At 39.7% G+C, this 144179-nt stretch overlaps 1 protein-coding gene, 1 long non-coding RNA gene and 1 pseudogene across 2 annotated transcripts; 2 read left to right on the top strand and 1 right to left on the bottom strand.

Moving 5' to 3' along the window:
* Positions 1–6412: 6412 nt before the first annotated feature.
* Positions 6413–18919, bottom strand: LOC104605710 (uncharacterized). Its single transcript, XR_736682.3, has 4 exons — positions 18367–18919; positions 6955–7038; positions 6783–6860; positions 6413–6694 (listed from the first exon to the last, which is right to left on the bottom strand). It is a non-coding gene; the product is annotated as an uncharacterized LOC104605710 (long non-coding RNA).
* Positions 18920–38003: 19084 nt separating this feature from the next.
* Positions 38004–56095, top strand: LOC104605711 (pre-mRNA-splicing factor SLU7). Its single transcript, XM_010270578.3, has 10 exons — positions 38004–38399; positions 41023–41186; positions 41278–41390; positions 42657–43070; positions 43241–43376; positions 43488–43787; positions 52828–53044; positions 53421–53524; positions 54119–54187; positions 55530–56095. Exons 1-10 carry the CDS (start codon positions 38384–38386, stop codon positions 55605–55607), a joined length of 1611 nt encoding a protein of 536 aa, XP_010268880.1. The 5' UTR covers positions 38004–38383; the 3' UTR covers positions 55608–56095.
* Positions 56096–77388: 21293 nt separating this feature from the next.
* Positions 77389–103156, top strand: LOC104605760 (pre-mRNA-splicing factor SLU7-like; annotated as a pseudogene).
* The last annotated feature ends 41023 nt before the right edge of the window (positions 103157–144179 follow it).

Genomic DNA, 144179 nt, shown 5'->3' with positions numbered 1-144179 from the left:
AATTACTGCTCCATGTGTTGTTTTGTACTTTTTTGGCAATTATTGTGTATTAAATTCTAACAACTTGACTAAAAAACTAGAATTAGGCATCTGGATGGTTAAGTTACTTGTGACACCACAAAAAAAAACTGTCTTTATGGTAAACTAAACCCCTATAGCTAACCACCACATGAATTTGGTTAGTTACTTGTGACTAGGGTGGGTTGTAACTCGGGTTGACCCACAACCCCAGCCCGTCCAGGTTGCACATGTATGTGTTTTGATAGGCAATTCTTAATTACGTATTGGGGATTCTCAATTAATGGTGTATTTGATCCACTAATCCTTATAAGCCCTAAACTCCAACTTGTGTTGGCATTTCTCAACTTGAATATGAAATTTTCCAAATAGAAAGGCTGATCATCAACATGTGGAAAATGATTTTGGGCTAAAATTTGCTTCAGTTGGCAAGAGAAATGTATGTATTATTGTATCTTTTTTGGGGTTCTAAGAACACTGCCATTTGCAAAATTTAGCAGGTTCATTTCTCTTTTATATAGATCGAACCTTTTGCAAAATTATTCTCATTTTCATTTTCTTTTGCAAAGTGTTTCCTGAAATATTATGGATCCGTTTTTTTTTTTTTTTTGGGAAAAGTTGGTTAATGGAAACTCAAGACTAGAGAAATATATTTACTCTACTGTTTAAAGAAATTGAAATTCATTTTAACTAAGAAGAACATTACAGACAAGAAGATTAACAATAAGAGGTCTTGATCAAACAATAGTAACAAACAAGAAGGATAATAATAAAAAACGATTAACCAAGAAGAAGAGTAACAAACAAGAAGAATAACTTTCATCGTGCACATACTCGATTGTTGAAGACAAAGTGGAAGATGTGTAAACCTGTCTAGATCTGAGAAAGAAGCAACAATAAAGGAAAAAAAATTATTAGTTGAAGCAACAAATCAGATCTGTGTGTGTATGGGCGAAGATGGGTTTATACATCAGATCTGTGAAGCTCAAGTCAGATCTACTATTACCTTGTTTAAATCTTGAAGGGAAGACTTCAACTCAAATGAAGATTGGACATGAAAATCAGCAGGAACCCCGACCACCGACGACCCAAATGAAGATCTTCAATCCAAATGAAGATTGGCCGGAACCCCACAACCCAAACGAGATCTAAACATGAAAATAGCAAAACAAAATCAGTTTAAACACAAGAGGAGATTAGCATCTACTGATCACCGACCACTGACGACCATGCCATGGTCAGAGATGGGGGTGAGAAAGTTACCATTGGAAGGGAAGGGGGCGCAGCAGATCTCCTCTCACTCATCAACCGAACGGCTATATTTTCTTCAGTTGAACAACACAAATACATACCTTAATTACATCATTAATCGGAGAGAGCAAGATTGCATCAAAAAAATTGATGCAGTAATGCACTCTTCAAACGATACAAACTTGTCAGGAAAAACATTTTTACGCTCATAAATGATGCATCTACGTATCGCAAACAAACACTTGCAAACGCGAACCGGAGTACATAAATACCCCAATTCGGTGTTTGTATCACAAACAAACTTAGCCTAAATTTCTATTAGCTTCTTGAATTACAATCAGGAGCAAAGGAGCCAAAAGAAATGAATGTAGAATTGAATTGAACTGATGTTGTGATGGATATAGTCTTTTTTCCCTAATTCCAAATTAAATAATGTTGTGATGGATATAGTCTTTTTTCCCTAATTCCAAATTAAATAAGAAATGTTGGCGTGTATATGATGTTGAAAGCGGTGAATACTTTGTCTCCCGTGATGTAGTCTTCCATGAGAATGTATTTCCATATGCCGCTAATCTAAAAGGAACTCTGGAAGACAACCCTGGCCCAGCCATTGCACCAGCTGATACTGTGGTTGATGATGATGTTTTTCACGGCCACAGAGGAAATAAAGACAGGGGGAGTGATACAACCGATATTTGTGGTAGGGGGAGCCTTGAAAATAATGATGATGGTAGAAAGGAGGAGCAAGGAGATGGAGAGAGTGTGCAGGAAGTAGAAATCAATGGCGGTGGGGACGGAATTAGTGTGGATCCAACACTATGAACAACACCAGAAGAGCAACTTGGTAGGGGACATCGACATCGCACGCCGTCTATTCTGTTAAAGCCCTACGTAACCTACATTGCTCGGTGTTTGAAAGACCCCATTCACACTCAAGCCCACTCTGAATCAAAGTCCTCAGGTACGATTCCCTTTCCCATAGCAAATTATGTGACATGTACTAATTTCTCTACTAGACATCAAGCTTTCTTGGCTGCAGTCACTGCAGAAGCCGAGCCCACCAACTTTTCTGAGGCAATGAAAAGTGAGAAATGGAGAGAAGCTATGAGAAAGGAAATCCAGGCTCTGGAGGATAATGGTATTTGGACATTGGAAACTCTACCTCCCGGGAAAAAGGCAATAGGGAGTAAATGGGTTTATAAGATCAAATATAATTCAGATGGAACGGTTGAAAGGCATAAGGCACGCCTAGTTATTCTCGGGAATAGATAGGTTGAGGGATTAGATTACAATGAGACTTTCGCTCCTGTGGCCAAAATGACAACAGTCCGAACCTTCTTAGTTGTGGCAGCCACTAGGAACTGGGAGTTGCATCAGATGGATGTACATAATGCATTCTTACATGGGAATTTGAATGAGGAGGTATACATGCAGTTGCCGCCAAGTTTCACATCTAAGGATCGAACAAAAGTGTGCAAACTGAAGAAATCTCTCTATGGATTACATCAAGCTCTCAGATGTTGGTTCTCAAAATAGACAGCAGCCTTGATACAGTTCGGGTTTGTTCAATCGTATCCTGACTACTCTTTGTTCACTTATTTCAAACGCAATGTTCGTATGCACGTGCTGATATATGTTGATGACTTGATTGTTGGGGGAAATGATACAGTAGCCATTGTGAAATTTAAAGAGTATCTCAATTGATTCTTCCATATGAAAGATCTGGGTCCACTCAAGTACTTCCTAGGTATTGAAGTAGCTTGTGGCCCTGAGGGAATATTTTTGTCTCAACGGAAGTATGCCCTAGACATCATATCGAAATGTGGATTATTGGGAGCCAAACCAACATCCGTGCCCATTGAACAAAATCATCATCTTGCACTGGCAAAGGGCGCTCTAATGGAGAATCCCAATCAATATCGATGACTAGTAGGGCGGTTGATATACTTAACCATCACACGACCTGAACTGTATTATTGTGTTCATATCCTAACTCAGTTCATGTAGAGTCCACGGCAAGAACATTGGGAGGCAGCTCTGCGAGTAGTGCGATATATGAAAGGATATCTTGGACAAGGTATATTGTTACATTCTGATAGCAATCTGCGTCTGTATGCTTATTGCGACTCTGATTGAGCAAGCTGCCCGTTGACACGACGCTCGTTGACCGGCTATTTTGTTATGTTGGGGTAGTCACCGGTTTCTTGGAAAACGAAAAAACAACATACTGTGTCACGCTCCTCGACAGGAGCAGAATATCGTTCAATGGCTGCGATAAGCTGTGAGTTGAAGTGGATGAAAAACTCATTTTGTCCTTGGGAGTGGTGCATGATGAACCTGCACGATTGTATTGCGATAATCAAGCAGCTTTGCATATAGCCGCAAATCCAGTGTTTCACGAGAGAACAAAGCATATCAAAGTCGACTGTCATTTTGTTCGCGATGAGTTGCGGCATGGGAACATTGTTACTTGTCATGTTCGAACCACAGAGCAGTTGGCTGACATCTTGACGAAGGCTCTTGGAAAAGAAAAATTTGCATGTTTCCTCGACAAATTGGGCATTCGAAATCTTCATGCACCAATTTGAGGGGGAGTATTGGGAAATCCTCATGCATATCTTATCTTCATCCATGTATCTTTAGCTAGTTGTAGTTCCCTAGGGTCTTTGGCTAGTGGTAGTTTCCTACTGCAACTAAATCTCCTAAATTGTATATATACGAGTGTATCTTGTATAATGGACACATAGAATTCTCCACAAAGATTTTTTCACATACACTTCAGTTGAACTGATTCTAATTAATAAAACACTATGACTTATCAGAAAAAGAAGGAAAGGCTCTAAAACTACGTGTCGATTGAGTAATTACTAGTGAATCAAATGTCACCGATGTGTGATTGTGAGCGAGTGAGCGAGAGAGAGAGAGAGAGATTTACTTGTCAAATGCCATGTGTGACTATGTGTGAGAGAGAAATAGATAGAGAGCGAGTGAGAGCGATTGAGAGATTTACCGATGTGCGACTAAGAGAGAGTGAGAGAGAGAGAGATGGGAAGAAGATGAAACCTAAAGAGGCGTGGGGGAGGAAATGTGGAAAACAATACCTAGCCCGTGCATTTTGCAGCTTTCATTTGGTTTCTAGCTGTAGTTTTAATTGACTGCCGCTATAGATCAATATTTCTAGCAGTAGTTGCCAAATGTCTAGTTCGAAAATTACCGCTAGAGATGTATTTTATTGTAGTGATGGATAAGTAATAGCTTAAGTGGTAAGATGTAGGACCCATATAGAGTGACAATATGAAATAAAAAAAAAAAAAGAAAATAAGTATGCAAATGTAAAAAAAATAATAAAAAAATTAAAAGCCCAAAACAAAAAAAAAATTGAATGAAAATAAAATAAAAATGAAAACATATTAAAAGTAAAAGAAAAAAAGAAAAAAAAAACAAAACACAATAATATGTTATATAATAAGATGTTCACAAAAATTAGTCAAAAAAAAAGAGTAAGATGTATGCAAAAAAAGGAAAGTAAAGCCAAGAAAATATAAAAAGGGAAAAATAGAAAAGTAAAAAAAGAGATAGAAGAAAAAAAAATAGAAAAAGAAGATGCCCAAGGTAGGTCATAGAAGAATGTCAAAATAAGCAAAATATGAGAAAATGGTGCACAATGATCTAATTGATGTCCTTTTATAGAAGTATTATTGTCGAAGATCCAAAATTCAAAAAGCATTGCAGTTCAACCCAGATTTTTTACCATGTCTGATGCTCCTCCCAAGACCGTTTGCATCTCTCAAATGGTTGTCCTAGCAAACAAAGAGGCAATAGTGCCAACTCATGTCCCTCTTATAGTGACTACCTCTATCTCCAAGAAAGTTTGAATGGGATATCTGTTAAGTTGGCCAATTTGCAAGCTGAGAAATCCTAAACAGCTCAATCTGCTCTCGTCATGGAAACCCAACCATTATTTCCTCCTGCATTATTTGCCCTTTGACTCTTTTCATCCCAGAACCCTACACTTATGCCAGGAACAACATACTGGTCGCCTCCCTTTGTCTTTACTATTGGAGCCAAACATGCTCATCAGTCAAGGACATTTTCCACCTATAACTTTGAAAATCTAGTTATACATCAACCCATGGTTACATCCTCTGGAGAAAAGGGGTTCAAAACCTAGGAGTTACATGCAAATTTTAGAGAGTTGTACTTATACCCTGACATGGAATTGCCTACTGAGTTTAAAATCCCAAACCTTGAAAATTTTGACGGGGAAAGATGCCCACAAACCCATTTGAAAATCTTTTGTGGTGACATGTTTCAGTATGGCTTAAATGAGAAATTACTCAATCAGATGTTCCAAAAGAACCTTACAATGAGTGTTGGAACCTGGTTTGCAAATTTGGTAGATGAAAAGAAAAGGATTTGGAAAGGTGTTTCAGAAGCATTCTTAGATAAGTTTTCACTACAAAAAAAAAAATACATATTTGTTAGACAAACGTTACCAAATATGGCACAAATGTCATGAAAACATTTTCGTGATGTTTGCTCACTTGTCACCAAATGTAATGTCGGCAAAGGTTTTCATGACGTTTGTGATGTTTAGCAAACATCACTAAACGTTTTCAAGAGTCACCTATGCCTAGTTTTGGTAACATTTATTTGTTTATTTTTGTAACTTTTCCAATAACATCATCAAGACCATTTTTTGCAATGTTTGCTAAAGGTCACTAAAAGTTTTCAAGAATAACCTACACTCAATTTTGGTGACATTTATTTGTTTATTTTTGTGACGTTTTCGCAAACGTCACAAAAAACAGTCTTTTTATGACGTTTAACAACATCACCAAAAGTTTTCAAGAGTCACCTATGCCCAATTTTGGTGAAATTTATTTGTTTATTTTTGTGACGTTTTAAGAAACGACATGAAAAAAGGCATCTTTTAATGACATGTGTTTAAATGTCACAAATAGTGCCAAAAAGTAAATTTCCTTTTGTGACATTTAATAATAAGCATCATCAAAAACCTTGGTGGCATGAAACACCACCTGTATGTTTGCCATAGCCCAATATAGAGCTCATATTAACCTGTTTCTAGATCAATTATATATGACAAAAATCTTAAATCCATTCATTAAATCACACGAAACCATTCAAATTAAAAGATAATATCATTAAAAACTGAAATCTAGTATTTAATAAAAGGTAATATATATTTACAAATGTTCACATTTTAGTTCATATGAAATTAAAAGATTACAAAAAAGGAAAATAAAACACTCATCAAAAGAGTGTATTTTCCTTGCCAAAAAGATTACAAATAAAGGAAAATAAAACACTAATCAGAGTGCCTTTCCCTTTCCCTTTCATTTCTCCTTCCCCTTCTCCCCCCTCTTGTAGGCACTTGAGATGACATTGCTCTAGGCTCTTGCATCTGTTACAAAGCACAAAGAAATACAATATTATTTTCACACTAAAAGATGTGAGCAAATGAAATATAAACCAAACTTATAATAGATTACCAGATTTGGTGATGGTACTTCTGGAGTGGGATGAGAATTATCTCCACTATGAATTGGAGGTGTTGCTAATTCACATCTCTACACATAAAGGACAGTTATGAAAATGCATTATTATTTTCATGGTAAAAGATGTAAGTAAATGAGAAATAAAACCGAACTTATAATAACTTACTAGGTTTGGTGGTGTTACTTCAGGAATGGGATGGAAATTATTCCCACCCTGAACTGGAGTATTTGCTGACCCGTGGCTCTGCACCTAGAAGCAGTAGAAAAATATGAGTAAAATATTTTTCAGTCTAAACAAAGAATAAAAAAGTTAAAACTATCATGAAATTGTTTATTCTTAGGGAACCTATAAGAGCAAAACGAAGACTACCTATCATAATTCAAATGAATTCCACCAACTCTACAATCAAACTCTTACCCATTCATATAAAACCTATCTCATCGCTCTCTTATTCCCTTCGTTTTTCTCCTCTCATTCTATTGTCTCTGGTCTTTATCTCTTCTTTCTGTTCATTTTCCCCTTCTTCGGTTTCTTGCTCTCTCGGTGTAGAAAGAAGTTCTATCTCCCCCATTTTTCTTCTTCTTTTTTCTAAGAGAAGGTTGCTGCCATTTGTGCCATGTTTTTCTATGTTTCTTTACCTGTATTGAAAAGATACATTTCTGTTGGTTTCTTCTATTGTGAGTGTCAAATATGGAACAAGAGCGATTGTTGTTGCTTTCTAAGTTATAGGGGATGTGGTAGGAGTTTTTGAATCAGGTCAAGGTTAGCTTTTAGGGATATTTCTAAAGAAAACCACTATAGTGTTACATCGTTGCATGCATTCTATATTGAAATGCTAGAGTGGAAGTCCAACGCCACCACGGTTTTGGTCTCTAATAGAAGTGTAGAAGTTGAGAAGAATCATGTCAATTGTTTGATAATGCACATACCAGCACTTCATGAAATATCTATTTTGTTTTCAAAATCTTATTTTCTCTTACTATTATGTTCTTTTTCTTACCTCTAGCAGAAACAAACATTCTTTTTTTCTTTCTTAAACTAAGGAATAATTGCTAGTCTCTTCTTAACAGTAATTACAATATCTATCATGTATCTCATGTTTTTTTAGGTACAAGATCAAGATTGCTAAATACAAGCTACTTTTAGCTTGCAGACTGGCCACTACCCTTAACATACCAAATTTGGAGCCAACCACCCACTATAGTCTACAGCTTGAATGCTGCCTTTTTCTTCCTATATTCTTTTTTCTTACCCTAAAGTTTGAAGTAGGAAGCTTCCAGGAAAATAGTATAAACCCATCAAGGGGCATTGGTCATGTCAATCAATCTAATGGATAAGCATTTAATGGACAATAAGCTAGAAAACCTTTTTTACGAGTTTAAGACTCAAGAGAAGAGAAAACCTTTCAGGTTTTAAGTTTTCCAAACCCACCAAGGGTTTGATTGGTTGTGGGTCCCAAACTTCTCTAGCCATCAGGGGCTATAGATAGAATAAGGGCATGTCTGAAACAAACAGAAGATACACAGAAGATTCCCTTCAATTGTTATGCTAGGTCAGTGTTGACATGTTTTTGAGTCTTTGACATGGGTCCAACAACATTTTGAAGTGTCCATCTAACATAAATAAAATGTTTCATGCAGCATTGGTTGCTATTGTTCAATGCTTTGGTTGTGATATGTCTCCTCTTCCCATAACTGCCTGGGTTTGGCCTTGGGTGGAAATCCAGAAATGGTTGGATTTTAGAATCTAGTAATTAATAGGTTCATGAAGAAACTTCTAGCTTGTATAAAAAATTACGTCTCTTTTGGGAGGGAAAATAACTTTGATAAAATCTCTTCTTTAAATGTGCTTGTGTGCTATTTATTTAAAGCCCATATGTTGGTAGTTGAAAAGATTGATAAAACAATTGGGGAATTGATGAAATAACTTGTGTGATATTACTTTTGGAGTCTCTTTCGGTAATGTTTTAAGCGTACAGTAGGGATTACTTCTTTATGAAAGATCAGATGAAACTTAAATGAATTAACTTTGAAATTACATCACTTTTCTTTTACCTATTTTTTAGGTGTTAAAACTTAAAATCTGTTTCTTTCTTTCTTTTTGACTTGATTTGGCGACATTAGAAAAAGTTAATGAGTTATCTATCCAACAAGACCATGATTTTGCAAACCTACACGTTTTGAGAAAGTTATGGCCATTTTACTGATATGTATATTAGTCCTTATGGGTTTTGAGCCTTTCCATTTTCTTGTCCTATGCTGAAGTTGTTTTTCATTTGTCTAGTTTTAGTAGAACTAATAATGAGTATTTGGAATTACTTTAGGAGGTTAAATTCTTATTTGAGTGGTCCTATGGATTATCTATGTTTTGTATTAGTTGTGAAGTAATTAAAGTTGTTTCTAGTCAATTTTTGAGTATGAAAAGGGAGATTAAGTCTTCTATAAATTGAGACAATATAATTTTATTTTTTATCAGTAATAAATTAGTAAGAATTTTATTTCAAATAATAGAGGAAAAAAATCTTGCATAGATTAGACCCTAAGGTACAATCATAAAAAGCTAAGAGAATCCCTAATCACACCTGTCTGCTTCTCACATTAGGGCCTAGTACAAATCAGTCCCATTAGCTTTCTCCCTAGCAAGGTAATCAGCAAAGGAGTTCACAACCATAGGGATCCAATTAAATGGAGTAGCTATACTGGATGTCAAAAATCTAGCTTCCCTCATATGGTGGAGGTAAATACGAGGGATTGATCTATCACCCCATAACCCTCTTAGTGCAACTTTTGAAATAACTACATGATACAACCAACCTTAGTGCATGTATTGATCTATCACTCTCTAAATGTCAACTGATCGATCTGATTAGGCAACCTTTCTACAAATAAAAGCAGAACAATTATTTGCAGGTCTAAGTGTTGCATCTAACCACACTTAAGAGAGAGAATAAGTACTATCAAATCCAGAGTTCTCCTATCTAATGGACAGTTCAGATTAACCACATATTTCCTCCAATGTTGAAGAAATAGGAGGGATCTTGGGTGGGGGGGACTGATTGGCCTAATTAAACAGATGAGCATTTCTAAATACTGATACTCAAGTGTAAAGCAATTACTACTCAAATTTGGAAGCATAGCAATATGGAAGTGCCTTTTATGAAAAATAAAAAATAAAAAACAAAACTCCATACTCGTGAAGAACCAACTTACCAAATCAAACTAATTAACAAAAGGCACATACCTTGCCTGCAATATAATCCAAAAACCAGGTTGTTTTAATAATTAACTAGAAGATAAAAAAAAATTAACAAAATATTTAAAATTTGGAGATTTCATTCTGGTTTCAAGAGTGACTAAAACCAAATATAGGGAGAATAAAAACCCCATACAATTTCAGTTTAAATGGAAGAGCTTTGTTTAGGGAAGTGGTTGTGGAGATGGCCTTTGGAGCGGGATAGACTCTGGCACGAAGTAGTGAAGAGTATTCATAGATGTCCAGAGAGTGGTTGGGATGCTGGTGCATCAAGGAGGGCTAACCTAGCCACACCTTGGAAAGCAATTCACAAAGTTCTTCCGCAGTTCCTTAGCTGTGTCAGGTATGATGCTTGTTCAGGTAATTCTATTCAGTTTTGGGAGGACATTTGGGTTGGAGATCTCTCTTTGAAAGACCTTTTTCCTTCATTGTACTCTGTTTCCTTGTATAAAAATGAGGTGATTTCAAAATTCCTTCCGTCGAATTTATCCTTACCAACTTTGTCTTGGGATCTTGGTTTCCATAGAGGATTAAGGGATGAGGAAATTGAGTGTTTGTCTACTCTTCTATGTCTCCTTGATAAGGTTTGGTTGGATCCCTCAAAACCTGATAAAAGGATTTGGACCATTCACCCCAAAGGGTCTTTTTCTTGTGGTTCCTTTTCAAGTTCCTCTGTCAATCTCCCTCTCATCAGAGTTTCCCTTTCAAGGAAGTGTGGTGCATTCTTTGTAGATAGCTTTGTGTTGGGAAGTGTGGCATGGTAAAGTAAACACAATGGACAACCTACAAAAGAGAAGACCCATCCTTTATATTTCACCAAACTAGTGCATTCTTTGAAGATCTCATGGTGAGGATTGTAATCATCTATTTTTATCTTGTAGTGTCACTGCAGAGCTCTGGGCTTGGCTTCTATCTTTGTTTGGGTCTAGTTGGGATATGCCAACAGAAGTAAGCACAATCTTTAACCCTTCTTTCTTCTCTTGGCCCCATAAAAGAGGAAGGAAAATGTGGAAATGCTCACGAGCAGCATTGTTATGGACAGTATGGGAAGAAAGGAATGCCAGAATCTTCCAAGAGAAAAGAAGAAGCAGTCAAACCTTAAAGGACTGCATTTTGTCCAGGTCTTTACATTGGATAAAGACTCCAGAATTATTTAACCATTTTACTTTTGCTGATTGTTGGAAGGATTGGAAGTTGGTAGCAAGCTGTTCCTCCTACAAGGGAAGGGCATTGACTAGCTGGGTCCCCCCTCCTCTTGGTTCTTTGAAGCTGAATTTTGATGGGAGTAGCCAGGGTAACCCGGGTCCCTCTGGGATGGGAGGTGTACTGAGGAATGAGGTTGGAGAGGTTGTCTTAATCTACTCTGGCCCTTTAGGAGTTGGGAACTCTATCCGGGCAGAACTGCTAGCTGCAATACAAGGAATACTTCTTGCAAAAGAAGTGGGCGTGGAGCAGCTTCTGATTGAAGGAGACTTTAAGACAGTGGTGGACTGGTTAAATAATCCAGAGGATGTCACTTGGGGCTACAAAAATGAGTTAAAGAAATTCAAATGGCTGACAAGAAACATGTCTATAACAGTACAATGGGTTGGGAGATCAGCTAATGCTTTTGCTGATGTCTTGGCAAAACAAGGGATAAATAGGGAAACATTGTTCTGGGCACAATTGTAACTATTGTTTTAATTTCAACATTCATGTTTTCCCTGTTGTAGTTTGTGTATTTGCTGTTTGGAGAGGCTGTTCCTCGCGCCTCTAAGGGGATCTTCTTGTATCTATTCATTATTTTAATAGAATTGATGTTATTTATCAAAAAAAAAAAAAAAAGAGCTCTCCTCACTACCAATTACTTCCTAAACCCCATCAGTTAGGATAAGACCTACTTTGAGACCTCCACCTCCCCCTATTACTGCCTTCAAGATGATCCCATGTTGCCACTCCCATTTGTTCCACAAGACATGGATATGCTCCCTTCTTAGAAACCTGAAATCTTGGATCATTAAGCATGTCCTCTTCTGTCAGGTGCTCCAGGTCAAGCATTGCAGTGCATGGTTCTAGATACTAGGCATTGATCATTCCTGACCTGGGCCAGAAGGAAATATTGGAGAAGAAAATAGGAATTCTTTATTATTATTTGTAGATTACATATTTTTACTTCTAGCATTTCTTTCATGGTTTTACTTCCAGTTTCTTCTGGGAATTTATAAGAATGCATCTGATAGCTCTAAATGCATCTTTGCAGAATTTATATGATATCATATTGCCATGAGATGTGCTAACCAGCATGATTAGTAATGGGGGGAGAAAAGAAACAAAAAAACTTGACAGGTCTAGAGGAGTGGTGGGCTGCCAGAGGATAGATCTTTGAAAGAGGAAGTAGATGTCCTAATGGAAAATTGGAAATTGATTATTGAATGGTACTGAAAAGCTTGGCTAATGTACTTTTAGAGTTTCAGCCAAGGGAGAGAACTCAGTCCCCAAACAAAACTAAACTCAATTCATACTGATGAAAGTCAATAAATAGAATACCCCTGCATTGATCCAACAACGGGGTACGTACAAAACATAGTATACATGGCATCCATACTTTCCAAAAAAATTAGCATCATACGCATGCAGATCAACTATTCTGTATTTTCTGTCCCCTTTTCTTCTTTTGTTCTGTTCCCTTTTCAATTTTAAACTGTATTCAAATACTAATAGGATCGACTTTGTATCTGGGTATATCTAATCTCAATTCGGCTGATCGAATTTCTAATTACCCAGAAAAAAAAAAACAAGAATTTATCTTACCCATTTACAGCCCAAATAGTGGTAGGATGCTCATGATCTGCTCATTTGATCATCAAGTAAAAGAAGTTAGGAGGCTTAAAAAAAGGGAAGAGTCCTTTCCCTACCTTTTCTTTCAAACCAAACACAGCCTAAAAGAGGGTCTTATCTCTTATAGTATGGCTCAAAGAGACTTGCTTTTATTTTATTTTTTGGTTACAGGTTTAACTTTGGCACCCCTGGTTATGAAAGTAGATCCAAATCTAAATGTCATTTTAACAGCATGTTAGTCATTTATGTTGGTTGCTATTGGTCAGTCAAGCCGACACCACCATTAGTAAGTATGGCCATCACTTCTTTCCTAGACCATTAATAATATTGAAGTATCTTTTGAGAAAATAGTGATATGCATCAATAAAAAAAAAAGGAAAATAATAATATACCAATACAACTAGATTGGCATGTTATTAAATAATAGGAAAATAGTCATATACAACTTATACAGCTTTTATTAAATAAGTTTGTAATTTTACATCAGAAAAAAAAAGGACAGAAAACTATAGTTGGGAGTCCTTGTCAATGCTGGTTAACAGCTCTAAACGGGGTATATATAAGTAATTAATTAACCCTAAAGAAAATTAAAATTCATAATATTAAGTGGCTATGTTATAGAAACAAATAGTATTAGGAGTGATTGAAATGATAGCTTTAGCCTTGTCTTCACCAGAATCCTTAAGCCATTAAAAGGTCAATCAAATAATACAAAGTCTATGTCCATGTCTATCCTCTACAATGAGAAAGGATGAATTCCAGACGAGACAAAAGCAGTGGGTAATGTCCATGTCTATCCTCTCATTTATTGATTAATTTCATTTTCTTAAATGAGATTTGGGCCCATTTTAACGCCATGTTCCAAAAGCAGTGGATTACCCCCAAGGACTTCAGCCCTGTGTCATCTCATTCATTGAGGGATCACAACCCTAGAGAATGTATCTTGAGGAACAGATTTCCCTTATCAGTTGGCTGAAGCATGTGAAAAGAGAGGGACATTGGAACAGGTTGGAATAAAATTTTACCTCCAGTCGCCATAACCTCTGTGCAAGAAACTCTCATACCAATAAGTGTATTGATCGAAACCGCTTTTTGCTTCCTTGGATCGAACCCCACTGGACTTTGATTCCTTGATTCGGATTAATGTAGTCGAGCTACTCAACAACTACACACTGATTGTAGTCGGTGACTTGCAAGAACTGTAATATCCCCTTAGACCTTTAGTAGATCTCTCTTGTGTGTTAACTCTTTAGTTTAGTGCTGATAGGGAGCACTCTCTTGGGAGAACAGGATGAGGGTGAAGCTTGAAGGAGAAAACCAAGAGGGATCACACACCTAGGGGAGAGGGGTCCTCTCTCTCTTGTCATTCTATTAGACAATCTTCCTATCAAAGGTCTTGCCTAATTAGAGGGAATTTAATTCCCATAAATTTTGTCAATCAATCAGCCCCATGGTTTCCAAAATAAATGGGATATTTAAATTCAAATTTGAATCTCACAAATCCCTTAATTAATGGGGCTGTTTTATTAGGAAATTGTTTAAGTCCAACACCCTCATAATGAGCTCCAATTAGGGTGATTGGATTTGGACCAATTCAGTCTGGATCGTGGCCACCATGATGGGCCACAATTTGGGTCCTGCCCAACGGGTAATATTTTTTCTAACAATCTCCCACTTGGCCCGAAAGGTGGCCATAGAGAAAGATACATGTATGTATGTATGTATGTATATATATACACACACGAACAGTTGGCTTGATTAAGAACAATGAATGTGTAAGTATACACATTCAACCAAACCACTTAGGTAGTTGCTAGCATAATGTAAATCATGGCGGTACCCTCGGATTATACAAGTTTTCTTTCATGTACTATACAATTACGCATCACAACCCTTAGTGTATGGACCTTGTTGTGTTTCCAATCCATAGTCTGTCATCTCATATATATGCACAATATGAAGGACCACGGGACATCTGCAAATACAGGAGGCGCCGACACGTGTCACTAAATTAAACTGCATTCATCCAACGAACTGACAACACCCATGTTTTTCACATGGTTTTGATAAATCACTGGGGACAACCCCTTGGTCATGGGGTCTGCTAACATTTTGTCAGTTTTGATATGTTGGATGTCTACGTTTCCTTCTTGTATTATGTCCCTTACTACCAAGTACTTCAAATCTATGTACTTGCTTTGGCTATTGCTCTTGTTATTTTTGGAGAAAAACACAGTTGTCGCATTATCACAGTGAAGTTGTATTGGTTTATCTACATAATCCAATACTAGGGTGCCCAGGCCGATAATAAAGTTTTTCAGCCATATTGCATGTGTCGTAGCATCATGGCACCCAATGAATTTTGCTTCCATCATGGAGGAAGCTCTCAACTTCTTCTTGCTGCTCCTCCAAGAAATTGCTCCTCCAGCAAGTAGAAATATATACCCCCATGTGGACTTTCTAGTTTCTGGGCAACCACCATAATCCGAATCAGTGTATCCACACAGTTTCGGTTTGCCCCCTTTCTTGTATGTGAGAATATATTGTTTGGTTCCCTACAGATACCTAAGCACTTTCTTTGCAGCTTCCCAATGTTCCCTACCTGGGTTACTTTGAAATCTACCCAGTACTCCCACTGCAAACGCAATGTCAAGTCTTGTGCAAACCTGTGCATACATCAGGCTGCCAACGGCTGATGCATAAGGAACTTTTTTCATATTCAATTTGAGGACAGCTTTCACTGCTAAGCTTATCTCCTTTGTGAATGGGAACTACAATTGGTGCACAGTTTTCCATTCCAAAGCGTTCTAAGACCCTTTGAATGTAGGTCCTTTGGGATAACCCCAAAACTTTACGGGCTCTATCTCTCAGAACCTCAACCCCTAGGACATAAGAAGCTTCTCCCTTGTCCTTCATGTCGAATTTTGGTTTTAGAAATTCTTTTGTTTGGCGTAACAGGCTTATGTCCCTACTAGCTAACAAGATGTCATCAACATATAACACTAGTAGGATGAAACTACTCCCACTAACCTTATGTACATTGATCCATTGCATTTTCTTTGTATCCGAAAGATGTAATTACATTGTGGAACTTGTAGTACCATTGGTGGGAGGCCTGTTTCAACCCATAGATTGCCTTCTTTAGTCTGCAAGCCATATCTTCCCTGCCCTCCGCTTTAAACCCTTCAGGTTGTTCCATGTACATTTCATCTTCCAAATCACCATTCAGAAAGGTTGTTTTCACATCCATTTGATGTAGCTCCATGTCATAATGAGCTACTAACGCCATGATTATTCTAAATGAATCTCTCTTAGAGACAAGGGAAAAAATCTCATTGTAGTCAACTCCTTTTTCTGTATTATACCATTTGGCCACTAGTCCTGCTTTGTAATCAGCCCCATGGTTTCCAAAATAAATAGGATATTTAAATTCAAATTTGAATCTCACAAATCCCTTTTAATGGGGTTGTTTTATTAGGAAATTATTTAAGTCCAACACCCTCATAATGAGCTCCAATTAGGGTGATTGGATTTGGACCAATTCAGTCTGGATCGTGGCCACAATCCGGGTCCTACCAAACGGGTAATTTTTTCTAGCAAAGCTTTCCTATAAATGTGGTGAAAGACAACTGGCTTGTTGAGTTACGAATATTGAAGAGTTTTCATGAGTTCAAGTTCAACCACTTCTGTAGACATTGTGATAATATACTTTTTTTATTAGCAAAGAAATTAATTAAGCATTAAAATAATTTAACGCTTGTTACAACATGTTGGAACACTCCAAAAATACCCAAATACAAAAATCTATACTTTTATCCAAAAAAAAAAAAAACAGATGTCTATTGACCCCCTGCTTTTCCAGTACATCAATCATTCCATTTGCACATCTTCTAATCCAATTAAAAGTGGTGCTGAGTTACCTTGAAAGGTAAGCTATGTCCCTAATGTGTGTATGTAAATCCAAGGAGCTAAATTGTTTTTTATTGTTTAATATATGACCAGTTTTCAATCCCCTTCCACTTCCAAATCTTGGAGACCAAGCTGTTTTGCTAATCTTAGTTCTTGCCACAGTGCCATAACAGTTCAGCTCTAACTGAGTCACCAGCTCCAATTGGCCCAAAATACATACCTTACCAACCAGCTTGTTGGCACCTTGTTACATAGTGAGAGTCATAAAGCTATTCTTATGAAGAATTGATAAGATTGCCTTCATGGGTGGTTATAAGGCCAAACATATTGATAAAGTGAGAGTCATAAAGCTGTTCTTATGTGGTTTATCATTTGGTTTTGTGTTTTTAGTCCTTTCAACTATCCTACAATTAATGATGCAATTCATAATTTGGATAAGGTAACTTAGGGGTCACTTGATAATAGCTGAATATGCTGAATTATTAAAGCATATTGCTTTGTCTTTTAGTGAATAAGTTCTTAAGGAAGTTGTGGACTCCTTAATGGCATAAACTAAAGTTTGGTAGATTACTATGGCTACATTTGGTATTCCATATTTTAAGGACTTATCTCCTTTTTGCACTTATATATAATTTAATAGTGACTCCCATTAACAATATTTCCAAAAAAATGTCCTTATTTAAGCTTTGGGCCTTGCACATCACAAGGCTAAAGGCTTAAAGGCGTAGGCCTCTAACAACTCAAGGCCTAAGCCTTGGCAATGGAGACAAAGGGTATTGAGGCCAGACTTTTTTGGTCAGCCTTGCCTCAATAGCCTTTTAAAACCATGTGAGAAATAGTGAGAGCCTCAAGGTCATGTTTAGTTTGATAGATGGTAAGAGAGACATGAAAATCAAGGGAAAGTTCTTATTTTCTCGACCTTCTATTTCTCTTTTATTTTCTATCAAACCATATACAACCTAAAGACCAAAACAAGGTGAAAAATTAAAACTTTGTTATGTTTGTGCCTTGAGTTATTTGTGGCGACCCGCTTCATGAATCTGCCCCGAAATAATTTGAGAAAAAACCCAAAGGCAAAATTTCATAGTGGTTTGTACACTGGTCTTTTGTCTTGTGAGAGAAGAGACAGACATTGCATGTATTTTGGGATTTTACAGTTTTTTGTGAGTGAGGTTGTCAGTGCACAACTCTGAGTTCAGTTCGTTTTTTTTTTTTTGAATAATAATAATTGTTTACAATTTTATAGATAAATATATTGAAAACATTGATTATTATACAAATGCTTATAAAAATGAATATTATACAAATGAAAGAAGTAGCATTGATGTTTACTAACAAGAAGTAAAAGAATAAGAAACAACCAAGAAATGATCTAATACTAAGGTTTAATGCTAACATATCCAAAATAAATGCATGGGAGGTTTAAGGAATAGCATAGAAACGCCATTAAAGGGATTAATAATCCAATGAATACAACAAAAGAACAACTTCGATCTTAGGAGAAATAAGCAATCACAACATTACAATCAGGTTAAAGACAGAAAGCTTCATCTCATGGGAAAAAATAATAAAGAGGAGAAAAAAAGAAAGAACACATACCTACACATTGATTCAGCCAATATGATTTTAGGTTTTAATTTTTTTTTTTTTACTTGAATATGCAACGACACCTCTTCTCTTACTATTTGCCTTTCTCTTTGTTCTCTCTGTATTTCTATCTCTGATTTCTCCTTTTCTTATAGGGTTTTGTTTTTGGACTTAGAACATAGCCGTAGCACCTCCTCTATCTCAACAGTGATAGCTCGTCTCTCTTTATACTCGGTGGCACCTCCTCTCTCTCAGCAGCGACACCTCCTCTATCTCGACAACGGCACCTCCTCTCTCTCAGCAATGGCACCTCCTCTCTCTCAGTAGTGGCACCTCCTCTGTCTCGGCAGCGGTACCTCCTCTCTCTCAATAGCGGCACCTCCTCTCTCTCTCTATACTCAGTAGCTGACACCTTCTCTCCATACTCAACAGCCGGCACCTCCTCTCTATACTCTCCTCTCTTCTCTTGCTTTTCTTTTCTTATTTTCCTCTCCTTCGTTCTCTCGGCAACCGCACATCCTCTGTAAACCTCACTCTCTAATGCTCCCTTTCTTTTCCTTCTTTGTGCGTGCGGGTGAATGTTATTTTAATTATTTTTTTATTTATTTTTTTTACTTGAAATAAATTAGGATGCTGTCTTATGTGTGGGTCGGGGCAAGGCTGGGCATTAGACCTGGGCCGGGTCGGGCTTTCATTTGTCACTAATGAAAATATATCAGGCGAGCCCGAGTCTGACCCTGGTAAAAAGCCCGAAACCCGAGCCCGAGCCCGAAGCCCGACCTAATTGAAAAAAAAAAAACAATTTTTTCTACTCAAATTAGAATTAAATTAAAAATTCAGATTTTTCTATTTAAATGAACAATGAGCCTCCAAATGGTATTTTTCCCTTTCTTTTATATTTTAAAACATAATTTTATATTCTTAAATTAAAAAATTTATTCAAATGGACATAATCACATAACTAATTTTAAGTTTAATATTAGGTCGGGCCGGGCCGTGCTCGGGCCAAGCTATTTTGATAAAACCCGAGCTCGGCTCAAATTTATTGTGGGTCGAGCTTTTTGGCCCGATTTTAAGCCTACAGGCCTATAAGCATGTTCAAGCCCGTCCGGGGGTCGGACCGGGCCGAGTAGGCCCGTCAGGCCACCCGGCCCATGAACAGGTCTACTGGGCATAGAGTGAGGTTTTGGGTGTGGGTCAAATAGGGTTAGGCATCCAAACTTATCCCATACTTGAAAGTAATAAATTAATTATTTTTTGTCTAGAACTAATGGGATTGCAGGATTTGTTTTCAAGTTTCGGTTCAGGTAGGCCTGATGCCCGAAAATCCGAAGCCTGATTTAACATCCGATACAATTATTTTGGATTCAAATGATGTGTTTATGCAATTAGATTGGATCGGATTCAAATTTCACCCCATTTGGTCCGATTAAAATCTAAATTCAATTATATTATAATATTTATTAATTTTAATATATAAATTGTATATAAATATATTTAGAAGTGTAAAAATATATTTCATATATTGTATAATATATGAATTTATATATAATAAATTTATTATGTTGTATTTATAATAATTTATTATATATAAATGTTGAAAATAAATAAATTTATTTTTTTGATATTTTAGAAATTTTATAACATAGTCAAATTAAATTCGTATTAGATCCAAGTCAATTAGGATTTGAATTTGAATCCGAGTCTTTAAATCCAATCAGATTTCAAATCGAATTCGAATGTAATCTCTTAATAATCGGATTGGATGTAAATTTTATTGCATCCGATCTAAGTCCGTTTCCTTTACAACTCTAGACTTAGGTAAGGTAGGACATCGAGACTTACCCTTATTAATTAATTATTTTTTTGACTTGAAATAATGGCAGCGTTTGACATCCGGATTTGCCCATGTTGGAAGTTATTTATTTATTGGACTTGAACTTATGGGACCTTTTGTGTGTGGACCTAGGCAGGATTAGGCATTCAAACTTATCCATAGGGATGACAGTTCGTAGGAAATTTAGGGCATTTGACCTGTCCTAACCCTAATATATAGGTAGGAATGGCAATGGAGAGGGGTAGGGTGGGGCAGGGCTGGGTTTTGCTTATTATATCCCCGACCCCAAACTCAAATGCCCACCCCGTCCCTGTCCAAAACCCTAGCGAGGCTAGAAATCCTAACCCCATCCTTGTTCTCGTAGGGAATGAGCCAAAAACTAAAGTGGATTTGGGGGGTTAGCACCTGATTGATCAGATCTCGAGTCTATGACTCAAAAGTTGAGAGAGAGTCTTTTAGATTACATATACTGGTGGCATGAAAAGGCGGCTAAATTATGGCACCCGATGCCAAAAGAAAAGATGGCGAGGTTATTCATTAAGACATTAAAAGATCCATATCATACTTATTGATTGCATAACTTTTGAAGGATTGTAGTGATGTTGTGAAGGGAGCTATTAGAATTGAAGAAACACTTAGGCATGGTCAAATCAACCTAGTGATGATCCCTAAATATTCACCATCAGTTGAGAAATCCTCTCCAAAGTATAAAGAAGAGAATGAAGTACAAGCTATATTTGCTTTTGAGTCTTAGTTACCTCGAGCCCATTAACTGAAAAGTTTTAAAGCAGCACCTTATCCAGGATCTCAGACCAGTTTGACCGCCCCCCAAGCAAACATATTATCCTTCACCGGCACAAGCACAAACATGTTACCTCCATTCCATAACTCCGATCACTTATCATCCTCCCCAAAAGGAAAGGAGAAATATTTCCCCTTTGCCATGTCCTCATTCTTAGCTATTCCCTGCTTTAGTTTAAGGAGAATTTTTGTAGTTGCTTACATAGATACCTCCTTGAGAGCCCAAGCCTAGAGATTATGATGAAAATGCTCATTGTGATTATCATCAAGAGATCAGTCACACCACCAACCATTGTTAGTAGTTGAAGCTTATGATTCAACATTTGTTTGATGGGAGCGTTCTTACTTACCAGGACCTTGTGCAAATGCAACATTTTATAGAAGTCAACCAGAACCTGCTGCTTGATTCAGGGGAAAAATTTGATACTTCCGTCAACTTCCTAGGTGAAGGAAATACTCTTTATGATCCTAACATTCCTATAACTCTAGTTGGAATTCTGCTTGTAGTCCATTCTCCTAGAATCACTACAAGAAAAATGGTTTTTAGCCACGATTTTTCTAGAAATGGACAAGAAACAGTGGCTAAAATACCATATATAGCAACGTAATATATTATTCGTGCAATATGATCAATTTTAATATGCAGCCTAGCCACGGTTTTATAGCCGATGGCTTAAATGGAATTTGATGAGACGGTTATAAAATTAACCATTGCAACAAATCCTTCATTTTTATCTAGGAAATATGAACCATGCTATTTGATTGCATGACTATTTTCAAAATTTTGGCCACTTAAGAAAAGTGACCCGCGCATTCCTTACTACTCCCATCTTTCTCTTGTTCTCTTCACTCTCTCCATTTTCCATTATCTCTCGTTCTCTCTTCACTACTCTCTTTCTTGCTTGTTGGTTCTCTACTCTATTATTTGTGTTTGCTCAGTGTGCAAGGATTTGTAGGAAGGGTTATTCATGCTCTCCTCTTCTCGCTCATGGATTCTTATACATGTAAGAATTCTTCTGCTGAAATTTATTTTTGATAAAATAATTTTGATGAGCATTAATTGGGGTTACGATCTCTGTAATCGATTGGAGGAATGGTAAATCTATAGAAGATAGTTGAAAATCTGTAACGACAAGAACAAATTGACATAAGCCCCCGGGCTTCCACTAGTCCATCTCTCTGTAAAAAGGAAACAATAAAACCTAAGGCTTAAGATCGTCCATAAGCTTCCCCCTAATCCATATTTGATGATAGAGTAGCCATATCTGAATTGTTCCCTCTTCTAGCAACCAAGAAAGCAATCGATAGTAGAGAGAAACTCTCAAAGAAATTTACTATATCTCATCTCCACCGAAACCCCTCTTTCTCATCCATCGGATCTATCATTCAAAACTCTGTTCAAGCATCCTTCTTCGTCGAGTAATCAAGAAGGCTCCGACGACTGCATCTTCTTCCTCCTTACCCAAGAATGACAACTCTAGTTCGAGAGTTTCCTCCCAAAATCTAGTCCAGCTGCATGATAGAACGCTTCCTCCTCCTCCTTTGTTTTGGAACTTGCTCTAACAATGTTGGCTTCAATCGAATGTCATTGTGCATAGGGCAACAATATGCATGGTATGAATGCATCATAGCTAATCACCACCCACTATTTGGGGTTCTGAGGGATATGAGTCGTAGTAAATTTCTTCAAAAGTTTCTCTCTACTATCGATTGCTTTCTTGGTTGCTAGAAGAGGGAATAATTCAGAAACCCTAATGTCGCATGCCCTTTCTTGGAAAAGAAACCATAACACATTGGTGTTGGCTTCATGATAAAAAAAACTAATGTGCATTGGCTTCTAGTGAACTAGAACTCAAACATCTCCAACCTAGTGTGATTGTTCAAAGCCAAATGTGTTCATCTTGTAAAGGACTGTCTATAGTAGTTGTTTTGTTTTATTGCACCATTGAACTTCTACGGCTGCCCTACACCCAACTCCATCAGAGAAGGGGTCTAATAAAAGGCTAGAGATTGAAGCAGTGAATCAAAATAATGGGACAAATCAGGTATTAGAAAATCATTTTACCCTAAGTCTATTTATGTTTTCTTCTATTATGTGATTCACTCTAATCGTTTTCCTAATTTGATTTGAGTTACTCAAATCATTAAAGATTGCCATCTCTTCTCATTCAAATTAAGTATTTGCTATCGTTTTTTCTTGAGGTATCATCCTATTGCATCCAAGACTGCAAACAATCAAGATTTATTTTGGATCTGATGCTGTGAGCATGTCAATGATGGTGAACTAGAATTCTGCTACATCTGAGAGCGGATTGTTTAAGACATTTCAGCGAAAACAACTAAGCTTTTTCTCTTTGCTTTTATTTATTTTATTCTCAAGAAATGCATGTTGCATATGGATGAGCAGTTCAGAATTATTGGTTTGAATTAGTTTTTGTAGCCAATCACTTTGGGGATTTTAATTGGTGTAACCATCCCCTTGCCTATTTCTTAGCTTGAGCATTGGTGTAAAACTACTAAAAAACTTGATTCTTGGACCCCTAATGCAAATGTAGTTGGTAAACAAGCCGGTAGTGCTGGAGTTAGTTGTGAAGAATTTAGATATTCATTTTGAAGGCAATAAGGAGCACTTTGGATCTATCTATGGCATGATCTTATGAAAATATAGCCTTCACATAGCTCAATTACATCATAATAATCATATCTCATCTCCTTGAGGAATTCAAAGCTATGAGGTTCATCATGAACCAACCACCATCAAATCCAGTGTGATTTCTTCATTGACTTGACCATTAGAGGATTGCAGGAAGTCCTTGTTTTATACATAAAGGCACTATATTACAACATTTGTGTCTTGTTACTTAAGTAACCATAAAACTTAATTTTTGATAGGCACTCCCTTAAGAAACCAAGACCTTTAAGGCACTGGAGAAATATATAGTATTAATTCAAAGCAACAGATTTTCCATATTGTTGACCCTCTTCATGAAAGATCATTAAACAATATTAGCAAAACAAAATTGTCCATTGGAAATCCAACTATAATTTCATAAACCATATCAAAGTTTCAATAAAGAGGGTGTAATTGCCTTATTGTCCATGGGCCCACAATGTTAATGAAAAATAGATTGGCAGCAAAAGATATTAATGGATGAGAAGTAGTGAAGATTGTTTTATTATTACTATTATATCCATTATTACCTTTTTATTATTTGATGTTTTATATTCTTATCTAGAAAATCATGACCAGAGGTATTTTGGTCATTTGATGCCACGTATAGTTTGTTATATAAGTGAAATAGAAGCAAACATGGCAACTAACAATGATAGTGTAGCAGCAACAGAGAGGCTTCTAGTGTCTTCCTTTCTCAAAATTCATGCTTTATTGATTTGATCAGATGGTTTAGATTCAACAAAATGACTAACAAGTAAGAGATTTTCTAATATTAGAAAGTTCTACACCAAATCAGATTGTTGTGACTAATAAAACACTCCATAATGTGTTTTCCTTTTCAGCATCAATGCCAACACTAATAAAACACTGAACAGAGGCAATCACTCCATAATGTGTCTTAGCATCCAAACAATTGAACAATCCAAGCAGAGATGTTGTTGTGACAACTTAAAATAATCTTTTTTGGTGTCTCCAATTCTGTGAGAACTTCAAAAGACTAGAAGAGTTGGGGCATGAGTGTCCTCCTACTGATATCTATCATTGGTGCGTTAATTCTCTCACTATTTATTGCCTTGTCTCCTTTTGCATTTCTTCATTATCTTTTTTCCTTTTTAATGTGAAATTTATTCTTTTATCCGGTACATTAGAATTCATTAAAGTAATTTTGGCAATGTTAGTAAGCAAAATAAAGCCAACATAAAAAATAAGATATCAAAATTTGTGAATATTCCCAATAACCTACAAGTGAAACTAAACTTTGATGGTTCAATGATAGTTACCCATTGGGTAATTTGCGACAATAGTCTGGTCTGGTATTGAGAGAGTGTTCAAATACCATGAAGTTGTGGTGGGATTGGGTAAAGAGATTGAACAATGGTCTAGCTGATGCCTTTGCTAAACCAGGAATTCATAGGAGTTCATAGACATCAATTGAATTGGGGACATGTCTCCCATTGAGACTGAATGCGTTTTAAAAATGGCTGGATGGGACATAGATAGCTGGGGCTAAGGAGCAGTTGTTTTGGGCTCAATTGTAAAAGAGGATTGTTGTAAGGGGTTAGGCTTGAAGAGCTAGCTTAACAGTGGGTTGTATAATATACTCTTGCAGCCTTGTATGTATTATGTACATATATTTCTTTATAGATGATTTTAGTTACTAATAAAAAAAAAGGGTAAATTTCTTAAACTATCCTTATGGTTTAGCTAATTGACTAAGTGTACCCTTACTGTTTGAAAATTGACTGAGGCTACCCTTATTGTTATTGACAATTGACTAACTCTACCCTTACCGTTAACATCTGTTAGGATTCCATTAAAACCCATGTACACGTGAGACCATGTGACGTTTGAAATCCTTTTAAAACCCAATATTACCCCCCTCCCTCGTCCACTTCCTCTGATCGACAATCCCTTCTTCCTTAAACCTATGATCTCTTTTCTCTTACCTTTCTCTATTGTTAACTTTGCCTTCACGGATTTTTTCCTGCTGTTGTTTTGAAGCGAAGACGAGAGATATTGTTAACTCCACCTTCACATCTTTGCCATTTTTTTCTGCAAGGGATGCAAAAAATTTCCAGGATGCAATAAAATGGAAACCGAAATTTTAAAGAGCTCTTAACTAGTAAAGAACTCGAAGGCGAAATTTCGCTTCAAAATTTTTTTGCCTCCTGGAAAAAAACTAGCATTTAATTCATTGAAAAAAATAGGTATTCCACACGTACTGAGGGGCTGTTAAGTGGAGTACAGAGGGGCTATTGGCGAATTTTCCGGATCATCTTACCGGTGAAGAACTTGAGGGGTTTTCGTTGTTTTTTTTTGTAGGGGATATTTTTTAACTCCGCCTTCATTGGTTTGTTTTCTAAATTTTTTAAAGAAAAATTTTGAAGCAAAGACGAGACTCCACCTTCATATCTCCGCTGTTTTTTACTGTAGGGGATGCAAAAAAATTTCCAGGATGCAAACAAATGAAAACTGAAATTTTAAAGAGCTCCTGACTGGTTTTTTTTTCTACCATTTTTTTAAGCAAAATTTTGATGCGAAGGCAGGGTTAACAACTCCGGTGATTGTACCCAATCGTAGAATGCACCCCTCGAGTTCATCACCTGTAAGATGAGCTGACAAAGGATCGGCTCCGCCAATAGCCCCTTAGTACTCCGTGTAACAGCCCTGCCATGCCACTGCCAATTGTAGACCATGGAACGCTGCTAGACATTACCCATCACTATCACTGCTCACGATTGCACCACCCCTGCACGCATAGTATCAACAAAAATGCCCATGGTCAACCCTCGTAACTACGACCTCGCAAAGACTTGTGTGCTCCCAGAGTGATGCAAATAAGGCGGGTCATCATGCTTTGAATGGTTCCACTCACCGAGGGCTTCTCGAAAAAGAGTTCAATGAACCAACATTTCCTTTCCCTTTTTTTATTTTATTTTGAAAATTTGAAGAAAAATAAAGGATAAAAGTCTTTTTTGTCTTTATGTTAATGGGCGTTAATGGTAAGGGAAGTATTAGTCAATTGTCAGAAACAGTAAGGATAGCATTAGTCAATTTTCAAACAGTAAGGGTATACTTAGTTAATTAGCTGAATCATAAGGGTAGTTTAAGACATTTACCCTAAAAAAATGAAAAGACAAGGGGGAAAAAAGATAGCTTAAGCTAGCCTACCAAAAATGAACCAATTGGTCCAAATATGATTTTGTAATTCATTTATTCTTTCATGTCAAATCAATAAAGTTTTAGTTATGATTGGGGGAAAACAAATAGGATTGTAAGAATCTTAAAGCCATCACACCGAGAAAGTTAATATCATTCTTTTTACAAGTCGTACGTGAATCATTCTCTCCCCAAACTAGATTTCCTGTGTGCACACCACTTGTAGCTAAAGCATCAGCCTTATCATTTACTATCCTAGGAATCCATCTGAATGAGCAGGATTATTCATAAGAACAAAGTACTCTCTCACCATTTGAATGGTCAAGGCCCAACCCCCTTGATGCAATTGCAAACTACTCTAATCACAATCTTAGTCACCTTCAATGAATTTCCCACACCAATTGGTTCACTGTGGCTTCATAGAGTCCTTTATGTATGATATCTGAAAGTACTACCAATTTCTAATGGCCCTGGGTATCTAGGTTGTACTAATCAAAATTTAATTTCAATTTGCCTTCTTTTGGAAGTGTCCATTACTGTGCAACTGGCTCTCTTCTAGTGGAGTAACTCGCAACTATCATCGATCCTTTTAGGATTGCATCAATAATCACTCTTTTGAACTCCCTAGTACCCAAAAGGTGCTATTTTTATCTATTCATAATCCATGACCATCCTCTGTGTTTAAACATGTCTAGTGTCACCTTCTTAATCATGAGAAGTGAATTAACTTTCATCTTGATACAACTCCCCTATTAACTGAAAATCCCCATCTGATTGCCATTTTGACTATTCTTAAAAATGAAAGGTTCATTACACTCTTTGAAAAAGTAGCATGGCAATAAGCTTCACCCTTTACCATCATGTTCAAATGATGATTCACACTAGATGCTTTGTCAGGTCTGCAACCAATCAGTAATCATGCAAATCAACTTGATGCAATGCTTCAGTCACTTGCAACAATATTACTAGCAGGGGTTGTTGTTGGTATATGGACTAAAGAATGATAAGCAATATAGCCTTGGAAAACAGCTATGTTGCTTAATATTGAGCAATTTATGATTCTTTTTCTTTCTTTTTTTACTTTAAAATTCTAGTTTTCCCTTTGTTCAGAATAATTTGATATGTGTAGCACATTTTACCCATAACAATTTGTTGTTCTACATTCCTTGTTAGGGTATAGTACTTATTTAGCTAAGGCAGGGTAGTAATTGAATTCCCATGATATGTGTAGCACATACTCCTATAAATTCCTTGTTTAACTAAGGCATCAGCTAAGGTAGGGTAGTACTTGAACTTAGCAATGCCAGCTTAGAGGGGACAAGGTGTATGGGGAGGACTATTATATACAATCTAGAGTTATGAGTTTATCTTTTATGTAAATACACACTTGCATATAATTTATTATAGTTAATCAAGTTTTCAGTTACTTATAAAAAAAAGTTTATGAAGGACTCATAAAATAAAGGCTAAAATCTCCATTCTAATAAAATGAAACTCTAAACAATTAAATTAAGAAGTTATTAATTTAAACACCTCTACACATGCAATTTGCTTATCTTTATGTCTGTTTTGATATTAACTTCAATGGCTTCTTTGCAATGATTGGGCTATCTTTTGTGTGCATGTTGTCCAAAGCTTTCATATAGATATAATATTCCCTATTTTTGAGCTAAAATTTTGGCTTCAATTGATGCTAGAACGGTCATAAAGTTATAATATCTTTTCATATTTCAATCTTGGCCTTGAAAAGTATGCAAAAAATTGCAAAGAGATGTCTAGAACTTCAAAGTCTTGCCTTATTCTTTCTAGCCACTTACTCATTGTGTTGAACTAGTGTTCTAGGGATTCTTTCATGGATGAATAATGTTTTGAATACAATTTATAAAAAAAATGTTGGATACATCCTAGATTCTTGTATTCCTTGGACTAAATTTTTTTCTTTTATTATTTTTCTACTCTATTATGCTTTATGAGTTTGGTTATTTCTATAGTTCCAGGTGATGCAAAATGTTCTTGGGAGTGGATGACTTCTGGTTAGAAAATAAGAAGTTTGGTAGTGTAGAATATATGTAACTACTTCCTCTCTTGGAGATGCACTTGGATCTCACATCACCTAGGTTAAATAGCTAATTATTTAATTTATATAGCTAATTTTTTACATCAATTCTTATGTATTCATTTTTTTAACTTGATAGACTAAAGTTTATGATCCAAAGCGATGGTCTTGAGTATGATGCATGTACATATAAGCATCTGTTCAGATGCGATGAGGATAATTTTGTTAATTCTCTTTTTTTGTGATAAAAAATTATTAAATGTGTATATTGAACAAAGACTACCATGGATACTTTGTGTAAATGTGTACAAGTTTTATTTGTAAAAACCCCCTTTATCATACAGGAACAAATGAAATTAATTTTTTTGAAATGGCATTTATTGAAAATTTAAATGAGAAATAAACTTTTAGCAATGGTTTGATAAATTTGTTTTTTGACCCTAATCGTTGCTATACAAATTTTATAGCAACCGTTAATGTAAAAAACCATGGTAATATAGAAAAGTGGTTAATACTTTTAGCGACAATTTTACCTAAAACCATTGTTATTTTTTACTTATTCATCAATACCCCATATTCTATAGCCATGATTAAAACCATTGCTATAGCAATTTGTAGCAACGGTATAAAATAAATTCGTTGCAATAAAATTTTAATTAGCAATGGTTAAAACTGTGGATATACGTATATTTATATCCATGGTATACAATATTCGTGGTTATAGGTTTTAGCCACACCAATATTCGCCACCAACAAAAAACTGTGGCTAAACCGTTGCTATAGCATTTAGCAACGATTTTTTATATCTTTTTGCAACGGTTTTGTCTGTTGCTAAAGCCAATTTTTCTTGTGGTGAATCAAGTCATCAGCCAATTTGACCTCTCAGCCTTGACCAAAGCATACCATTAATTCTTTACCAACTCTTTGAGGAGGTAGTCATTATAAGGTGAAAACGTTGATGTCATTGCAGCTTCGATTGAACAAAGTCACCAATTCCAAATTTTGAACCATTATCAATGATTGAGGATCATACCTTCACGTAGACTACTGAATGTAAAACATACCTAAGGAATACATCTCTGTGATTGATTTAGATGTTTTGTCTAGAGTTGATAATCATTTATCCGGTTGCCCAAATGTTCTAAATGCTGCCTCCGATACTGGGGCACCTTCATCAGTTTAATTGTAGCTTCCGGAGTAGGGGACAATGCTCTTTACCCTACTTCCACATTCATCGGAAGCATCTTTTCATCATTGTACATAGTCACTATCCCGTTCTAATTTTTGTGTCATTCAAAGACATACATGAACTACGTCCGACCAAATCCCTTTCAAAGGGGTACATAGAGCAACTCATCTCACGGTTCCAATCACTTTTCTGTCATTTGCCTTTCCTTGATTCATTTATCCATGATTAAACAATAAATCCAGTTGGGTCCTATTACCCTTAGAAGAAGATGAAGATTCTCCTTTTTTAAGAAAGTTTCATAATTAAAACCTAAGATAATTGTGGATTTGCAATGAATCACAAAGGCATGCCTTTGTAAAAGGTTAAATGACAATCATTGACTCACATATGGAAATACTTAACAAAAGGGGATGGACTAATAAATAAAAGCATTGATACCCACCCATACCCACCTCATGGAACATTTTAAACCACCTTAAGCATAAATCTTAATCTTTTTTTTAGGAGCACCCAAATATCCTAAACTAAGGTAGTTTTGTCTATTTAAGTATGTATCTTCTAGCAATTTCCCAGAGCTAGTACAAAGTAAAGGTATCATCATGACCTAGTGCTTCACCAATTAATAAAGGAAATGACTAAAGGCCACTTTCGGCTGTCTTAATTCTTAATTGACCATACTATCTCTCCAAATCCGCTAGTTAGCTCGATTGAATCAATACATAAATACATTTTTCTTGGTGAACTAGTTAAATTCTCGGTGTGCCTTTTGCAAGGAAAAAAAAAGAAGAAATAAAAAACAAAAAAAAAGAAAGAGGAAAAAAAAAAAGAAAAAGAAAAGAAAAGAAGGAAAGCAATGAAGAATAAACTGGGGCAACTTAGTATGGCGGAATGGTCACAGAAGATTGAAAAAAAAATTGAAAGCTTTAAGGAAAATCAAAATGTGAATCTAGGGCAGATAAAAAGTGAAAGAGATAATGATAGAGAAATATTTGCAAAGAGTTGAAAAGAAAAAATGATGTAAAAGAAAAGAAGAAACTAGGGCAGATTAATGTTTCAATAACTCTAGAATCAGTTAGTTTGAGTATTTATTTTATAATTCTCTAACATGTAAAGTCCTTCATGATCTATGAAGAAACATGGTTCATATCAGAAGATGTAAAGAGTATGTAAAAAAGTGAGGAAAAAAGAGAAAAAAAAAAAGAAAAAGGAAAAAGAGATGATAAACAAAAATGATGATGAAGAGAAAATAGCAACCTTGCATAAAGGTTAAACATCCAGTTTCCCATTGTAAATATGTTTTAGAGCCTTTTAGCCTTCATTTTAGATCCCATATCCTAAAGCACATTCCGTCCCTTTTACTATGTTTCATCGATCCTTTAAAAATTGGTAATTTAGCACAGGATAGACCTAGTTGGTTGGCCATTAATGATTTTCTTTTGAACCTTCTTTAATTAAGCATCTTCCATCACAGATCCTTTTGTTAACCAAAGATTGAGACGATTTTTCATAAAACTCGGGTGTTTCACAAAGTGAATCTATGATTGTCTTCTTCACACCATCGATGCACATGCTTTTATAATTGCGAGGCTTTCTATTACTTCTTTTGAAGATGGGAAAATACTTTTATCTTTTGCTAAGGCATGACGTGGGTCCCATTGAACACAATTGTTCTATCCTGAGTCAATACTAGTGGCATATCTTGTTTTGATCCTGTAGCCTCTAAAAAGTGTGCAATAAAAGAAGAAAACTCTAATTCATTTTCCATTTGAATTTTTCATATTGTCTTTTTGCTTTGAAAGTTACAAGAATAAAAAAAGAAAGAGGAAATAAAAAGAAAACAAAAGAAAGGAAGAGAGAGATAAGATGAATTCATCCCGAAGAGTTTGGCATCCGAATCGAGTATAGATATGTCTCAAAGAAAAAGCTCAAGACACACCACTACAAAAGTCTTTCAAAAAGAAATTTAGTTGTTCATTGTGCACAAAAAAATAAAAAAATGAGAAGAATAAAAAAATAAAAAAAAAGATAGGTAATAAAAAGAAAAGTGCAAAGTGTGGTAATGATGTATAAAGAAATGAATCCCAAAATAGAGAAGATTTAGTGAGAAATGATAATTAGCTAAACCAAATTTGTTGAGATGGTAGTTCTTAAGTTTTTTTATTGCATTTTGCATTCATCCATCATATTATTGTCATTTTTGAATTTTTAGTTTTGTCATCACCTTCCATCATTTGCGTGTCTTTGTTATAATTTCTTGTCTTCTTTATTGCGCAATATGTTGCAAATTTTGGTTTACATCATAATAATTATATTATTTTCTTCATGAATCACAATTTTCAATCATATCATTGATTTTATTAATTTATCAAGTCACCAGTTTTTCCGCTCTTAGCACGTCATTAGTCTTAATGGTTTTCTTATCACATTATAGCACATGAGCTTATTGGAATAAGTGGTTTACAAAAGTGTCATGAGTTGTATTGTTTTTTACCGTCATCTTTCACAAGCACTTGGGTTTTCCACTTTATAGCAAATGAGTATTCTTTGCTCTATAGCACATCAAAAATCAGTATTCTTTGCTCTATAGCACACCACAAATCAGTATTCTCTACTCTGTAGCACATGAGTTTTTCGCCCCATTGGCACATACTGAATCAAAATTTTCTACTACATAGCACATGAGTTTCCCGCCCCTATCACATCATTAATGAGAATTTTCTACTTTATAGCATGTGGGTTTTCCACCTTTGACACATAACAAGTAAGAATTTTCCACTTTATTTTACTTTTTTTTCGCTCTATTGCACATGAGTTTTTCCATTCTTATAGCAAATGATTTTTTCTACTTTTTAGCACATAAAGTTGTTTTACTCTATAGCACATGTTTTTCCGTTTTATAGCACATGAATTTTTCTGCCCTATAGCACATGAATTGTTCCGGTTTATAGCTTTTGTTTTTCTGCTCCGTAGCACATGATTTGTTCCACTCTATAGCACATGAGTTTTTTCCATTATCATAACACATTACAAATCATTGAATTTCTATCCACCCTATATCATATGAGTTTTTCCGCCATTATAGTACATCATAGATTATTGAGTTTTCTTTGCTCTATTGTGCACGAATTTTTTCACCAACAGCAAACTGCAGATCACTGATTGTTTTCCGCTTTATAGCACATGAGTTTATCTGCTCTATTACACATGATATTTTCCGCTCTATAGCACATAGTTTTTTTTTCTTTCCGTTACTTTGGAACATCATAAATCATTCAATTTTCTCATCACTGAATATCACATTAGTTTTCACCACGTTAGCACATCACAAATCACTCTTGTTCTCCGCTCTACAACACATTAATTTTTTCACCATGTTAGCATACCACAATTTTAATTGATATCTTATTATTATTTTCATCGCCTAATGGCACATTATTGATTTAAATTTCATATTCTCACCTTACAGTGAATAGCTGACCTCACTCTACAAGATCATCCATACTTGTTTGAAAAGTCCATTATTGTCAAAATTAATCAAATTTCATATATTGAGTTGCCTTTATCATTGTTTTTTATTTGCTTTTCTATGTTTTTCTCTTTACGACAAATGTACCCTAATTCTGAAGGTTCTTGATGCCAAGGGGGTCATTTTTCCAAAAATAAAATGGCTTGTACATGATGGAACGATGATACACGGGAACTTTTCTTATCCGCCTTAACCCTCTTTTCTGACATCGCCCTTCTTCCGATCCTACCCTTCACAAAAGTCTCTGTGTGCTTCTTTTTGGTGTTTATTGTTTCGTAGTTTCTTACCCCACAACAAAGAATGACTGCTATCAACACCTAATTTTTGCTTGGTTCATCGCCTAACCCCCAATTCACCCTGAACTCCCAATTAGGCCCTCCTAATCTCTCTGAAACACCAATAAACCCAAGAAAACCCAACTTTCAGCCCCAAAGTCCTCAAATCCACCGTTAAATCTGCACAATACCAATTTAATGACCACGATTAACCTCCATCTACACTTTGACCCTCAAATTAGACACTACCATCAAACTCAAGACCTACCAAAATACCTAGGGGTGTTCATTATACGGTTCAAACTCCAAAACCAATCGAACCAAACCAAATTTATGATTTAGTTCATTTTATACCTATAAACGGTTTGGTTCGGTTTGAAAATTTTCTAAATTGCGGTTTGCGGTTTCGGTTTGATTTATTGAATTTTATAAACCAAACCTGATGAGGGGTATTTTGGCCCGACCTGTTAGCACGCGGACTTGTGGAACAACTTACTGACTAGACGATGACCCGACATTTCTTACCACCTCAGCCGACCAGGTTAGCTTGGGTATCTCGGGCACCTCAACCAAGATCGAGGTCTGAGCATCTTGTGATGGCCCAACCTGCTGAGGTGACACGTAGTCCACTTCTAGAAGCTAGCTAGCTGTCTTTGACCTTTTCGAGATCACGACACACATCTACAAAGCCTCATCCTCATCCCGCCCAGGTCAAATGGACTCGATAAGGCTTATCATCTCACACGAAGTCCATCTTCGGGTGCGGAATGGACTCCTGATAATGCGGGCCGGAGATCTCAGTGGTGTTTCGTAAGACCTACGACAACCGCCTATATGAGGACTTCAACCTCAACATAAAAAAGTACGCACGATTATAGCTCACTAGCCTTCTTGCTCACAAAGCTCTTCAGCTCGCAAACAATAATTACTAACTTAAGCATCGGAGTGCCCACATTGGGTAAGCCACCCCGGGTCCTCTGATCTTGCTCTCTTGCAGTTCGACTGGCCATCTAAGTAGACCGACGCCCGAGCTTCTGTCCAACTAGGAGCGACCAAATCACGCACCATCAATTGGTGCCGTCACGCATTTTTTCCTGCATTTTCTCACTCATCCAGTCCCCGGTGTCCTTAATGCCTTTCTTTCAGTGTGTTGGGAATTGCCACCCCCATCCTGAATGATAAAGAAGTACCTATTCTTCCAGGTTAGGACTTTCGAGGGGTATTCATGAAGAAGTTTATATTTAGGCCGATAGGACATATAATAGCTAAACTTGTACTTGGTTGTAGGACTAGCGGGGTTCTATTTTATTGAGCATACAGAGCTTAAGGTATTTATGTCTAAGGGGAGGCCGAAGTCATGGAAAAGAGAAATGGTACCAACTAGGGTACGAACTGAGTTCGGATGAAGCTGATCGATGGTGACGTCAAAAACTTTTTAAGGTCTCAACGATGAATGGGTGAATCAGGAAGCGGAGCCCAGCTTTTAGGTGCTCCGCGAAGACAGTTATTTCCTCATAGTTGTGCTCCCAAGGGAAGCTGCCCAAAGGAAGATTGTAGTCGAAGTGGTCAGTGAATTTATATTGAGCAGCTAAGGCACTAATCTGCTCCCCGGTCATGTGAGAGGGACCGAAGTGGTCTGGTTCACTTGGATGAGCTACTCGAGCAGCCTAATGGGAAGACGCAACCCTTTTATGGGAACCTCGCTAGTCTTGAACCTAGGTTCCCTCCTTAGCCTAACGAGACTCCACCTCTCCTCACTAGAAGGATTACTAGTACTCGACATAATTGGAACAAAGGCAAAGAAAAAAATTGGAACAAGGCAAGACGACTTACCTAAAGAAAGAAGACCAACCTCGAAACAAGACGAAGGGAGTGGGACCCCATGGCCCCTATTTATAGTCGGTATGGCCAGTTACGGACGATCCAGATTGATCTGATCCAACGGCTCCTAAGAGGGCAGTTGTTCGACTTTTGACGTTGAATTTGGATGAGCATGTGTTTGAAGTCCGCGGACTTTATAGTTCGTGTGACATCCGCATGTTCCCGGGACGTGATCTAATTCTAGGGTTGAGCCAATTGAGTCGGTCAGGTTTGACTTGTAGATCGGATGTTGGCCAAGCCAGAGACCAGGCCAAATCCACTCAGACTCATTATAAACTCCCACACCTAGTTGACCACCTCTGGCACGGGAGTGGGGGGCAATTGATGAGGGGTAATTTGGCCCTACCTATTAGCACGCAGACACGTGAAATGACTTGCTAACTAGGCGATGACTCAACATTTCCTACCACCTCAGCCGGTCAGGTCAACTCAGGTATCTCGAGCACCTCGGCTAAGATCGAGGTCCGAGCAGCTTGTGATGGCCCGACCTGTCAAGGTGACACATAGCACACTTCTAGAAGCTAGCCAGTTGTCTCTGGCCTTTCCGGGATCATGACACACATCTGCAAAGCCTCATCCTCATCCCGCTCAGGTTGGACGAACTTGATAAGGCTTATCAGCTCACTTGAAGTCCATCTTTAGGTGTAGAACAGATTCCTGATAATGCGGGGCAAGGATCTCGGAGGTGTTTTGTAAGACCTACGACAACTCGCCTATATAAGGACTTCAACCTCAACATCAAAAGGTATGCGCGATTATAGCTCACTAGCCTTCTTGCTTACAAAGCTCTTCAGCTTGCAAACAACAGTTACTAACTTAAGCATCGTAGTGCCCACACCAGGTAAGCCACCCCGGGTCCTCTGATCTTGCTCTCTTGCAGTTCGATCAACCACCTAAGCAGACCGACGTCTGGTTTACCATCCAGCTAGGAGCGACCAAATTGTGCACCATAAGAACCAAACCGTAAACTGTAAACTGAAATTTTATATACATATATAATATGAATATATGATATATAAATATTATATATAATACATCTAATTAAAATGCATAAAATTATAAATATATAATGAACTCTTTATTTTATAATAAAATAATAAATAGAAGTTACAAGTTTTAATTTTTAGGGGAGTTATTTAGGCTTTCTAATTAGGTTAAGCCCAAAAGAATCATAGAATGGTCTAAATTCCTCAAATCGTATTAGAAACCACACCAAACCGTAATAAAACAGTTTGGTTTGGTTTGGTTTCCTTACCAAAATGGTTTGGTTCGGTTTAGAAATTTCTCAAATTGTAATTTGCCAGTTTGGTCGAGATCTTCTCTAAACAGGACCGTGAACACCCCTAAGAATACCTACCTAGCAAATCTCAACTTAAAATTCTTTCGTTTACCCTCTTATCAAGCGAAGATTTTATTTCGACCCCTCTCGTTAACCTAAAATCCTTGTAACCAAGATTCCTTTGATCCAAAAACATCTGAATCAATCAGACCACCATTAAACTCCGGACACACCAAAACACCTTCCCATAAAGTTTTAACTTGACATTCTCTTATTTACCTTCCCATCAAACTAAGATTCCATTCTAGATTCTCTCATTGACCCAAATTCCTACGGTCTTGACCCCTTGAACCAATCAGACATTACCGCCAGATCTCGGATACCTTAAAATACACACCTATAAAATTTCAGCCCCAAAGATCTTTTTGCCCCTTCATCGCACCAAGATTCCATTTTGAATCCCTAGATTAATTGAATCACTACCCTTCCAAAACTACCCTTGTTTGTCCCTCCATCGCACAAAGATATCATTTCAAGGCTCTAGATCGATCAAATCAAGCCCTTTTCTAGATTTGCTCGATCTGGGCCCAATTGGTCCAATTTGACACCACCATTCAACCCACCCTTCTAAATTTCAGATAAAACTCTCCTCGTTTATCCATTTATTTGGAAATATTCCGTTTCGGCCAATCTTATTGGCCCACACACACAATCACTCTTTACAGTAGACAAATCTCAACCCTCCATGTTTTGACCCAAAATCGCCACTATTAAACCAGAATCCCGGTTTGAACCCCTTATACCCGGTTTGACCCAGTTCTTCGAAACTTACTAAAATGCTTCTAAATTCCCCAATTTTACTAAAATGCGTCTATATTTCTCCAAATTTAACAAAATGCCCCTGAATTTCCCATAATTTACAAAAATACCCTTAACCTTACCTATAAAACCCAGCCTATCTTCGCACTGTTCGTTCTCTCCTTCTCTCGATCCCAAACCAGAAGCGGCGACGACCATCTCTCCTCCATCTCTCCTCCGGTTCCTTCTCCCCCATCTCTCCCTCTCATCCTCTCTCTTCTCCATTATCCCTCCCTGTTGAAACCAGTCCATTCTAATCCACCGAAGTCTACTGTTCACCATCCTCTTCCTCGTGAAGAATGGAACCAGAGGCGGCGGAGAACTAATCCAATCTCCACCTCCGGTCTCTCTCTCTCTCTCTCTCTCTCTCTCTCTCTCTTTCTTATCCCTTCTTCTTTTTCTTCTTCTCCTTCTCCACCTCCGGTCTCTCTCTCTCTCTGTCTCTAGGGTTCTCTGTGACCAAAGAATTCGGGTTTTAGATCAACAGGCCAACCATGGCAACAGCTTCAGGTGCAATTTTTCCTTAATTTTCTCCTTTTTCTAATCATATAATATAAATTTGATTTCCAATCTGTAATGCCCGGATTTTTGTACAAGGGTGTTGTATTGTGTTGGATACTTCAAATTTTAGTATAAATTCTATATCTAACATCTTCCCAGATGTATTCTTGCCGTATCTGGGCAATATAGCTTCTAATTATCATCTTTCAAATGTTTTCTCCTCAATACTCAATAGAGGAGTTGAATTACAAAGTTAGTAAATGATTTCGTTGATTCTGTAGCTATGGGAGGGGTGGATAGGAATCGACTTGAGTGGGGGCATCATGTCCAGATGCTCTTTTGTATGACTGCTATATATTCTGGTTTAGTGTAAATCAGCTGCAAGCATTGTGTTAGTTCCATATAGCCCAATATTAGCACACTGTAATATCTTTTTATAAGATTGTTATGTATTCTTCTTTTACTGTAAAACAGCTATAAGCTTTGTCTTTGTTTGATATAGGCTATATCAGAATATTAGTAAGTGGGCTCTATGGCTCCTCTTATCTAGTTAATTTGAACATTGCTACTGGTAAAAAAAGGCCTTTTTATTGGCTAAAGTGTAAAAAACTGAATTTGAATTTTTTTCTTGTTAGAGGAGGGATGAGAGAGTTTGGGTTGGGCTGTAGGGTCCTCCTATCTTATTATTTCAATAAAGTGCTTTTGAACATTGCCACTGGTAGAAAAAAAACCTTTTATTGGTTAAAGAGGGAAAGTTGAATTTTCATTTTTTCTTGTTGACAATGTGGGGAAAGATGTCTGAGTTATGTGAGAATTCTATATACCAATGGTAATTTTCATGTGCTTTTTTCTTTGGGACACTTTACCAGACGAACTTGCTTCACCATTTGGATTTGTGCATCTCCTCTAAAAGTTAGCATTTTGTATTGGGAGCATAAGTGAGAGACTCTAGAGGAAACAAAAAACCTGGTACTTATCCCCTTGTGTATTCTATATCTAATGAGTGGAGAAAGCATAAACAACCTTTTGACTTGTCATAGATCTCTTTTCCACAAATTTAATATCTAGCCATATAAAGAGGCAAAAAATTTTGTGGTAGTGTACAATGGCTTATTGGGTATTGGCTTTTTAAGGCCATTAGTCTCAGCAGGGTGATGCCTCCCTCTATCTGTGAGCTGCTGCTAGCATGGTATCTGCATGGTTTAAATGTAAAAAGAGATGTCGTTGGAAATTGATCCCTGTGGCACTGTCCTGGATCATCTGGTCTGAAATGAATAGGAGAATTTTTTCAGGGCAAATCTAAAGTCTGTGAAAGAATTAATCAACATGTCTATTGACAGCATTGCTTCTTTTGTTGTATCATTTGCTATTTTTATTGTTATTAATAAAATTTACCTTATTTTTCAGAAAGAAAACAAAAACAAAGATGATCTGTTGAGACTTGAGAGGATGGAAAACAGTGGTCATTTTTCAAGTAATAAATCAGTAAAGACAAGTGGAAGGGAGAGCTCCTGCAATGGGTAGCCTTGGTAACAAAGGAGCTTCAGGAATAGGCAAAGTTGGGAGAGATAGCAAAAAACAACATTCTATTCAGCTTTTCTGGAGGAATGAGGACAGCCGTGGCGCAATCCTCTAGAGACTTTAAAGAAGCCATGGGGGGATCTCTTAATAAGAATGGAAAACCAATCTGATTGAGAGCATCCTTTCGTCCATCTGATCCGTGTTTCTCCAAACCCTTTCAGTCTCATGATATTTCACAAATTGTTCCAGTGAACTCTATCATAAGCCTTCTCAAGGTTTAACTTGCAAACCACCCTGTCAAGGCCTCTCCTTTACAGCATGAAAGATAGCTTAACTAGTTATTCTCATACTGGATTATGCTTACGTATCGAATTAAAAGAATGATTAATATAAATGGATGGTGGAAAAGCATTTAGGTGTGTTATAATAGATGAATGATGATATATGAGTATGAAAAGCAGGTTTGGAGGCACTCATAATCACAAAAGTTAAAGGATGGAATGGTGGATGCTTTTTTGGGAATGAGAGGCACTCATTCCTCTTCTTCCTCTTCCCCTTCCTCCTCATCCCCCTCCTCTTAAGGAGGCTTACGCCTCTTACGTTCTGAACTACACTTCACGCCTCTAGGTAGTGGAATGCCTTGTGTCATGCCTTCGTGTTTTAAAACATTGATTGAGACCTGAAGCATAGGATTCGATCTTTTGTTCTTAGTTGATTTATCCAAGTGGCTATAAAATGTAGCATCAATTCAATTATAAATCTGAATGATTTTTATCCCTCAATTTTTATGTCTATGGATATGCTAAGTTGCTTCTTAGATTGATTACTTCTTAAGTTCCATACAGGGACTATGTCTCCTTTATTACGAAATTGAATACTCTTTGTTAGAGTTACTTCAAAGACATTTGTTGGAGAAAGCTGACAATTGTGATTATGTAGTTTATTGGTTTCATTTGTTTCACTTGGTCTGATCAGGCCTTATTGGTATCTTCTCTCCTTAATTTTTGAAATTCAAAAATAGCTTCTGCCACCCAATAGAAAATGCAGTCCATTGTTGTTGTTGTTGTTAGTTTGCAATGAATGTATCTTACAAATTTGGTGGGATATGCAGTGGCATTTAAATCCAGGGAGGATCACAGAAAACAACTAGAATTAGAAGAAGCACGGAAAGCTGGGCTTGCACCAGCTGAAGTCGATGAAGATGGGAAAGAAATTAACCCTCATATTCCTCAGTACATGTCATCTGCACCTTGGTATCTCAATGCAGAGAGACCGGTAAATAGTCTGTTTGCTTTCCTGTAGCTTACAGACTGCAGTTTATGGTTTTATGTGATTCTAATACACCTTCACTGCTTTTGGTACTCAGAGTTTAAAGCATCAAAGGAAATGGAAGTCAGATCCAAATTACACCAAAGCCTGGTATGATAGGGGTGCAAAAATTTATCAGGCCGATAAATATAGAAAGGGTGCATGTGAAAAGTAAGTGGATCATCTTTTCTTCTTCTTCTTCTTCTTCTTCTTCTTCTCCTGTTTTTTCTTTATTTTGTTGCTTAATATTGATTGGGAACCAAAGCCATCTATCAGTTGAGAACAACTGAATATATACTAATGGCATTGAGTGTAACATTGTATTGAATAAGACAGTTGAGATGGACATAGAGAACTAGGTTAATGTAAGGCACCTGACTCATTAATGTGTTTTGCAGAGTTGTGCCTGCAGATCTTATCCCCCTTTTTCTGTTCTTTTAGGATTACCTGTTCATGATACAACCTGTTTCATTTTTCTGTGTTTGATATTTAATTGACGTATATTATGTGCTCTTTTCCCCATATTTTTTAATCTTTTTAAAAATTTGTGCTTTTCTTTGTTTGGGCAAGTGCCTCACCTTTTGCGTTGGGGCACTAGAACCTATAGCTCTCTTGATTGAATCCCTAATATCTCTAACCAATTGTGAAACTTAATCTTGATTTTTGGGATGAACACTGTAGGAGAGTAGGATACCTTCCTAGGCCCCAGAAATTTCTTAAAGAATCTAGAAAAAACCTCTAAAATAGGTGATTCAAGTATTAATAGTGCCCTCTTTGGCTCTTCCACTATTTATATGGTTGTGACAATACAAGTTTACCAAAATACCTCTGGTTGTGTAACACAATAATAACATACATTTCAATAGGGCCCTACTGAGTCCCTGTAAAAGTGAATATTCTTCATCTCTAAGATTTATTAAAGACAGAGAGAGAGTATGCCTTATCTCCAACATGATTCAATAAAGAGAAAGTTACACTAAAAGATGACCTCCAAAATAGTACTGGTAGCTGATTGGCTTCCTATGCATGCACTGTGTCTGAAATGAGGGCATGGAACCACATATTACTCCTATTTCTTAAAGATAAGGTATGCCATACTTGTACCAACATTCCTCAATAAAATATGATTGAATCTGTTGGGTTTATTCTACATTGCTTGGTTTGCTACTTGCTACAGGTACTTAATTGGTCTTTTTATTTTGATGTAATCCTATTGTTTCTTTGGTTGACTGGTTTTCTGTTTTCTTGTGTTTACTTTCTCATTTTGGTGTGAATGAACAAAACTTTGCTGCAGTGCTACTTCTGTTTTTTCTCTTTTTCTAATAATACAATTCTTTGTTTCTGAGCAAACAAGAAAAACAATTGCAAAAAATACAATAACAATAATCTAATCTTGTTTTATAACTTCAAAATAATTTCTTTATTTGCTTGTTACAGCTGTGGAGCAATGACACATGATAAGAAGTCATGCATGGAAAGGCCTCGAAAGGTGGGATCAAAATGGACAAACAAGCACATTGCACCTGATGAGAAGATAGAGACCTTTGAGTTGGACTATGATGGCAAACGTGACCGATGGAATGGGTATGATCCAGCAACATATGCTCGTGTTATTGAGAGATATGAAGCTAGAGATGAGGCGAGAAGAAAATATCTGAAAGAACAGCAGCTGAAAAAATTAGAAGAGAAGAACAATAACCAGAATGGTGAGGGTGAAGTTAGTGATGAGGATGATGATGAAGATACCCTGAAGGTAGATGAAGCTAAGGTGGATGAGAGCAAACAGATGGACTTTGCTAAGGTTGAGAAGCGTGTGCGCACAACGGGTGGTGGGAGCACAGGAACAGTCAGGTAAATGAGTCTTTTCAGTCTGTGAGTTTAACTGTTAATTCATATGGCCTTCCCAAGATGTAACCTATTTTTGGTTGTGTCCTTGTACTTCATCAAATTTGGTGAAGGATTTTCTTTGTATCTGTTCATTTGGTGCTGTATATTACTCCTGCTGAAGCATTTAATTATAGGAATTTGCGTATTCGGGAGGACACAGCAAAGTATCTTTTGAATCTTGATGTGAATTCTGCACATTATGATCCTAAAACCCGATCCATGCGTGAGGATCCTCTTCCAGATATGGACCCGAATGAGAAGTTCTATGAAGTGAGTATTTTGAGAAACCATGCATTCTATTAGATTGATTTGTGTGCTTCATTGGTAAAACTCATGATATAATGTTTGTGAATCTGACTTTATGATTGTTCCATTCTTCAGGGAGACAATCAATATAGAGTTAGTGGGCAGGCATTGGAGTTCAAGCAGCTTAATATTCATGCATGGGAAGCCTTTGATAAAGGCCAGGACATCCATATGCAGGCTGCTCCCTCTCAAGCTGAACTTCTTTTCAAAAATTATAAGATTATTAAGGAGAAGTTGAAGTCTGGAATTAAGGAAACCATTATGGAGAAGTATGGCAATGCAGCTTCTGAAGAAGAGCTTCCAAGAGAGCTTCTCATGGGGCAAACTGAGAGACAGGTTGAGTATGATCGTGCTGGTAGGATCATTAAGGGTCAGGTAAGAATGTATTGATGCTTCGTGTTTATTGTATATTTTGTTTTGTTTTTGTATATATCTATTTTATTATTCTGTTGTTGTTGGTTAAGCAATAGATATATGTCATAAAAGGAAATCTGCTACTTCTATGTACATGAAGCTTCCCAGTGTTTGCCAAAAAAGGAAATTCCCAGTGGAAAAAAGAATTCTGATTTAATTGTTTAACCAATGACTCTTGTTATCCTTCATTAAGGTTTTCATTTCTGTATCAGTTGCTAAGTATAAATTTTTGCTTTCCTTTTTACTGATTAAAAAAATTTTCCCTTTTCAAGTCCAAAACACTATTTTCAGTTGTATTGGATATCATGTAAACCAGGAAACCTGTTTTTTGGAATCTGGTTTTAACCAAGTATTCATAACCAGGAACAGCCTTTGCAATTGAGGGATTTTAGCTCCCTTCATACCTAGATGACAATGCAGAAATGTTCAGAGATCAGGCTTACCGAGTTTTCAACTTCATGAACTTTTTTGCACATAGTTATATGATGTGCGTGATCATTATTATGCAGCCTCCCTGAATCCAGATGGATGTAGACGCTAATTTAGATCTTTTTAGCCTTGTGCCAACTATATGGGGTCAGCTACATGTATCCTGTTCTGCTCGAACAGGAAGAAGACAGGATGAGGAAAGAGTGGCGGCGAAGACTGTTCCTCTTCTCTCCTTGTTTGAGTGGAACCAGTGGCGGCGAAACTGTTCATTCTCTTCTCTCCCTGTTCGAACGAAACCAGCGGCGGCGAACCCAGACTGTTCATTCTCTTCTCTCCTTGTTTGAATGGAACCAGCAGCGGCGAACCAGAGCTATTCGGTTCTCTTCTCTCCCTGTTCGAGTGGAACCAGCTTTAGCATCAAGATATCCCTCCCCATTTTGACTCAGCTCCTCTAGCTCACCTCCTTAATCTTCTATTCCGTTTCATTCCCAGGCTAGAGGATACACAGTAGCCAGATCGAATCAGACTAAGATATGGAAGCAAGAAAAGAAACCAGGATTGGGAGTCGTGGCTGAAAGTTGCAGAAGGTGGTCGATGAAAATGTTCCAAAAAAGTTTTCCTAGGAGTGTCCAAAGGGGAGGAAAGAGATGGGAAGCTCAGAACTGGTACAAGAGAGAAGGCATGGGGGCGTGGTCAAGACCAAATTTCTCCTACAGAAAAGCGGTGAAAGCAGGAGTTTGGCCGGACTTGGGACGTTTTGATCTGAAAACTGTTGAAGGTAAGCTTATGGTATTTACAGAGATGAATGGGGTGGAAGCAAGAAGTTTTTAAGGGATTGTTTAGTTGGTAGATTTGGGTGGAAGGTGGGGGTAAAGGAGGAGGAGATCTGGGCTAATCAAATTTGGAAGGAGGTGGGGGGAGTGAAGGTGAAGAAGTTGGCGGATGAGCTCTTCTTGTTCATCTTGCCTTCCAGAGCAGAGGCGCGACGGATCTTTGAAAAAGGTCCATGGTCAATGGGGAGGAACCCTCTTCCTCTCGAATGGTTGGGAGCTAGCACGGGCTGTTTTTATCCGGAGTCGGAAAAGGACTTTGACCGGTCGGAGGATATCTAGATTAGGGTGTTCGGCCTGCCTCTGCTTCTATGGTGTCCGAGTGTCATCAGAGCAATCGGGGATGCGTGTGGTGGTTTTCTTGAAACAGATGATTCTCCCTTTGAGCTGGCTACTTGCGAATGGATTCGAATGAAGGTGAAGAAGGGTGGCTTGATTCCGGAGAAGGTGGAGATTGTTGCTGGGGAAGTTCTGTTCTCAGTTTCCATCTGGCCAGAAGTCCTTCCGTCTGTTCGGAGGTGGAAAACGGAGAGGTTCACAGAAGAGGGAACTCAACAGGTAAGGAAGGACTCGATGGGCTCGAAGACAATAGTCTTAGAGGACGTCAATGAATGCTCCCCACTACATGTTCATCCAGTTAATCAAGGGGGAGGACTGGAGCGGGTAAGATCGCCGGAGAAGGAAGAAGAAGAAGATCGATCCTACGGTTTTGATAGTAACCGTTCAATCTCAATACTAACGGAGGGCTAAGATTCAAAAGTCAGGATGGGCCTTGAGGGAAGTGCCTCTGTTTTGAAAATGGGTCTTCTTAGAGATGGTGAGTTGGTCGATAATATTAAAAATTTAATAAAAGAGTGCCTAAGAGACCTAAAAGTGGTGCCTATGAAAGAATGCTCGCTGACGACAATTAATGAGGCAAGAAATCCATTTGGGTCAGCTAAATCCATTTACCCGGCCTAATCAGAAGCCTAGTAGAAAAAAGAACCTTAAAGCTGCAAGTGAACCAAGATGGGCCGAAAGTAGACCAAGACAGTTCAGCCCGACTAGCCTGGATCCAGCCTTTTCTCTGGACCGGTTTGAACCGACATGGATCACCTGACCTTGTGTACAGTAAGGGAGGACTGGGCTTGCCACTTTGAAGATTCAGACCTCTCCTTCCCCTGAAGTAGAGCCTGGTGATGATAGCCTGGAGCACTCGGCCCCCCAATCTTGTCCTTCTGAAATGGTGAAGAAGGTGAAAGCTGATTGCAGAAGACTGAACCAACCTCCCCTTTCCATGGTTCCTTTGAACGAGCAGTTGATGGAGGTGACGCCGCTGGCAGTAGTGGAAGTTGAAGATCAGTTTGCAATTAGGAGCGATACTCAGAATCAACATAGAGTGGTGGAGGAAAATGAGCTAAGTCATGCTGTGGTAGAGAGGAGAGAAGAAAGTGGCCAAATAGTGAGTGTGGGGAATTCAAATCTTGGGACTGTTGAAGCAGGTAAGTCTAGTAGCAGCACTTCTAAGTCCTCTTCCTGGGTCACTTCTAAACTTCTAGGGTTGGGGAGCTTTTTGGGGGTCTCGATGGAGGGAATGGAAGCAGAGACAGTGAAGTTCTTGGAAGAGATAGAACAAAGAATTCTCTTGGAAAGGGGTAAGATGGGGGCTAAAAGAGGGGGGGGGGACAAACTCCAAGAGGAGCAAAGAAATGATGCGTTTCTCTTGGGGCTTGAATGAGAAGGCTGGGAGCAGTGTTGGGGCGGTAAGGGGGTCGAAGAAAAACTGAGAGGGTGGGGGGAGTGAGTTCTAGGAGTGGGAGGTGTTGGCTCTTTTGTTATATCAATGAATATTAAAATTCTTTCTTGGAATGTTCGAGGGCTGGGGTCTGGGAGAAGAATGGTGGTTTGTGATTCCTTAAAGGCTTCAAATTCGGGAATTGTATTGATTCAAGAAACCAAATTGGAGAAAATTGATGCTGGTATTATTCGAAGTATTTGGGGAGATGGTCAGGTAAGATGGATGGCAAAGGCAGCCAATGGGAGTGCGGGAGGCTTGCTATGTCTTTGGGACCCCCTAGTTTGTAGTTTGATTTCTTGCAGATGTGGGAATTTCTCGATCTCTCTTGTTTTGAAGCTGCAGGATGGTAATATAGTTCAAGTCACAAATGTGTATGGTCCAACAGTTTCTAATCTTAGGAGGAGTTTCTAGGAGGAACTGGCTGATATGAGGGGGACTTTGACTCATCCTTGGGTTATTGGGGGAGATTTTAATGTCACCTTGTCGGTGGAAGAGAAGAATACAAGAAGTGGCAGAACTGTATTGATGAGGCAGTTTGCAGATTTGATTAATAATATGGATCTAATGGACATTCCCATTCAAGGTAACAGGTTCACTTGGACAAATAACCAGGATACCCCTACCCTGGTCAGATTGGATAGATTTCTTGTTTCCTCAAATTGGGAGGACATCTTTCTGGACTTTAGGCAGATGTCTCTATCCAGACCTGTCTCAGACCACAGTCCTATTCAGCTTATTTGTGGGGAGAGGGAGAAGGTCAAAATTCCCTTTAAATTTGAAAACTCTTGGTATGAGGAGGAAACCCTCAAACCATTGATGAAGAAAGTGTGGGAAGAACTTCAAGTGGAGGGATCCCGTTCCTTTGTTCTGGCAAAAAAAATGACGGCTATAAAAAAAAGAATTAAAATCTGGAACTTGGAGAATAAGTTAAGGTTGGGGACTGAAAGAAAAGCCTTATTGGGTATTATTGAAGAGATTGATAAAGCAGAAGAAATGGGTCCCATTTCTGAAGAGTTAAGGCTGAAAAGACTTCAAGCAAAAAACAGCATGAAAAATTGGTGGTGAAAGAGGAATTGAAATGGAGACAACGGGCTAAAGTTAATTGGCTAAAGGTAGGTGACAAAAATACACATTTCTTTCACAAAGTGGCTAATGCTAGAGCTAGAGTTTCAGCTATTAAGAAGTTGACATGGAATGAGAGATGTGGTGAATCTGATTCAGAGATTAAAGCAGTTGCAACCTCTTTCTATAAAGAACTTTACAAGGAAAAGTGGAAGCTGAGACCATTTCCCTTCAATCTCTCCTTTAGGCAACTGAGTGAGATCCAGAAAAGTTGGCTTGAAAGGCCTTTTATAGAAGAGTAAGTCAGTGCAGCAATTAAGAAGCTTGAAGGTGATAAATCACCTGGGCTGGATGGTTTTACCAATCTGTTCTATCTAAAGTGCTGGGACTTTGGGAAAGAAGATGTGATGAAGGTGTTCTAGGAGTTCATGCAAATGCGTCCCTACAAAGTTTCTCTAAATGCCACTTTTATCTCCCTTATTCCAAAAATTGAGGGGGCTGTGAATGTTAAGGAGTTTAGGCGTGTTAGCTTACTTCACAGTTTCTATAAAATATTGGTGATAGTCTTGGCAGAAAGAATGAAAGGGGTGATAGGTAATGTTATTTCAAATAATCAGTGCATTTATTCCAGGCGAACAAATGGTAGACTCAATTTTAGTTGCTAATGAGTTAATTGACTCAAGGAGAAGACAGGGTATTCTGGGGGTTGTTTGTAAGCTTGACATTGAGAAGGCCTATCTCTCCAGGTAAAGAGAAAGTTAATATTCTTCAGTTTGCTGATGATACCCTCTGCTTTGTGGACACATCTCTGCCTCAGTTGGAAACAGTTCTTGGAATTCTGAGTTGGTTTAAAGTGCTGGGACTTTGGGAAAGAAGATGTGATGAAGGTGTTCTAGGAGTTCATGCAAATGCGTCCCTACAAAGTTTCTCTAAATGCCACTTTTATCTCCCTTATTCCAAAAATTGAGGGGGCTGTGAATGTTAAGGAGTTTAGGCGTGTTAGCTTACTTCACAGTTTCTATAAAATATTGGTGATAGTCTTGGTAGAAAGAATGAAAGGGGTGATAGGTAATGTTATTTCAAATAATCAGTGCATTTATTCCAGGCGAACAAATGGTAGACTCAATTTTAGTTGCTAATGAGTTAATTGACTCAAGGAGAAGACAGGGTATTCTGGGGGTTGTTTGTAAGCTTGACATTGAGAAGGCCTATCTCTCCAGGTAAAGAGAAAGTTAATATTCTTTAGTTTGCTGATGATACCCTCTGCTTTGTGGACACATCTCTGCCTCAGTTGGAAACAGTTCTTGGAATTCTGAGTTGGTTTGAAGTGGTTACGGGTCTCAAAGTCAATCTGAACAAAAGTAAGATAATCCCAGTGGGTCAAGTTGTAAATTTGGAAGATTGTGCATAGGTAATGGCCTGCCATATGGAGCTCCTTCCGGTTAAGTATTTGGGGTTGCCTCTTGGGACAAAATGTTCCTCTTCTTCAATCTGGAGTCCAATCATTGAGAGAATGGAGAAGAGGTTGGCTCTTTGGAAGGCTAAATATTTATCTTTTGGTGGTAGGGTTACATTGATTAAGAGCTCCCTATCCAATCTCCCAACACACTTTCTTTCTCTCTTTCCAATTCTAAATAAAATTGCAAATAGGTTGGAACAACTTCAAAGGAACTTCTTATGGAGGGGATGGGAGGATGAGAAGAAAATTCACATTGTTAAGTGGGAGCAAGTGTGTAAGCCTAAGGAGAAGGGTGGCTTGGGACTTAGGAAAGTAAGATTTCAATGCTGCTCTTCTTAGCAAATGGATATGGAGATTTGCTTATGAGAGAAATGCTTGGTGGAGGTGCTTCATTGCGGCTAAGTATGGTGTGGATTGAGGAAATTGGAAAACTCTCGATCCCCTTTCATTTGGGGGTAGTTCTCTCTTAGTTGGTATTTCTAAGATCAGTACTCTTCATGAACGGGGTCAAGTTTAAAGTTGGAAAAGGGGATAGAATCAAGTTTTGGAAGGATTCCTGGTGTGAGGAAGGCCCCTTGGCTGATGTTTTTCCCCGGCTGTTCCAAATTGCAGTGAATCAAGATTCTTCAGTTGCTGATAACGTTAGTACCGCTGGGGGCTCCTTCTCTTGGACTCCCCTATGTAGGAGGAATTTGCTAGACTGGGAAGTGGAGGAGTATGTAGGTCTGTTGGGGCAGATTCAAAATCAGAGAATTGATATGAGTATGGAAGATGAATGAACTTGAAAGTGGAATGCAGATGGTAGATTCACAGTTAAATCCCTTTTCCTTAAGATGTGCAGCTCAGGTCAGGAGAACTTCCCGGATGGGCAGATTTGGAACCCCACCTGTCCCTCCAAGGTTAAATTCCTGGTTTGGACAATGGTTTTGAATAAATGTCTAACTAGGGTCAACTTGGAGAGAAGGGGTATGCAGATTCTTGATCCCTCCTGTGTCTTATGCGGCATGGGTGCTGAATCTATAGATCATTTGTGCATTCACTGTCCGATCTCTTCAATCTGGGGACATTTCTTCAAGAAACTAGAGGTGTGTTGGGCTATGCCTAAGTCTGTGAAGGAGCTGTTTATGAGTTGGAAATTGGAGGGTCTTAGCATGAAATGCAGGCTTGTTTGGAATACTATTCCGCAGGCTGTTCTTTGGTCCATTTGGATGGAAAGAAACAATAGAATTTTCTGTAATCAATCTAAAAGTCCAGATGAGATTGTGCAGAAAGTGGTGGGGAAGATTTGCTCCTGGGTGTCGGTGAATGAGGAGTTTAAAAGTCAGAATGTTTCTCTCCTTCTTTGTACTAAATCATGGATGTTCTTGTAATATGTTTTGGGCTCAGGAAGGCCTGGTTGGCCTGAGTCTTGTTGTGTTTGGCTTTCTCATTGAATAAAATTACTTTACCTTTTTTCCAAAAAATTTAGATCTTTTTAGCTGGTAGTGTGAATTCTGTCTTTTCGATGAATGAGAAGCCAAGGATAGTGAGAACACTTAAAAGGCAATCAATAGACTATAATTGGGTCCATAATACATTTTCCTCACTTGTTCTCAAATTCATCTAGCCGTACCAGGACAAATGAGACTACTGCTGATCTTAGAAAATAGAAACCAGGTCAACACCAGATCTAGATCTAGTTAAATTGTTACATATGAACATGGGGTGTGGAAGTAACAATGGAGGAATGAAGTTACAAGTTCCTCCAGTGGTATCAGCATGGGGTGTGGAAGTAACATGCTTGGAAATGCTTTATATGTTTGCTTTTATTTTTAAATTTTCATTTGAATACGCTTTACATGTTATGCTTATGTATTTTAATTTTAGATAATGGTTTTTTAAAACATTTATTTTAAAATAAAAGTTTATATTTTTTATTAACGTTATGTTTAATATTTTTTTTTGAATTTTTGATTTTTTTTTGCATTTTTTTTTGAATTTTCTGACTTTTTTTTTATTTTTTAGCTTTTTTTTTGTAATTTTGTGCCTTGCTTAAAAAGGCGTGCACCTCGCCTTGCGCTTTTAAAACACTGGTAAAAGTTATAGACATGGTGGAAACATTATAAATTATGCAAAATATAGAATGGTATTTTATGATATAAAAGAAGCATCGGCACACCTTTTTAAATTATTTTTTTGAGAGAAGGTAACTATTATATTCAAAAGGGGCAGGGGGGATGTACATGAGAGGATGTATGAAAAAAATCATCAAATCCTCACAACTAAAATATCTCCCCACTTAAAGGGGCAAAGTGTTTGCACTATACAAAAAATTCATATCCCCCCTAGATTTAGCCAAAAGATCCGCAATTAAGTTCAATTCCCTTGGAATCCATCTAAGGATTCCAAATCACTAAACAAAGCTAAGAAAATAAGGTTATAGACAAAAGACTACATTCTGCCTTGTAGACCTTAAGATTCAGAGCTTCATGATACAATGAGTTAAAGCAAAATTTAAACTCAGAAAATGTAAATGGTTGTAATAAATAAAGCCAAATAATCTATTACACAAACAAAAACTAATATTTTACTTCATTTTTGAAATGAATATTGAACTAGCTCAAAGTGTAATCATGTAAGTTAGGCGGGCAATAATGTTGTTACTCCACGTATCTACAATATTGTCACCAGCTTATATTATAATACTATCTCTTGTACTCCACATATTGCTAGTAGTGTTTTTTGGGGACTATGTCGGTTCTAGTAAAATTTCTTGTTGCTACCCTTGGAAGTGGAAATGGAAATATGTTGTGGAAACTATCTCCTGTGTTCCACGTAGTGCTGACATTGGGGAATATGTCGATTTTGGTAAAATTTCGTCACTACCCATGGGAATGGAAATATGTCATGAGAATATTTAGGGGCATTTTAAACCATGCCTATATCAATAACAACTTGACAACCAGGAGTAGACTAGTGTAACTGCTCTACTTATAACTTAGTCCTCCTAGGAAGATTTGTTGTTAAAAATCCTGGAGTTTTTCCTCTTCCCCAAGGCCCAAATCACAACAACTGGGGGCAGTCCTCAAATTTGCATTGCTCTGCTTGCTTAAATCCGGTGGGTGCCATTCCTCAATATCTTCCTTGACAGATTTATGGAAGATCTAAATACTGCCATGGATTTTAGAAAATTCCCCAAATTCATCAATATTCAGTAATATGTGGAATATTGCATAGTATTTATTTATTCTGTTTGGGTACAAGTTCTATTTGTTATTTTATCAAATATATATATATATATATAAGTTCTATTTGTTATTTGGAAACATAACAATTGGATGGTCATATAGCTACAATTACTTTGTTCAGTATTGTCTAATCAATCAATGCTTTCAGGGTAGCTAATCTTAATAAATATGGTTCTCTATAAAAAAGAAATCTTAATATATATGGTTTCTTTTACAGGAGACGTCCTTACCAAGAAGCAAATATGAAGAAGATGTGTACATTAATAACCACACAAGTGTTTGGGGTTCCTGGTGGAAGGATCACCAATGGGGCTACAAGTGCTGCAAACAAATGATAAAGAACAGTTACTGTACAGGTGCAGCTGGAATTGAAGCTGCTGAAGCTGCAACTGATCTCATGAAAGCTAATATTGCTCGTAAAGAGGACACTGAAGGTTAGTGTGCAGGCTTGATTTTACCTTTTCTACGAAGCATTATTACTGACCTCAACAGAGGTTAAATTTCTCATGCTGGCACAAGGGAGTAACTTTCCTGCAATTCACGCCTAAATGTTTTATAGTTTCTTGTCATTTAAAACTACTGCTTGCCTTTTTAGTTTGAAATATATAATTCTTTAACTATTCAGCTTCATTGAAAAATTTTGATCTCTTGATATTTTTAAATTTGTGATTTCTGCATTTAGAAGTTTGATGTATGTGCAAGCCTTATGTTGTGATATTTCTGCTTTATGTTTGAAAATCCCTGCTACATATGCACCTATCTTCCCTTTCTCAAACAAGTCTAACTTTTACATTACCAACATATACACAGAGAAACCAGCATCAACGGAGGACAAAAATCTTGCTACATGGGGAACTGATGTACCGGATGACTTGGTCCTTGACAAGAAACGACTTGCTGAGGCACTTAAGAGGGTATGGCACCTATAGCATATTTTTCCTTTTATTGTGCTTATCATAAAAAAATTGACTTGTTTTTATTTTTAAAGAACTTTAAACCTACTTTTAGTGGAGGGAGCTACTTTAAATTTGATTGAACATAGAAGAAATCGAGGTTACAACCTAATATGGGGACTTGGAAGTTAAAACATCTTATTTGGTAGGCCAGAGATCCTTGGCCCCTAACTTGAATTGCTTGTTCAAATGAGTCTATAACTAACTGGTGGATTCAATTGCAAGGAAAGATGTAGATGGGCATAAGCTGCACTAGGGTCTAACCACCTTGGTTAAAGATTTTTCTCTTTTGTACTGTGGGTTTTGCATTGTTGGGGGAGTTTTAGCTAATCATTCTATTTTTAGGCGAGATTCCAGATGTTTTATGTTTTCATATGCTGTTTTTATCATTTTCTGTTGACCTGTTAGTTGAATTGAAGCATTGGCCTGTTTTCCTTGAATACTGTGAAGAAAGGGCGGGGGGGGGGGATTACAGATTGTAGTTCTTAAGCCCCAAAAGGGTGTGCTTGGGTATTGGAGATATAATTTTCTTCTCAAATTCTGTGACTTGGACAGGAGGATGAAAGAAAGAAGGAAGAAAAAGATGAAAAGAAGCGGAAATACAATGTGCGATGGAATGATGAGGTATGCTTTTCTTTAACGCTGTGTTTGTTTGAGGTGTAAATGAGAACCGGGGTAAACTTTATACCCCTGGTCCAATTTTGCATGTGTTTGGTAGAGGTATTAATATAAACCTTGTAAATTGAAGTAAAATTTCATTCTTATCAGTATTTCCATCGAAAATCAGTGGAAAGTTTACGCCGATAAAATCGATGTAAACTTTCCCTTCTTCGTCCATTGGTCTCCTCTTTGCAAGAACAAGCTTCTCTCCTCTCTGTCCTGCAATGTCTCTTCCGTCCAACAGCCAGAAGAACAAGCTTCTTAAATCTCTGTCCTGCAACGTCTTCTCCATCCAACAGCCAATAGAGCAAGCTTCACTCCTCTCTATCCTGCAACGTCTCCTTTCTGTCCTGCAACATCTCCTCTGTCTTGCAGCAATCCTCTCTATAAGATCAAGCTTCGTTTCGATTAAAGAATCTTATAGATCTTCAAGATCTGTCTGTTTAACTAGGTGACCTGAGTTCAAGATTTGGCCATTCCAAAATCTGCCAGATCTGAGTTTCTAGTTTTAATATCAAATCATAATAACTATAAAAGATTGCTTGTGATAATCCCAAATTGGTGGTTAATTGTTCCAGTTAACCTTAGTTCTTCCCCTATCTAACTGCTCTGTTCCGTGATGATTGTCGGCAAGGTAGCAGTTATCTGTGGGTACAGAGATGTCGACAAGGATTGTGCTATCACCATTAAGCAAGTCGGTGCCTGTGTAATCATTACCGAGATAGACCCCATTTGCGCCCTTCAGGCTCTCACGGAAGGCATCCCAATGCTGACCCTCGAGGACATTGTAGCCAAGGCCGAAGCAGACATTCTGTCGGCTTGGCCGGTGATCAGCCTTGAACCATTTAGGGTACCGAACCAGGTCTGCATTCACGACCTGCATTAACCTCTCTCCCTCCTGGCACCACCCTCACTACCCCTCCCTCGATGTAGACCATCTGCAGATTTCCCGTTTTCTAGACCAACCACTGCTGCACTCCTAGCTCCTCCAGCTATGCTTTCCGATTTCATCTGCCTTCCACTGCCCATGCCATGGTGGGTTCAGGCGTCAGAGCCCAGACGGACCAAGGAGAGGCTGAGCGAGCAGAAAACCTTTCACTTTTGCACCGTAACAATCAAATAACATGAGAGAAAAATTCCAAAACACCCTGGTTCCATTTGCATCGATCACTAAACCGAGGTCACATTTTTCATCGGTGTAAAACTGAATTTACACCTAAAACAAACGCAACCTAATGTTTTAATGTGAGATGCATGTGCTTAGTTTGTGGTGGTTTTGTTTCTCACTGATGTTTAATTTTCTTAGGTTACTGCTGAGGATATGGAGGCATACAGGATGAAGAAGATCCACCATGATGATCCAATGAAGGACTTCTTTCACTGAATTTGGACTATGTACTTTCTTCCATCTCAAGCATATTTAAATGGAGTCATATATCTGTTTTCAAGGTTATTGTCTGCTTTAAAGTGGATCGAAGTGGTTCTCCCCCAACCTAGAGAAGTAATGGAATTCGGATGAGATGAACGCAAGGTTCCACGCCAGGCTCCATTATGATTGGTGTGGATCCCATGTAGAACTTTATCATTGGTTCCACAGCCAGCCGAATAGCCATCGCGTTCAGCCAAACCTTGCTCGAATTAATGAAGTCGTATATCTGCTTTTGTGTAAGGTTTCTCCCACGGGGGACCTCCATTTTATGTGTATATTTTTTTTGAAACTAGGAAATGTCAGGAGTACCGTTGGAAATGAATTCCTCTTTTCTGTATTCAATAGTGCGATAAGAAAAAATGGTCTTTGTGGTTTGTATCAAGTATCAACTGTTATAATGAGAATTGATGTGTAGATGTGAAATCTAAATTTCTTCCGTTCAACCTGATTGATTACACGACTGGTGTGGTGAATGCAAGGTTTTAAGACGACCGCTTGTACATGAGTAGGCTTTATTATATCTGGATCTTTTTATTTTGTTGTCCCAGTAGCTCCTATTCCTGATGATGGGGTTTGGTCCCCGTCTATATTTAATTCCAACCCAACTTCCAATCCATCACTCAATTCAAAGTTGGCGAATTTTCTACTCGAAGCTGATATATGTATCCATGGATCTGCTGAAGACAAAAGGGGTCTTGACGGTTTTATATGAATTTTTAAGTATTTATAAGCATATACATCTAAATCGAATCGAGTTAGATTTTATTAGATCGGAAAGAGGTAGATGCATGATCCAAGGTTGAAAATACCGATACGTCGCGAATTGATATTGTTTTTTTACTTATTTTTTTTTTCTGGAACCGGTTTAGGGCTCTTCCACCCCCTGAACTGGTCAGACTCCTGATAAATCCACTGTAGGGGCGTATTGGAGGGGTCCCAGAACGATATGTATTGGTTGATACGTGTCGATATTTTGAACATTGGTTTGATCCAGAATTCAGATCATCCTTAATGGGATAAAGTTTGAATTAGAACTCAGATAAACGTGGATACCATTTCTAGCCGAATTACAAATCTATAGTTTGGTAATTTGACGATAAGGCCAAGTTCGGTTCATTGCTCTAGTCCTCAATTTTTTTTTTTTAATTCTTGTTCATTCTAGGCAAGAATGAATTACATTAGTGTTTGATTATAAAATTCTTGTCATGGTCACATTCTTTTTAGAATGAAAAATCAGCCTCATAGCACAAAAGTTAAGCAGCATGCACCATGAAAAATAATCTACAAAAGTACTTTTATAGGAACACTTATAAATGCACTTTTACTTGAAAGCACTTTTACAAAAGTACTTCACTAAAGCATTTTTACGAAGGTACTTTTATGAAAACACTTGTATAAAAGTACTTTTATGAAAATACTTTTATAAAAGCATTTTTATGGAAGTACTTTTATAAAAGTATTTTTATGAAAGTACTTTACGAAAGTACTTTTATGGAAGTACTTTTACCAAAGCACTTTTGTGAAAGTACTCTTATAAAAACACTTTTATGAAAGTACTTTCATAAAAGCATATAAAAGCACTTTCATCGACTGTTGGAGACCTAGGCTGGTAGTTTGTAATACCAACACAATTTTTTTTGAAGAATGAAAATGAGCAACATAAGACATGTCAGTTTTAAAAGAATTCATTTTTAGGAAAATAAGTGTTTGATTCACAGTAATATTTTCTCATTCAGCCTATTTACCCATTCTTGTCCATTTAAGAATTTCATCTTAAGTAAGAATGAGAAAGAATGAGAATTAAACCAAACATGGCCTAAACATGTAATATCTTTTGCATTCTTCTCATCCTTAATAGAAATTCAGATCATCCTAAATAGGATCGAGTTTGAATTAAAACCCAGATAAACGATCACATTTTCATTATTAAATGTATGCAGTTTAAGTGTTACTAGATCCATAGTCCTAGTTGCAACTTGCAATCCTACGCAAGGGTGGCAGGCATAATTTGCCCAGGGTTGGGCTTGTTTGTATTGGTGTAATATGAAAGTTATTTATAAAGAAGCATACCAAGATTTCTAGTATACATGAAAATAAATAAAGATTTTAAAATATGGAATACAAATTTGAGAAGTTATAGTTTTATATATTTTTAAATTTGGAAATATAATTATATGTATGCATGTATGTATATTTGATTCTATAGTCAGGGGCGAAGGGGAACTATGCCCTCTCCTTAAAAATCCCTATAATCCTTATTTATATTCCACTTGTATTTTGACTTTTGATAGCTTTTAGCCCCTTAATCTTGTTCCTATATAATGTTAATATATTCTATGTACAATATATATATATATATGTATATATATTTCTCTGTGTGCATATACATATATATATACATAGCTTTTTTCTTGTACATATGCATAGCACATACCCTTATACTAGTGTATATTAAATACTTAGGGTCTGTTTACTTTTTTTGGATTTTGATATGAGGAAAGTTGGTCAATGGGACTTTGGTTCCCACTAACCAAGAAACCAATGTTCTTGCTTTAGGTCAAGTATCAAAAATGGTACTCAAAAGTCACCATTAGGATAAAAGATTTTAATTTCTCAGTTATCGCATTAATAGATTTGGGCGTAGATATAAATTGCATTAGAGAAGGGATTGTCCCCTCCAAATATTTTGAGAAAACATCTCAACAGGTGAATGCCGCTAATGGAAGAAAACTATGAATAAAATATAAAATCCCTACAGCCCATATCTGTAATCAGGGTACCTGCTTAAAATCTACCTTCCTTATGATTAAAGACTTAAAGCAAGAAGTAATTTTGGGAACACCTTTCTTGCTATCGATCATTCCCTACCAAATAGATTCTACAAGGATCACTACTACCATAGGAGAAATAATAGTCACCTATAAATTTTGCCAAAAACCAAAAATCACTACAATAAACACCTTAAAAGAAAGCTTGAAGGGTAAAGTCAAGTTTATCTTTGAACTACAAACAAAGATAAAAGAAAAGAAGCTAATTAAGGTGCTAAATGACCCAAAAACCCAGTTGGTAATTAAAAATTTCCAGACAAAAATAGGAAAAGAAATATGCATTGAAACCCCTAGCGCATTCTGGCACAGAAAAAGAACATATGGTGGATCTTCCATATGAAGAAGGATTTAATGAAGCTAAAATCCCAATGAAGGCCAAACCAATTCAAATGAAAAGCAGATTATTGGAAATCTATAAGAAAGAAATTTAAGAATTATTAGATAAAGGTCTAATTAGGCCGAGTAAGTCTCCATGGAGTTAGAATGTCGAAAATGTCACAGAAATCGAGAGAGGAACCATTAAACAAAGCCTTAAGATGGATTAGATACCTAATTCCCAATAAGTAGGATTTAATAAAAAGATTATATGATGCAGAAATATTCTCTAAATTTGACCTAAAGTCAAGATATTGGCAAATTTTAGTAAATGAAAAGGATAGATATAAAATTGCCTTTACAGTTCCTTTTGGGCATTATGAATGGAATGTTATGCCCATCGGCTTAAAAAATGCTCCTTCAGAATTCCAAAGAATTATGAATGAAATTTTTACCCTGTACACTCAATTTATAATAGTGTACATAGATGATGTGTTGATTTATTCCCCATCACTAAAATCTCATTGGAAACACCTGAATATCTTTTTAAAGGTAATGAAAGAAAATGGATTGGCAACATCCGCCAGAAAATGAAACTTTTTCAAACCGAAATTAGATTTTTAGGATATCAAATCTCAAAGGGAAAGATAACACCTATTCAAAGGGTAATATAGAGTTTGCTGATAAATTTCCTGATGAAATCAGTGAAAAAACTCAACACCAGAGATTTAGGTAGTCTAAATTATGTGGCAGACTACTATAAAGATTTGGCTAGAGATCGCCAATTACTACAAAAAAAACTTAGAAAAAGTCCTCCAAAATGGAATGAACAATTCACTCAAATAGTGAAAAGAATAAAACAAAGGGTAAAAACCCTTCCTTGCCTTAATATTCCTCACCCTAAAGTCTCAAAGATAGTAGAAACAGATGCCATCGAACTAGGGTATGGAGGGATTTTGAAGCAAAATAAAGATGGGAAGGAAGAAATTATTCGATTTACCTCTGGAACTTGGAATGACACCCAATAGAAATATTCCACCATAAAGAAAAAAATGCTTGGTATTGTCCTATGCATCACTAAATTTCAAAGTGATTTGATAAACCAGCATTTTACTTTGAAAATTGATTGTAAATCGGCAAAAGAAATTTTGGAAAAACATGTTAAAAACCTGGTTTCAAAACAGATTTTCACCCGATGGCAAGCAATTTTATCAGTTTTTGATTTTGATATTAAATATATTAAAGGTTATGATAATGCTATGCATGATTTTCTAACTAGGGAATTCCTTCAAGGCAATCTAATCGAAGATGGCCAGCAGAAGACCAAGTCTTCTAACAAGTCCTAATTCGAGGAAATCCAGACAGACCAATGAGTCCAATCCAAGATCTTATCAGATCAGATCAAGTTCTGGGACTAATCAGTCCCCCTCATTATTCCCTTAATAAGGGATCCTTCTCTGGCATCCGACAGGGCTAATTCAAGCCAATACATCACCTACTCCCACCGATTTTGTGGTAACTGTTTCTCGAGAGGAAGCCTCTTCTATTTCTTCTCATGCTAATCCAGAAGGGGCACTCTAGCATTTGGCTCTCACCTACTCCACCGATTTTACAGTATGTGGTCTAAACAAAGATAAACAATATTATGAAGAAATCCATCTACACACAGGCTCTGCGAGAATCTAGCACTATTACGGAGACCCAAACAAGACAGAATTAGCATATTCCAAGCTTGTAATAGTAAAATTTATGACAAAGGCAGCCTGGGGCAATTCCAGTAAACCCAGATTCATCACCAAGCCCATTGACAGAAGACCTAGGATGTTCAATTATTGGGGTTATCAAGATGCTTGGTACAAGGTTTTCTTGTTACAAAACTCCGTTTCAGACATTCATGGTTCATCAGATTTTCAGAAGAATTCCAGGGTCCCTATCCTGACTGGGCATGTGTGGTGGACCACATGGGGAGCCTTAGACAACATCTTTCCCCACCAAGAGTTAATTGAAAAATATAGAGCTTTTGGGAAAGGGAAAAGTTACTTAGAATTTGACCATGTAAAACAATTTGAATTCTTTAAAACTTTTCGTCTTCCATGGATATTAAAATGGAAATACCATTTTGATGTCTCTCAGATGCCTCCAACCATTGATAGAATCATTGAAATCAAGTGGTGGGATAAATTTGATCTCACTAAGACCCTAAAGCCATCAACAGACGAAGATGGCATCTTTCAGCTTCTCTTTGAATCGTATATGGACAAGCTCTGAAGCAAGTTTCCTAACTTAGACCCCTTGGAGCTCAAAGATATGTCTCTCCGCTTTGCTAAACAAATGAAAGAGAAAAGTAATCTCAAAGGACTTAGAGACGGAAAGCATCTGGTCACTTATCCCTCACTAGGGATAATTATTAGAAAACTGTTGAGAGATTCTCTTCTATCCTCAATAGTAAAAGAAGATCAATAATGCAAAAGTATCATCAGTTGGTCCTAATAGGATAAAAGAGAAAAGATAAGGTCAAAAGAAAGCATCTCAGTTATTTAGATGCTCAAAAGAAAAGTCCAAAAGGAATCTTAATCATAGAGGCCTTCAGGATAAGCTCGAATAAAGTAGTTCTTCTTTGCCTTTCTCCAGAATCCTCGGAAGCCTCTATAAAAGGAACGCTTCCTCCAGTTCTCAGTGTGCAATGCTTTCTAGTGCAAAAATTTCAAGTAAAAGAAGAGTCCAATAGTCTTATTTTCCTTATAAGTGTCTGTAGTAAGGATTGTTGTAAAACTTTCTAAGTGTTATTGTACTTGTGAGAAAGTGTAAAAGTGTGTTGTTTTCAAAGTATTTCCCATCTCCTTCTGTAAGTACTATCGGTAATATCTTTTCGTTAGGTTGCTTTCCTACTATTTTTGGTTTTCTCTGCATATTTCCGTCGTTTTGGTTTTCCCTACATATTGATACTCTGCATATAGCATATATATATATATCTATATTCACTGTTAATATTCACTAGTACTATTCACTATTACTGTTCACTTCTACTGTTCACACTGAAATTGGTATCAGAGCCATTGATCCCTATCTAACCTTCCTTCTCCTGTACCTACCTTATTAGGATCCTCTTAACTAGATACTTTGTAGAACCTTTGGATAGAACCCAAAGATTGTAGTTTCTTCGGGGATATCACTTGGCTAGAACCCAAGTTGGACAACCTAGACACCTGCCAGTTTCACCAAGGCTAGAACCCTTGAACCAAGGTCGAAGTCATGTTTAGGCCGTGAAGAATTGAAGGCCGCTACAGTTGACTGACCATTAATTGGTGAAGTGAAAGGATAAGATGGAGAAACTATTTAGGACAACCTCTAGTGTAAAAGAAAACCCTGATGAGAGTAGTACTAGTTTGTCCCTGACAAAATTGATGCCGATAAAAAATACAAAAGAAATAAACTATAGTAATATAGAAAAATCCTTACATAGTTGGACCATACCCAAGGTTGCACCCTCGAAAAGAACTGTAGCTATAAGAAACGAATCAGAAACCATTCCCCTTATAAATAGACGAGTAATAAAACTATATAAAGAAGCTTGATTGTCATTTTATACGCTTTGGCTTAATCCAAGTAGCCATAAAACCATTAACAAGATCAGGTCTCCAAACAACAACTTTAGTTTGTTTGATAGACTCAAGACGCAATAAGTTCAACGATTCCTTATTAGGAATCATAGAAGGAAGTCTTCACCAAGGTCCTATCTATTTCAATGCCTTTCAGTGTCACTAACGGACCCAGGGATACATGAAGCCTTAACCCTTAGGTTGTAGACCCAAGGTTTCAACATGAAACCAGAATCAAAAAACGTAGCGTTAGTCTACAGGGTCTACTTTAAGACCATGGATACTATTTGCCATAATACAAGGATCATAGAAACGAGGGGAATGACTACCTTATTTCAGACCAACACTAGGAATAATGTTACCATTCCTAGGCAAATCACATGGAAGGATGTGAAATTACCAGATAATTGGTCAATAGATAGAATTGAACCTCCCAAACCCATGGAGTCAACTGAATTAGCTTATGTATTCAGTTAACAGGATGAATCTGTAGAGCTAAAGTTCAGAAGAACCTCGACTTCATCAAGGATCTCATATTCTGAACCTATGGAGGTAAGGTCTTCTTATCCCAGAAGATCTGTTGATCTATCAGAACCATTGTGTCCTCTTCCTGGTGTAATATATGCCACATATGAAACACCGATAGCAGACACTCCACCTTCGGATTATCATACAACTCCAAAATGTAATTCGTCAGTGAAATCTTATGAGCCCATAGAGGCAGATTTCAAAATCAATACCCTAGAATTTTAGATAGACAAAGATCTAATAAGATTATATTTTAATTCTCAACCAATAAAGAGAAAATGGTTTTTTAAAAAATTCTCTAAAGAAAAGAGAGATTGTATTAGAGAAGAGTGGTACGAGGATATGAAGATAGTAAAGGAAAATATTCCTTTTTGGGAATGGTTCTCAAGACAGAACCAATTTAGAACCATGAGACCCCCTATGGAAGATTTAGAATTATGTGTAATAGAAAAACTTTCTAGAGCATGGAAGACTGATTCTGAGAAAATAATAGAATCTATTCATCCACCTTTAGAAGCAATCAAGGTAGGGAAAGATGAACTAATTGCAAACCCAATAAAAAAATTCAACAACAATAAAAGAATTCGAAAAGGTCATTCCTGAACACTGCTCTCAAATTATAGAAAAAAATAATTATACAAATATATGCCTTAATGTTCTATGCAAACAAACTTATAGAATAGAAAACCTTTTAAGTTCTTTAGAGGTTTCTAGAACCATGAGCAAAAGGGAAAAACCTATGGCAGTAATGTCAAGTTTCCCGACTGATATGAAGATACAAACTCCTTTAGATTTATCAAAGGTAAGCTACAAGGAGATATCTACAAAGTTAATCTCCTCTTCAAAATGGGAAAAATGAGAGACATCTAGACCTTCTGAAGTTGAGAAGGGCACAAAATCTTGGTTAACAACCAGATTAATTTCTCCCTTAAAATGGGAAAAGGGAGAAAATGCCAACTTTCTCAAAATAAAGAAGGTAGAAAAGGCCTCAGACTCTCACTCGGTAAATTTACTAAGTGAGGAAGAGGGCTGTGAAAATGCAGAATCGATTAAAGATTTAGAAGAATATTTAGCAGAGATAAATAAGATCTCTTATCAAAGCAAGAAGCCTTATTACCCTAGGCATACACCGATTGATTTATTATTTGAAGAACCAGTTAAGCTTCAAGTTGGCTATAATTGGAATAACTTTGAATGGAATTTAGATGAAAAATCTGAATATCACATGACGATGTATGCTAGAGCTAGTAAATTAGCAGGGAATGATGAAAAGGATATTGCCACAGTAATCACTGAGTCCTTTACAGGACAATTAAAGGGCTGGTGGTATAACTACTTGACCGAAATAGAAAAAGAATTCATCCTAAATTCTCTCAAAAGAGACACTGATGGCAAAAGGGTCTTAAGCTAAGGCCAACCTATTCAGGATGCCACCACAATACTAATTCTCAACATTCTTAGTCATTTTATAGGCGAATCATAAAATATGAATGAAAGGTTAAGTGAACAATTAATAAATCTAAGATGTAAAACACTATCTAATTTTAGATGGTATAAAGACGTTTTTTTGTCTAAAGTACACAAACTCCCCGACTCCAGGTAGAGTTATTGGAAATAATAGTTTATCTCTGGTCTTCATCTAGTATTTGCGGAAAAGGTAAGAAATCACCTTAGAAATATAGGAGGTGGTAGAATGCTATACCCACATTATACATTCAGGTACTAAGTTCAAATAATTAAACAAGTTGGATTAGAACTGTGTAATGATCTACGTCTAAAGAAGCAAATTAAGAAAGAAAAGGCTGACTCTAAAAGAGAGTTAGGAGATTTCTGTTACCAATTTAGAATGGATCCTGAGCCGTCTTGTTCGAAACCAGTTCACAGAAAAAAGAAATCGAAATTTTACAAAAAAGAAAGAAGAGAAAAGAAATAGGAAATCAAACTTTTCTAAAAGCAAAGAAAACAAAAGGCTCACTTGTTTTAAGTGTGGGAAAAATGGACATTACACTAATAAGTGTTTCAAAAATACAAAAAAGGTGAATGAATTAGGAGAATCAGAGGAGGAAGAACAATCAAAAAGAGAGTCCTCAACCTCTTCAAAAGAGTGTTGCGCGAATGGAGTATGCACTTGCAAAAATGAGACAACAGAAGAAGAAGATTCAGGGGAAATTAATGTATTGACCCTAGATGAAGAACACCTCTTAGAAATTCTGGAGGAAATTCCTGATTAGGAATTAAGAAAAAAGCATCTATCGTTGGCCCTCCAAAATAAAGAAAAAGAAAATAAGGAAAAGGCTAAAAAGCCATTTGAAGCCAAGAATATAATTTCATATAGTGAGATTATGAAAAAAGCTCAAGTAAGAAATTCTCGACCTCCTACCCTGAATGATCTCAGGCACGAGGTCAATGAGCTCAAAAGGGAGATAAAAACCCTAAAAAATAGGGACGATTAACTAGAATATGAGAAATTCTGGTCGAAACAATTTGAAAAATCTTCAGAATTAGAACCCACAGAATTTGTTGGAGAAGATGAAGAGTTCATATGCTCTATCGGAGAAGTCAAGTATATATATATATATGTGTGTGTGTGTGTGTGTGTGTGTGTGTGTGTGTGTATGTAAGTATGTATGTATATATGTATGTATATATATACCTTTTTCTTGCACATATGCATAGCACATACCCTTATACTAGTGTATATTAAATACTTAGGGTCTGTTTATTTTTTTAGATTTTGATACGGGGAAAGTTGGCCAATGGGACTTTGGTTCCCATTAACCAAGAGACCAATTTTCTTCCCATTGAATAACTTTTCCATTTGGGGGGAAGTTGTCAACATTTGATGGGACAAAATTGCCCTTTTGAATAATGTTTTTATAGCTAAAATGGTTATTGTCTTATTTATCTAGGAAATAAAAGAACATGGGTAAATGTACTTACCCAAGTAAGCGTTTCTTGGAAAATACTTACCCGGATAAGTGCATTTACTAAAAAGTGAATGGGGCTTTAGAGTATATTTGCATATAAAATAACCAAGTGTTTGACACCAAACATGAGCTTATATTAATTGTGAATGCCTATTTGGCCAATATTTTACATATTTAGATATATATTATAGATTTTTCTCAATTCTTTTGGGGCCATTGTTTAGCAGGGGTGAGCATGGGTTAGTTCGGTTCGATTCTATGGCAGAACCTTGAACCTACCCTATAAGGGTTGATTCTATGTTTTTGGAATTGGAACCTACCCTGTGAAGGTTAGTTCCAGGGTTGGTTATGAACTTGGTGGTTCTGGAGTTGGTTCCAGGGTTTACCTATGGAACCTTTTCTTTCTTTACTCCCCCTTCAAAATAAAAAGAAAAAGAAGCATGTCCTTTAAAAGTTTGATTTTCAATAAATATAATATATAATTTAAAATTTATATTATTTTTTATTGATTAATAAGTAACTTAATATATTGCTTATCATTATATGGTTTAAAACTTATAATTTAAGTGTAAATTTTATAAATATTACCTTTTACATTACTTATTGTACACATTCCAATATTAAAATGAAAACAAATGATCAAATAAGTTAATTAAGTCAATGGTTAAGTGAGACCATGGCCTTTGTAACCATGAATGATTGGGTTCAAATCTTCACATTCCCAAAAGTATTTTGGGGTTTATTTCAAAGCAAGTTTGGTTCCACGGCAGGTTACACCAAAGTGAGACCATGGCCTTCTCTATTAGTTTAGAAAAGGCTTCATAAAGCAAAGGATGACCTTGTCTTTCACCAGTCTTTTGGTGACCCCAAGTACCAGACTGGTGTTCTGGGGCACACCAATGGGGCGGGAATCATATTCCTCGTCCCCGACCCTGACTCTGAAATTAACCCTGATCCTCATCAGGGTTAAAATTTGTCCTCCATCCCCGATCCCCGGTGGGGATGGGTTTCCCGCAGGGACCTGAGTCCCCGAATTTTTTTAGATAATAGTATTTTTTTTTGAAAAAAAAATTTACATAGTATAAATAAACAATTAAATTATAAATAATGTTTTAAATATGTTTTTATATATAGAAATAATATAATATATATATTTAATATAAATAACATTATATATATATATATATATAACCCTGACCCCGATCGGGGATTCCTATTAATCCCCATCCCTGTCCCTACCCCACCAAAACAATCCCCATCCCCGACTTGATGGGGTCAGCGAAGTTGGGTCCTCGTCGGGGATGGGGAAAATTGCCATCCCTATTGAGAATCACATGGACCCGTTCATCAGGGATCTGGTAAATGTCCCTCAGTATCTCTCCACAACTATCACTAATAGGCTAGGGGTGGATTCGAGCCGAGCTGAGCTAAATACTTGGCTATTCGAGCTTGGCTTGCTGAAATAGTCTTAGGTTCAAGCTAGAGACTTGAGCTCGAGCTTGGCTCGGTTCAAAGCTTGCAAGTTCGAGCTTAGCTCGGCTTGAGCTCGACTACAAGCCAAAATTTTATCTAAAAAATAAAAATTATGCATATAAAAATATATATTTTTTTTATTTTACATACAACAAAATAAGAATTATAAAAATTATTTATTATCTTTATTATAATTTTTTTTTATTTTACATACAAAAAGTAAGAGTTATAAAAATTATTTACTATTATACATAAAAATAAAAATATTATTATATATAATAAAAATTATTTATTATATATATATATTTATTTATTTATATGTATATGTATGTATGTATGTATATAATAAAAAAATATTTATTTATTATACTAGTCCGAGCTTCACTAGGCTCGAGCTTGACTTGATTAGCAAACGAGCCTATGTATCAGGCTTGAGCTTGGCTTGAAGCTTGGTTTAAACTGAGCTGAGCCGAGCTTTTCATGAGCCAAGCTTGAATGCTCGTGAGAAACTTGGCTCGTGGCCACCCCTATGAACTTGTGGCCTGTCTGAGTTGTCTTGGCTTTGGAGATAACTGCTCCTGTTTTGGAGTTGTCCCAAATGTTTTTTTTTTCTTTTTTGTATAATTTCCCATCTTTATCATGGTTAATAAAATTTACCTTATTTTTTTAGAAAAAGCAAGAACAAAGATTTACCTTATTTTTCAAGAGGAATGAGTACAACCATGGTGGAATCCTCTAGAGGCTTTAAAGAAGACCGGGGGAGGGGGGGGGGGGTAAGTTAATAAGAATGGAAAACAAAGCTGATTGAGAGCATCTTTTCGTCCACCTGATCCATGCTTCTCCAATCCCTTTCAGCCTCATGATATTTCACAAACAGTTCCAGTCAACTCTATCATAAGCATTCTCAAGGTCTAACATGCAAATCACCCATTTAGAGCATTTCCATTACAACATAAGAGATAGCTTAACTGTTATATGTATATGTATGTATGAATGCATATAATAAAAAATTATTTATTTATTATACTAGGCTTGTGAGCCTCACAAGCCGAGCTTCACTAGGCTCGAGCTTGACTTGATTAGCAAACGAGCCTATGTATTAGGCTTGAACTCGGCTTGAAGCTTGGTTTAAACTGAGCTGAGCTGAGCTTTTCATGAGCCGAGCTTGAATGCTCATGAGAAGCTTGGCTCGTGGCCACCCCTATGAACTTGTGGCCTGTCTGAGTTGTCTTGGCTTTGGAGATAACTTCTCCTGTTTTGGAGTTGCCCCAAATTTACCTTATTTTTCAAGAGGAATGAGTACAACCATGGTGGAATCCTCTATAGAGGCTTTAAAGAAGACGGGGGGGGGGGGGGGGGAGGGATAAGTTAATAAGAATGGAAAACAAAGCTGATTGAGAGCATCTTTTCGTCCACCTGATCCATGTTTCTCCAATCCCTTTCAGCCTCTTCGCAAACAGTTCCAGTCAACTCTATCATAAGCCTTCTCAAGGTCTAACATGCAAATCACCCGTTTAGAGCATTTCCTTTACAGCATAAGAGATAGCTTAACTGTTATTCTCATACTGGATTATGCTTACATACCAAGTTAAAAGAATGACTAATATAATTGGATGGTGGAAAAACAATTGGATCTGTTAGAATAGATGAATGATGATATATGAAAACTTCCTCCCCCCCTCCCTCCCTCCCGTTTAACTCTCTTTCCCAAAAAAGCATCCACTCATTAACTCTTTTGATTATGGGTGCCTCCAAACCCATGTCAATACGTATCCAAATCCTTATTTGACATGCCAGCACATCTGTGGCCAATGTTTTAAAACATGGAGGCGTGATGCGAGGCGTTCTGCTATATAGAGGCGTGAGTAGCCTCCTTAAGAGGAGGGGGATGAGGAGGAAGAAGAGGAAGGGAGATCTCATTTTTTCTTTATTTTTAATAAAATTTTTGTATGTTAAGAAGAAAATGAAGATGCATGACACTAGTTGAAGGGGGGGCGGGTCTTTTCTTCCCTTCCCTTCCCTTTCCTTTTCTTTTCTTTCATTTTATCTTTTTTTTTTTCTCTCTTTCTTTCTTTTTCTTTACCTTCCCTTCCCTTTCCTTTCTTTTTTTTTTTCCTTTTTCTTTCTTTTTACATGAGGTGTACTTGAGATGTACGCCTCAGCACGCCTCATGAAAAAAAACGTATGAGGTGTATGCCTCTAGCACTTGAAGCGTATGGCTCAAAGGTGTCAGAACCTCTAGCATACACCTCAGGGTGTTTTGGGGGCGCTTGCCTGGAGGCACGCCTCTAGGCATACGCCTCCCACTCCTTTCAAAACACTGTCTGTGGCCTGTTTCCTGTAGTGGACCCTGCATCCCCTACCAGATCACAAGGAAAAAAAAACAGAGTTGATAATATATGAAACCAAGTCTCTTTTGCAGGATGAAAGAACTTTCTATACATAACTTCTAATAGACCTTCTGGTTTCATTTCTTAGTTGAGTCTTTTACCCTTTTTTGGGCAGGATCAAAGAACCTTCTAGTAATAAGATGCAAATTGAGACCTGAAGCATATAACTTGTTTTTTTTTTTGTGTGTGTGTTTCATAGTTGATTTATCCAGGTGGCTATAAAATGTATAGCATCAATTCAATTATAAATCTGAATGAATTTTTAACCCTCAATGTTTATGTCTGTCATTATGCTAAGTTGCTTCTTAGATTGATTACTTCTTTAAGTTCCAATGTTCCATACAGGGACTCTATATGTTCTTTACTACAAAATTGGAAACTCTTTGTTAGAATTACTTCAAAGACATTTGTCGAAGGTTAACGATTGTGACTCTAGTTCCATACAGGGACTCTATGTTATAGGCCCGGGTGTAGGATCTCGTTACGGGGCGGTTTGTGGGGAAAACTCCTTGCCTTCCCTTGCCCTTCGCCTTGCGAGTTGACCCTATGGTGGCAGACTGAGGGGTGATTTGTTCAAGAGATCACCTAACTTTCCTTGCTCTCTTTCTTGACTGAAATTTCGATACCTTTATTGAATAAAATCCGCTCCTTAAATAGGGGATTACAAGAGGGTTTCCGTCTTGTATTTGGCTAAGGTAGTCCCTCTCTTATCGCAACTTAAACTTCTATCGAAACTCAAACTCCTACTTCTAAGAGGAACACAGAAATAGGGGATAAGGGAAAGGTACAGCTGGCGTTGGCGAGCAGGGCTGCTGTGGCCGGATAAGTGTGAGCCCACCCGGATGAGCTGTTGTGTGGGCCCCACTCTTCCGCTGGAGCGTGTGTCTCACCCTGCTGCTGTTGTGAGGTGCGTGCTATTGCCGTGTGGTGCGTGCCACTGCTGTGTGGTGCGCGCTACTGTCGAGTGCTGTTGCCGTGCGGTGCGTGCTGCTGCCGGGCGGTGCGTACCGCTAGGCGTGTGGCTGGCAGACTGTACCGCGGTGCGTGCAGCTTGTGTTGCGGTGCGCTGCCGGGTGGTGCGTGCTGCTAGGACAATGAGCTTGTCCTCAAGCTCGAGGTCGAGGTAGGCATTGTGTAGGTCGGTCCAGGGAATTCATGTTAGACAGTTTTGTATGCCCTTAGCTTCAATCATTTTGATGTACTTTTGTTATTTAGTGGAAATAAATAAAGTGCATGTTTGATTCATGTTGTTTGGTTTAATTCTGTGTAAAACCCTAAAACTGGACATTTGTAGAGACTGATGTTAGTTTTAAATGTTCACAGCCGTTGGATAAGTCTGGGGAGATTTATCCTGCCAAGGCTGATACTGGTGTGCCACCAAGTGTTGGGATGGCCTGTCTCAGCCATCAGGGTAAGACCCGAGGCACATACAGCATGGGATTACTTGAATCCTTGAACCGGACCAGATTTCCAGTCTTGCCCTGGACCTTGGAGATAGATGGGCAAAACTGGAAAGTTACACCTGACCCCTAGACTCGATTATGACACTTCACTAGGTGCTGGATCAGGCTGCCTTTGATATGCCAATCAGTGAGATCCTTAGTGGGGACCAAAACCTGGGTATGTTGGGGCAGTTTGAGAATTCATCTGAGTGGGTGGTCATAGTGACAGAATCGGCCACTTTGTCGGACAAAGGGTAATGATCGGGAATGCACTCTCTCTGATGGAAACCAAACTGCCGGCAGTTGATTTCAATCGTTGGAATTTTGTTTTTGCAAAATTAATATATTTACATATATATGTACGGTTTCAAAATGTTTGCAAATGGTTTTAATTCCCGGGATCCATGTGAGAGGAGAGTGCGGCACTGTTCCTTGCAGCCGAGGGAGAGGTCCTCTCTTGTCGGGCAGTGCTTGATCATTAAGGGCTGAGAGGTTAAGTGTAAGACCATTTAGGATAATACCTGATGGGCTAATCTTGCACCTGCCCACAGTCCCTGGGTTTTTATAAGATGGCTTGGCCCAGGGACCACTTAATGTAAGTGTTGGGCCCATAGGGTTCATACGATGGACTCAAGGGGTTCATTGAGATTTTCAGTGAATTTGGCTGGGCCTTGTATTAAAGGCTGGGCCGAACCCATGTGGCTGGTGTGTAGATCAATGCTTGGGTCCCACGCCATACAAAGAAGCCCAACTGAGCAGCAGATTGGAAACTAATTAAACACTGAATACTTAATGGGCCAAAAGCCCATTTCGAGGTGGGCTGATATGATCACCCATCAATGGGGCGAATTTGAGATTGAAGTTAGCAAAAAGGATTGGGCTCTTAGCCTTATCCACTCTTAGAGACCAAATTCAAATCAGATTTGAATCTGGTAACCTCCTGATAAGATCAGGAGTAAGCTAACTCTATCTGGGAAAAGGATTAAGATTATCCCCTATCCAAATACTGATTTGGATTGGGATAACTCCTAATTAGGAGATTTCTTAATCAAGAAGAAAAGAGAGGAGAATTTCGAATGAACCAAGAGAGGGAAATCAGATTTCGATCCAAGAGGTTCTGGTAAGCAAGAAAGGTTCCTGCGAATTGAGATTAGATCTCATTCTCTCCAGAAAAGAAAACAATTCAGTTTTTTCGTTTCTGGAAATCTCCTCCTGCCGCTGCCATCTGCATTGTTGCAAGATTTGATCTTTGCAGAAAAGAAAGTCAAGAAACCAGTTCTTGACATCAGTCTTGCAAGAAAGACTGAAAGAATTCAGTGTTTAGTACATCCAGGGGATTCTTGTGAAGGATCCAGTGTGTAGGACGCACCCTGCTGGTTCTGTTCCATCCACAGTTGTGTCATCTTCAGCAGGGACAGATCTTGGAGCATTCTTTGGGCGTGAACACCAACTTTGGGAGATACTGCTTCTCCGGATCAGGTATAATCCTCCCATTTATCTTTTGGTACAGATCTGGTTTGATTAGGGTTCAAGTAGATCCTTGAATATTGTATTCTAAATTCAGGGAATATGATTCCCAGTTGGGAGAAGGTAGGAAATTTTTGAAATTCGCCCCACCCATTCCGCAACCTTTATGGCGTCCATTAGATGGATCCTACCATTCTTTCAATTCAAGTGGCCTCCGCTGATGGTAGTCCGTCCCAGTTTACTAGAACCTCGAAGGTGCCCTGATTGATGTGTGACCGGACAAGAGCTCTAGGTTGGAGGATGGGTCTATTGTCCTTGAGAGGGGGTAGAGGAGGCACTTGTGTTGGGGGAGTCCCTGTAAAAGGCTTTAGTAGGGACACATGGAAGACATCATGGATTTTGCTGTGCTCTGGTAGTTCAAGTTGATAGGCAACCTTCCCGATCTATCGAAGAACCTTGAAGGGCCTGTAAAACCTTGGTGTCAGCTTTTGGGGGCCCCGTCGCCTGAGGGAGAGCTGCCGGTAGGGCTGGAGCTTTAGCCAAACGAATTGTCCTGGCTGGAAGGTGACCTCGCGGCGATGCTGATCGTAGGCTATCTTCATGCGTGCCTATGCCTGCTGTAAACGTAAGGAGACTTCAGCTAGTAGGGCATTGCGGTCTTGGAGACTGCGGTCTACTTCTTCCAACCGTGTTGAACCCGGTTTGTAGGAGAGAAGACGAGGAGGGTCTCGTCCATACACCATGCGGAAGGGAGTCATGCCAAGGGACGAGTGGTAGGATGTGTTATAGCAGTATTCGGCCCAAGGAAGGCAGTCCACCCAGCGTCGTGGTTGGTCCCCTACAAAGCAACAGAGGTACATTTCTATGGTGCGATTGACAACCTCCGTTTGCCCATCCGTCTATGGATGATAGGCGGAGGAAAAGGCTAGGGTCGTGCCCTGTAATCTGAATAGCTCCTTCCAGAAGGTGCTAGTGAAGACTGCATCCCTATCACTGACGATGGACTCGGGCAGCCCATGTAGGCGGAAGATGTGTGTGAAAAAGGTGTGGACCACAGAAACTGCGTTGTAGGGGTGGGACAATGGAATGAAATGAGCATATTTGGAGAAGTGGTCCACCACTACGAATAAGATGGATTTCCCACCGACTTTAGGCAAGCCATCAACGAAGTCCATAGAGATATCGGCCCAGATCTGCGTTGGGAGTGAAAGAGGCTGCAAGAGACTTGCTGGGTGTAAGTTCTCCCACTTTTGTTGCTGACATACAGAGCAGTTCTGGATGAAATCCCTAACTGAGCCTCGCATACCATGCCAATGAAAATCTACACGGACATGGTGTAACGTCTTTTGAACCCCTTCATGGGTGGCGTTGTGGATGCTGGCGAGGATAGCTGGAATCAAGGGACAATTTGTTGGGAGATATACCCTTCCTTTGTACAACACAAGTCCCTTGTGCACGGTCCAGTTTGGTTTGGTCGTGCCAGACTGCAATTCTTGCACTAGGTCTCTCCACGTTGGTGATTGGGGCAACACACTCCTTAGGTCCTTCAGTAGGGTCACGCGGGGCTGGGACACCGCACAGAGGTGTGCCATGTCCTCTTCACGCCTAGACAGCGCATCAGCAGCCCGGTTAGAGGCTCCCGCCTTGTGGTCTATGCGGAAGTCAAACCCTAGTAGCTTGCTTGCCCAGTGCTGTTGGGGTGGAGTAGTAAGCCGCTGCTCTAGAAGGTATTTGAGGCTGTAGTGATCTGTCTTGACAACGAAGGGCCTGCCCCACAAACACGGCCTCCAGTGCTGGACGGCCTTGGCCAGTCCGATCAATTCGCGCTCGTAGGCTGGTAGCTTGAGGTGCCGATCTGCTAGTTTGTGGCTGAAGAAGGCTATGGGGTGTTCTTGTTGTTGCAGTACTGCGCCGATGCCTATGCCTATGCCAGACGCATCACACTCCACCGTAAATTCTTGGTCAAAGTTTGGTAGTTGCAGCACGGGGGTAGTGAAGAGTGCGTCCCTTAGGTTTGTGAAGGCGGTGTTAGCTGCTTCATCCCATTGAAATGCATTCTTCTTCAACATCTTGGTTAATGGGGCCGCCAGGAGTCCATAGTCCCTTACAAACTTGCGGTAGTATCCTGTGAGCCCCAAGAACCCGCGGAGAGCCCTAATGGTCTGAGGCTTGGGCCACTCCCGAATGGCTTGACTCTTGGAATTATCTACCGAGACTCCTTCCCTGCTGACTATATGGCCTAGGTAAAGGACCTGCGGCTCTTCGAAGGAGCACTTGGTTTGTTTTAGGAAGAGCTTGTGTTGTCGGAGCAGCTCCAGAACTGTCCTTAGGTGACAAACGTGCTCCACCCATGAAGTATTGTAAATTAAGATGTCGTCAAAAAATACTAGGACGAACCTGTGGAGGTGGGGCCGAAATACCTCGTTCATCAGGGCCTGGAAGGTAGATGGGGCATTGGTGAGACCAAAAGAAATGGCCAGGAATTCAAGGTGGCCGTGATGCGTTCGGAAGGCTGTTTTCTCCACATCTTTAGGGGCCATTTGGACCTGGAAGTAACCTGACCTGAGATCCAGCTTAGAAAAGTACTGAGACCCGTGGAACTCATATAGCAATTCGTCTACCACCGGATCGAGAACTTGTCCTTGATGGTTCTACTGTTGAGCTCCCTGTAGTCCACACAAAATCTCCGGGTGCCGTCTTGCTTTGGCACCAACAAGACTGGTGAAGAGAATGAAGAGTGGCTGGGGCGTATGATTCCCTGTTCTAGCATCTCTGTACACTGCCTCACGACAACGGGTCCTGCCCCTGGTATTAAGGGAATCCGGTGGTCACACGACCGGCCAGGTGGAAGGCCCTTCGGCTTTGAGAACACGCCTGAAAAATCGGCAAGAAGCCTCTCCATCTTTGCAGTGTGCAAGGCGTTGCCATGGAGAGTATGCACCTGTGGTTTTCTTGCTCTCATCTTGGTCTCTTTCCAGGTGACCCGTTTCCCATGTAAGTCAAATGTCATGGTCAAGGCACTGAAATCCCATAGGATAGGGCCGAGGGTGATGAGCCACTTAATTCCCAACACTATGTCGAACTCGTCTAGGGTCAGTACAAACAGATCTGCGAGGAGTGGTTCAGAATCCACCTGGATTTGGACGCTTCGGCAGATCCCTGGACTGTGAAATCTCTCCCCATTTGCTACAGCCACCTGGAGCTGCGGTCTATCTTCCATTGGTAGCTTCAGTTGGAGCGTAGCCTGCTTGCTGATGAAGTTGTGGGTGCTCCCTGAGTCAACCAGAATCCGTACCTGCTTTCCTGCCACCTGGGCCTGCAGCTGCATGGTTTGGGAGTTTTGGACTCCAGTGATGGCATGGAGGGAGATCTCGGGTTCTAGTGCCGCCTGTTCCTCTTCTTCCTCCTCCAGCTCGTCTACTAGAAGGTAGAATAACCGTTTGCAACGGTGGCCGGCTGAGTACAACTCGTCATAGTTGAAGCATTGGCCCTTGGCTCGGCGCTCTGCCATCTCGGCCCTGGATAAGCGTCTGATGGGAGGTGCTGTCGTGCTGCTACCCATGATGGTTGCAGATTGTGTAGTGTTGTTGGTGGAAGGGCAATGTTCCCTATTAGCGGCCATCGAAGGCCCTCCTACGGTAGACCTTGGGTTTGCCCAAGTCAATGCGGGACGCCCCATGTTGGACGCCCTCGGCTGATCTGCAGTTTCCACTTGAAGGCTCGGGCCAGATTCATTGCTGTGACCAAGTTGGGTGGGCTCTGCATCTCCACATCAATTCTCAGAGGTTCAGATAGGCCGGCTGTGAACATATCCACCTGCTGGTCTGGCCGAACTGAAGAGGCTCTGGCGAGAAGGGTCTGAAACTGCCGCTGATACTTCGCGACGGTCCCGGTCTGCTTGAGGTTAATGAGCTCCCCCAAGGGGTTGCTCGTTAATGGGGGCCCGAACCGGAGGAGGCAATATGACTTGAACCGTCCCCAACTAAGGCCTGGTTCTTCCTGCTCCACTCGGTAGAACCAGAGCTGTGCTTCCTCGGTCAAGTGGAATGCTGCCAGGCTGACCTTGTCCTTCTCTTCCGTGCGCTGATTGCGGAAGAGTTGCTCACAGCGGTACAACCATCCAAGTGGGTCACCGCTGCCGCTATATGAGGGGAACTCCAGATGACTGTATTTGGGTATGATTGCTGCTGTCGGTGTGTCGTTTTGTCGCTCACCGGAGCCCTCTGTCCGATCTGGGCGGCGGCTGTGGTTAGTGGCTGCCCCTTCAGGGCTCCCTTCCCTAGTTGAGAAGTATAACTCCAATAGACGCTGAAGTTCCCTGACATCCTCTTTAACTTCTCTCACCTCCGCGTGATTTTCCACGAGATGGTGTTCCAGCTCGTGAACCTTGGACGATAGCTGCTCCATGTCGCCCATGACGCTTGCCTCTGATACCAAAATATTATGGGCCCGGGCGTAGGATCTCGTCACGGGGCAGTTTGTGGGGAAAACTCCTTGCCTTCCCTTGCCCTTCGCCTTGCGAGTTGACCCTATGGTGGCGGACTGAGGGGTGATTTGTTCAAGAGATCACCTAACTCTCCTTGCTCTCTTTCTTGACTGAAATTTCGATACCTTTATTGAATAAAATCCGCTCCTTAAATAGGGGATTACAAGAGGGTTTCCGTCTTGTATTTGGCTAAGGTAGTCCCTCTCTTATCGCAACTTAAACTTCTATCGAAACTCAAACTCCTACTTCTAAGGGGAACACAAAAATAGGGGATAAGGGAAATGTACAACTGGCGTTGGCGAGCAGGGCTGCGGTGGCCGGATAAGTATGGGCCCACCCGGATGAGCTATCGTGTGGGCCCCGCTCTTCCGCAGGCGCGTGCGTCTCACCTTGTTGCTGCTGTGAGGTGCGTGCTGCTGCCGTGTGGTGCGCGCTGCTGTCGAGTGCTGCTGCCGGGTGGTGCGTGCCGCTAGGCGTGCGACTGGCAGACTGTACCGGGGCGCGTTGCTAGGCGGTGCGTGCAGCCTGTGCCGCGGCGCGCTTCCGGGCGGTGCGTGCCGCTAGGCGCACTGCTGCCTGTGGTTGCGACGCAGTGTGTTGCCGGGTGTCGTGTCCACAACACTTTATGTCCTTTACTACAAAATTGGAAACTCTTTGTTAGAGTTACTTGAAAGACATTTGTTGGAGAAGGTTAACAATTGTGACTACGTAGTTTATTGCTCGTTTCATTTGTTTCACTTGGTCTGATCAGGCCTTATTGCTACTTTGTTGAAATTAGCTTCTTCACTCAATAGAAAATGCGATCCATCTTAAGAAGCTAGGAAAAAAAATTGTTGGATTCTTCACTTTTCCTGTTTTTTTATTATTATTGTTGGTTTGCAAATTGCAATGGACGAATCTTACAAATTTGGTGGGATATGCAGTGGCATTTAAATCCAGGGAGGATCACAGAAAGCAACTAGAATTAGAAGAAGAACGTAAAGCTGGGCTTGCACCAGCTGAAGTCGATGAAGATGGAAAAGAAATTAACCCTTATATTCCTCAGTACATGTCATCTGCACCTTGGTATCTCAATGCAGAGAGACCGGTAAATAGTCTGTTTGCTTTCCTGTTGTCTACAAACTGCAGTTTATGGCTTTGTGTACTCAGAGTTTAAAGCATCAAAGGAAATGGATGTCAGACCCAAATTACACCAAAGCCTGGTATGATAGGGGGTGCAAAAATTTATCAGGCCAGTAAATATAGAAAGGGGGTGCATGTGAAAAGATAGATGAAACCAAAGCCATCTATCAGTTTAGAACAATTAATTGAAGTATTGAACATATACTAAATGGCATTGAGCGTAACATTGTATTGAATATGACAGCTGATATCAGTGATATGGACATAGAGAGCTAGCTTAATTTTAGACACCTGACTCACTAACATGTTTGCAGAGCTGTACTGCAGAAGATCCCCCCCCCCCTTTGCAGAGTTGTACTCACTAACCTGTTCCATTTTTTCTGTTTGTGCTTTTCTTTGTTAGGGCAAGTGCCTCACCTTGTGCATTGGGGCACTAGAACCTATAACTTTCTTGATTGAATCCCTAATATCTCTAACCAATTGGGAAACTTAATCATTGATTTTTGAGATGAACACTGTAGGAGAGTAGGACACCTTCCTAGGCCCCAAAATTTTCTTGAATATAATCTGAAAAATCCTCTACAAAATAGGTGATTCAAGTATTAATAATGCCCTCTAACACTATTTATATGGATATGACAGTACAAGTTGACCAGAATACCTCTGGTTGTGTAACACAATAATAACTTATACATTTCAATAAGGGCTCTAATGAATCCCTGTAAAAGTTAATATTCTTCATCTCCAAGATTTATCAAAAACAAAAAAAGAGGGTATGCTTCATCTCCAACATGATTCGGTAAGTGGACTTAAAAAGAGAAAGTTACACTAAAAGATGACCTTCAAAACCTAGATGTCTTTAGCCATACGGTCTATTCTGGACAACTTTGATCTTCAAAATAGTACTGGTAGCTGACTGGCTTCCTATGTAAGCAATGTGTCTGAAATGAGGGCATGGAACCACTTGTACCAACATTCCTCAATAAATTTTGATTGAATCTGTTGGGTTTGTTCTACATTACTTGGGTTGCTACTAGCTACAGGTTCATTATTAGTCTTTCTATTTTGATGTGTAATCCTATTGTTTCTTTGGTGTAGGTGGTTTTTCTGTTTTCTTGTGGTAAATAGCTATTTCTTTCTCATTTTTGTATGGATGAATTAAACTTTGTTGCACTGCTACTGTTTTTTTTTCTTTTTCTAATAATAAAATTCTTTGTTTTTGAGCAAAAAACAAGAAAAACAAAAGCAGAAAAATACAATAACAATAATATAATCTTGTTTTATAGCTTGAAATAATTTCTTTATTTGCTTGTTACAGCTGTGGAGCAATGACACATGATAAGAAGGCATGCATGGAAAGGCCTAAAAAGATGGGAGCAAAATGGACAAACAAACACATTGCACCTGATGAGAAGATAGAGACTTTTGAGTTGGACTATGATGGCAAACGCGACCGATCCAGCAACATATGCCCGTGTTATTGAGAGATATGAAGCAAGAGATGAGGCCATAAGAAAATATCTAAAAGAACAGCAGCTGAAAATTAGAAGAGAAGAACAATAACAGAATGGTGAGGGTGAAATTAGTGATGAGGATGATGATGAAGATGCCATGAAGGTAGATGAAGCTAAGGTGGATGAGAGCAAACAGATGGACTTTGCTAAGATTGAGAAGCGTGTGCGCACGACAGGTGGTGGGAGCACAGGAACAGTCAGGTGAACGAGTCTTTTCAGTCTGTGAGTTTTACTGTTTATTCATATGGCCTTCCCAAGATGCAATCTGTTTTTGGTTGTCCTTGCACTTCATTGAATTCGGTGAAGGAATTTCTTTTGTATCTGTTCATTTGGTGCTGTATATGTTAGACAGTTTTGTATGCCCTTAGCTTCAATCAGAATGATGTATTTTATGAGTTTATTGTAAATGAATAAAGATACATATTTGATTCATGTTCCCTTGGTATGTTTTTGTGTAATACCCTTAAACTGGACACTTAATGAGACTCGTGTTAGTTTAGAATGTTCACAGCCAGTGGGTCGGTCTGGGGAGACCTATCCTGACAAGACTGACACTGTAGTGCCACCAAGTTGGTTGGGGTGGCCTGTCTCAGCTGCCAGGGTGAGACCCTAGGCACATACAGTGTAGGATTAATTGAATCTTTGAACTGGACCAGATTTCCAGTATTGCCCTGGACTTTGGAGATTGATGGGCAAAACTGGAAAGTTACACCCGACCCCTAGACTCGATTATGATACTGCACTAGGTGTCGGATTGGGCTATCTTTGATGTACCAATCAGTGAGATCCTTAGCGGGGGTCAAAACCTGGGTATGTTGGGACAGTCCGAGAATTCATCTGAGTGGGTGATCATAGTGACAGGATCAGCCCCTTTGTCGGACAAAGGTAATGATCGGGGATGCACTCTCACTGATGGAAACCAAGACTGCCGGCAGCCGATTTCAACCGTTGAGATTTGTTTTGCAAAATATATTTTATATAAGATATAAAAGTATATATATATGGTTTCTAAATTGTTTGCAAGAAGGTTTTAATTCCCGGGATCCATATAAGTGGAGAGTGCAACACTGTTCCTTGCAGCCGAGGGAGAGGTCCTCTCTTGTCGGGCAGTGTATGATCATTATGGGCTGAGAGGTTAAGTGTAAGACCATTGAGGTTAATACCTGATGGGCTAATCTTGCATCTGCCCACAGTCCCTGGGTGTTACAAGGTGGCTTGGCCAGGGACCTCTTGGGGTAAGTGTTGGGCCCGTAGAGCCCATTTGATGGGTTTTAGGGGGTGCACTGTCTTTAACAGTGTATTCGGCCAGGCCTTGTAACAAAGGCTGGGCCGAACCCATGTGGCTGATGTGTAGATCAATGCTTGGGTCCCACGCCATACAAGGAAGCCCAACTGGGCAGCAATTTGGAAGGTTTTTTGAGTATATAACCTTAAATGGGCCTTAAGCCCATTTCGAACTGGGCTGATTTGATCAGTCATCTAAAGGGGGCGAATTCTGAAGTGGGTCAGCTAAAAGGATTGGGCTTAGACCCTATCCACTCAGAGAGTTCAAGATCTAAATAAGATTTAGATCTGGAAACCTCCTAATTAGATTAGGAGACAGCTGATCTGATCTGTAGATAAGATAAGGATTATCCCTTATCACTAAGGGACTTCTAACCCAAATATGATTTGGATTAGCAACTCCTAATCTGATTAGGAGCTGATCCCTTTAAGATTATAAAAGGGGAAGGGGGCGGCAGCCTTGAAGAACACAACAACATCAATAGCATTCTTCTCTTTAAAGAAAGAGAGATTGAGAGATTTCCTGCATACTGCGAATTCTCTTCTGCCGCCACCTTCCTGCCATTGCCATTCCTTCAGTTCGATCTCCAGTTCTTGGGAGCAATCAAGATTGGATCTTGATTTCAATCTTTTGGGAAAAGATTGGTTGGAGCTGTACTCACAAGCCGTCAAGTTGATTCTTGTGAAGGGTCAAGTTCTTTTGAAGAATGTTGCTGATTCTGCTCCATCCTACACTGCGCCATCTTCAGTGGGAGCAGTCTTTGGATCCTTCCTTGGGCGTGAACACCTCCATTGAGAGATAGTATTTCTCCGTATCAGGTATAATCCTCTCCCACTCTTTTTGGTTCAGATCTGGTTCAGTTTATGGTTCAAGATTGATCATTGAAAATATGATTTTCTAAATAGGGAATACGATTCCCAGTTGAAGGGAGAGAAAAATTTTTGAAATTCGCCCCTTATTCCGCAATCTTTGGGCGTCCATAGGATGGATCTCTCATTCCTTCAGTATATAACTATTACTGAAGCATTTAATTCTAGGAATTTGCGTATTCGGGAGGACACAGCAAAGTATCTTTTGAATCTTGATGTGAATTCTGCACATTATGATCCTAAAACCCGATTTATGCGTGATGATCCTCTTCCAGATGTGGACCCGAATGAGAAGTTCTATGGAGTGAAAATTTTGAGAAACCATACATTCTATTAGTTTGATTTGCGTGCTTCATTGGTAAAGCCTCGTGATATAATGTTTGTGCATCTGACTTTGTGATTGGTACATTTTCAGGGAGATAATCAATATAGAGTGAGTGGGCAGGCCTTGGAGTTCAAGCAGCTTAATATTCATGCGTGGGAAGCCTTTGAGAAAGGCCAGGACATCCATATGCAGGCTGCCTCCTCTCAAGCTGAACTTCTATTCAGAAATTATAAGATTATTAAGGAGAAGTTGAAGTCTGGAATGAAGGAAACAATTATGGAGAAGTATGGCAATGCAACTTCTGACAAAGAGCTTCTCATGGGGCAAACTGAGAGACATGTTGAGTATGACCGTGCATGTAGGATCATTAAGGGCCATGATGTGAAGTAGCTTGCAAATAAATATATGGAGCAATTGGATAGGAAGAAACTGCTCAAAAAGAAACAAAAGGATGAAGCACGCAGGTTGCTAATCAGAATAGAGAATTATGAGCGCACGCAAGCAGAGCCCCAGAAGTCTTCTACCGTCAAAGGATAAGTAGCCCCAGGTTGCTAATCAGACCCGACCATCTGGAGCAGAACCTAGAAAGACTCAAGCAGGGGATGGCTTGAAACCCTAGGTTGGAGCTTCTACTAGCAAGACCCACAATAGCCCTTATGCCAAGCCAGTGCCTAATGGTCCTTGCTACAAGTGCAGTGAGTACGACCACAGATCCAGTGATTGCTGGTGTGTCCAGAAGCTCGTCGTTAAACACTCTGGAATACCAGTTTAAACATTTATAATTTTTATCGTTTCTCAAACAACTACTAACACAATAAAGTGATGAGAACGGGTCATATCCACAGGGAAGCGAGGGAAAAATTAATATGTACTCAAATCCGGACAAAAAAACACAAGAGGGAGTTGCAGAAATATAAAAATTAATTAATTAAATTGGAATAATATAGAATTTGAATAGTACTGAAAGTTGAAAGTGCAGAAACATAAATAAATACAGAAATAAATAAACGAAAGAAATGAAATAAAAATCTATAATCCGATCAGAGGTAGCAGTCTCTGGATCTCTCCTTTGACCCTTGAACTTCTCGGTCAGATCTGTAGAAAAGAAAGCGAAGATCAAACGGCATGAAAATAAATTGCAGAAAGGAAATAACGAAACTAGAATTGAAAGAACTGAAATTAAAACTAAAATAAAGTAAAAGTGGTTGGGATCCAATTCCGAAGGTGGCAGTAGTGGTGTTGGCGAACTACAAGTAGGAACCCCTCCTCTTGCCTGGGCGCCCTCCTCTTCCTCTACCCTTGAACTTCTCAAGATCAGCCTTTTGTCTTACCTGGGGGCAGAACCCAACCCTTTCTCAGGAGCCTTTAGGTCCTTTTTATAGAGAAGGGTGGATACATTTGGGATTAGAGAGAAAGAGGGGGGCGACAACTGGGTTTTATCAAAGATATGGGTGCCCTAGGGTTTCTAATGAAGGGTTCGGATGGTTCTGGGTTGATCCTAAAGCTGAGAAGAGAAGGAGAGGGCACCCAATATTATGTAAGGCTGAGATTTAATGACTAAAGGCTGAATGGTGAAGATTAGAAGTTAGGTGGCTCCTAAGGTTAGAATGCTAAAAAGAGAGTGCCCTACAATAGATGGTGGAAATTATAAGGGATGGAAGGTGAGGATTTAGAAGTTAAGGGCGGCTAGGGTTTGTTAAGAGTGAAAAGAATGGGTTAAAAGGCGCCCTAGGGTTTGCTAAGGCGTGGAGAGCATGCTACAAAAGTAGGAGGGGCGCCAAACTGGGTTTAGCAGCTAGGAGGCGCCCTCCTGCTTTCAATTTTTCACAAAAACACCCTCTCTCTCAGTTGGACTTCGCACCAGCTTCCCAAAATCTGCATTTTAGCCATGAAAACTTTCCAGTTTTCCCCAGAATTTGCACAGAGACCCTCAGATGTCACAATATTGAATTTAACCGGAAAAAATGCATACTTTGATTATTCTAAGGCCGACAATACCCCTGAATTGATATCCTTAAGGCATCAAAATGCAGAGTTATCAATTGCCCTTTACATAAGGGTGTTGCTCACATGGTAAATGAGCATGATCGTGAGGAAGACAACCATGACATAGACCTGGATGAAGGTGACGTCGATGATATGGTTGATGGAGAGGATAGTAAATCAGTTACTTGTGTGGTGTAGTGAATCCTCTACACAAGGAGGAGATCTCATAGTGATGGAAGATCTTCTAGTCCAAGTGTTCGGTTAACCAAATGGTTTGTGACTTGATTATAGACAGTTGCAGCTACAAGAATTATGTGTCCAAGGTGTTGGTTGATCACATGCAGCTGACAACAGAACCACTTCCGCCCCCTGATCAAATCGGTTGGATCAAGAAGTGTCCTGCCATTTAGGTGACATAGATCTATAAGGTCCCTCTCTCCTTGGGTAAATTTTATGATACTGTCATGTGTGATGTAGTAGATATGGATGCATGTCATGTGTTTTTGGGGCATCCATGGCAATATGATGTTGATTCTACACATAGGGGTAGACAAAATATGCATGTTTTTAGATGGGAGAACAAGAGGATTTCTCTTGTACCAAAGGGAGACTCACCCAAAGCTTCTAAAGTGGAGGGGTAGCCTTTCCTTTCAATATCTTCGTCAAAACTTGAGTTTTTTGTAGATACCAAGGAGGGCAAGGAGACGTTTTCTTTGGTTATCAAGGGTGAGGTATAGCCCAACCGTGAAGTTCCAGAGTAGGTGCAACCCCTGTTAGATGAGTTCAAGGCCCTAAGTATGGAACCAAACCATCTACCCCCTATGCGTGACATTCAACATCAGATTGATTTAATTCATGGTACCACCCTACCAAATTTTTTGTATTACCGAATGATACCAAAGGAAAGCAAGATCCTAAGAGAGAAAGTGGAGGAGCTGCTACAAAAAGGGCATATTCAAGATCACCATCCGATATAGATTTCCCATCCCTTGGCAGGTGATATGTTGGACTAGTTGGGAGGATCCAAAATGTTCTCCAAAATTGACCTGAAGAGTGGATGCCATCAGTTTTGCATTAAGCCAAGCGATGAATGGAAAATGGTATTCAAAACTATGGAGGGCTTATACAAGTGGTTGGTGATGCCCTTCGGATTGTCTAATGCTCCTAGCATATTCATGTGACTGATGAATTAGGTACTCAGACCCTTTATTAGAAAGTTTGTAGTTGTTTATTTTGATGATATTCTAATCCATAGCAAATATGAGAGAGAGCATATACAACATCTATGGGAAGTACTGACGGTACTACAGGAGAATGAGCTCTATGTCAATCTAAAAAAGTGCTACTTCATGATCAACAGATTGATGTTCCTTGGTTATATATTTGGTGCTAATGGAATACATGTGGATGATCAAAAGATCCAGGCTATTCGGGATTGGCCATCTCCGAAGACTGTAACGAAGGTACGCAACTTTCATAGTTTGGCCACTTTTTACAAGAGATTCATCTGAATTTCCAGCAACATTATGACCCCCATCACCAACTATTGGAAGAAAGGGAAGTTCAAGTGGATAGAAGAGGCTAAAGAAGCTTTGTTGAAATCAAGGAGAGGTTATCTTTTACACTGGTACTAGCTTTACCAAACTTGGAATTGGTGGTGTTCTATCTCAGGAAGGTAAACCAGTAACCTACTTTAGTGAGAAATTAAATGAGGCACGACAAAAGTGGTCAACATATGAATAGGAGCTGTATGTAGTTATTTGAGCTCTTAAGAATTGGGAGCATTATTCGATTTAGCGGGAGTTTGTGATTTATTCATACCACCAATCACTAAAGTATTTCAGAAATTGGCAGTACTTCAACAAGATGCATGCTAGGTGGGCAACTTTTTTAGAGCATTTTCATTGTTTTCAAGCATAAATTTAGCGCTTTGAACTGTATAGCTGATGCATTGAGCAAACACTCCACTTTGCTCATCACTATAAGTAATGAAGTTGTTGGATTCGAGTGCTTTAAGGAATTTTATGAAACCAATAAAGACTTTGGCAACATATGGGAGAAACATACCACCAGACAGCCTATCGGTGATTTTCTTGTACAAGATGGTTTTCTGTTCAAGGGAAACAAGTTGTGTCTCCCTAGAACATCCTTGTAGGACAAGGTGATTCATGAATTACATGCTGGAGGTTTGGGTGGCCATCTTGGCAGAGACAAGACAATCAGTAGTGTGGAATAAAGATATTATCAGTCTCAATTGAAGAAGGATGTCGGAAATTATGTGAGAAAGTGCCCTGTCTATCAAGTCGCAAAGGGGCAATCTCAAAACACAGGTCTTTACATGCATCAGCTAGTGCCGCCAAAACCTTGGGGGGATTTATCTATGGACTTTGTGTTAGGACTCCCCCAGAACTCAAAGAGGAGTACATTCTGTGTTTATGGTAGTGAAGGGATGAGAGATCCATCATATAGATGGCTGAACCCTATAGGAAGGTTGGGCGAAATTTCAAAAAATTTCTCTCTCTCTCTCTCCCATCTAGGAATCTCATTCCCTATTTTAGAAAACTGCATTTTCAAGGATCAATCTTGAAACAAACCTGACCAGATCTAAAACCAAAAGGGAGGAGAGGGATATACCTGATACAGAGTAACAGTAACTCCCAACGAAGGTGTTCACGTCCAAGGAGAAAACCAAAATCTGCTCCCACTGAAGATGACACAGTGTGATGTGAAGCAAAATTAGTAGGACGGTTCTTTAGCAAGAACCAAATTCTTCAGCAAGAATGTAGTAAAGGGCTAGTGAGCACAATTTCAGATTGCCTCTTCTAGCAAGAAGCAATATCAAGAACGATTCTTGATCACTCCCACTGGTGGAGATCGAACTGGGTAGGGGCGGCAAGAACAGGAAGAAAAGAGCAGAAGACAGAAGCAGTCAAACTGTGTGTTGTCTTCTCTCTTAATTCAGTAGACTGTGAGTGTGCTTGGAGGTCTTCCTTGCTCTCTTATTTATATCCTTAAAGAGAGGTTCTCCTAATCTTATTAGGAGTTTCCTAATCCAAATCTTATATTTGGATCTGGACTCTCTTTAAGAGATAAGGATAATCCCTTATCTTATCTACAGATAAAGATCAACCTTCCTAATCAAATTAGGAGTTTCCTGATCCAAATCTTTATTTGGATCTGGACTCTTTGAGTGGATAGGGATAATCCCTTATCCTATCAGCTGATCCAAATCCCAGAACCACCCCTTATTTAATTAATCTTATTAAGCCATTTCGAATGGGCTTTAGGCCCATTAAGTCTATGTGCTCACTTAACCACTTAACCTGCTGCCCAGTTGGGTATCCTTGTATGGCGTGGAACCCAAACTTTGATCTACACATCAACAACATGGGCTCAGCGCAGCTTTTGTTACAAGACCTGGTCGAATTCACTGTAGGAGATAGTGAACCCCTGAGTCCATCACCATGGGCTCTTAACGGGCCCAACATTTACACTAAATGGTTTGGGTCTAGCCACCATATGAAAACCCCTGGATTGTGGGCAGATGCAAAATTAGCCCATCAGGTATTACCCTCAATAGTCTTACACTTAACCTCTCAGCCCATAATGATCAAACATTGCCCGACAAGAGAGGACCTCTCCCTCGACTACAAGGTGCAGTGCCACACTCTCTACTCACATGGATCCCGAAAATTAAAACCTTTTGCAAACATTTTGAAACCATAATATATATATATATATGTATGTATGTATGTATATCTTTATATAAATATATTTTGCAAAACAAATTTCAATGGTTGAAATCAACTACCAGCAGTTTAGGTTTCCATCAGAGAGAGTGCATCCCCGATCATTCACTTTGTCCGATAAAGGGGCTGATCCTATCACTATGATCACCCACTCAGATGAATTCTCGGACTGTCCCAACATACCCAGGTTTTGACCCCCTCTAAGGATCTCATTGATTGGCATATCAAAGACAACCCAATTCGACACCTAGTGCAGCATCATAATCGAGTCTAGGGGTTAGGTGTAACATTCCAGTTTTGCCCATCTATCTCCAAGGTCCAGGGCAATACTGAAATTTTGGTCTAGTTCAGGGTTTCAAAAAAACCCACACTGCATGTATCTCAGGTCTCACCCTGATAGCTGAGACAAACCACCCCAACCAACTTGGCGGCACATTAGTATCAGCCTTGGGAGGATAAATATCCCTAGATCTATCCAACGGCTATGAAGATTCTAAACTAACATGAGTCTCATTAAGTGTCCAATTTAAGGGTACATAGAAACACACCACAATGACATGAATCAATTATGTACTTTATTCATTTACAATAAATGTCAAAAAGGTACATCAATCTGATTGGAGCTAAAGGGCATAACTGCCTAACCGGTAGTTGATTGGTTTTTAAAGATGGTGCATTTCATTCCTTTCCACAAGACTATTGATGTAGTGCATATGGCAGAACTATTCTTCCAGGAGATTGTGCGCCTACATGGAGTGCCTAAGTCCATTACAGGCAGGAGATTGTGCGCTTGTGTTCGTGGTAGGAGTTGTCTCCTTTCCTATTTGTTTGCTTAGGAATTGGTTTCCAAGTTTGAGTAGGTCTGTAATTCAAGGCCTATAAAAGGGACCCTAAGCTTTTGTTTACAGGCAATAGATTTCAAATACAATTTCTTCAAAGAGTTTTTCTTATTTTTTTGTGCATTACTAGAGTTTCAACCTAGTGGATTGTAGGTTTTTCTTATCAATGTGTAGCTTTCACGATATATATCAAGATCAACCATGGTTTCCATCTTGCGTCAGGTCAGGTAAGATATGTATCGATGCTGTGTGTATATTGTTTATTTTGTTTTATTTTTGTACATATATATTTTATTATTCTGTTCTTGTTGGTTAAGCAATAGATATATGTCATAAAAGGAATACTACTACTTCTATGTACATGAAGCTTTCCAATGTTTGCCAAAAAAGTGCTTCCCAGTGGTAAAAAGAGTTCTCATTTAATTTGTTATCCTTCATTAACTTTCTATTTTTGCACCAGTTGGTAAGTATAAATTTTTGCCTTCCTTTTTAATGTTCAATTTTTTCCTTTTTAAGTCCACAACACTATTTTTTGTTGTGTTGGATATCATGTAAATTAGAAAACCAGCTTTTTGGAATCTGGTTTTAACCAAGTAAACATTACCGGGAACAACCTTTGCAATTGAGGGATTTTAGCTCCCTTCATACCTAATGACAATGTAGAGATGTTTAGAGATCAGGCTTACTGAGTTCTCAAACTTATTTGTTTTGGTTACTTTCATGAACTTTTGTACAAAGTTATATGGGGCCTCCCTGAATCCAGATAGATGTAGATGCTAATTTAGATCTTTTTAGTTGATGATTTGAGTTCTGTCTTTTCGATGAGTGGGAAACGAAGGATAGTGAGAACATTGAAAAGGTAATCAATGGACTATAATTGAGCCCATAATACATTTTCTTCACTTGTTCTCAAATTCATCTAGCCGTATCAGGACAAATGAGACTATTGTTGATCTTAGAAAAAAGAAATCAGGCCAACACCAGATCCAGATTTGGTTAAATTGTTAAAATGAACATGGGGTTTTGAAGCAACAATGGGAGGATGAAGTTACAAATTCCTCCAGTAGTCTATCAGCTTGTTAGAAGACATAAAGGAATTGACTGAAATATTCCTATAGCAGAAACATGTCAGAAATGTTAGTTGTGCAAATATAAGAAACATGTCAGAAATGTCAGAAACATTGTATGGAATATTTTAAAAATTATAGGCATGGTGGAAGCATTATAAATTTATAATATATGCAAAACCCAGAATGGCATTTTATGAAATGATATAAAAGAAGCATAGGCACACCCTTTTAATTATTATCTTGTTATAAATCACTAAATAAAGCTAAGAAACTAAGGTTATAGGCAAAATACTTATATATACACATACATACACACACACTACTTTAAAAAGTACAAATAGACTCAATAATATTTCTAGAATTTTTTTAGGACAAAATTTACCCCTCCATATTTAAATTTGTTGATAAAAAAAGGACAAATAGGGTAATTGGTTATTGATATTAAATGACTTGAAAAAAGGTCATTTTAAGATATCCAATGCATTCAATTCCCTCTCATTAAATCCAACGTTTAAGGTATTAACTTACATTCACCTTCATTAAATCATATAATTAAGGATTTTTTGTTTCTTCTCAATATTAAATTCTATTAATTAAATCCATATATAATAAATTAATAATTTCAATAACAAAAAAACTTATACTTTTAAAATATACATTGAAAAAATATTTCCATCTAAGTGGTGGTAAAAAATTAAATCATTTTGGTCAAATGGACAATCCATGTTGTCTAAATTAAATAATAAAATTTAAAAATAGATAAAATGCAAAAAAATATAGAAATGAAAAAATGGGACCATTTTTAAAATCATATATTCGGCATATAAACAAGAATAAGAATGATAAATAAGAAATGATTTCATTAATGATGAAAATGGAATGTAAAATTTAAAACTAATTAAAAATAAGACTATTTTCCTATTTTCACTAATTAAATCTAGACCTATTCATGGGTCGGGTAGCCCAACAGTTCGACCTGGCCTGCACAATCTAAGTCGGGCTTGGACAAGATTTTAGGCCCATGGGCTCGGGCTTGTGCCTAAAATATCGGGCCCAATTTTTTTTAGGCTAGGCTCGGGCTTTCTCAAAAAAGCCCGGCTTGAGCCCAAGCCCAACTTGATAAAGTATTATATTAATAAAAATACATTTCATATAATAAAAAAGGATATATATATATATATATATATAATATTTTACTTCTCTTTTTTTAAGAAATAATAAGACTTTTCATTATTTTTTTTAGGTTTTGGGGTCTTTTAGTATAAATAAAAAAAATCTTTTAATTGAATTATAAAGGAAAAAATCTTTTTTTTTTCAAATTACTAACAAGTTTCGGGTTTGGGCCCGGGCTTCGGGCTTTATATGAGGGTCGGGCTCAGGCTCAAGACCTAGTCCCGATGGTCGGGCCGAGCTCGGGCTTGGGCCTGAACATATTCTGTTAATGTAGAGGCAAAGCCCGGCCCGACCCGTGAACAGGTCTAATTAAATCTCATATCTAAGGTATATTCTCTAATTAAATCCTATATTTAAGATATATTTTTCTCATCATTAAATTCTACTTATCAAATCCATAACATTAATTTTAATAGTATAAAAATAAATATTTTAAAAAAAGAATTTAGAAATAAAACCAATTTCTTCCCTCCTGGTGGTGGATAAGCAATTCTACCATATAGGGTCAAATGGACTAATAAATAATGTCATAATTAAATAATAAAATAAATTAAATATATAATGCAAATAAAGTAAAAAGAATTGGGCATATCTCTGATATTGTACATTCATTATACTAAACAAAAATAAGTATGAAATGCAATAAGTATTCTTATTAATGTTGAAAAAGGAATGCCGAATTTAAAATTAATCAACCTATAAATGAAGTGATGCCATAGTCAAATAATAAAATTTTTAAAAATAAAAAATTTAAAGAATCACAAAATAATAAAGAAACATTTGGGCACATATCTAATGTTATATATTTATAAAAAATAAAATATTGGGTACATATCTAATTTATACATTGATTATGTTGAAGACCATAATATTATACATAAGAAATAATTTTATCAATTGTGGAAATGTAATATAAAATTTAATGTCAACATGGAAATCAAACAATTTTTCTTTTTGAGTGGTGTGTTAGTGGTTTGGGTCAAATTGATTAATTGATGATATGATAGCTAAATAGTAAATCTTTAAAAATAAAAAGTATAAGTAATCAAAAGAATATATAAAAAATTATATATTAATTATGTCAAACAAAAATAAGTATGATAAGTAGAAATTATTTATATAATGTAGATGGAATATATAACTTAAAACTAATCCAAAAGTAAAGCTATTTTCTTATTTAGATGGTGGGTCAACGGTCCAACTTTTCAAAGAAACTCATGATGTCATAATTGCATAATAAATATTTAAAAAAAGATAGAACACAAAAAATGAAAAAGTGCAGAATTTTGTCGAAAATATTTGGAAACAATCTGATGCCCTGCCCTTGGTCACACTACTGATCCAATAAAGTGATTCAATCATTCAAATCTTGAACTTTTTAGTCTTAGCCTATCCATGTTTGATTAAGCAGTGGACTATACGAAGAAATAAATTGGTATGCCTATTGGAAGATGAGATCAAGGACCATGGATGATACACCCACAGAATTCAACCTCTTTCATTAATCAAACAATATTTGTACCCAAATTTTGTCTTAAAAATATGAATTATTTTTTAACTAAAACCAACTTGTTTTTCTTCTCATAACCAAATATAGTTCAAGAACATGTCTTTGTTTTTTTTTTTTTAATTTTTGGCTGACATAAAAATAAAGGTAAAATATAAAAACTTCTCCCAAAATTTCCAAGAGCAATGCACATGCACATTTACAACAAACATTTAAGTTTAGTTTTAATCATATTGTTACTTTTGTTAATTTTCAATTTCTATCTTAATGTATCTAAAATTCAAGTAATTAATATGAAGAAAAAATTCTCACGTATATATATATATCTATGGGGTTACCCTTAGCCAACTGGCACCCAATGCGATAGGAACTATTGTGGCAATGCTGGTGGCGGCTCGGCTCTAGGGGTGGAGCTGACGTCGAAGCTCTTCCGAGCGGTCTTCGTGATGAGGAAGCACTCTTCCGAAGCGGGTGTCTTATACTTCCAACCCCGCAAGTCTAAGCCTGAAGATAACTCTTCTTCCGTGCACAACTAGAAGAGTAAATATTTCTTTTTGTCTTATCCTGAGGGTTGGTCCTTCAAGCTAGGGTGGGGAGAGGCCAGCTTGTTTGTGGAGAAAAGTGTCCCCTTGCTTACGAGTGAGGAAAGTGACGATCTTGCGTGGCTGCTCAACTTCGGGAGAGTCCGAGCTCAACCTCGCAAGGCTCAGCCCTGCCCCCCTCGGTAGGATAGGCCACACAACTCCTTTCCACATTTTCCTCATCTTCGTCTTTGTTTAAGGGTACTAACTGCTATTTAGCTTGCAGAGGTACCGATGGATGCTCGAAAGGCCATACTCAACCGTGCTTGCATGATACAGAAGGAGCGGGCGAAGGCTGGCGGACAGATGCCTCAGAGGCCCACCGGGGGGACGCCAAGTGCCAACCCAGAAGGAGAAGGCATCGGCCCCTACGAAGGGGGGGTCTTCTCGTCAGGTCCCTGCCAAGGGGATGAGTGCACAGGTCCCTACCAAAGGGACTTCTTCAATTGCTCCCCCAAAGGGAGCCACTCCACAGATCCCCACAAAGAGGAAGGGGCCCGTTGAGGAGGGCTAGCCAGGGTGCGAGGAGCAAGCACCGCAGCAGCCAACCAAGGTGCCAAGGGGACTTGCCGACGAGGTCGAGACAGGGAGGAAGAGGCCGGCTGAGGGGGCTGTAGGGCGTCAACCACAACAAAAGGTGGCCCGCACCGAGAGTTCTACCGATGATGCCCCAAGGAGGCCCTATAAGGAGCGAATGGGACCATTTTCTGCTCCCATGCCGTTAGAGGAGCTCATTCAGCAGTTTGACCAAATCTTCCACCCTTAGTGGGAGATCCACAAGGGGGACTCTATCCACAACACGGGAGTTGGCCTGGCGTTGATGAGTGGGGCTCTCTTGGCACAGGACCGCTTCCAGATGTTGGGGATGGCCCCGAATAGGTTGTACGAGCAGGGGCTGTAGAGCCTGGACGAGGTAAATGCTTGCTCCTCTTTCCTTTTCTTCGTTTATCTACTGGGTGCTAACTGTTTCTCATTGCAAGTTTGTCTTCACTTTGTTGGGCTAGGGGATCGACTGAAATTGACTCTAGCCAACATAGACAAGCTGGAGGCTGAGAAAGACAAAGCTTCAGCAAGCCGCCACCACTGTCGTGGAGAAGCACTGCAAGTTCCAGCGATACTTCGATGACGAACAAAAGCTTCGCATGGAGGCCAAAGAGAAGCTAAAGAAGACGCAGGATCTCCTCTCCCAAGAGTAGATGGAGAGGGATCGTGTAGAGAGCCTCATTTTTGAGGCCGAACGGCGTCTCTTGTAGGTCGAGTAGACATTGCCAAGGCGAATAAGCAGGCGGTTGAGGCGGAGAAGAGGGCTGAAGAGGCAGTTAAGAGGGCTGTGGAGGCCGGACAAAAGGCAGCCGATGCTGAGAAGAGGGCCTAGGAGGTGGGGAAACGAGCCGATGAGTTGGCCGATCTCGCTTCCGGGGCTTACTAAGACGGGATTGAGGACACCAAGAAGGCACTTACAGTGGTGCTCCCGAATTTTGATGCCGAATCTTTGAAGCTGATCCCTGACTCTCCTGAAGAGGCTTACTGATTCTGCACTTCCTCCTCCAACTGGTGGTGAGGCTTAGGCCAGGCCTTTTCTCTTTTTTCTTTCTCTCTCTTCTTTTTTTTTTACATTGTACATATGTTCGGCCTGAGGGGCCGTAAGACAATTTTGTAAAGCCAAAAATTTTGTATATAATGAAAATTGGTGGCATTTTTTATCTTTGTCTCAAATGTTGTACTTGTGCTTTGCTGTGTTGTTTTTCCTTGTATTTTTTGCACTATTTTTGCACTTATGCTTTTGTTGCCGAATGGTCCTTGCCCCTCCAAGAGAAAAATCATAGCGTGAGACAAGTATAGTTCTCTTCGGTTTACTTTACTTTGTGCATCAGGAGCATGGTAGAGGGGTGGCTAGGGCGAAGCCTCCACGGCTGGGCTAGGGCTTGCCTGGCCTACCATCCTTCTTAAGTGTTCACTTAGGCAAGGCCGAAGAGGCCTGTGATGGGGGGAGGCAGAAGCGGAGCTGAGGTTCACCTATCTCCCAATCTTCTAAGTATTGGTTTCAGCGAGGCCAAAGTGGCCTGCCGTATTGAGGAGTGGTCGAGACAGAGCTAAGACCCGTCTGGCTCTATGGGGCCTAAGCAGAGTTGAGAATCACCTAGCTACCGTATCCCTGTGCATTAGCTTCGGTGAGGCCGAGGAGGCCAGCCCTATTGGGGAGGGGGGTGGCCGAGACAGAGTTGAGGCTCGTTTGGCTTCATGGGGCCTAGGTAGAGCTGAAGCTCACCTGACTCCCATATCCCCGCGTACTTGTTTCAATGAGGTCTAGCGCAATGCTCTGAGGAGGCTGGCTTCCTTTGCTAGTAGCGTTGAGTGTGAAAGTTCAGGAGGCTAACTGCTGTCGAGGTGGGGCGTTGTGGCACATGAGGCCCTCAGCCGTCCTGGTGTATTTTGACACATTAAGTCACAACTAGAGTGTTCGCTACTTATTCGCTAAGCCTTGGCGTTGGTCTAGCGAGGGGGTATAGTCCTCGAAGGAGGCTATGCGCCCCTACCAGTCGCGAGGCCGAAGAGGAAATTAGTAGGTACACGTACTGAGCATTGAGCCGAAGAGGAACTTTGCTTCATTCATCCAATAGTTTCAAAAAGATATTATAATCATTTGTAGTACATTTGGAGATTCTCCAAGTTCCATGTCCAAGGTGCAGGTCTTCCATCTAGGTGTTCCAGGTGAAAAGTGTCAGGGTTGACGAATTGCTTGATTTTGTAGGGGCCTTCCCAGTTAGGGCCCAGTTTCCCTACTCCAGGTTTGGGGACCATGACTTTTCTGAGGACAAGGTCTCCTTTTTGATAATGTCTTTTTTTTTACCCTAGAGTTATAGTAGAGGGCCACTCATTGCTAGTAAGCGGCTACCCTTATCTGTGCTTGCTCTCGGGCTTCTTCTAGCAGATCTAAGTTTGCTCTAAGGGCTTCATCATTCTCGACTTCATTATACGCCTCAACTCGAAGTGTTGGCTAGTCGATCTCTGTTGGGATTATTGCTTCTGTGCCGTAGGTTAAGCCAAAGGGTGTTTTTCCTGTGGCTGTCCAAGGTGTAGTTCGGTAAGCCCAAAGTACACTGTTCAGTTCTTTAGCACGTAGGCCTTTAGCTCGGTCCAATATGGTCTTCAGTCCATCTAGTATTGTCCTGTTGGTGACCTCGACTCACGGGTCCTGTTGTAAGGAGAAGCATTGGAAGTGGCAGGCTAAATCTTGGACTTTGGCGAGGTACTTGGACATACTTTGTTCTCTGGTCTCGTACTCGCCGTTCACCTGATTCACCACCAGCTGAGAGTTACTGAAGGCTTCGACGTGTGAGGAGCCAAGGTCCCTAGTAAGATGGAGACCAGCAAGGAGGGCCTCGTACTAGGCTTTGTTGTTTGATGCTAAGAAGTTGAATCTTAGCGTGTACTCTAGGACAATATCATCTGGGCTGAGGAGGATGAGGCTCGCTTCACTTCCTTTAGCATTGGAGAAGCCATCAACAAAAAGCTTCCATCGGGGTTGAGCCTCGTCGTTCACATGATCCCCCTCGTCGTTCACACGAGCATTCTACTATGAAATGTACTGGAGCTTGTGCTTTGATCGTGGGCCTCGGCTAATACTGGATATCAAACTCAGACAGCTCGATGGCCCACTTCGTCAGGCGTCCCGAGGTCTCGGGTTTGGCAAGGACAGCCTTGAGGCACTGGTTCGTCAGGACCACTACAATGTGGACCTAAAAATACGGCCAGAGTTTCCTTGCCAAAATCACAAGGGCGAAAGCCAACTTTTCTATCTCGGGGTACCTGGTCTTAGCGTTGCAGAGGACCTTGCTGGCATAGTACACTGGCTTCTGCACATCATTTTCCTTGATAAGGACTGAACTAACTGCTTCATCCTTGGCCGAGAGGTACAGGTACAGGGTTTCCCCTTTGGCCAGCCAGGTGAGGAGGGGAGGCGAAGTAAGGTACGCCTTGAGCTCATCGAAGGCGCACTGAAACTCCTCCGTCCATTGAAACTCTTTTAGCTTCTTGATGGTGCGGAAGAAGGGTAGGCAACGGTTGGCTAACTTTGACATGAAGTAGGGTTGCTATTTGGCCGGTGAGATTTTGGATCTCCTTCACCATCCGCGGGGGTGTCATGTCTGGTATGGCCTATATCTTCTCAGGATTAGCCTCAATGCCTCTCTGAGTGACGACGAAACCTAAGAACTTGCCTGATGTGACACCAAAGGCACACTTGCTGGGGTTGAGCTTCATTTGTACTTCCGTAAGGTGTTGAAGGTCTTGGCTAGGTCCGAAATGTGGGTCTCGGCCTTCAGGCTCTTCACTACCATGTCATCCACATAGGCTTTGACGTTCCTCCCCATCTGCTCTTTGAACACCTTATTGATAAGGCGCTGGTAGGTGGCCCCAGCATTCTTGAGGCCGAAGGGCATCACGCGGTAGCAGTATGTGCCATGTTCAGTGATGAACGAGGTCTTCTCTTCATCATTTGGGTGCATCTTTATTTGATTGTATTTGGAGAAGGCATCCATGAAGCTAAATAGCACGTACCCTACAGTGGCGTCAACGAGGTGGTCTATCCTTGGGGCAGGCTCGGTTGAGGTCTGTGAAATCAATACAGATCTGTCATTTCCCATTAGCTTTCTTTACCATAACCACATTTGACAACCAGTTAGGGTAGTGTACCTCTCGGATGAAGCCGACATCGAGTAACTTTTCAACTTCCTCCTCTATGGCCTTTCAACACTCCGATGCAAAGTTCCTCTTCTTCTGTCGAACTGTCCTAGAGCTCGGGTCCTTGCTCAGCTAGTGTGTAATGACCGAAGGGTCAATTCCGGCCATGTCAGCGGCAGACCAAGAAAAGACGTCGGCATTGAGTCTGAGGAAACTTACCAGTTCGGATAGTCTCTCGAGGGGAAGGTTGGACCTGATGTGGACTGTCTTGTCAGGCTCGTCCTCGTCTAGGGGGACCGAGATGAGGTCCTCAGCCGGTTGGCCTCGGCTCGCTGGCTCCTCCCTGAGGTCGAGACCCTCTAGTGGTAGAGCTTCTTTATTCTTGCCCTTTAGCGCTGCCACATAGCATTGACGGGTGGCATGTTGGTCCCCACGAACAACTTCTGCGCCGTGCTCGGTGGGGAACATTAAGGCGAGGTGGTAGGAGGAGATGGCTGCCCAAAGTGCATGAAGAGTTGGTCTCCCCATGATGGCATTGTAGGGTGAACTGATCTTCATGACCAGGAACTTTGTCATCCTTGTCACTTGTTGGGGCTCCGTCCCTACTATGAGTGGTAGGGAGATCTTGCCCTCTGGTTTGACGATGTTACCGGAGAAGACGACTAGTGGGGCATGTACTGATTGGAGGTGCTCTAGAGCTATCTTCATCTTTTTGAAAACTTCGTAGAAATGGATGTTGGTTGAGGAGCCATTGTCAACAAGGATCCTTTTGATTGCGAAGTTTGTAATGACGGCCGAGACCACCAATGCATCGTCATGGGGGACTACTACCCCCTGTAGGTCATCGTCCGTGAAAGAGAGGGGTTCTTGCTTGTGCTTCTTGGGGGCTAGCCCATGGATGTTCAGCTACCTAGCGTAGGTATCGCGAGCCGAGGCCGAGGCTCCACCCGAGGTCGTGCCTTCCACTATGACATCGATGGCGCCTGCTGCTTGTTGGTGGTGGTGGTGGTGCTACTGAGAGGACGAGGCGTTGGCCTCGCCTCCGACATACTGCTTGAGGTGGCCTTGACGAATGAGGGACTCTATCTAATTTTTTAGATCATAACAGTCCTCGGTGTCATGGCCGATACCTCGATGGAACTTGTAGTATTTTTTGGGGTTCCCCCGGCGGGGGTTCTTCTTCAACTTTTTAGGCCACTTCATAAATTTCTCCTACCGAATTTGCATCAAAATCTGTGTGCGGGTAGAGTTGAGTGGCGTGTACTGATTGTAAGCCAAGGTCAAGGCCGATGGCTTCCTATTGTGGTTGTTGTTGTTGCGGCCCTGGTCTCTGTTCTTCCTCTTCTTCTCGGGGGCTCCATCCCGGTGCTCTGTGCCTCTCTCATAGGCGTCTGCAGCCGAAGCCTCTTCGACGACAATGTATTTCTAGGCCCTTTCTAGGAACTCCAGCTTCGTCTTCGGCTAGCTTTTGGCAACAAAGCATTTAAGAGCCGAGCCGGAGAGGAGCCCGCTGATAGCGGCATGCATAGAGACCACGGGGTCGAGGTCACAGACCTCGAGTTCTCTTTTGAAGTGGTCGTTGTATGACCTTAAACTCTCTCCTCGCTTCTGCTTGACGGTTATCAGCGTGACAACTTTTTTCTAGGGGTGCCAACTACTGATGAAGTGGGCGAGGAACATACTGGAAAACTGCTCCCATGTGGTGATGGATCGAGGTGGGAGGCTGGAAAACCACTACCGAGTGGCTCCCTTGAAGGTCGCCAAGAAAGTCCATCATGTCAAGGCGTCGGAGTATCCGTACAGGATCATGAGTGCCCTGAAGCTCTCCAAGTGGTTGTCTGGGTCTGTGTTCCCATCGTACATCTCCAAGGTTGAAGCCTTGAAGTTTGGGGGTAGAGGCTCGACAATGGTATCAGGGGAGAAGGTAGAAGGCATCCATTCTCCCAAGGGAATTGCTCTATCCGGCCGAGGTGTCAGTTCGACGCTCCTTAACTTGTCGAAGCTCAGCTTTGGCAACGCCAAGCTTGGCTTGAAGTTTGGCGAACATGGGGTCGGGCATGGCCCGTGCGCCATCCCGGTCTTCAAGGGCATGATGGCGATCGATGCGGACTCCGGAGTGCTTGGAGTTGAGACCGCGTGCTTCGCGCTTAGCGCGGCAGTCATTCAAGACATCTCAGAGGTCTAGGATATGAGGGGAAGAGGCTCGACGCCGGCCCTCGGCCCTGGAGTGGGTGCTGGGGCGATCGTGATGTCCACCTTCATCCCTCGGCTTGGCCCTTCGGTGTCGGTGATGCTGCTCGGAGGGCTGGCGACTATCCTTCGGCTAGGAGGTTTGGAGTTGTCCTCCATTCGACTGGGAGGTCCGGAGGTACGAGAGAGCGGGTCGGCTGGACGACTGCTACCAGACTCGGAGGGCTCGATCCACTACGTGTGGCCGAGGTTGGGGACCGATTGGCTGGTGGACCCACGCCGGCCCGACTGTGTGGACTCCCTGACGTGGCGGTCACCCTGGGGGCGACCTCCTGCCTAGGGGTAGTTCTACTTGACTCGCTTTGTCAAGTACTCTAGGCGGTTGAGCACGACCTAGAACTGTTCATTGGCGACAAGATTTTGTGTATTTCTTGTTCTTCGTACCATGTTGGTTGCTTGGTGCTCAAGGACCTGATAGCTTGTCAAAGTTCTTTTTAGGGAACGTCTTAGCAACGTTTCCCACAGATGGTGCCAATTGTTGATGCTCGGATTTGCTGATCGAAGGCTTCGAGGGTTCAAAGAGGTTTCTGCCGAGGCCGAGGTATGTAGACCGAGGCGGAGGAGGCTTCGAGAACCCGAGGCCTAATCTCCGATGGTCAAGTTAGTATGGGGTACGAAGAGGGGAACCGAGATATGGTTTGTGAGCCCAATTCCACATTCAGACTGTAGATTGTATTCGATTCCTCTCTTACCTGGAGGGGGGCACCCCTATTTATACTTGAACTGCCTGGAGGTAGGTGGAGGTGAATGCTTGAGATGGGTGCCGTATGAGGGCAGTCAGAAAGTTCTACGGGGATCGTGGGCGCTCCGCGATTGGCTCCATACGAGGGGAGTAGAGTAACCCCTGCTGTAGCGGATCTCATTCCTAAATCTAGTGCTCGTGGGCTGGGCCTCCCAGCCTCAAATGGGTTAGGTTGGGTCACCCCACATCACTAGTAAAGTTTCATGTCTCTGCCAATGGAAGTGGAAATGGAAATACGCTGTTGTGGAAATTATTTCCTTTATTCCACACAGTGCCGATAGTGTTCATTGGGGAATATGTCGATTCTAATAAATTTCGTATCACAACCTATGGAAATGGAAATATGTTGTGAAAATATTAGCAAATTTAGGGACATTTTAAACCTAGTGGAACTGCTCTACTTATAACTTAGTCCTCCTAGTAACATTTGTTGTTAAAAATATTGATAAACGAAAGATTTGTTGTTAAAAATCCTGTAGCTTTTCCTCTTCCCCAAGGCCCATCCACAACAGCTGGGGACAGTCCTCAAAATTGTGTTTCTCTGCTTGCTTAAATCTGGTAGGTGCTGTTCCTCAACATCTTCTTTGACATTATGGAAGGCCTAAAATACTGCCATGGATTTTTTAGAAATTTCCCCCAAATTCATCAATATTCAGTAATATGTAGAATATTGCATGGTATTTATTTATTTTGGTTAGGTAATGGGTATAAGTTCTATTTTCTTATTTGCAACCATAACAATTGGATGGTCATATAGCTACAATTTCTTTGTTCAATATTGTCCAATCAATCAATGCTTTCAGGGTAGTCAATCTTAATATATACGGTTGTCTATCAAAAAGAAATCCTAATATATATGGTATTTTTTGCAGGAGACGTCTTCACCAAGAAGCAAATATGAAGAAGATGTGTACATTAATAATCACACAAGTGTTTGGGGTTCCTGGTGGAAGGATCACCAATGGGGCTACAAGTGCTGCAAACATAAAAATGAAGAACAGTTACTGTAAGTACAGGTGCAGTTGGAACTGAGGCTGCTGAAGCTGCAACAGATCTCATGAAAGCTAATATTGTTCGTAAAGAGGTCACTGAAGGTAGGCTTGATTTTACCTTTTCTCTGAAGCATTATTATTGACCTTAACAGAGGTTAAATTTCTCATGCTGGCACTAGGGTAGGGTATATAGTAACTCTTCTGCAATTCACGCCTAAATGTTTTATTATATATAGTTTCTTGGCAATCATTTAAAAGCACTACTTGTCCTTTTAAATTAAATATATAATTCTCTAACCATTCAAATTCATTGAAAATTTTTGATCGATCTCTTGATATTTGCAGATTTGTGATTTCTGCATTTAGAAGTTTGATGTATGTGCAAGCCTTACAGTGATCGATATTTCTGCTTCGTGTTTGAAAACCCCTGCTACATATGCACCTTTCTTCCCTTTCTCAAACAAGTCTAATATTTACATTACCAACATATACACAGAGAAAGCAGCACCAATGGAGGATAAAAACCTTGCTACATGGGGAACCGATGTAGCAGATGACTTGGTCCTTGAGGACCTTGACCAGAAACTACGACTTGCTGAGGCACCTATAGCATATTTTTCCTTTTATTATTGTGCTTATATCATGAAAATTTTGACTTGTTTTTTATATTGTAAGAAGTTTAAATCTACAACCTAATATAGCTTGGGACTCGGAAGTTAGTTGAAACGTCTTACTTGGTAGGCAAGATCTTTGGCCCCTAACTTGAACTCCTTGTTCAAATGAGTCTATAGATGAGGAAACTAACTGGTGGGTTCACTTGCAAGGAAAGACGTAGATGGACTCATGGACATGAGCTGCACTGGGGTCTAACCACCTTAATTGGTTTTTGCTCTTTTGTAGTATGGGTTTTGCATTGTTGGCAGAGTTTAGCTAATCATTCTATTTTTAGGAAAGATTAATTCCAGATGTAATTTTATATTTTCGTAGGGACTAGACATTATGCCAAGAGTTGACCTGGTAGTCGTTGTCAGTTGAATTGAAACGCATTGGAGATATAATTTTCTGCTCAAATTCGTGATTTGGACAGGAGGATGAAAGAAGGAAGGAAGAAAAAAAGATGAAAGAAAGCGGAAATACAATGTGGTGGTTTTGTTTCTCATTGATGTTTAGTTATCTTAGGCTACTGCTGAGGATATGGAAGCATACAGGATGAAGAAGATCCACCATGATGATCCAATGAAGATTTTCTTCACTGAATCTGGACTAAGATTCAAAATATCGATACGGCCGATAGGATTGAACGGTTTAAACCTAGTTCAGAGGGATCAGTACTATATACTTTCTTCCATCTCAAGCATTTAAATGGAGTCTTATATCTGCTTCCAAGGTTATTCTGCCTGCTTTAAAGTGGATCAAAGTGGTTCTCCCTCAAACTGGAGTATTAATTAATGTGGTCATATATCTGCTTTCATGTAAGGTTTCTCCCACCGGGGACCTCCATGTCATGTGTGTACATATAATTTTCTTGAACTAGGAAATGATAGGAAAGTCGTTGGAAATGAATTCGTTATCTTTTCTGTATTCAGCACTGCGACCATTGACTTGATAAGAAAAGAATGGTCTGCGTGGTTTGTATCAACGGTGAGAATGAGAATTTATGTGTAGATATGAAATCATATCATTCACGTTCCTTGCCTGTTTTAGTGAGATCGGCTTCCATCAGGGCAAACCCGTGTCTACACCGTTCCAACCACCTTTTACAATCTTGCATTAAGAATATTTTTCCATGAAATAAAGCACATATGTATAAAGACTGTAAATAAATGCAAGACTGTAAAGACTGTTGGAGTGGGCTTTGCCATGATTCAAGCCCAACTCTGTTTTACTGCCATTATATTAGTTCTGTCCTGACAAGATCGATGTCCCATAAATGATAAATCTAAATTTCCAATAGCAAAGTTATCCGTTCAACCTGCTTGATTACATGCCTGGTGTGGTGAATGCAAGGTTAAGACGACCGCTTGTACACGAGAAGGCTTTATTATAATCTGAATAATCTTTATATTTTGTTGTCCTAGAAACTCGTATTCCTGATGATGGGGTTTGGTCCCCGTCTACAGACTTCAGCTATTCTAACCCAACACTGATCCCAAACCCAATTAAACAAGTATCGGTCATTCTCCCAACCTACGGAAATGTACGGATAGGTCTAATGTAGATTTCTGTTTTTCATGGAATGCTGTTCAAAAACTACACTCTATGCATTCATATTTGTCCGTAAATTAGCATTAATTTCGAGTTGTTACCTACCTCAAATGTATTTTAAGCCTATAAATTTTGACTCTAGGGGTATCGGTCATTCTCCTTTAGGGGTGTTCATCAATTATATGATTTTGTTTGGTAAAACAAAAGCAAATTGTTATGGTCTGACACAGGCTTAGCCTTGTTTACGCTTGGCAGGGTTACGTTAAGGGACATCACCGCCATTTTCGCCTGTAAGATTTTTGGGAGAATTGATGTCATCTTCAGGCAGACCTCTAAAAGCTTAACGTACTCTTTGAGGAGGGGTGGTCGACCTCCTTGGGTGCCTAACCTTGGCACTCCTAGACCATCATCCCTTATGAGGCGGCCCTGGTTAATGGCTAGCATGGCTACCAGGGTTCCTCATGGGCGCACAAATGCTCATGGGGATAGTGCATAGACTGGCATTGCGCTACCGACACTCAAAGGAGGCTTGGAATGCGGGCCTGGCTCAAGCATGACCCTTCACCACGCCAACCCCTTGCCCAAGCTGAATGACCTATCCCGTTGACCCTACCGCGCGGGTGTGTTTTGGCCCAGCGGTTGCTTATCAACATGGCACACAGGTGCCCATCATCATCGGCATACATGAGACCCATCACATTGGTGCCCAGTCACCTCTTTTCGGTGCACAGTCGCCTCACTTCATGGCCTTCCTCCTTTAGCACGTAAGAGGCACCTCCCATGGACCGGCCAGAGATAGCCGAGTGCCCCGACCATGCGACTTGAGGTCATGATCTAGTACTACTGACCTTGGTGGAGCCATCTCATCGAGCAACTCCTAGCCTCCACGCACACAAAGGCTTGTCCTGGCCTACCTTGGCCTGTACGCCACACGGGTTTCTTCCGCTGTAGAACTACCCCCGTGACAGTTGGTATCAGAGCAAGCTAGCCAATTGCTGCCGCAGTTGGTATCACAACAGATTAGCCCTGAGCCAGTTGAAGCGGTCATCTAGACAAGCAGCACACCGTGGGGTGCGGTCCCTTGGCACTTCCACCTGGGTTTAAGCAAGCAACATTCACATCAGGCCTGGCAAGAGGCCATTGTTCGTGTCCCCATTCCAATGACCCCAAAACAGCGCCCTTGCAGGGGTAGATGCATTGGTTGCTATGCTCATGCGGGGGCAGACGCATGAGCCTTTTATGGAAGGCATATTGTGATGGTTTGAGTGGGGGAGTGCCATGCTTCCTCACGGACATCAGTTGCTGTTCATTTTAGTGAGGTGTGGGCGGTGCGCCTACATCTTGGTTTCATGACAGATGAGCCATTGTTTCATAGTTTTGTCTGAGGCACTACTAAGGCGGGGACATCATTCCGAAATTGGTTGGTGTCGACGATTGCTTAAGGAATATCACTAAGGTCGCAGTTTTGCATCACGGGTCATGGGTTGAAGCCACAATATTGGAATGTTAGGAATGTGGGTACACTGGCCGTTGGAGCATGGCGGCCTTGCATCGGCAATGTATCAGGACATGCTCAACATCAAAAATAAGGTGGAACACTTGTAGCAGCAACAGATCATCACAAGGCGAGTGCATGTTCAGCAACGTCATGGGTAAGAGTTGCCACACTCGCGTTCATTGCGGTCAGATCTCCTTGAGGCAGTAGCACATTGGGGCCCCCTCAGAGCGAAGATGTAGCCTGAACCAGCGAGGTGAAGTGTAGTTTCAAGGGCCAACAGAGCATAAGCCATGGCTAGGTTTGAGTAACCCACACACGGCGAGGTGAAGTCTGCAGGCCAGCATGGTGAAAGAGTACACCCAGCACACATCGCCAATAGTAGGAGTAGACCAATCACATAGTGTTCGGTAGCACCACCGAAAAGCTACCAAGAAGATGGTTGAGCCTTGAGGTAAAGATGATACATGGGGAGGACCTCCGCGAAGCACACACATCCAATTTCTTCGAGGGCCCTTCTTTCACACAGTTCAACGGCATAGCCATCACGTGGTTTGAGTAACCTAAACACAGATGATACATGGTTCCGTCCCCAAAAATGGACACCAGCATAGGCAAGACCCGGGTTGGCCAGGCGAGCCTAGGAACTGGCAGACAAGTGGATGGTGTAGGACACAGATGCCCATTCATAAGAAGAGCCATTGTCGAGGATGACAATGGATTGAGTGGGGGAGCCCGTTACGGTCTGACATAGGCTTAGCCTTGCCTACGCTTGGCAGGCTTACGTTAAGGGACATCACCATCATTTTTGCCTGTAAGATTTTTGGAAGAATTGATGTCATCTTCAAGCAGACCTCTAAAAGCTTAACGTACTCTTTGAGGAGGGGTGGTCGACCTCCTTGGGTGCCTAACCTTGGCACTCCTAGACCATCATCCCTTACGGGGGTGGCCCTAGTTAATGGCTAGCATGGCTACTAGGGTTCCTCATGGGCACACACATGCTCATGGGGACAGTGCATGGACTGGCACTGCGCTACCGACACTCAAGGGAGGCTTGGCATGCGGGCCTGGCTCAAGCATGACCCGTCACCACGCCAGCCCCTTGCCCAAGCTGAATGACCTATCTCGTTGCCCCAAGTGCACGAGTGTGTTTGGACCCAGCAGTTGCCTATCAACATGGCACACAGGTGCCCATCATCATCGAAATACAGGAGACCCATCACATCGGTGCCCAGTCACCTCTCTTCGGCGCATAGTCGCCTCACTTCATGGCCTTCCCCCTTTAGCACGTAAGAGGCGCCTCCCATGGACCGGCCAGAGCCAGCTAAGTGCCCTGGCCATGCGACTTGAGGTCATGATCCAGTGCTACTGACCTTGGTGGAGCCATCTCATCGAGCAACTCTTAGCCTCCAAGCACACAAAGGCTTGTCCTGGCCTACCTTGGCCTGAACGCCGCACGGGTTTCTTCCGCTGTAGAACTAAAAATGTAAGACCGTTATAAGTATGTAAATAGGTCAGTTTGGGTCTACCGGGTTTGTCCAAGTCATTGGCATCCCTAATTGTAGAGTTTGGATCTGCAGAAGTAAATACATTAGTTGTAAACTAGGTTGTCATGGTCTGGATTTGGCTTAGATCCAACAACATCTTATTCCAATCCGATTGCTATAAACTAATCAAAATCCAAATCAAATCCGGAATCTGATTGGGTCTAGGTGGTCCAGGATTGGATTTGCTGAATCTTATTTGGATTTCTGGATTCAATCTCAGTTCATTTCACAATTTTCAAAATACAGAAAAATGTAGAAAATATAAATGATTTTTGTACGTGTTCACTCAGATTCAATATGTATGGCTAGATCTAGATCCGATCGCATTATTAAATATTTTAATTATTAAACGTATGCAATTTAAGTGTTACTAGATCGGGAGTCGCAATTGCAATTCTACGCCAAGGGTGGCAGGAGTAGGCATAATTTTCCCTGGATTGTAATTCTCCAGGGCTGCTTGTCTGTATTGGTGTAATATGAAATTTATAAGGAAGCATACCAAGATTTCCAGTATACATGAAAGCCTAACTCATTATATATTTTGCTATCAAAATATATACAAATAATTTGTAACAACATATAATTCATGCAAATAAATAAAGATTTAAAAAATATGCAATACAAATTTGGCCTTCATCCATGTTTATTAACTTTTGTCAGTTTTTAGGTAGTGTTTGAGAACACTTAAAAGAAGTACTTCTTTTAAGACATGGGACCACATATTAAGTGGTTTTTAAGTACTTATGGGTGTTTGGTAAAAAAGTGGGAAGTACTTCTTTGAAAAAGTGACTTTAGGTAGGCTTTTTTTTTAAATGCTTCTCCAAAAAAATGGGATGAACCAGTCCCTATTATTTTCTTTTAATACCCAAAATACCCCCACATGAGGGTATTTTTTTTACATTGTTTAAGCGCCATTTTCCCTATTTTTTAAGCCCACTATTGCAGGTTGGGAGATCTGGGTTTCAGATTGAAGCTACTGTTGATCGTCTCTTACCTTGAGACAAATAACAAAGTAGATTGAGTGGAGAAGATTGAAAAAATCAATTCCTGCTTTCTGGCTCTAGATTGAGCAACAGATTCTCGATTCTTGAGCATGTGCTTATGCCGTTGATCTCCAGAATTTTCATCAGTGTCCAAAACTCTTTTTCGGCAAAACGGAGAAAAGGCAGAAGAAGAACCGAAAGAGTCAAAAGGAGCATTCAAGGAAGGAAGAAACAAGGGTGTAACAACTGCATTGGGAAGGGTTGATTCTCTGGTGCCGAAGGCAGCTGCAACTGTAGGGTGGTCATTGAGAGAAGTGAGGTTGATGTCTTTCCATACTTCTTCCATGGTTCTCCTCGTAGGGGTTGGGAGGTGGGTTGAAGGTGAAAAGGGCAAGAGAGATGAAGACGAAGATGGCGATTTTGAGGACAAAGAAGAGACTCTATTGTTGTATTCACTATTGAGATTTCTGGTGTCTTCACCATCTGACGGTGATGATCGCCTGGTGACGATGATGGTGGAAACAAGAAAGGAGAGATGAAAAAAGAGTGTGAGTGAATGAGTAAAGGTAAAGGAAAAGAGTGGAAGGTGATTGTATTTATATAGAGCATATATTGATGATGATGGATCAGTTCATCAGTCTAAAATTGCATCTGTAAAATGGACAGAGTTATAGACCGTGCCTATGTATGTGACTGTTACTAGCGAATTTTCTTTTTCTTTTTCTTTTTCTATTGTGCCTGTGTAAAATGGTATTGTTGAACTCCAGATAATCAAAATGTAAAATTAATCGAACTCCAATTCAAAGTAGATATTTTTGCAGAGGAAGAAGAAGAAGAACAGGAAGAGATGTATCAGTTTATCGAGATTCAATTAGTTTCTTGATACAGAGACGAAAATGATACACCTAGAAATCCAAAGAAGAGGAAAAACTATTCTATTGTCGAAAGCAGATGAAAAAAAAGGGGATGAAATACTGGTACCCAGAAAGAGAAACTGGAATTGAAGCTCGGAAAACATCAATTGGAACTAAGAAATAGGAAATGAAGATACCCCAGAAAAATTCAAAAAAGTAGGTAAATTAGTGACAAATACAAGTGGTTTCTGATGAAGAAATATATCATTCTTCTTGGTTTTTTTTAACTTGAAACTCCCCTGTTCTTTCTTCATTTTTGTATATTTTTTGACATTGTTTGAATTATTTTTGATGCAAATAATGATGTTGAAAATGAGTGAAGTGAGGGTTAAAATTGTCATTTGTGTCAATATAAGCACTTATGGGGAAAGTAGCTTACTGAACATTCTCACCCCAATAAGTACTTAGAAACATGATAAGTGATTTAAAAGTGGGTTACCAAACAGCCTTAAGCGGTTGTTAAAATAAGTACTTCTAAGAAGTACTTGTGAAACAAGTACTTTTTTTAATAAATACGTAATCATCAAACAGGGCCTTAGCCCCCTATGCCTGTAAGTATATAGTGCTCACTAGACATGTTCATGGGCCGGGCCGGGCCGGGCTCGGGCCGGGCTCGGGCTGGGCTTTTACTCTTTATTAACAGAAAAATATTAGGGCCGAGCCCGAGCCCGGCCCGACCAACGGGCCTACAACTTGGGCCCAAGCCCAGCCCTAATAAAAAGCCCGAAGCCCGAGCCCGAGCCCGAAGCCCGACCTAATAAAAGAAATTCAAATTTTTCCCTATTCAAATGAACATTATCTATTTTAATTCAGATGTTTTTTGCCCTATTTAAATGAACAATGGGCCTACAAGTGAATCAATAACCTTCTTAAATCAAAAATATTATTTAAATGGACATCACATAGGGTTTTTACTTAGGTTTAACTATAGGTTGGGCCGGGTCGGGCTCGGGCCGGGCTATTTTGGCAAAGCCCGAGCCCGACTCGAATTTTATGCGGGTCGGGCTTTTTGGCCCGAGGTTAAGCCCACGGGCCAAAAAGCCTGTTCAAGCCCGTCTGGGGGCCAGGCCGGCCCGTCGGGCCACCCGGCCCATGAACAGGTCTAGTGCTCACTTAGTCCCTCAGAGCACATGGATGCCTGCGATCAGCCTGCAATTAACTTTCCCTCTGCGATGAACCCAAAACGTGCATCGCAAAACCGTGATAAACCCACGGTTCACTGCACGCTCTCGAAGAGCCCATTCACAGCTTGAGCCAAGGGAAACTTGGGATGAACGCGCGATGAGGTTCACATGCACTAGGCCTTGCGATAAACCTTCAATCACCGCAGTACCTTGGCCCGCTAAAGAACCGTGTCCACATGCTACCCGCGCGCGTAATGTCGTGGAGACGAATGTTGTAGGGAGCCACGTAAGTCTAACAAGATGTCGTCCGCCAGACAGTGACGTCACTAACGTCACGTCAGTTAAATAAGGCAAGCAACCGAGTGAAAGGAAAGTCGATCATTGGAAAGATCCCCATAAGGACACGTGGTGAAACCCTAGTGGTGCCCTTAATGATTGACAACAAATCTAATATTCCCTTTCCTAGTAAGAGACGAGTACCTTTGGCTCCTTTCTTTTAGGATCTCGGGATCTCCTCTATAAATAGAGATCCTCCTTGTAATGAAATTCATTCAGTAATCAAGTACCATTGCCATTGACTCCCAGCTCTACCACCTGAGCTTAACACCCTAGCTTGAGATCCAATCCCCTTTAACTCTCGATCTTTCTTTGTCTTTCGAAGAGAGCACTTCCCCAACCTAGCCTTGACCCCACCTACAAAGCTCATTCGTTTTTGGAACATATGCATGGCACATGCCCTTATACTACTATATATAAACATTTAGGGTTTGTTCGTTTTTTGGATTTTGATAGGGTAAAGTTAGTTAATGGGATTTTGGTTCCTATTAACCAAGAAACACATGTTCTTCTTGGGGGAAGTTACCAACATTTGGATGGGACAAAATTGTTCCTTTTAATAATGTTTTCTATTGATAAAATGACCATTGTCTTATTTACATAGGAGATAAAAGAACATGGGTAAATGCACTTACCCAGTTAAGTGTTTTTTGGGAAATACTAATCCGAATAAGTAATTCACCAAAAAGTGAATGTGGTCTTAAAGTATATTTGCATATAAAATAACCAAGTTTTTGACACCAAACATGATCTTATATTAATCGTGAGTACCTACTTGGCCAATACTTTACCTATTTACATATATATTTGTCGGACCACACTAGAATTATAGAACCAACCTACGTGATCCTTGCGATAAGCCTTTGTATATATTGTTTATCCTTATCTCCTCTGTTATCTCTTATCTCTTCCGATATCTGTAGATATTTATTCCCAGTCTTTGTACTTATCTCAAACTCTATATTTGTACTTGTATATACCAAACTATACATCAATAAACATCATTGAATTCTCTTCAAATCTGAGTGTATTCATGGTATTAGAGCCATAACTTGGCCATCGGTGATAACTCCTATTCGTGTTAAAATGGCCTCTGATTCCTCTACTACAACAACCTCAACATCCAGTCTTCAACTCCATCGTTGGTGTTCTCTAGAAATAGTCTCACCAATCTAGTCTTGGTCAAAATGGACGGCAAAAACTATCTTCTTTGGAAATTCCACATTCTTCCTATCCTGAATGGTGCAAAACTTACTCGTCAATGGCACTAACAAATGCCCACCTCAGTCATTGGAAAATCATGCTAAAGAAAATCCTACATACTCCTCATGGGTTCAATAGGACCAGCTTCTGGCTATGAGAAGAGGTATAGGCCAATACAAAGTACACCACTAGGAAAGATAAGGATAACTATTGTCCTATTGTGAGAGGAATGCTTATGGAATTGATTCTGTAGATGCATGGTGCGTATGGGATCTAACGTGGTCACTAACACCCTCTGTCAAACTTAACGTTGGGGATGAGATGTTGAGTTTGCTCCAAAGAAGACAATGACGTCGCAAGCTGAGAGCCTTAGTCATGATACCGGCAACTTGGTCAACCGTGGAGATGTATTTCAGAACAAGAGACTTCTGGCTTATCTACTCCTTGACGACATGAAAGTCAACTTCGATGTGTTTCATACGAACATGAAATATAAGATTGGCTGAAAGATAGGTAGTGCTGATGTTGTCACACCAGAGAATAGGAGGATCAATGATTGGGAAGCCTAGTTCGGTTAGAAGAGAGCGAAGTTAGAGGAAGCACAAGCAATGCTTCTATACTTCGATTCTATGAGAGGACCATGAGATGAGATTGTTCCCCATGAAAATGCAAGGTCCCCCTTGTGAACGTCAATGTCTAGACACCTAGCCCAATTGGCATCCAAAAATGCATGGAAATGTGAGCTAGAGGAAGGTGTAAAGCAGAGGCCAGTATCAATGGTGTAATTAAGATATCGAATTCGTTTTCCAGCAATGTAGTGAGAGGTGATAGGCCAATGCATGAACTGGCAGACCTTGTTAACAACAAACGAAATGTTGAGTCGCGTAAGAGTTAAGTATTGCAATGCACCAACTAACCGCTGATAGCAGGGGGGGTTAGCAAGAGGTTCACCATCATCACTCCATAATTGGATATCGATAGCTAGGGGAGTCTTGACTGATTTAATGACATCAAGTCCTTCTTTGCTTAGAAGATCAAGAATATATTTCTGTTGTGATAAGAACAAACCAGAAGTGGTACACGTGGCCTGTACTACCAAGAAATAGTGAAGAGGCCCTAATTCCTTGACTGCAAAGGTAGAGCTCATCTTATCAACAAGAGAAGAGATGGATGCTGCACGAGGCAGTGACTATGATGTCATCAACGTAAAAGAGAACAAAAAGATAATGGCCACCATGATGATGAATGAAGAGAGAGAGGTATCAGATTTAGATGCATTGAACCCAATGGATTGGAAGAAAGAGCTGAGCTTTTGATACCAAGCTTGTGGTGCCTGTTTAAGGCCATAAAGAGAGCACCGAAGATGGCACACATGAGTAGGATGATCTTGATCAACAAAGCCTGGAGGTTGTACCAAATAAACATCCTCTTCGAATGACCCATGAAGAAACGCATTGTGCACATCCAATTAGCACAAATCCCAACCATGAGATACAATAAGAGAGGGAATAACCCAAATTGTAGTGGGTTTGATAACATGACTAAAGGTTTCTTGAAAGTCAAGACCAGCACGTTGGTTGAATCCCTTAGCTATGAGGTGTGCTTTGTAGTGTTCAATAGATCCATCAGGTTTTCATTTTAAACTATAGACCCACTTACACCCAACAACATTAACACTAGGGGATGGAGGTGTGAGAGTTCATGTACCATTTTCCACCAAGGCATTGAATTCGTCTTCCATGGCTAGCCTCCAGTGAGTGTCTTTTATTGCTTGTGTATAATGGGTTGGCTCATCAATAGATGTAGGGAGAGGATGTTTGCTAGCGGCCAAGAAGAGTATTTGTCGTGGCTTAAAAATACCATATTTTGAACAGGTCACCATGGGATGATGATGAGCTATAGATGATGGTTTGAGGAGGATTGGGAGAGCAGTGGGCTTCAAACACATGTACAGTAGATGGAGAAATAGTAGCAGCCGGTAAGGGAGACTCCTCGGGAGGCATCACAGTGAAAGATAGAGTAGTGGCAACAATAAGAGTAGGTCCAACCCACGTAATGATAGAAGGCCGAGAAGCTATAGTCATGTTATGTGAGGATGCAAATGGAAAATTATCCTCATTAAACAACACATCACGGGAGATAAAGAGGCGGCCCGAGTCTCGATCCAGTAGAGATAACTCTTATAGGAAGTAAGATTTCCAAGGAAGATGCAGCTACGAGATCGATATTGTAATTTGTTTGTATTGTTTGAGCAACGATGGGGAAAGCATTTGCATCCAAAAACTTTGAGTGTTGTAATTAGCTGCTTAATGAAACAGAAGCTCCCATGGAGATTTAAATTTTAAAACATGAGATGGTAATAGATTGATAAAAAATGCTACTGTGGTTACTGCATAGTCCCAGTATTTTGTAGGGACGGAGGCATGGGCCATCATGGTCAGAGCCATTTCAACAAGATGGTGATGCTCGCGCTTAGCCCAACCATTTTGGGCTTGAGTATGAGGGCAAGAAGTACGGCGGTTGATGCCAACTTGCTGAAAGTATGAATAAAAAATATGAAATTCAGAGCCCCCGTCACACTGAAAAGATTTGATAGAAAGTCCAAACTGATTTTCAACTTGTTTCTTAAACATAACATAGGTAGTAAAAGCATCGGACTTGTTCTTAAAGAGAAACACCCAACAATAACGACTATAATCATCGACAAAACAGATATAAAAGCAAAAACTGCCACTAGAGGTAACTGGGGCTGGTCCCCATAAATCACAATGAATGAGCTCCAAAGGTGCTGAACTCTTCGAATTACTGCGTGTGAAGGAAAGGCGATGAGATTTGCCTAGTGCACTAAACTAATAGAAGGAGAGAGATGTGGAGGATGTAGCAAGGTTAAAGTCATGAACTAATTTGTGTGTAATGTGAGCAGATGGGTGCCCTAATATGGAATGCCAAACGTCAAGAGAAGAATGAACACCAACACAAGCCAGTTTGGAGCTAGCAATCGAAGAGAGTGATGGAAGTTGAAGCTCATATACACCGTTCTTATTCAACCCATGAAACACAGTCACCTTGGTTTGCGATCCTTGATGAAGAATTCAAGGGGTGAAATTCAAAAAATACATCATTGTCGGTTGAGAACTTAGCAACAAATAGTAAATTTAACGAAATATCTGGTATAAAGTGGAAAAAATTGCTTTGTGATGTGCCCAAGGCAGAAAACTATGTGCTATGTAGCGGAAAACACTACTTCGTGATGTGCCGATGGGCGAAAAAACCATGTGTTATTACAACGGAAAACTCATGTGCTATGAAGCAGAGAAAAATGTGCTAATAGCAGAAAACACTAATTTGTGATGTGCCAAAGGTAGAAAAACCATGTGCTATGTAGTGGAAAACTCATGTGTTATAAAGCGGAGAAACATGTGCTAGTAGCGAAAAACATTGATTTTTGATGTGCCAAAGGTGGAAAATCCATGTGATGTGCAGCAGAAAAACTTATGTGCTATAAAGTGGGAAAAAACTCATGTGCAATAAAACGAAAAAATTCATGTGCTATGAAGTAAGAAAATATGTGCTATAGTGTGGAGGAACATGTGCTATAGAGTGGGACAACTCATATGCTAGAGAGCAGAAAAACTTATGTGGGATAAAACGGAAACAAATCATGTGTCAGGGAGCAGAAAATGTCATGTGCTCGAGAGCGGAAAATCCATGTGTTATACAACAAAAAATTCTGATTTATGATGTGATAAATGGCAGAAAATCCATTATATGCTTATAAAGCGGTTAAACTTACAAAACCTGTAAAACCTAAGTACTTGTGAAAGATGGTGATAAAAGACAATGCAACTTATGACATGCTTGTGAAGTGTTTATTCCAATGAGCTAATGTGCTACAATGTGATAACAAAATTGTTGGAACTAATGATGTGCTAAGAGCAGAAAATCTGTGACTCGATAAATTAGTAAAATCAATGATGTGATTAAAAACAATGATTCATGATGAGAACAATGTAATTATTATGATGGAAACCAAAATTTGCAATGTATTGCGCAATAATGAAGACATGAAAATAACACAAAATGACATAAAGGATGAAAATGATGATCAAACTAAAAAAATAAAAAATGCCAATAATATGTGAGATGTAATGAATGCAAAATGCGACAAAAATTCAAGAACTATCATCTCAACATATTTGAATTTGCTTAATTGTCATTTCTCATTTGCTCATTCTCCTTTTTGGGATTCCTTTTTATACACATTTTTACCACACTTTACACTTTCCTTTTTATTACTTATTTCTTTTTTTTTTTTGTGCATAATGAACAACTGAATTTCTTTGAAAGATTTTTGCAATGATACGACTTGAGCTTCTTCTTTGAGGCACATCTGTGCTCAACTCGGATGCCAAAGGCCATGGATTGCCCTCACTTTATCTCTCTCTTCTTTTCTTTTCTTCTTCTCTTTTTGTTCTTGCAACTTCCAGAGTAGAAAGACTGTGAAAGTTCAAACAGAAAGGAGACTAAAGTTTTCTCCTTTTGTTGCACATTTTTGGAGGCTACAGGATCAAAACAAGAGATGCCACTAATGTTGATTCAAAATAGAACATTTATGTCCAACGTGACCCACATCGCACCTTAAATGCGATCTCACAATCTTTTTCTTCTTCTTCTTCTTCCATTCAATGTTGCGATCGATCAAAGCATGTAAGGTATCAACTGACTTTGATGCTTCTGCAATACTATTAACCTATTCCCTACAGAAAAGCTAATAAGCCTAACAACAAACAGAATAAAAATTTGAAGGACGAACTACAAGAAGCATTTGAGCAGAAACCAACCCATTTTCTGTGGTACCTTGGAGACGTAATCCATTTCTGCCAACTTGAGCTCAATCCCCAGACACCCAAAACGAGGGTACACGAGAAAGCATGCTTCATAGAACTGCATGACCTTGAGCTCTTCCTCTCCAGAACTCAGCATAGCTAGAAGTTCTTTGAAAGCCTCTGTCATCTTCTTAAGAGGTCTCTCTCTTTCCTCCATCGAACAATCATAACGAGAACTTGGAACGAAGAACTCAGAAGTGAGCCTTTTAACCGCTCAACTGACCTCCCATTGAAGTCTTCGGGCTACAAGGCCGCCTACTGCAGTGAAATTGTAGGTCGATGGTTTTGAAAGAGTATCGCTAGAGATCTGGCCATTGATGGACGATGGCCGGTGTGGTGTGCTTGCTAGTGTGTTAGGTAGGACGGTCCGGTGGAGGAGAAAGAGAAAAGCTGAAAAGGGGGCGGAGGGTTTGAACTGGGAGAGGTTTTAAATTTTTTATTTACTTTTTGTCGTTTTGTGCCCAGTTCAACTGCATACCCCAACTAACGGCCAAAGCCTCGTTAAAGTTAGCCCGTGTATACCCAGACGACATGGTCATCCCTCATTGGCGGGTTCACAGAACGTGGACTCATTGGGGTTCGTCTTAGCATTTAGTAAGTCAGGCTCAACAAATAAAAGCAAAAGAAGAAAAGCGGGGAGAATTTTTAGGGAGGTGACTGGTGAGAATACACACACCAGAAAAAAAGATTATCCATCACAACATTAGTTTTTAAATTTTGGGGAAAGTTACACTTCAGTACCCTAAACTTTGGGGATAGTATCAAGTTAGTATCCCAACTTTCAAATGTGTCACTGTAATGCCCAAACTTTCAGTAAGTGTTATGTTGGTCCCAACCGTTAATTGACCGTTATTTGATCACATGACAAGTGCAACTTAAAATTTTGGAAAATGTCAAAACTACCATTCAAAAGAAAACATTGTTCATTGTTTTCTGCCTTAAGATTGAATCACTTGAGGTGTTTGAGTCTTTCATACAGAAGTTCAACTAGCTTCTTAGGATTTTGAATCTCTTTTATATTTCCATTGTTGACATGAATACCTGAAGCCATAATAAGCTTGATATCAGAGGTGGTTACTGGTTACAGATTGGATACCAATCATAAGAAAATTAGATGATAATTGAAGGGCATTTTTGTCCTTTTAAATGATAATTAGCGTCCACTAACGGTTTTGGACCAACTTATCACCTTTTGTAAGTTTGGGTAGTACAGTGATATGTTTGAAAGTTCGGGTATTAGCTTGACACTATCCACAAAGTTCAAGGTGCTAAAGTGAAATTTTCCCTAATTTTTTTTTGTTATTTTAAGCATAATAAGATGGATGCAGATTAAATTTCCATGATATTAGATTTCATATCAGATTTGGATCTAAAGGTTTGATAATTGGATCTTAAATGCAGATGTAGCTGAATCTAATCTGTTCTTAAAAATGTGTTTATTTGAATAATCACTTATTTTGGGTCGGGACCATACCAATAATCATTTATTGGTGCTTTTCTGAAATTAGTGCTTTTCTGAGAAGAAGCACATATTCAAGAAACCCAACGTTCCAACTTATTTTTAAGTGCTTATATATTAAGTTCTTATTTGAAATCTTTCTTCCAAAATACTCCCTGATTATATTTCAAAATACCAATATTACCCTTTTCTCGAAGAATATAGGGTTTTCTCTATTTGGTGAAGCTTTCTTCTCTACTCTTCTTCTCACAAACTCCATAGTAGGGGCAGCACTACTCCAAAGCTCGAACCAGAAACTCGTACATCCAGGTTGGTGAACATTCTTCTCTACTCATTCTTTTTTTTTTTTTTTTTTTTCTCATCTTCAATTGAACAACCACTACATTCGTCCAGCTATGTTTTGTTTTTGTTTTTTTTTTTTTTTTTTTTCTGTTTTGTGAATACTAGTTTCTTCTTCACGTTGGGGATTTTCCAAGCTCGGACCAGAAGCTCGTGCATCCAGGTTGGTGAACATTCTTCTCTATTCTTTTTTTTTTTCGTTTTCTCATCTTCAACCAAACAGTGAATGTGTCCATCTCTATTACTCCTTTATTTTTGTGAATACCATTTTCTTCTTTCTCGTAAACATTGGGGATTTTTCCCCTTATGCTGTGAGTTTTTTTTAATGGAATGTCTTGAAGCCATCACTCTAATGCTCTTTTTATCATATTTTCCCCTTATGCTGCGATTTTTTTAAATGGAATGTCTCGAATCTATCACTCTAATGCTTTGTTTATCATATTTTTCTCCTTATGATGTGAGCTTTTTTTTCTTTTTTGTTCAATGGAGTGTCTTACTTCTCAAAGGCGGAGCCAAGAAATTGTTATAAGGGGGCTGAAACATAAATGAAGTATGGACGGGCCCATAGGGGGGCCAACCATTGAGATGGAGAGTGGAAGAGGGGAAAATTTACATGAAAAGCTGTATTACAGTGGGGATTTTCTGAATCATAAGGGGGGGGGGGGGGGGTGCATGGTTCCCTTGGGTCACCCCGGCTCCGCCCCTGGAGCGTCTTGAAGTCATCACTCTAATACTCTATTTATCATATTTTTCCTCTTTTGATGTGAGTTTTTTTTTTTTCTTTATTCAATGAGTGTTTTGAAGCCATTGTTCTAATGCTTTGTTAATCATATTTTTTCACTATTGAATGGAATGTCCTAAATGTTGGGGAAAATTGAGCTCAAATGGAGATGGTTCATGGTTTACATTTTATATCATCTCTTCTAAATGAATAATTGCTCAAAATGAGGGTTAAATCTGTCTTTTTAAATGAATAAATGCTTATTAGAGAAAAAGAACACCAAATACCTAATATGAAATAAATGCTTATTTTTTAAAATAAGCACTTGAAAAAGCTAAATGCCAAACATAAATAAGTGCTTATTCGAATAAGCACTTGTTTTTAAGCACTTATTCAATAAGCCCTCCCAAACTTAGTCTTATTTGGAAGTGAAGGTGAAGGGAGACCTTACAAACCCTTAAAATCTAGAATGCCTTCGCCACATGTTTGCACTTTAACTTCGGTGAAGTTGATAAACTTTCAGAAGGTGAAGCCGAAAGTTTTTTGGTTTGTAGTGTATCATGTATGTGCCTTTGGTTGAAAGTGGAGTTATCATATTCATAAGACGCTAAAACGCCCACAGCGGGATTCCATCAATGAGAATAAGTCCTAATGCGATTATAAATCTTATTGAACTTTATTCTTACACATCCAATTTAGTGGCTCAAGTCGGGGTGCAAGTCGGGCTGGGTAGGGCTTGGGCCTAGCCCGAACCAAATCCAAGGCCAAGCCTAGTCTTTTCAATCCGAATCCAGCCTATATTGTAATTTGATGCACTCAATGAGGCTTGATTTGGTTAATGAACCTATTGTAAAATTACACATGTATGTATGTATTTATGCAAATACTTATGTATATATGTAAATATTCATGTAAATTTGTATATATGGATGTGTATAACCAGGCCAGACTTGAGATGGGATAAGCCCCAGGCACAACCCAAAAATAAAAATCCCTAAAGTCTTAACCCAAACCCAGCCCGATGATTGAAAATCCAAGCCCAACCCATATAAGATTTCAGGCTGGTTCGGTTTGGGCTCGGGCTGATCCTGCCCAAGTTACTTCCCTAGACTTAAGGCAAAAACATAATAAGGCCTACTAACTGATGGAGCTCATTAATAGTTCATTTTCTATTCTTAACGGAAGAGATCATTGGAAATTGATCACCAGATACAAAGAAAGAAAAGAAGGAAATGGATTGGGTGGGCCTATCATATAAAAGAAATTACAAACCTTCTACCTCATTCAATATTTCATTTTTGACAAAGACCCACCTTGGAACTTTCTAATTTCAGCAGTTCACCCTCACCCTATTAATGGGCTTGACGGTAGAGATAAAATTGTGAAATGCCCATCTATAAAGTTCTTTATTGTTTTGTATTTTCTTTTTTTTTCTATATTTTACTCATTTTTGTCGGCATTTTTTTTTGTATTTTTGTTCTATGTTCTCAATTTTTATTGTATTTTTGTTTTTGTTAATTTATATTTTCTGTATTATATTGTTTTTATGTATTTTTATATTTTTTTCTTTGTTATATTTTTAAGTTTTTCTGTTTCTTGTATCATGATTTATTTTCTTATTTTTCTTCAGTTTTGTTGTATTTTTTATTTTTTTGCAATTTCTTAATTTCCTATATTTTCTAATTTTTTTTTTGTATTTTATAAAATTTATACAAAATGGTCTCATATAATGATATAAGAGTGCTTTGGGGTTTTAGAAATATTGTTTAAACATTATTTTTAGGTTGCACTTGTTGCCTAGGTAACCTAACCCAAGAGGGGGGTGAATTGGGTTCTACATGCTTCTTTTCCAACTAATCTTCTCAGAACTTTGATCAGATGTTGTGGAAAGCAATAATCTGAAGAGTCGTATGACAAAAATAATATATACTGTGCATAATAAATTCAAAGAACAACAACGAAAACACAATACATACAAATTTTATTGAGGTTCAACTAAACCCGGCCTATGTCCTCTCCCCAGGCACATCCCCTATGAATTTCCATCGATCAGCTAGGCATCTTAGGTCCTAGCAAAACCTTGACAATAGTTAGACTTCCTAGGTGCCAATAAGATATATCTTTACACTGCATAGACTTGTAGGTACTATCCCAAATACGACTTTGCCTTCTTGCAAAAGACTTGATGCCCTTTAATAATTTCAATAGGTTTTATCTAAACCCTTGAATAATTTCCATAGGTCTTATCCAAACCTTTCACTGTGTTCTATCTCAAAACACAGCTAGCAAACCACTAGCTAATAGCTGTACAAGCTCAAATCTGATATAACAATACAAGCACAAGGAAATGTACTCCCACTTACTAGATTGATAATACAAACAAAACTATTTCAGAATGCAAGAAGATACACTAGATGCTTTGGGCTCAATGGGGTTTCTCTCACACTTAAACTCAAGGGTTTTTCTTTCTTTTCAGCTTATGGGGAATACAATAGATTTTTACTTTTGTTTGCTCACATTTCCCTCTTTTTTTCTTGTTAAACCCTTTGAGTATCACCTTTATTACCTAGGTTCTTTCTCATTCTCATAGATTTTTATATCTAAAGCAATATGGCCGTTTTTAATCAACTAGAGGTTGATTAAACCTGTATTTGAAAGTTTTAGAGACATGTTTTCTAAGAAGCTTCAAAACTTTCCTAACGGAAAAAGAGTTGTTGTAGCTCAAATTGTCAAAAAAGCAAATCATGTGAGAGAGTTTTCTACATGAACTAGTTAACTGGTAAGCTCTAATAGTCGATTACTTGCCTTCCTAGACACTACTATCACAAGTAATTGACTACTACTTTAGGAGCAGTCAACTACTAAGTGACAACACCTAAGAGTTGACTATTGCCTAAAGGGTAGTCAACAATTGATTGAACCACTCTTGACTGTCAAGGGTAGTGAACTACTGCCTTTGCAACAATCAACTATTGATAGCATGGTTTTCAAAACCAGATCGGATCGGACGGTTGGACCGGAAAAACCGGGAATCAGTTATTTGATTGGTTCCGTTTTTTCCCAAAACCATTTTTTTCCCAAAACTATTGATTTTGGTCAGAAAATTGCTGAACCGGCCAGTTAATCGTTCAAACCGTTCAAACAGTTTTGACCGTCTTTTTAAATTTTTTAATTTTTTAAAATTTTTTTATTTTTTTTGTCAGAACAAGCCAACCGTTCAAACTGATAACCAGACCCCTGACCGGTTCAATCATCGATTCGGTTTTAAAAACCTTGATTGATAGTGTCCAAGCTTAAGAACTTTATATAAATGACTCCTAAGGTCTAGGAGTTAGTTTCTTAGACCCCACGCTTAGAATTTTTATAATTAAGCACAATATAAGGTCTAGGGTTATAAATAATTTGGAAATCCGATAAATTCTTATTAAATTCAAATTGGTAAGATTTTTTATTGAACTGGATTGAATATACCTTCTACTGAATCTAATATGATTCATTTGTAGCCTTAATAAGGTTCAAGGAAAGCCTAACCAATTAACTATTTGTCTCTAAGGTTTGGTTCAAATGAGTTAGGTCTAAGTTAAGCCTGCATTTTACAATTGATTACGTCAAGTCCTAAAAAGAAATAAACAAGAGCTGGAAGCTCTAGAACTTTATGCCTTTTCTTCATGGTAGCACTCTTCTTTTTTGAGGAGTACTCAATTTTTTAAACAATTGCCCCCTTTGTATTTCAAATCTTCAAAAAATTTTATCAACATATTAACTTAATTGATAAAATCATTTAGCACAACTACACACTTTAATTCAAACTATTAGTACTCTCAATAAGTTTGTTATCATCAAAATACATAGAATCAACAGAAACATGGGAATCTTTTTTGAAATTAGCTAACAACATCGATAAAGTGTTAAAATCTGAAAGTTCAGGGTGTATCTTTGTTGCAAATGAAAATTTAGGGGAGGGGGTTAAGTTTTACTACCCCCAGTACACGTGGTAGTCTGTAATTGTAATCACTCACCTAACTTGATAGATGGTGAATGGTTGGCTGATTTAAGGAACGCTTGAGATATCTAAAAATTGCATGGACACAAAGAAAATCTCTTTTGAGTCCAAACACAAATGATATGTAGTAAAGAGCTAGCCTTTTCATGCCAAGTTCCCAACTATACATCCATTGCCCATAAAGTGTGAAAGTAGGGATGCAAGTTAGGTTCAGGCCAACCCTAATGCAAACCAAGCTGTTGTACACCTAGGGGTGTCAATCGACCGGTTTTAGGTTAGATCCAATTCGATCCAAACCTTATCAAATTGGATTTGGATGGTCTATTATAATTATTGGATTGGGACAATCCAAAATAAATTGGTCCATATTTTTATTTGTCTGAATTGGACCTAAACCAAATTTCCAATAATGCGATCATGAGGCCAAACCCTTGTCTAATATAAAATGGACCATATTCTTATTGATCCATTGTGATTGTACTTTTACGAAAGCACTTCTGTAAAAGTATTTTTATGAAAAGTACTTTTACGAAAGCACTTTTAGAAAAAAATACTTTTACGAAAGAACTTTTACGGAAGTAGTTTTATAAAAGCATTTTTATAAAAGTACTTTTATGAAAGCACTTCTATAAAAGTACTTTTACATGACAGCACTTTTACAAAAAAAACTTTTATAGAAGTACTCTTATAAAAGCACTTTTACGGAAATAGTTTTATAAAAGTACTTTTATGAAAGTACTTTCATAAGAGCACTTTTACGGAAGTACTTTTATAAAAGCACTTTTATGAAAGTGCTTTTATAAAAGAATTTTTACAAAAGCACTTTTATGAAAACTTTTACGAAAACACTTTTACAAAAGCACTTCTATTTTTACAAAAACACTTTTTATAAAAACACTTTTATGAAAGTACTTTTAAGTACTTTTGTAAAGACACTTCTATGAAAGTACTTTTATAATAAAAATGCTTTTAAAAAAGTACATTATAAAAGCACTTTTATGAAAGTACTTTTATAAAAATACTTTTACAAAAGCACTTTCATTAAAGTGCTTTTACAAAAGTACTTTTATGAAAGCACTTTTTTCAATGCCAAAAGGGTATATTTTTGTAATTTTCAGATTTTCTTCTTTTTAATATATTTTTGTAATTTTTATATGTCCTGTTTTTTATATAATTTTTTATATTCCATTCGGTTTGAATTGGATCCAATCCAGTCCATTTATATTTTAATGGATTGGATTGAATTTGGACTGGATTGGGTCCAGTCCATTTGTAAGTGGACTCACATTGGAGTACTGGATCGGATTGGACCAAATCCAGTCCAATTGACACCTCTATGTACACCCAATCTAACCCTAATGCAACATGAAGTTTGATCGGGTTGTGTTTACTGGGTTGTCTTGACTTCTTTACTTTCTTTTGCCAAATGCTCTTATCTTCTAGATTAATATTTGAGGTCAATTCAGTTTTAACATTATAATATATAAAGGAAATTATTATCATGATTTGAAAAAAAAAATATTTTTGAATTAAAAATTGTTGTGCTTATCCCAACATACTACACCTCTACCTTTATTGTGCTTATCCTAAAGATAATATCCTTCGAACAAAAGGACTTTTCTGAAAGGTAGAATCATTGGTGATAACACATTGGCTAGTCCAAGAAATGGTTGCTAAAATTAATAGAAAAGTCAAACAAGGAAATGTTATATTCAAATTAGATATGGCTAGGGCATATGATAGGATGAATTGACAATTTAATTTTAAAGATCTTCAAAGTTTTGACTTTAATAGTATTTAATAGTATTTGGGATTGAGTTTAATTATCCATCTCTACATATGTAATGGTTGGTTCTCAATAATAATTAATGGTTCTCAGGTTGAATACTTTCATTCTACAAGAGGTCTTAAATAAGGAAATCCTCTCGCTCCTACCCTATTTATCATTGCTGAATATGTCTTCAATAAAGAAATCCTCTTAACCTAAAACAATTATAAGAGAATTAATTAGTTGTTTTCAAACTTTCTTTGGATTTCCACATTTCCACCAATTTTGGCTCTAGGGTGCAATGGATATGCTAGTGTAAAATCTGTAAACCAACAAATAAAGGTGGTCGTGTTTTAAGATTGCTCCTTGATATTGTTTCAGGCCTTTTCGCCTTAAAGCTTGGTATAGATTCTTGCTAAGGCTTAGTTTGGAAGGAGTACAAATATAAATATGTATAGTGCAAATATATACAAAATACAATATTTGCATTTATAGTCCTTCCAAACTGAGCCTAAATGACAATATATGGGCTCCCTTCATGCTTTCTAAGTATGCTAAAAACACCCCTCTCTCTCTTCTATCTTTGCTGACATCTTATATTAGAGTGTCGAGAGAACTGATTCATTTAATACACATTGGACTATATCATTGCCAATGGATTGTGGTAGAGGTTAGACTTTGTTTCGGTTCAATAATTGGTTGGTTTGAAGTTTTAGGACAGATGGTAATTTTTCTTTTGGCTTTGCATGGGATTTAATTGTAGAGCGTGATCCTTCTACTGATTGGAATGGTTTTGTGTGAAAAAAAGGTTTACCAACTAGAATATCTATGTTGTTCATGTGGAGATTCATGCTTGCATTGGTGCTATCTTGACTGGCAATCTTGTTTTGAGAAAGGGTGTTAATATGGTCTCTAAGTGTTTTTATTGTGGGAGCCATGGAACAAATACGTTTCATCATTTATTTGCTACTGAAGTTATGGTCCGAAAACTGAAATTACTTTTCTCAATTATTCAACATAAACATCATTCCACCACAACATATTGTTCATCAAATTGGAAATTAGTGGAGACTTTTGTAAAATGATTTTCAAGTTGATTACCTAATTAGTGTAACACCCTCTATCATTCTTTGGAGTATTTTGAAGGAGAGATGCAAGAGAGTGTTCAGTACAGGAAAATGGGGCTATAGTTACGGCACTTTAGCTACGGCCAAAAAAACCGTAGCTAAAACATGGGATATAATCACGGACAATTTAGTCTCCGTGGCAAAAAGTTGAGCTATAGCCATGGATAATTTGTTCGTAGTTAAAAGCTATTCTGTCCGTGGCTAAAATATATTTATAGCCACGGTTATAATGTATTTGTGGCTATAAGTTACAAAAGCAGAAGTTGAGTTTTAGCTACAAATACTTTTCCCGTGGTTAAAAGTTAATCTGTCCGTGGCTAAAAGATATTTATAGCCACGGTTATAATATATCTATAATTTATAAAAGCTGAAGTTGAGCTTTAGCTACAAATAATTTGCCCGTGGTTAAAAGTTAATTTGTCCGCGGCTAAAAGATATTTATAGCCACGGTTATAGTATATCTATAATTTACAAAATCAGAAGTTGAGCTTTAGCTACGGAAACTTTGTCCGTGGTTAAAAGTTATTCAGTTTGTGGCTAAAAGATATTTATAGCCACAGTTATAATGCATCCGTGGTTATAAGTTACAAAAGCAGAAGTAGCTATGGATAATTTGTCCGTGCTTAAAAGTTATTCTGTCCGTGGCTAAAGAGCTATTTATCACTATAGCCACGGATAACTATAATTTCGTGCCTATAATTACGAAGTTAATCTTTAGCTACAATCGTTTACTTTTTTAAAGTAAATTAATAATTAAGAATTTATTAAAGTAAATGAATATAATTAAAATTATTAGCTCATTACTATTGCATAACAATAATAATTAATGATGTCTATTTAATAATAATTAAACTAAGAAATAAATTATTAATAATTCCATAAGTATATTAATAAAAAGAAAATAATTTCTAAAATAGAAATAAATAAGTATTAATTATTATTTGATTAATTAAAACTAATCATCAAAAATTAATTTAGTTACTTAAGTAAATTAATAATTAATATAAAATAATAAACTAAGTATGAAAACCACTGATAGTAAATTAATTAATTACCTATGAATGAAAATAATATTTACAATTAAACTAAATTATTTAAATTCATAAATAAATTATTAATATAGATAAATAATTATTATTTATTATTTTATTAATTAAATAATTAAATAATAACTAATAATTTCTTTAATAAATTATTTCAACCACTTTACCATTTTTTTGCCTCAAAGTGTAATTCTTAACTTTTTTTATTTGTGAAAGATGAAAAACTAAAATAAAATATAAACAAATCAATATTATATATATATATATATATATATTCTACATATTTCAAAACAACATTATTTATTCTATATATAATAAAACATATAACACTAACCAATGTTTAGAAAGTTGGACGAGACCAGCTAGTCAGATTATTGTTAAACCATGACCCAACCATTAACCAATTCGATCATACACCTAACCCTATTTACTCCAAAAAAAAGCCAAAACCATCCACCAAATTGGTCTAACCCAAAAACTAATGAATTGGTCTTGGGTAACTTTTTTGCTACCTATGTGTTTTAAAGTACTGAAGGCACCTTACCCTGCTATTTTTGCCATAAAACAAGGGTGATCATTTTAGCGAGTTGGAAAATTTCACTATTGGACCTAGATTTTAGGGTTGGGCAATAGGCCTAATACTTTAAACCTGCCTTGGGCTTAACTTGACCCACAAGCAATGAAAGCTAGGGGTACACAAATTTGGTTACCAAAATGAAAGCCAAATCGAACCAAACTAAATAAGCAAATTTAGTTTGATTTATTTGATTCTTGGTTTGATAGGGGCTTAGTAGTCATTGTAGCAAAGACCTAGGATCAAATTCCATTGCCACTAGGGTTGGGGGATATGGTGCCTCCCGTTGTGTAGCCCCTTGAAGTAATAATGTTTTGTATTGTTATATATTTTATAGTTTATTATTAATTAGAGCCTCAAATTTTAGGATTGGGCATAGGCCTAATACTTTAAACCTGCCTTGGGCTTAACTTGACCCACAAGCAATGAAAGCTAGGATACTCAAATTTGGTTACCGAAACGAAAGCCAAATCGAACCATACTAAATAAGAAAATTTAGTTTGATTTATTTGATTCTTGGTTTGATGGTGGCTTAGTTGGTAGGATCTCTAGTCGTTGTAGCAAAGGCCTAGGATCAAATTCCATTGCCACTAGGGTTGATATATTTTATAGTTTATTATTAATCAATAATTATTGATTATTAATATACTATTAATTAATTAATATTAATAAATACCATTGGTATGGTACCATTAATAAATAGTTGCTTAACCATTTATAAATATTTTATATTTATTAATAAAAATACATGGCCAGCCGGTTATTAATAAATATTAATAATGCATATATATTTATATATAATATATAGAAAATATGTGACATATATGTAAAATATATATAAAATATACATATAAATATATATATCGGTTGGTTCAGTTAACCATTGGTTTTTTTCTAGGGTAACCAAAAACCGAATTGGTCTATCGGCTTTCAAAAGTACCAAATCAAAACCGAACCGACCGGTTCGGTTAATTGCATTTTCCAATTCAGTTTTCTATGTTCGGTTCGACTTTTTGGTTTTTCATGGACACCCCTATTCAACACTAATTTCCAATGTTTTAAACACCGACCTGGAGGTTGAATCATTTTTGTCTTTGTGTTGTCGGTCACTAGCTCGACCAACTGTGTGTGTGTGTGTGTGTATAGGAATATATAAACATGTATTTTATCAAAAAATAATATATAATTATGTTTTACATTTAATATATGAAATATTTTATATTTAATTTATGTTTTTTAATTCAATTTAAATTTTTTATTTGTAAAAAATATTAAAAATTGCAATTTAAGGCCAAAAGGGGTTTTTTTGCAAAACAATAGCAAGGCAAGGTTGGGACACATTTAAAAAAAATCCCCTCAATCGAACATTAGAGTGCAAAGTCATGACCTCCTGAAGTTTGCATACACAGTATGCAACCTATGATCTGGTCACCGGGTCGAACAGGTCAACGATCCAACCATCCAGGTCAGATGGTTTTTTACCAAGTCAACGATTTTTTTGACCTGTTTTGGGTTTTACTCAAACTAGACCTAGAATCTTGACTAGGTGGCAGTTCGAGCGGTTCAATCAGCCATGTCAACAAGGAGTTGAAAACACTACTAATTTCAACACAACTAAAATGACCCTAAGCTATAGAAGTATGGTTCGAAACTCAAGAACAAGTCAAAACTTATTGACCAAAATGGTTAAACTATTGATAAGTTTTACCTAATCAGGGTTTTGGTCTATAACTCTGTGCTTGGTGGTCAGATTGGGGTGATATTTTTTATTTAATTTTTGGGTAAATTTTCGTGATCCAAGCACTCCATGGGGTGAACGCACATTGGCTTATCCATTTTACCAAAACACCCCTTTTTTGCCTCAAAATATATTTTTTATCTTTTTTATTTATAAAAGCTTAAAAAATAAAATAAAAGTATATATAATTTATTCTATTATAATAAAACATATATACACTACCAATGTTTAGAAAGTTGGACCAAAACGACTAATTAGACTATAGTTAAACCATTACCAAACCCTTAGCTAGTTCCATCAAACCCCTAACCTTGTTTCTTCCAAAAAATTGACCAAAACTGATCAAACCTAGAACTAATGAACTGGTCTTGGTTTTGTATAAACCACTCGATTTTTTTTTTAATTATCACTTTTAAATTACCTTGTATGTAAACTTTTGGAGGCCATAATTTTGCACTTAGTTGTCCTATTGGGATTATCTTTTTTTTTATTATTATTTTGGGTAACCTTTTGCTATCTATATGTTCCAAGGTACTAAAGGCACCTTACCATTGGTCTTGGTTTGGGTCTAGACCTTTACTCCAATACTTCTAAAGGCCACAATTAACTTTTTGCTTAGTTATCGGGTAATATATTTTTTATTTTATTTTAGGTGCTTTTTGTGATCTATCCATTACAAGCGCTAAAGCCCTAGCTCAGAAGGTCGGACTGTTCAAACTATCACACAACCCCCTTTTTAGGTTTGATTTTCTTAAAATCTGCAAATCAGTAAAAAACCATTGATTTATTGACTTAGTTAGAGACCCATTTACCTTTGCAGTTGAACCACTGACCCATTTGATCCCGATCACTAGGTTAGAGGTTGTACATAAAAAATAAAGCCCAAAGGCCAGGCCCGAACCCAAGTCCAACGGGAAATTTAAAAATAGATTTTTTTTATTCAATAAAAAATTATTTATATTAAAAGACCTCAAAACCTAATAATAATGAGAGATCTCACTATTCAAGAGAAGAGGAACAAATATCAGGCCTGATTCGGGCCCAAACCCAAACCCGCAGGCCCATATCCAAGCCTGATTTAGAATGGGTAGGGTCCGCCCGTCCGACTACCCAACCCATGACCAGGTCAGGTCTAATTGAATGGTTCTATTGTTAATTTGAAAACACAATTTAAAATAGCCGCCCACGAGGATTATTGGCGCGAGATGCGTTTCGTCATTCCCTCTCTCTCTCTCTCGCACCGTGCAAAGATATGCTCTATGCCTCAAAACTCAAAAGCAAGAAAAACCATTCACTCCCTTTCAATCTCTCTACCTCCGCCTCTCTCCTCTTTCATACATCTTCACTAAACCCTCAAACCCTAAGAAACCTCTCTCCGCCTCTCTGTTCCTTCTCATCCTTCCTCCTCTGAGCCGTAAAAACATTGGAAACCGTATGCTCCCTCCACTGCCATCAAGCATTTTTATAAGGTTCCTATATATGTGTCTTTCTAGGTAAAACGGGAGAAGGTAAGAAGGGCTTTTTGCTATTATTATCATTTTATCATCAGTCGGCATAAGCTTTGGAATTACTAATAGATCTTCAACTGGATGCAAAGTAAGATGGGAGGAGATAGGGGAGGGGCAATAATAGCAGTCAAGCAATAGTTGGTGTCTTGGTGACCTCCGTTGCAATCATTCACTATTCACACTTCATAGTTCATTGGGATATCAAAAGACACCCCTGTTGGGCTATTCATTACTGTCATTTTCTCCTTCACAAAGTTTAATTCTTCGGTATTTCACCGAGTAGAATTGGTAACCAAGGGATGGGGATTTTGTCTTTCTTTTTTTTATTAAGAACTGATTGAGTGAAGCGATTAAGTGGGCTTGTCTTCCCTTTATTTTTATTTTTGTTTTGTTTTAAAAAAATGAAAGTTGTTACTCAGGTGTAGTTCGGAGCTCTGTTTTGTGTTTTTGGAATTTGTAAGCTGCTTCAATTTGCAAGTTTACTTTCACTTATCTTGATTTGCTTCAAACTAGAAAATCTGTTTTGATTTAATATATCTAAATATTTTCTTTCTTATGTACTGATAAATGCTGAATTAATTTTGATGCAATACGATCTGGGCACTCTTAGTTGGCTGAAATTTGGCTCCTAGTTGTAACAGATGGCACCTGAGATGAAGAGGAACGTGAAGGGTTCCCAGGGAGCTCTCTCGGCGGGAATACTCCGATGGCTAAGTTATAACTCTGAGGAAAACTCAAAGAAGACAGAGAGTTAAGAGTACTGAAAGTGTTAGCTTCAATACATTTGTTTCGTGAGGGTCAGGGTCTTCTTATACCGGAGCTCAGTGACATCAGGCGTAACCGCCATTGCCCTAGCTGTTACTGCCAGGATTGAGGTGGCAGGTATAGGTTGTTGCTACAGGCTGTTGTTGTAGGATACGGACTCGTCAGACGTGCCATGCTTTTTAGAGACGGCAGGCACGACGTCGCCTGGCAAGAGATGTGGGCACTGCCACTAGATACGGCAGGTACGGATGTCAGGCAGATCTTCCCTACAGGTTGCCGAGCTACTTTGTACCGAACCACCTGAGGTTGGGTGCCTTGCATCGAGGTGCCGAGGTACGCCGAGGTGCTCACACTGGAAGCGAGCCTTGAGCAAGTACGAATAGGAGTTCGATGGTGTTGCCCCGAGGTGTTTCTCCCTCGGGACACTTAGCCAAAAGCTGGGATGCTCCCTTCTTAGGAAGGGAGAGCTCGGGGCCCCTTAGGAGGAGCTCGGGTCTCAAGGGGAGCTCGGGTCCCTTTGCATGGGGGGAGCTTGGGGCGCTCCACCTTCAGGCTTGGGGCGAGTTGGGCCTTGCTTCTCAGCGAGTTGTCACACCTGCCGAGTCGTTTGGTCGGGCCTCGACGAGCTTGTTACGCCGAGTTGTGGCCAGGTTGTCGCGCTGAGTTGTCGCTTATGCCAAGTCATATACACGTGTCCCCGTGCTATGAGGTTGGGCCAAATCACCCTACATCAATTGCCCCCACTCCCCGTGCTAGGGGTTCTGACCCAGTGCAGGGAGTCCGTGGTCTGTCGGGTGGATTTGGCTCGGGTCTTGTGCTTTCGTATCTACCAGCTCATCGGTTGGACTGGTTCTCTGTTTGGCTCTACCAGGCGCAGCTCGGGTCGTGGACGTCACACGACTTATGGACTCCGCGAACGTCAAAAAACGCGCTAAACTGATTTTGCCTCGAAGGTCGTGCAACCGGTTTTCATGAAGACCGTCAGATCGTTTCGATCTCAACCGTTGACGCCCACGTATAGTGGCTATAAATAGTGGGGGTCCTGGCCATTTTCCTTTGCCACAAATCCTCAGCCGTAGTTTTGAGCTCGCATCCAAAGCTTCCAACTCAGGTCAGTTCTTCCTAGTCCAGTCCATCTCTTTTCGGTGAGTCACCCTAGCTATTCTTCGGTTTCGTTGTTGTCTTCCTTTGATAGCCAATTAGATGAGCCCGAGGTGGGTACCTCGGCTTAGGGTAACCTTACCGAAGTCCAGTCCCCCGAGGCGCGGAGGCCTCAGGTAACTTGGTGTCCACCTCTCACCGAGGTCGGATGCCGAACAGGTTCGGACCCTCAACCATGACCCTGGAGAGGCTCCACCACCTTATTCAGTAGTACAACCTACCCAGGGAGTACACCTACAATATACCTGCGGGTAACTTCCCATGGGAGCATAACCCTAATGAGGTCGTAATCTTCTGGGAGCAGCTCATAGCCGGGCTACACCTTCCCTTCCATCCACTCATAGTGGAGGTGCTGAACCACTTCAATGTTACGATAGACTAGCTTCACCCGAACTCGGTCCGTACGTGGTCGGGACCATCTCCCTCTGCTACAAGTATGTCCTCCCCCTTAACTTGGACAGATTATGTTCTATCCTCACCATCAAGAAGAGCGCTTCATGCCTTCTCCCCGAGCACAGGAGGGCTTACTACTTGTCCCCTCGCCCGGGGTTCAAGTTGATGCATAAGCTTCCTAGCAAGATCCCGACCTGGAAGCAGGACTACTTCGTAGTCCGGAACCCTGCGGGGTGGCCCTTCCCTACTCATTGGAGGGCAGCTATCCAAGACCACAACATCATCCTCGGCAAGAAGACCAAAGAGACATTCCAATTGTGGGCTAAGGTCGGTTATAGTTTCAAGGATTACATCACCGAGAGTATGCTCATCCAGGCCGGCTTGAGTCCGGGTAGGTAGTTAGTACCTTAGTTGTCTGGCCTGATCCTTTCTTTTACTTGAGTACTAATGCCGAGCTCTGTCGCAGGTCCCATGGAGGCAGACAAACTTAAGGGAGATCGACTCTTTAAGCACATGAAGGGGAGGAAGAAACGGGTTGCTAAGAGAGCTCGTATCGAGTCACCGCCAGCCCCCACTCCCGAGCCCAAGCTTCCACCAGCTCCAACTTCTGAGCCCGAGCTCCCTGGGGCTCCTCCGATCATTGACTTGGAGGAGTTCATACCACCTAGGGAACCCGAGAACTCGGCCGAGCCCGTTATGAGGGCATCAGTTGAGCCCGAGGTTGCCACCGGGGCTGCTGACGTAGTAGCTGAGGTCTCCGTCGAGCCCATCCGTACAACCGAGATGGCGGTCTCCAGCTCGGGGAGCCCGGATGGGGCCAAAGTATCTTGGTCCCCTATTGTGGCCTTCGAAAAAGCAAAGGGGTTGTTTACAACGAGGAAATCTTGGTCTGGGCCGATATGCTCAACCCTACTCAGCTCGGAGCCCGGGCTGCCACCCACACTATGGTGGTAAGTTCTCTTCTCTTTCCTTTCCTTTTCTTTTATATATACATTTCTTCGGTACTAACTAACTTCCTTTGTCAGGCTAACTCCGTCGTGCACATCCTTGCTCTTCAGTCCGAGAGGAACCTGAAGTGGGCTCTATCCGCCGAGGAGTCTTCCCGTGCTGCTCATACTGATCTGAGGGTAGCTCGCGAGCATATCCACCGGTTGGAGAGCGGCGCCATGGCCCAGAGGGGTGTTATTACGACGTTGACGGCGGAGAAGGACAAGCTAGCATGCGAGAATGACGTGCTGAGGGGCGAGGTAGAGGCCCTCAATGCAGAGCTGGCACGCGAGGTGAAGGCCCTCAAAGAGGAGCTGGCACGCGAGAAGGGTGCGCTAAGGGGCGAGCTGGACACCCTCAGGGCGGAGGCGGAAGGCCTTAAGGAGAATAAGAAGGCCCTCCGGCACGAGGTGGAGTTCCTTAAGGCAGACATCGAAGAGAAGACCGAGATCTTCACTCAAGTGGTAGAGGAGATGAAGATCAAGGTTGTCACAGAGTACATCCAATCTGATAAATTTGATGCCGTTCTAGGGGAGGCCTACCGCAAGGGGTTCAAGCTTAGTCGGTGGCTGATAAGGCACACATACCCCAAGCTTGACACAAGCGCCATCACCACCTCGCGAATCACGGACGAGATAGCTTGTCAAGCCACAGAGGATCCGGATTCAGAGGAGGAGGATGGTGACGAGGAAGCGGAAGCCCCTGACCAGCCCAAAGTTCTTGAGGAGGTCTCGCACAGGGATGAAGAGCCCCCGAAGTGATTGTCCTTGTATTCCAAGCCTGTGAGCTCAGTCTTTGTTGTTTTGTTGTTTTTGTTTTTTTTTTCAAGCTCGTTGTACAAAACTTACTTGCTAATGAAATTGATCTTTCCTTTTCGAAGTGTTGTTTTATCCGAGCTATCATGGTTGAGTGTGTGAAGTGATTGACATAGTAAGGCATAGTAAGGCACATGCCCGAACTGTCTTGTGGCATACACCAGGATGATTGACAGTAAGGCATAGTAAGGCATGTGCCCGAACTGTCTTCTGGTGTACACGATGTGAGTTAAGCGTCGTGGGATTTACCGGTCGCACCCTCGATACGTTGTGTACTACGGTGCCGAGCTCCTTGGTAAGCTCGGTGTTTTAGCCTCTTGGCCGGAAGGGGAGTGGCTTTAGCCACCCTTAGAATTTGTTCGTGTCATAGAGGCAGCTAGGTTATTATGCCGGAGTCTGTCAGTTTGACGTTTTTGGCCCTTAAGTCCTGAGAGCAGTTCGTGGTCTACTCTTTGAGTTCACCCCTGTCATAGAAGCAACTGGGTTTTATTGTGCCAAGGTCTTTGTTAACTCGGCATTTTGGCCCTTAAGCCCTGAGAATGACTTATGGCCCACTCAGTTATTTATAGGTAATATTGCCTCAGGTTGACAATATTTCATGCCCGAGGTACTTGTTCCCCTTCCAGGGTTTCGAGCTCGTACGTCCCTTCCCTGAGTACTCGCTTTACTCGGTAGGGTCCTTCCCAGTTTGGACCAAGCTTGCCAACACAGGGCTCGGGCACCAAAACCTTACGGAGAACCAGGTCGCCAACGTGGAAAGTCCACTTTTTTACCCTGGTGTTATAGTACCGAGCTACCCTTTGCTAGTTGGCCGCGGTCCTGATGTATGTGAGGTCCCGTACTTCTTCAAGCAAGTCGAGGTTAGTGTGTAGCTCGTCTTCATTCGCCCTGTCAGCGTGCGCTTCGACTCTCAGCGAGGGAACTTCGATCTCGGCTGGAATGGCTGCTTTGGTGTCGTACGTGTGGTTAAAGGGGGTTTCTCCTATGGTGGTCTTTTCTATGGTACGATAGGCCCATAATACACTGGGCACTCATCTGCCCATAGTCCCTTAGCTCGGTCTAGTCGTGCCTTTAGTCCGCGGAGAATAGCTCTGTTCGTGACTTCCGTCTGACCATTTGCTTGAGGGTGCGCCACTAAGGTGAAGTTCTACTGAATTCCCATGTCTCGACACCAGTTTTGGAATTTGATGTCTTCGAACTGCTTACCATTGTCGGAGATCAGCACCCGAGGTAATCCGAAACGACACACTATGTTCTTCCAAAAGAGGTTTTGCACATTCTGGGCTATAATTGTTGCGAGAGGTTTAGCTTCGACCCACTTCGTGAAATAGTCAACTGCCACCACCAGGAACCTCCTTTGTCCTGTAGCTGGTAGAAATGGCCCGAGTAAGTCAATCCTCCATTGTGCAAATGGCCATGGGCTAGTAAGGTACTTTAGGTCGGTGACAGGTCGGTGGTGGATGTTGGCGTGCTTCTGACACTTGTCGCATTCTTTTATGAGCTCGGTCGCATCTTCCTTCATCGGTGGCCAGTAATACTCCTGTCGTAGTGCTTTCTGAGCGAGGGCTCTGCCCCCCAAGTGTCCACCGCACAGGCCCTCATGAGTATCGCGGAGGACGAGCTCGGTTTCAGAGGGTCGCAGGCAACGCAGGTAGGAAAGTGTGTAGGATTTTCGGTACAGTCGTTCATCTATCATGATGTATTTGGCTGCCTGACGCTCTACCCTCCTGGCGGCATTACGATCTGTAGGGAGGGTCCCGTGTAGCAGGAAGCTCATGAGCAAATCAATCCAGCTCGGCTCTGCTTGAACAACGGGAGCAACCTCCTCTGCCCCCCTGAGAATGCTAGGCCGAGGCAAGCTCTCTATATACATAGTCCTCATGGTGTTATCACCAGTGCTGGCAAACCGGGATAGGGCACCGGCCTCAACGTTCTCTGATCTCAGGATTTACTGGATGAAGTGTGACCAGAAGTTGAGCAGAGCCCCTCTTACCTTGGCCAAGTAAGCTACCATGGTTGGCTCGCGAGCTTCGTACTCACCCATAACCTGATTGACCACGAGTTGGGAATCGCTGCAGACGACAATGTGCTTGGCTTTCACTTCCTTTGCCAGATCCAGTCCGGCCAGTAGTGCCTCATACTCTGCTCCTTTGTTGGATGCCGCGAACTCAAAGCGTAGTGTGTACTCCAGTTTCACACCGCTTGGCCCATACAGAACGATCCCAGCTCTACTACCCTGCCGATTTGTGAGCCATCGACGTGAAGGATTCAGGGTTCCTCGTCCCAGTTCACGCTTGGCCTAATTAGGAGAGATGCCTCGTTGGTTGCTACTTCACGGCACTCGAGCTCAACGAGCCCGGGAACCCCGGGCTCACCCGTACTGGGGGCCTCGTGTTCCACCGGCCTGGGGACTTCGGAGCTAAAGGTGCATTCTGCGACGAAATTTGCCAAGGCTTGGGCCTTGATAGCAATTTGTGGTTTATACTAGAGTTCGTACTCGTTGAGCTCAATGGCCCACTTTGTCAACCTTCCTGAGACATCGGGCTTGAGCAAGACTTGCCTCAGAGGTTTGTTGGTAAGGACAACGATGGTGTGAGCTTGAAAGTACGAGTGGAACTTTTGGGCTGCTATGACTAGTGCATAGGCTAACTTTTCTATCCTTGGGTACCGTGTCTCTGCTCCCTACAACACTTTACTAACATAATAGACGGGTCGTTGGACCCGATCTACTTCGTTGATTAGAACCGATCTGACCACCTCGTCACTTGCCGAGAGGTATAGCTCTAAAATATCACCCTCTACGGGTCGGGTTAAGACTGGGATGCAAGTGAGGTGCCTTTTGAACTCGTCGAACGCCAGTTGGCACTCTTCGGTTCATTCGAAACCTTTGCTCTTTATGGCCTTAAAGAAGGGTAGGCAGCGATCTGCTGACTTGGACATGAAGCGGCTCAAGGCGGCTAATCGGCCGTTCAACTTCTGAACCTCCTTTAATTTCCAGGGTGGTCTCATTTCTAGGATGGCTTTGATTTTGTCCGGGTTGGCCTCAATGAAGGGATGAGAGATCCATCCTATGGACGCCCAAAAGAATGCGGAATAAGGGGCGAATTTCAAAAATTTTTCTCTCCCTTCAACTGGGAATCGTATTCCCCATTTAGAAAATCATATTTTCAAGGATCAATTCTGAACCATAAACTAAACCAGATCAGAACCAAAAAGGAGTGGGAAGGATTATACCTGATACGGAGAAGTAATATCTCCCAACGAAGGTGTTCACGCCCAAGGAAGGATCCAAAGACTGCTCCCACTGAAGATGGCGCAGTGCAAGTGGAGCAGAATCAGCAGTGTTTTTCTCCAAGAACTCTGTCATTCGCAAGAATCAGCAAGATGGTACGTGAGCACAGCTTCTTTTCAATCCTTTCTCAAAGGACTGATGTCAAGATCCAATCTTGACTTCTCCCACAAGTGGAGATCGAACTGGCAAACAGGGCGGCAAGAACAGGGAGGCGGCAAGAGAGTATTTGCAGGGAGCAAAATTCTCTCTTCTTGATTTCAGCACTAAAGAAAACCTGATGATCTGTGTGTTGTGTGTCTAAAGGCTGCCGCCCCCTTCTTTTATAATCTTAAAGGGATCAACTCCTAATCAGATTAGGAGTTGCTAATCCAAATCACATTTGGGTTAGGAGTCCCTTTAAATGATAAGGGATAATCCTTATCTTATCTGGAGATCAGATCAGCCATCTCCTAATCTGATTAGGAGGTTTCCAGATCTAAATCTTATTTAGATCTTGGACTCTCTAAGTGGATAGGGTCTAAGCCCAATCCTATTAGCTGATCCACTTCAGATTTCGCCCCTTTATTAACTAAATAAACAACCCAGTTCGAAATGGGCTTTAGGCCCATTAAGCTTATGTGCTCACTTAACCCTCTTAACTGCTGCCCAGTTGGGTTTCCTTGTATGGCGTGGGACCCAAGCATTGATCTACACATCAGCCACATGGGTTCGGCCCAGCCTATGTTACAAGGCCTGGCCGAATACACTGTTAAAGACAGTGCACCCCCTGAAACCCATCAAATGGGCTCCACGGGCCCAACACTTACCCCAAGAGGTCCCTCGGCCAAGCCACCTTGTAACACCCAGGGACTGTGGGCAGATGCAAGATTAGCCCATCAGGTATTAACCTCAATGGTCTTACACTTAACCTCTCAGCCCATAATGATCATACACTGCCCGACAAGAGAGGACCTCTCCCTCGGCTGCAAGGAACAGTGTTGCACTCTCCACTTATATGGATCCCGGGAATTAAAACCTTCTTGCAAACAATTTAGAAACCATATATATATACTTTTATATCTTATATAAAATATATTTTGCAAAACAAATCTCAACAGTTGAAATCGGCTGCCGGCAGTCTTGGTTTCCATCAATGAGAGTGCATCCCCGATCATTACCTTTGTCTGACAAAGGGGCTGATCTTGTCACTATGATCACCCACTCAGATGAATTCTCGGATTGTCCCAACATACCCAGGTTTTGACCCCCGCTAAGGATCTCACTGATTGGTACATCAAAGATAGCCCAATCCGACACCTAGTGCAGTATCATCATCGAGTCTAGGGGTCGGGTGTAACTTTCCAATTTTGCCCATCAATCTCCAAGGTCCAGGGCAATACTGGAAATCTGGTCCAGTTCAAAGATTCAATTAATCCTACACTGTATGTGCCTAGGGTCTCACCCTAGCAGCTGAGACAGGCCACCCCAACCGACTTGGTGGCACTACAGTGTCTCCCCAGACCGACCCATTGGCTGTGAACATTCTAAACTAACACGAGTCTCATTAAGTGTCCAGTTTAAGGGTATTACACAGAAACATACCAAGGGAACATGAATCAAATATGTATCTTTATTCATTTACAATAAACTCATAAAGTACATCATTCTGATTGAAGCTAAGGGCATACAAAACTGTCTAACAGCTCCCACTTGCACTTAGGTCCAATCAGGTACTAGCCGGAGTCCCATGCTTTCCACGTGTTTCTCAAACACTTTCTGTGATAGTGGCTTTGTCAATGGGTCTGCTACATTTTCCACTGACGCTACCTTCTGAATTAGGACGTCCCCTCTACCAACAATCTCCCGCAATACGTGGTACTTCCTCTCGATGTGCTTCGACTTCGAGTGGGCTCGTGGCTCCTTAGCCTGAGCAATGGCTCCATTGTTGTCACACAACAATGGGATGGGTGATGTGCTGGACGGAACAACTCCCAACTCGTGAACGAACTTCTTCATCCACACAGCTTCTTTGGCAGCCTCACTTGCGGCAATGTATTCGGCCTCGGTCGTGGAGTCTGCAGTGGACCCCTGTTTGCTGCTTTTCCAGCAAACAGCACACGTTGCTATCGTGAAAACATATCAAGATGTAGACTTTCTATCATCTGGGTTTGACTGGAAATCGGCATCTATAAACCCTTGGATCTGTAGTGAGCTACTGTCGAACACCAGACAAAACTCTTTTGTCCTTCAAAGGTACTTAAGTATGTTTTTCACAGCAGTCCAATGCTCCTGCCCTGGGTTGGCCTGTAATCTGCTTACTACACTCACCGCCTGAGCAATGTCAGGACGAGTGCACAGCATGGCATACATGATGCTCCCTACGGCAGAGGCATAGGGAACGTCTTTCATGCCATCAATCTCCTCAGAAGTCTTGGGAGACATCTTCTTGGAGAGAGTGACTCCGTGCCTGAAAGGAACATTTCCTTTCTTGGAGTTTTCCATGCTGTATCTTTTGACTATTTTGTCAATATAAGCAGATTGGGATAATCCAATTATCCGCTTCGATCTATCTCTATAGAGTCGAAGACCCAGTATATAGGAGGCTTCTCCAAGATCTTTCATGGAGAATTGCTGCGAAAGCCATACTTTCATTGTAGTTAACATTCCTACATCATTCCCAATGAGTAGAATGTCATCTACATATAGAACCAAGAAGGTAACCTTATCTCCACTGAACTTCCTGTAGACACAGGGTTCATCCAGATTCTGCTCGAAGTCAAACGATTTGACAGCAGAGTCAAAACGGATGTTCCAACTTCTAGAAGCTTGCTTAAGTCCATAAATGGATCTATTAAGTTTACATACCATGTTTTCCTAACCTGCAGCAATGAAGCCTTGCGGCTGCTGCATATAGATATCTTCAGTAAGATCTCCATTCAGGAATGCAGTTTTGACATCCATCTGCCAAATCTCATAATCATGGTATGCTGCTACAGCTAGCAGGATCCTAATGGAATTAAGCATGGCCACAGGCGAAAAGGTTTCCTCATAATCGATGCCTTCTTTCTGAGTGTACCCTTTCGCCACTAGACGAGCCTTGAAGGTCTCAATCCTGCCATCAGGGCCCTTCTTCCTCTTGTAAATCCATTTGCAATCGATTGCTTTCACCCCGGAGGGTGGATCTACTAGAGTCCAGACTCCATTGGCCTCCATTGAGTCCATCTCTGCTCTCATGGCCTCTACCCACTTCTGGGAATCTATGTCCAACATAGCTTCCGCGTAAGTCACGGGATCCTCCTCACTAGTCAAGGTTTCCACCAAGTAACTATCCTGATCATAACCATAACGGACTGGTGGCTTGGATGCCCGAGTGGATCTTCTAAGTTGGTCACTACCTGGAACTTGTGGGACATCTCCCACTGCTCCTGAGTTCTCCTCATCAAGAACAACTTCCTGACGATGGGTGTCCAGGAAATAGTCGGTTTCCAAGAATTGCGCATTTCGATTGTAGAACACTTTCTGCTCACTTGGGTCATAGAAAAGGTAACCTACAGAGCCTTTTGGGTAGCCTACAAATAGGCAACGGCTGGTCTTAGATTCCAACTTGTCTGCACTCGTTCTTTTAACGTGTGCTGGACAACCCCAAATCTTCAAGTGTCTGACACTTGGTTTCTTTCCAGTCCAAAGTTCATATGGAGTACTCGGAACCGATTTGGTTGGAACCCGATTCAGCACGTAAATCGCAGTCTCTAATGCGTAACCCCAAAAGGATGTGGGTAACTCTGAGTGTATGAGAAGCGACCGGACCATATCTAATAAGGTCCTATTCCTCCTCTTTGAAAAACCGTTAAGTTGTGGTGTAGCAGGAGGAGCTAATTGTGACACTATCCCATTGTCCTTTAAGTAGTCCCTGAATTCGTCAGAGAGATATTCGCCACCTCGATCTGATCGAAGGGCTTTAATTTCTCTCCCTAACTGTTTCTCGACCTCTTGTCTAAACTCTTTGAACTTTTCAAAGGATTCAGACTTGTGTCTCATTAGGTACACATAACCATATCGTGAAAAATCATCTGTGAAGGTGATGAAATACACGTGTTGATTTCGTGTCCTAACACTCAAGGGACCACATACATCAGTATGTATTAAGTCAAGTGTGCCTGTACATCTTTCAAGCTTACCGTTAAATGGCCGTTTCATCATCTTGCCTTGTAGGCAAGGCTCACAGGTGGGAAGATCTTCTACAACTAGAAAATCCAAAGGACCATCCTTTACCAACCTTGTGATTCGGTCAACACCGATGTGGCCAAGTCGGTAATGCCACAGACACGTGGGATTAACTGTATCATGGGCTCTCTTCTTGGGGATTTCAGCCGACGTAGTTTCGGTTATGTTAGTTTCTAGAGAAGGATGTAGAACATAGAGACCGTTCTCCAGTTCCCCATATGCGATGAATCTGTTATTTCTTTTAATAGTAATCGTATTACTAAAGAAGACAGAATAACCATCTGCACACAGTTTTGAGACAGAAATCAAATTTCTTCTTAAATTTTGTACATAAAGACAATCTTTCAGTACAATTATTCCTTCTCTAAAATATAATTCCACGGTTCCTACGGCCGCGGCTGCAACAGTTGTAGTAGTCCCCAAGTAGAGTGTGACTTCTCCTTCACTCAGCCTTCTGCTTACCTTGAACCCCTGCAGTGAGTTACACGCATGAGTTGAAGCCCCGGAGTCAATACACAAGGACGCAGAAGCTACCAATAAATTGGTTTCTATAACACAAGTTTCGAAGTTACCTTTCTTGGATTCCAGGTAGGCAGGACAATTCCTTTTCCAGTGGCCGGTCTTCTTGCAGAAGTGACAGGCATCCGATGCTTTGTCTTTCTTCTGCTTCTTGCTTTTAGTGGCTTTCTTCTGAGGCTTCTTTGCCTTCCTCTTTCTCTTGCCTGTCTTGCCAGCTTCAACAAGCATGGCTACAGGCTCATCCTTTTTAATCAGTTCTTCAGCTCTTTGCAACATATTGCTGAGCTCTTGTAAGCTGACATTCAGCTTGTTCATGTTATAGTTCATGATGAACGGATTAAAGGAAGGAGGCAAAGAGTTAAGGATAGCATCTATCTGGGTTGCAAGGTCCAGCCCGGATCCAAGAGCCTCCAGTTCGTTGATGTATCCCATCATCCGAAGACAATGGTCGTGAACTTGTTGACCTTTGGACATTTGTGTGGTCATGAACTGTTTCAAGACCTTTTGTCGAGTAGAACGATTCTGCTCTTCATACATTGTCCTGAGACTGTCCAATATGTCTTTGGCAAGTTCGATCTGATCAAACTGCCTCTGTATCGGATTGTCCAAGGAGGCAATGATGTAACACCGGGCAAGGGAGTTTTTTTCCTCCCATTCTTGATAGTCTCTCCTTCGGGCCTCAGAAGCCCTATCTCCCGGACGCTCCGGGGCAGAATTCTTTGCCACTTTGTCAAGTTTTTCAGAAGCAAGGACCAGCATAAGGTTCCTATACCAGTCAGCATAGTTTGGGCCCTTCAACTTGTTGTCATCAAGTAGCTTTGCAAATGATCCGTTTGCCATTTTCTGATAAAAGAGCAAACATCAGTGCACGACCTAATTTGATTCATGTTCATTTCATAGATATGGATTTTAATCTACGATCCATTTCCATTAATTAATCTCTGAGATTTCCCTCCTTTCTCAGTGACGGAGACTACGGGTTGTCTCTGGAAATGTGGGAAATCACATAGGGTGCATGAAGCCAACTGTTTCAGCTGCATAACCCCACCACCTTTCTGTGAAGAATCATATCCACTCATCATATGAGTTTTCCCTTTGGCTTCTGTCAGATAAGGTTCAGAGCCATTTTCAGGTAAACCTTTCTGTCCAGTGAGTGCTTACCCATCATATTCGTGAACGCCAAGGTACCGTGAGAGAGTTCCCATTTTTTAGTGAAGCCCCTCCCACATCGGTCTATGACGCCTCTATCATCTTATGAAACACTTAGACAAGCCCAA

The sequence above is a fragment of the Nelumbo nucifera genome, chromosome 1 (assembly GCF_055504915.1).
Source record: "Nelumbo nucifera cultivar China Antique chromosome 1, China Antique-T2T, whole genome shotgun sequence".
Taxonomy (NCBI): Eukaryota; Viridiplantae; Streptophyta; class Magnoliopsida; order Proteales; family Nelumbonaceae; genus Nelumbo; species Nelumbo nucifera.
Note: the sequence above shows the minus strand (reverse complement) of the source record. Positions and strands in the feature narration are given on the sequence as shown.

Excerpts from the sequence above, each read along its gene's own strand:
- LOC104605711 (XM_010270578.3), top strand. Across the intron at positions 41,187-41,277 it reads ATCTCAATGCAGAGAGACCG|AGTTTAAAGCATCAAAGGAA; the intron begins GTAAATAGTCTG and ends TTTGGTACTCAG. Across the intron at positions 43,377-43,487 it reads CGAATGAGAAGTTCTATGAA|GGAGACAATCAATATAGAGT; the intron begins GTGAGTATTTTG and ends TCCATTCTTCAG.